The following is a 144,179-nucleotide window of genomic DNA, read 5'->3' on the forward strand; positions in this document are numbered from 1 at the left end:
GCAGCAACACTGACAGCAGTGCAAGCTGGTACCAGGTTTCCAGGTGTTGGTGTCGGTGGACAAAAGACAAGTGCACAATGCTACTGAGGAATAACAGCCTCCCGAGGAAGTCTTGCAACGGATAGACGAGGCTGATGCACAGCCTGACACCAGGCAGAGTCAAGTTGAGGAGCCTAGTGTGTTGGAGGGCAGGACAGGAGCTGTGTATGTCAAGAATAAGCAAGATCCATGCTGCCGTGAATAAGCTCAAGGAAAAGGTGACGGAAATATGAAGTGAGCAGCGTAAGAATGGAGAAGGTTCTCAATGGTATAGACAAACTCCTTCTGTTTCTACACAGACAGGTACAGCAGCAAGAAAACAAACAGAAGACAGACACTAACAAGCTGCGACAGCTGCCCTGGGTTAGTGACAGTGAGGAACCAGCAACATCGTCTGATCCTGTTTCTGCTGGAGGATGAAGAGGATGCAATGTCAGATGTGTCAGCATTGGACTTCGAGGGGTTTATGGCCGAAGGGAGCGAGTTAGAGGCTCCTGGGGAAGGTGCTCAGGAGCAGACTGGGGAGGGTGCGGTTGGTGCCAAGGGAGGTGTGGCGGGGGTGCGGCGCTGTAGATGTTGCTTAGCCTCGAAACCATGGTTGGAGATGGGTCCATCGGGCCTCCTTGCTCCATTGTTGGCAAGGTGACTGTGACTATTTTTGTTATTGTAGTTAAATCTTGGTACAATGTCTGAAAAATTTGAATATTATTATGCCCTTAAGGGTCAAAAAAATGTCCAGGTATGAGGGGGTACCACCTATATGTAATTTTTCCCATTAAAATTATGCATTCTCAGTGCGCAAATACACAATATGCTAAGGTCGCAGACTACCCAATCTCTCACAAGCACTGTGCAAGCGTGAACTGTGTGTGTATATATATCTATATATATATATATATATATATATATATATATAGATAGATAGATCGATAGATATATATACTGTGTATATAGGTGGTGGGGCACTCAACATCCACTCACTCGATGTAGTGCTGCTCTCAGGTGTCTGCTATTTCCTCTCCATCCCTTCATTCCTTTCCCTTCTCTTCTGTCTTTTCTTTCCTTCATTCTATCCTTGTCCTTCTGCCTACAGGTGACTTTACACTTCCTCTTCTGCCTTTCTTTCCTTCATTCTTCTCCTTTCTCTCTTCTTCACCCTGTGGGTGACTCTCACACTGAGTGACACCAAATGCTTTCCTGTAAACCAGGAAAGCATTTACTATGATATGGTAAACTGAAGAGCAACCAGGATTTGTGTGCTTGGTGGTTTTAGTGGGTAACATTGCGCTCCAATCGGATTGACCCAGTGAAAGTTTATATCCAAGGGATGGTCAGGGTTGATTACTCATGTAATACTGCCTAGGGATGAGTCAGTCTGATCTCTCTCATCTCAAATGTCGGGCCCAATCTGCCTAGGCCCTCTGCCCATGCTCCTCATAGGGCAGTGTAGGATTGGATGATGAATGGATGGATGGATATATGTCTCTCTCTCTCTCTCTCTCTCTCTCTATATATATATATATATATATATATATATATGCATATATATATATAAAAAGATATATAGATATATATATATATATATATATATATATATATATACAATATGTATATATATATATATATATATATATATATATATATATATATATATATATATATATATATTTCCATCCATCCATCATCCAAATACTTGATGGCTCATAGAGGAGCGTAGAAGCCCAGGGCTAGGCATTTGGTCTCGAAATTTAAGATGCGAGTGACCAGCCTCACTCATCCCTGAGTGGCATTACATGAGCAATCAACCCAAACGACCCTTGGGATATAAACCTTCTGCTCAATCTGACTGGAGCGCAATAATTACCCACTAAACCACTAGGTCCTGCAACTTGTTTAGCAGAGCACCACTAGAAAGAGAGCATAAGTGGTTTCCAAAGTACAGGAAACCATTTGGCTTGTCAAATTTCAGTGTACTGTAGAGTCACCCAGAGGCAGATGGAAGTAGAAAGAATGGGAAGGAAAGAAAGACAGAAGAGAGAGGGTAAAGTCACCCTGTAGGCAGAAGGACGAGGAAAGAATGAACGATAGAAAGACAGAAGAGGATAGCAGGAAAGAAGGGATGGACGAGAGGAGAAGTGTAGAATGTACCCAAGAGGCAGCAATACATCGAGTGAGAGTGGATGAGTGAGCGTCCCCACCTATATATATATATATATATATATATATATATATATATATATATATATATATATATTGTGATGAAAGAAGGAACCAAAGGCCATGAGCCCGCAATAACAGTTCCCTTCCAAGAGAAAAACAATATACAAGAGAGAGCCACATTCAAGATCCATTCATTTCTGAGATGCCTGGACACACTGCGTTTGAAAGACTGGAGATCATAGTGCAACAGGAAATACAGACAGAGGGGAGACAGTTCCAGAGTTGACCTGTTGCATAAATGAAGGACTGGGAGTAACGGTTAACTCTTGCATTAGAGAGTTGAACAGAAATGGGATGAGAGTTTGCTGCTAGACGGCTGCTACGCGCCCGTCACCAGAAGACAGAGGTGGAGGAGGAATGCATGCAGACAGTTCAGAGGAGCAGTGACCAATAAAGTAGTAAACGATAGAAAAGAGATAAAGATGCAACAGTGCAGCGAAGAGACAGAGCTTGAAGGGAGTCAGTAAGAGGAGGAGAGTTAATGAGACTAAAAAGCCTTTTGACTTCACCCTAATATTGAGAAATGGTGTATGTGGGGGAGCCTCCCCACACATGAGAAACTGTACTCCACTCAGGGGTGGATAAAACCACTATATAGAGTCAACATTTGTGTAGAGAGGTAAAGAAAGAATGGAGTCGGCTTAACACACCCAATCTCTTGGAAGCAGAATTTACAAGAGATGTAATATGAATCTTTCCAAGATAAGTCCAGAGGTAAATGAAACCCAAAGCATGTTTCACAGGATGATGCAGGATTCAGCTAAAGGAATATCATTAAACATTGGTGGGTATACCTGTGGAAGATTTTGACGGGTTGATAGGTGTAAGAACTGAGTCTTGTAGATGCATTTAAAAACAACAAGATTATTTTTACCCCAGTCAGAGATGCGAGCCCAAGTCAGACATTAGGTGTGGCCATTGCCTCATCCTTTGTTTGTTGAAGTAACTGCTGAGATGGGCGTATGCTGCGGGAACCAAATGGAAAGGTTAAGGGGTGGAGTCATCCAGCGTATGAGTGGGATAGGGTTAGAGCGTATAGCTTAGAAAGCTCATTGATTGAATAAAAGGAGAGAGAGGTTGGTGATAGGACAGAGCCCTGAGGAACACCACTGTTGATAGATCTAGGAGAAGAAGGATGGCCGTCTACAACAGTGGCTATAGAACGACCAGAAAGGAAGCTAGCAAATGAAGGAAAGCACAGATAGAGAAGGATAGAAACGAGTAGGAGGGCAGTTTAGTAATTAAAGATTTATGCCAGACTCAGTTGAACGAAAGCCTTTGAGATGTCAAGTGCAGCGGCAAAGCTTTCGCTCAAAAGTCCCGAAAGGAGTGATGACCAGGAGTCTGAACGGTAGGTGAGGAAGATCGCCAGTGGAGCATCTCTGACAGAACCCGTACCGACGATCAGAAAGAAGGTTGTGATAGGAAAGATGCCTTAAAATTTTTCTATTGAGGATTGACTCAAAAAACTTTTTGAAATACAGGACGTTAAAGCAATTGGACGATAGTTCGAGGGTTGGGAGTGGTCACCGTTCTTTTTAGGACTGGCTGAATGAGAGCAAATTTCCAGCAAGAAGGAAAGCGTACTTATTGACAGACAAAGGCGCACAAAGAGTTTGGCCTAGGCAGGGTGTAAGCACAGGAAGCACAGTTCTTGAGAACAACAGGAGGGACTCCATGAGCGCCCGTATGCCTTTTTAGTACTGAGGCCAGTGATGTGCAGAAAATACTTCAGCTGAAGACATTTTAATGTCAGCCATGAGGAAGTCAGAGGCAGGAAGTGATGGAGGAACAGCACCGGAATCGTGTAAGGTGGAATTGGACGAGAGAAGTCTGTGCAAAAAGAGATCTGCTCTATCAGTAGAAAGAAATAGCTACAGAACCATCAGAGTAGAAAAAGAGGAGGGAAGGATGATGAGGTAAAGTTGTTAGAAAGGTTTTGGCAAGGTGCCAGAAGGAGCTGGGAAGAATTCGAGTTGGAGAGTATATATATATATATATATATATATATATATATATATATATATATATATATACATATATATATATATATATATATATATGGAGCCTCTGTGGGTACAGTGGCAGAGTGTGCGTTTCACACGCTGGTGAGCGGGGGTTTTGCCTCCCACCAGAGTTGTACAAAACTTTTGGGGAAAGCGTTCACCAAGCCACTTGCTACTTTAGCGAGACACCAAGGGTGCTGTGGTTGAACCAGTGTCGCATACTAGTATGCTTACACCTCCAATCGGCTTAAGGCGGCCACGATTACACTTTGGTTCACAGACTACACAATGGACATCCAAAGCCACTAAGGAACATCTACAATAACTTACACTCAGCAAGCACTTCTGACCCTACATACAGTCTCTACCAGAAAAGCGTTTCTAAGCCACTAGGTAGAGATACACTGGGCAGTATCTGTCCCTGCTTCGGTAGGGATAGGCCAGTCCTGCAATGGACCTCAACGGCTGATGATGATGATGATGATGATGATGATATATATATATATATATATATATATATATATATATATATATATATATATATATAGGTAGGTGGGGGCGCTCACCATCCACTCAGTCAATGTAGTGCTGCTCTCGTGTGTCTGCCCAGTCCTCTCCTCCATCCTTCTTTCCTTACATCTTCTATCTTTCTTTCCTTCATTCTTTCCTCGTCCTTCTGCCTATGGGTGAGTTTTCACTCCCTCTTCAGTCTTTTATTCATTCATTCTTTCCTCTTCCTTCTACCTATGGGTGACTCTACACTGAGTGACAAGCCAAATGGTTTCCTGTACACCAGGAAACCATTTACTAAGCTGGGTGGTACCCATATAACACAAATTTTGGCACCTGGTGATTTAGTGGGTAATTATTGTGTTCCAGTCGGAATGAGCCGGTGAAGGTTTATATCCAAGGGGTGGTTGAGGTTTATTTTTCTTAATTTTTTTGTTTTTATGTGTCCGACTCTGGGCAAAGGCTTCACGGCCTATATCTCGGGGGCAGTAGCCTATCCCAAGGCCCAGTAGTCCTCCTACACCTCCACATGTCACCACTATATATATATATATATATATATATATATATATATATATGTAGAATATGTCTCTCTCTCTCTCTCTTTGCATTTATTTATTCATATTATGTAGAGAGAGAGAGAGAGAGAGAGAGAGAGAGGTCAAATTTGTTGCAGTCTTGATGATGGTCGTGGATAAATGATCCGTTGCTGGAATTGGCCCATGAAGTAATAGTTTTTTGGGGTAATGAGGCTCAAATGTGAATATAAGTCTATAAAATATTAACCCTTCCTTAGTCCTCCGGGGTATTCAAACCTGGTTAGTCCGGTGGGGTGTTACAACACCCCAATACAAAAATACATGTAGTGTTACTAACATGTATATAATCATACCGCTACTTCAGCATATCTCTGCAATTACTAACGAAAAATTTTAATGCCCAGTAGGTGGTGTTTTTTAGTATATAATAATAATAAAATAAAATAAATTATAATATCAGTAAAAAAATAACCAATGGACTCTTATCTCATTTGTCAGGTAAACACGTACAGGAAAATACATTTTATGAATTTTAAAATCAGTATAATGATAAACAATATGCAAAATTAAGATAATAAAACCAATCTATATCACAATATGACTTAAATGGTTAGTTTGATGGGGTGACTGGAAACCCCGGGGTGAGGGGAAAGAAGTGCCCTTCTCTCTCACTACATCACAGGCAGGACTAAACCCATCCACATGCTCCATCCCCTCACTGAATCAGGAGAGTACTGGAACGGAGAGAAATATTCGAATCACCGGCTAGGAAATATGAGCTTTAAAAAAAAAAAATAGGGGTCCAAAACACCCCACCTGGGTAAGCAAGGGTTGAAGATAGATCCCGGTGGCAAATGACTTTTATTAAGGCTTTCCACACCCCGTGGAAAGTTTTATGTTTCTAGTGATTATTATTTTTTTATCACTTTAGTAGAAAGTCGATATTTCAAAGGCTATTTGGCCAAGAGTCTTCTAACTTGGTCAGCTTAGAAAGCTGTCTACTTCTGGCCAAAAACGGCTGCAATCCGTCAACTGGCTTTCCTTATGCCCCGAACATAGAAAAGTGATTCAGCCATCCTACCTCAAGAACCGCTTAAGCTAGGAAGCTAAAATTTTAATGAAACATGGACTGAAGGCAGACACAGTGCAGAAAGAAATATGGTGCTACTTGGTTGATTATTCTCTGAGATCAACTGGGGTAAAAAAAAAAAAATAATAAATAAAAAAAAAATAAAAAAAAAAAACTTTTTCCTATATTCAGCATGTCACCTAATTTTCCATGAAGGATTAAATCTACAGCCACAAAACATGGTCGACAAGAAGACTATAATGTCTAAGTTGACATGCACAATATCAGTGACCTTGACTTCAAGGTCCTTTTATAGCTCGGCTTCCAGTAGATAATGCCTATGGGAAGTTTTTCCTTATCAAAATATTCCTTGGACAATTTTGCCATGCTCTAGTTATTATTATTAATATCATTATTATTATTATTATTATTATTATTATTATTATCATTAATTATTATTATTATTTATCATTATTATTATTATTAGAATTGTATTAGTATTAATATTACTATTACCATTACTATCATTTTATGGGAAGGAAATTCATCTATGGGAATATAGATCTCTTTGTGGAATCTTAATAACTTGAGGAATTTCACCCAAGAATGAAGAAAACTCCATTCAGGAAAAGGTAAATGTGGAATAGAATGTCTCCACAGATCAGAAATAGTTCCATGTAGTAAACAGGTCATGAACTGAAATAATTCCATGACCAAAATTAGTCCATAGATTGATCTGGTATAATGAAAACATAAGTTCAGGGAGGTATAAGTACAAGGTAGAAAATGGGTTAGTGGCAAAAAATAGGTCTGGGTAACTGGCAGATAATTCGGGCATAAGGGAAAAAAAGGTCCTTAGGAAACAGGCCACTGGGAGAAAAAGGATCCAATGAATAGGTTCATAAGGGAAATTAGGTACGTGTTGGTTGAGTCCGAGAAGGTATAGTGTGCGACCGACACATATGTGGATGAAATTTACTTGCTTATGATGGAAGAATCACCCAATATGCATACAGGTATATGTGTGCACTGAATGTGTGTGCCTATTTTAAGCAACTGTACCTGCAAGAGGTGTAAGCAGTGAGCTACTTTCATCACATGTGGTGTCAAAGAAGATGACCAGCAGCAGACTAAGCCTCATCATCCTTAGGGCCAATATCTGTAAGGGCAGTCAGCCTTTAAGCAATGTGGAAAGTTCATGTATCTGTCATGCAATACTCCATTCCTCATCAGTGGATAGGGGTCTGGAGCCAAGGTACTATGTACAGGCATTTAAGGCAAGGGTGACAAAACACGAAAAGCCCAAGAGGCATCGTATTAGCAATGATCCCGAAACAACCCTCAGACTGAAACCATTATGGTTCTTGTCCAAAACCCAATAGGCCAGAAAGAGTCGATTTGGTTAAATGGTTACCATCCATCATGGCAGAGATTTCACTAGATTAGAGGAAACCATTTGGCTTGTCACTCAGGTAGGGTCACCAGAAAGATGCATTATATATGGGAAATGGATGGTGGCCACGCCCACCTACCATATAGTTTGTAAAAAGTATACCGGTATATCAGATTGGAAAGGTAATAAGGAACATTTCCAAGGGTCCCCAATTGTATATTAGTGTACGGGTGTTGTATCTTAAGTAAAGGTTCATATCCATTTAATGCACTTGTATAATAAATTAATAATTGCTTTTACTTCTAGTTGCTGTCATTTATATAAATACTGGCTTTGAAACTGAAGACGAAATCCCTACTTATGCCAAGGAGGATGTTCACCAAAACATTGACAAGACCAACAAAAACGAGTACAATCCCCTCCATACTCCTACCCTCTTATCCCATCTCTTCCCTTCGCTTGCTAAACGCAAGTATTGGCAAGACAAATCATTGTCATAACACCAGATCAGCTTTGGGGAGGATGTGAAGTGGGATGGGTATTCATGGTAAACGCGAACACCCCACTCGCCCCTGACATAAATAGCCTTTTCACATTCATCTTCAAAGCTGGTGTTATGACAAGGTTGGGGAGTTTGCGTTTAGTTAGCTCCAAACCAAAAGGATAGAAAGAGGTAATAAAACAACACAGTTTCTTTTTTTGTAAGTTGAATGCTTGACAAGAACATATACACTGAGGATCTCTGACTGTGGCTCGCAGGCTAGGTATTATAGCACTGGACATTTCATCTGACACGTCCACTTTAATTTTTTTTTCACTGTTTTCCTTTTTTTATGTGGGCAACGTGTGTAAAAGATAAGTTTTTCAGTGCCTGATTTGATACGAGGCATGTGCATGGTAAAGGGTCCTAGGACCAAGTCATCACATTGATGGATCGCATAGCACACAAGAGACATCCAGCTGGCACACATTAATTTTCACCTTTTCACATTATATCACCCATATTTTGTTTTGATTTTTTCACTATCATTCGCTTGCACTGATTTATTTTTTTCTTTGTCTTTAAGATCATAGAGAGCATCAGGGAGGTGCACTGCACTACCTCTGATCATGAATGGACGCCTACTGCCCTGTTCACTCAGTGGTGGGTTGGAGCACATTGCGCTGGCGTTTCCTACTTGGTATGGAGTAGCATGACAGCGAAAGTGTGAGCATCACTTCTGTGAGGGTATGGAGTGCAGTGTTATTTTTCTTGGTTATTGTATGGGAAGAAGCTTACTGCTATGCATGGGGCATCCCCCAGCGGGTGATCTATGTATGTTATGATGAAGGACGTCACTGAACTTCACCGGCTACTTCTCTGTGCAAGTGAGAGTGCGTGTGTGTATGGAGAAATGCCAGGGATGCCGCTATTCCCCAAAGACCGTGTGATCCCGGATCACTTACCAAGGCTCCTTCTGCTGTATATTATGGGTTTTAGTAGACTTTACTAGTACACTCTTTGCTGAGCACTGAGTGCCCTCACTGAATAAGGGGACACCCGAATCTGCACAGAACAATGTCTATCCAAAGTCTACACCTATTGAAACTTCCGGGCACCGCTTAAGCACTGCTACTGGGCATAGATGATGGTGGACAGTACGTATCCTACAGGCTGGGATTGTGAGAGGGGCAAACCTGAAGTCTTCTTTCTCGTTTTTTGGGAGCGTCCTTGGAGATGGCACTAGCGATACCGCCAATCCATCCTGTGCAAAGATAGTGCATGCTGGAAACAGTGTATAAATTAAAGCCAGTCCCCGCCCTGCCTTTCGTCTGCACCAAATTCGATGAAAACTAGAAAGCGCTCACAGAGCACATACTCTCGCTAATGCCATTGCCATTTAAAAGGATCTAGATCCGGATCCGCCCCCAAATTTTTAATCAGTTCTTTCTTGATCCATGTCCCGCCTTTCCACAAAATTTCACTGAAAATCATTGAGAACTTCTAGAGATATTGTGCGGGATACTCAGGATCCGGATCCGGATCCGCCCCTAATTCAACAATTTCTTCCTTGGCTAATGGCCCATCCTTTCACTAAATTTCATCAAAATCCGTTCACAAGTTTTAGAGTAATCCTGGATCCAGATCCGTGGATATAGGATCCGGATACGACCCCAAATTTAATCAATTTTTTCTTGGTCCTTGGTGCACCTTTCCACAAAAATTCATTGAAATTCATTGAGAACTTTTGGAGAATTTTGTACGGGATATTCTGGATTTGGTTAATGGCATATTAAGTTTAAAAGAATTTCGGATAAAAGAGACTACACTGTATTTATATCTATTGGTCCCCACGACCTATTTTAGTCCGTATTAACCCTTATCCACCATTGTCCACTCCTACTGATGGGGAATTTCTGAGATTTTGGGAAAAATACCCTTATTTCAAACCCTGATATCTTCCAAATTATTATAACTAGAGAAGAAAGTACATATACATAAGACTCTTCAACTCTTCCTCTTTCAAATGAAATTATCTCAAAGTCTGCAGGTGGTCCCGTCAATGAAGAAGGATACGTTAAAGATGACTGTCTTTCCGTGTTTTGACGGGCTAATCCAGGTGCGCACCTCAGCCAGTGACCTTGGACTCGCTGGCTAGCACTGGCAGCTCTGACTGGAGTGGTGATTGTAACACCGTCCAGCCTCTCGGAATATTCCAGTCTTTCAACTTTTCCTTATTTACCGTCGTAAGGATGAGTCATTACCCTGTCCATGTGGCTCCCCATAGTTCTTTCCGGGCTTTTCATAGTGCCATTATGCCCCGTAGATGTAGAGGAAGTAGTGGTGGGCAGGGTTCCAATAAGAAGCTAAACAGTTAATAACGAAGCTAACTTTGTTGTTAACTGATTATCGTATTCGCTAACTTAAAAAATCATTATCGAACTAATTAGCTTCCGTTAAATATACTTCAGCTAAATTTATTTCTGCTAATTAGCTTCAGCTAATCAGCTAACATCGAGTCCGCTAACGATACTGACGAGTCTACATCCAATACAAGCCATTCTAACTTTGGTTTATTTGTGATGAATAGTAGAATCTTAAAATAATAATAATAATAATAATAATGATAGTAATAATAAAATAATACTAATAATCCCACACAGAGGCACATTTATAATTACAGTCCCTGTTTAGATTGCGCGCGGATTAGTGTGAAGGTAAACAGTGTTTACCCTGTGTTGACTAAACGCGTGTATTCAAGTTGCAACCAGAAGTCAGTCCGTCACTCCTGTGTCAGTGTCATTTACAGGGCCTACCAGATTTTGTTATGGAAAGAGACTTAAGTGAGGACATAACTGTGCTTTACCCTGATGATCCTGGGTCTGCTGAGGAGACTCCAGCATCTGTTTTTAGGACGGAGGAAACTGACTCAGGCTGAGGGCCAGGCCGGCCAGCCATGCCATCTCGACCCTCATCCATGGCCCCACCTAAGTCAATAATTTCTATATCTGCCAGAGGGTGAGAACGAGAAGAGCACCGGCAGCTTGAGCTTCAGGAATGTAACACCCAAAATACACATTTATGTAGACAACTTTAACAGCCTACAGGGTGCCGTATTAAATTTAAAACGTTTGTTTGGGATTTAGGATGAAGGGAAAACATTTTCATTTATTAACATGTCAGTTTACAAAAATATATATGTCTCCTAAATTACTTTCCATTAATTACTCCATTACCGTAACTGTTGTGAACTAGAAATTTAGGGATAGCCTACATCAGTGGTTGTTAACATTTTTAGTACCATGCCCCCTCTAAGAATTGGTCCTTCCCTGCACGCCCCCCTTGCATCAATTAATAAAATTCCCTCCAAGATTTTAAAGAAAAATGAAAAAAATATTAGTCTCTTTACTGATCATGAATTCCTTGGTTAAGAGAATAACAAATCTAAGTAGAAAAATTCCTGCTTTTTCCCAAGGGCTCACACCCCCCCTTGAAATTACTGACACCTAACTAGGTGAGCATGCCGCCCAGGTTAAGAACCACTGGCCTACATTTTGAGACAGGTTTCTTCAGCCTCATGGTTTGGGACCCTGAATTATATGCATTGTTTTCTTTATATTTCTTATTTAGAAGGTATTTATTGAACTCTGATGGACTGGACATTCAGTATATGAAAATATATAATCTCAGAAAAAACATACAAAACTCTTTACAGGTGTGTTTTGTGCCAGCCCAAAACCACCATCATCAAGGGACATGTGACAAGCCTCCACAACTTGAAGTCCCATATTAAGAGGAGCCACCAGCCTCATAATTGCCAGTTTGAGGACAGGATCCAGGCAGGCTCTTCCTGAGGGAAACGCAGGCAATCCTTGGAAAGTAGCAGTGGCAGTAACATTTCTCCAACTACAAAGAGAATGTGCTAGCCCTCAATTTACGAGACATTTGGCCAAGTAGCTGCTGGCACTGCTGTCCTTCAATCTGTGGTTCACACCAAGATTGTGGATGCATCATCGGCAACATGTTGCCGCTGCATGTAGTCGAGTCCCCCACCTTTGTCAGCCTGATCAAGACACTGAACCCCAGTAAGACATCAATGTCTCGTAGCACCCTGGTCAGGGAACTCGGACAGGCATAAGCAGCTGGAGGAATATCTTATCAGGTATGAATATTATTTAACGTATAGGTAATTCCATTTTTTTTTTTTTATGATATATGTATATATTTTCTTTAAATTTCAAATCACATCTCATCAGTTAATTACAAGTGAGCAGACACTATGCCCTGTTTGTCACTATTGCACATATTTTAAATGTAGTGTATATATATATATATATATATATATATATATATATATATATATATATATATATATATATATATATATATATATATATATATATATATATATATAAGTTATGACAGTAATTCCATTAATGACAGACTTTGTAATGTTTATTAATACAAAATTTACTTCCGTTATTAATCAATCAATCAATCAATCATTTCCTGTGGCACCCCACGGGATGCATAGGGCCTCAATGAACTTTCTCCACCAATATTTGTCTCTTGCCATCTCCTTCAGGTCCCACCAACACTCCTCTCCTGCTTCTTTTTTCATTGTCCTCAACCAGGTTTCCCTCGGCCTACCTCTACCTCTTCTTCCTCTAGCAGTCCACTCTGGCACATCCTGTATTAAACAACCTTCTTTTCTGTATATGTGCCCCAGCCACTTCCAGCGAGACAGTCTCACATATTCATTAACTGGTTCCACTCTCGTAATATCCCTTACTCTTTCATTTGTAACTCTGTCTTGCCACTTTACCCCAAGAATCCTTCTCAGTATTTTATTCTCAAATCCTAATACTTTCTGATCTGTTGCAATTGTACTGTACCATGACTCATGCCCGTAAATTAAAATTAGTCTAACCATGGACTTGTAAATTTTCACTTTAGTATGTACCGAAAGTATATTATTATTCCAAACAGATTTCAACATTCCAACAGCTCGCCAAGCCTGTCTAATCCTCTCCTCAATTTCATTGTTTAATGATCCATTAGATGATACAATCGTTCCCAGATATTTAAAGTTTTCTACATTCTTCACCACATTATTCCCAATTACACAATCGATTTGGTTCTCCACGTTCATATTAATAATTTCAGTCTTTCCACAATTTATTACCAATCCCACTTTTTCTCCTTCCTCCACCAGACAATCGAGCACCCTCTGCATCTCGTAAATACTTCCGCAAATCAGTACAATATCATCAGCATAGTCCAAATCCATCAGCTTCTTATTTTCTGTCCAGTTAATTCCTGCACCTGTTCTCCTTACAACCTTTTTCATAACATAATCCACAACCAAAACAAATAACAATGGCGAAAGAACTCCTCCTTGAATCACTCCTGACCTAACTTGAAATGGATCACTCAAAGAACCACCCACCATTACCTTACAAAAGTACCTTCATGCAGGCTTCTAATAATATTTACAAACTTTTCTGGTATACCATAGAATCTCATAATTTTCAACATAGCTCCACGTGAAACACTATCAAACGCCTTTTCAAAATCCACAAAACACATGTTAAGTGGCATTTTCATCTCATTACCTTGTTGCATTAGATGCCTTACAATAAAAATCTGATCATTACAACCTCGACCCTTTCTAAATCCCGCTTGTTCTTGTCTTAAAATTTTATCAATTACTGGCTCTATTCTGTTCAACAAGATTTTGGAAAAGACTTTTGCAACTACAGGTGTCAAAGTTATCCCCCTCCAATTGCCACACACACTTAAATCTCCCTTTTTTGGTATTTTTATAATCACTCCATTTTTCCACTCTTCTGGAATTCCACCATTATCCCAAGCCACATTAAAAAGTTTCAAAAGCGCATTCATCAACACGTCATTTTCCACCTTAAGCATTTCAGAATATTCCATCCTCACCTGGAGCCTTAAAATTCTTTAACTCCTTTATAGATTTTGCTACCTCTTCCAAAGTTATATCCCCTGTTTCTATCTGCAAATCTCTCTCGGCTGGCAAAATGTCCTCTTCAGCTGGGATTGGTCTATTTAGAACAGATTCAAAGTGCTCTTTCCATCTTCCTTTTATATCCAAATCTTTAGTCATCAAATTACCATTTCTATCTCGTACAGGTATTTCCTTCCTTCTCCTTTCAGTCCCAGTTAACTCCTTTATGGCCTGATACGCTACTCTTGTGCTCTGACCGTCATTTTTACTTAATTTAATTTCTGTCTCTGTCGCCTTTTCATCATATAGTCTCCTCTTATCACGTCTAACGAGTCTTTTTACTTCAGAATGTAAACTCCAGTACTTTGCTCTAAGTACTTCAACTACCTGGCCATCAACATGTTGTTCTTCACTTCTTAACTTAGCCTCTTTCCTTTTCTGAATTACATTCCATGTTTCATCTGATATCCACTTTTTCCTTCTCGCTTTTCCCTTTTTCTTAATAGTAACCTTAGCACTCTCATGCAAAACCTCTTTTACCTCTCTCCACATTTGATTAATATCATTGTCTTCAGATTCCATCAAAGTCTGCAGGACTAGAAACCTGTTTCTACATTCGCACCGAAACTTTTCCCTCGTGCTCTCATCACTTCTCAGCTCATCAAAATCATAATTATTACCTCCTGTACAATTACCATTAACGTTTCTCTTAAGTTTTATTTTAATCTTTGACACAACAAGTTGATGATCACTACCTATATCTGCCCCCTCCTTACGCAAACATCTTGCAAATAACTTCTATGCCTTCTGCTAATTGCAATGTGGTCAATCTGGTTACAATATTTACCACATGGTGAAATCCAAGTAGTCTTATGTATTTTTCTATGCTCAAAGATAGTTCCACCAATGATAAGGTCATTTGCCAAACAAAAGCTTGCAAGTCGCACCCCATTTTCGTTTCTTATACCAACACCCTCCTTACCCATACAATCTTCAAAGCCATCCCTACTACTGCCAACAATCGCATTAAAATCACCAATGCAAACTAACACATCATGTCTTGCCACTCTATTCACTACATCCTGCAGCTTTTCATAAAAGTCATCCTTCATTTCATCAGCAGCCTCATTTGTCGGAGCGTACTCTACAACCATACTGATATTACCATGGTCAGATTTTAAGCGAGCATAAAGCAAGCGCTCATTAATTGGTTCAAACTCACATAGTGCCTTGCAAGCATCTCTACTCAGTAGTAAGCCTACTCCTTGGTAATGATTTCCATCACTCCTACCAGAAACCAACGTAGTAATACCATCTTCCAAATTCATTTTATCAACTCCAAGCAACCTCGTTTCTGTAAGAGCACAAATATCCATCTTGTATTCCTTGAACACTGAAATAAGTTCTTCAATTTTACCAGCCTGATTGAGAGTTCGAACATTCCAGTTTCCTATTCTTAAAGTTCTTTTTGGATTTATGAACTTATTTCTACACCGTGGGATTCTTAGCACCCCCTGCCCACTTAAGGGCTGCACGGAACTGAGGGCCATTGCTTCGTCACCAGAGTTCATCAAGATTTCTTAAGCAGTAAAATTTTTTCACCCTGGAGCCAATGCCAGTGACTCGCAGGAACCAGACAGTGGAGAGAGGAAATTAACTAAATGAAAGTAAAATGCAGAGGGTTTGGACAGACAAAGTACAAGGGAAAGAAAGAGAGCAAAAAGAATGTAGATAAAAGTGTCCCTTTTAGTCGCCTCTTACGACAAGCAGGGAATACTGGGGAAGTATTCTATCCCCCCTTCCCCATGAAAAAAGATAGTTTTACAGACATTCTTTAATATAATACAGTACCGTATTTCAGCATCATTAGTTATTACTCAATCATTTATTTTTATTTATACAACATATCTTCTTACTCTTTACATTTTATAATTTTCAATTACAGGCTGCTGCGGGTTATCCCCTGGGTGGCAACTACAGCAGACTGTTGGTCGGCTCACAACAAATCCTATCTGGGAATGACGGTGCACTAGCTGGACCCCAAAACCCGCATGAGACAGTATGCAGTTCTGGCCTGCTTTCAGCTCAGAGGGCATCACACCTTTGATGTTCTCGTTGAGGCCATGGTGGACATCCACTACAAGTTTCACCTGCAGAACAAGGTGACCAGGACCACAATAGACAATGGCAGCAACTTTGTCAAGGCATTTGTACAGTTTGGCACAGAAGCTGAACACTTGCCAGACATCCCTGAGCCTGCCATTGATATAGACATAGAACACATGGAGGATGAAGATCCCAATGCCGGGGCTGTGGATGAAGAGGTTGAAATAAAGAGCATCTCTATTCAGCCTTCCTCTGATGAGAAGCTTGACAAGGCAGAGTCGAGTGCCCACATCCTGCCAACGCATATGAGGTGTGCAGCCCACACCTTAAATTTGATACCCACCGTGGATGCTGATAAGGTACTTCTCAACATTCATTTCAAGACGGCCTACAGAAAAGCCATTTCAAAGGCACAGGCACTATGGAACCAGCACAGCCGCAGCACAGTGTCGGCAGACACCATTCTGGAAGAGTTAGAGAGGAGACTGGTGGTCCCCAGCAGTACCAGATGAAATTCCATCTATGACTCGATTGTTGTCCTCAATGGAATGTTGCTGAAGAAGAGACCAGCTGTTCACAAGGTGATGACGCAGCTAAAGCTGTCGACTTTCACTGATTCTGAGGTTGCCTTCCTAAAGGAATATGTGCACGTGATGTCCATTGTTGCCAGGGCTTTGGATACGATCCAGGGGGAGAAACAGGCTTATCTCGGGAGCCTTCTCCCAACTATAGCAACCATTCTGATGATGCTGAATGAGGTTAAGTCCAATGACCTCCAGTACTGCAATCCTTTGGTAGATGCGATGATTTTAGGCATCACAAAAAGGTTTGGGCCTACCCTAGATGACCAGCATGCCAGCTGGCATCTGCTTTCCACCCCAAGTTTCGTCTGTTCTATCTGGAGAAATATGATCACACCCAAATCAACAAGGTAACCAGGGCTATGGAGGTTGCCGTGGAGGAAGCCCTGAGAGTCGGGGAGGATGGAGAGGCCAGCAGCAGCAGTACCAGCGATGGAGATGATGATAATTTCTTAACCCTTTAAACGCAGAGCGTCGCGTTTGCGACGCTCGTCGAAAAGGACATAACGACGGAGCGTCGCGTTTGCGATTCTAGTAAATTTTGAATAACCGCGGGCAAGCAGGCTCCAGCTGGTATTGTCTATCAGTACCACCACCCTTTAGCTACAATTAGCATACTTTACCTTTGCACTACTGACCTCCGTTGTTGCCAAGTATCGCGTTTTTCCCCCCTCCCCCCACCACCACGGCCCGGCCAGCCTGGCTGTGATACATGACAGCGCTCTGAGTGCTCAGAACTGTAAATCTGCGCTCTCCTCTCACAAGCAGTTTATGTTAATAGGAAACGCTTGTTTCCCCAGTTGTATCACTAGCTTTTTTTTCGCACGGTTTGCCCCTGTTTAGCGTCAGTTTTCCGCAGGCTTTCAAAGTGACATTATGGCGAGTTCTAGCTCTTCCGAGTCAGTGCAAGCGGCCGACAGGAACGAGAATAAAGTGACGGGCGTAAGGCAGAATAAAAAGCGCACCGCGGTGATCTTTTGGGAAGTAATATGATTGAAAATAATGTAGTATACATGTTTTTGGCTGTGAAAATGGAAATGTTTATTGAGTGACAGGAAGACCGCCGCCGCGCTGCATGTCGGCCGTACGCTCCATTGATTTTAGCCTTATTTTCAGTGCTTATTGTACAAATACGGATTCCAAACTACCTTTACGTTGTAGTATAAAGTTTACTGTGACAGAATGAGGCTGTGGTAGAGGGGAAACCGGGTTGCTGGAGGTGTGAAAGTGAAGATTTGGTTACCCAATTTTGCAAGTTTCCACAAGTCCTTGGGTAGTCCACGAAGGCTCAACACATGTCTCTGGAGAATGCTGAATGTAAGTACTATCTGCCAAACTAAGTATAATGTTCTAGGGTTAATCTCTGATTTTTTGCTAATATTTTCCTACAGGTGCTCAGACTGCGATACAACCCCGCCACTCGGGGATGGTCGACTGTTCACGGTCGCGTTTAAAGGGTTAAAGAAAGTCTAGCAGCCACCTGAAAGAAGAGAGAGCCACAAGTCCCTGAAATCCTGGTCACAGATCTTAGTGAAAAAATGGTTGGAATCCCGCAGCTCCCGCTCAATGGATGTCGTCCTGACTGACGCAGCCTTCTTGGATGAGCAAGTGTTGATCGACCTGTTCGTGAAGTACAACACGCCTATCCCATCTAGCGCTGCAGTTGAACGCCTTTTCTCCATAGGCAAAGACATCTTGAGGGTCAAGAGAGCCAGCCTGTCAGATGCCAACTTTGAGAGGCTGATATTTATGAAGGGAAACCAGCATCATGTGGAGGCAATGAAGAAGTCCATGAAGGAGCAGAAAGAGAAGACAAAGTGAATGGCTGGATTAATAACAATAACTACAGGCATTGATGAGTCTGAATTGTTTGGTTCTTTGCAATTTATATTATAAATGCCTTGATCTTACTTTCTTGAATCCATGAACTGTGTAAATTTGAATAAATTCTTATTAATAATTATTTTTTGGGGAAGGTTTTCAGTTTTCATCAGTACTGGGAAGTCATGAACAAAGTTGTAACTCATGCTTAATAAAGGTCTTACAAGCATTGATGAGTATGACTTGTTTGGCTCTTTGTTGCACTATAAAATATAAAAGTTTTGATCATCATCTGAAAGATCTTATCTTGGCATGATTTACCTTTTTCTAAAGTTCTATGTCTAGGCTACAATATATTAAAACTTCAACTACCTAGGAGTTTTTCATTGAGGGTTTTAGAGCCAAATAAACAAACCGAATTGAAATCCCAATAGTGAAAGTTAGCTGTTTATCGAAAATCGTTAGCTTCAGCTATATTTTGCGGCAGTCTATCGGCTTAGCTCAATCGGAGTTGACTTTTGAGTTAGTGGATTATCGACCATCGAAGCTAAGTCTTTGGTTAGCTGTGCCCACCACTGATAGGAAGAAAATAGTTCTTTATTTTCAGTCCTCACTTCTTGTGTCAATTATAATCATTTCCCTCTACTACAGCACTTATATTTGCACTTGACATCACGATTACGGGTATTTGCACTTTGAGAAGTAAATACTCTGGTTGTTTCATGCAGTATGGTTGAGTATGAGGTAATTACTTGTATAGAATTTTGACTAATTTGTACTATTCAGAGGCATCGTGAAAATATTACTAATGTTACACAAAACTTACATTTTTTGTACTTAACATCACAAATACACTAATGCTCACGTATTCACCATTATTTTCTGCGTAACGAGGGAAAAAAATTTAGTTACAGCCAACCAGGTGATCTTTCTCGCCAGTGCACTTTTGGTTTTCTTTGACTGTACTAGATAGGGTTACTCAAGGTATATCAACTCATCGTCTCACAAATAACCATAAACAGTAACACTTATTGCAATGCACTTGTAAAACTTATTATAATACACTTATTTTGTAACACTACACATAACATATCTTACATTTCACTCTTGTATAAAAAAAAAAAAACCACTTTGTGCATACCTTTTTACTATTTATAATTTCCCACACACCTGCTCAGTCACTGAGACTTTTCCCTAGCGGTATGGGCAGAACTTTTGTGGGGATCGATGATGCAATCGGAATCAAACGAGGAAGATAAGGAAGACATCATTCTACACTCTACCACTGCCGTGTACAGACTGAGCTGTGCATCAGTGGGCTACCTTGGGTACCTACCTACCCTATGGTTGTCATAGAAAATGGTCATGAGGTCAAAGGGTGCCGGGAAGGTGCTGGCAGCATATCCAATCAGCCGGCGGCACTCCACGCCCTGAATCGTGACTGCTGGCCCACACGCAGGTGTTAATTCACACAAGAGATTCAATTCCATCCATTCATTTAATCCTTTTCTGTCCATTAGAACTGTACAAGCTTGGGGTTGGGATACTCAGTCCCGACATTTAAGGCGAGATTTCATTCCTGAACCTTGAAAACTAGTAGTCTTTATTTTTCCGGGTGGTGGGGGTCATGGATTAAGGTTGAGCTTCCTCCCAAAGCCTAAATCTTATCGTGTCAAATGCATAATTTAGCCTGTAACCAGATACATCCAAAATTCCATTCTTTTATCCTAAAAAATTGCACATTACTAACAGGACAATTAGTGTCAGAGGCTGTGCTTCTTCACTTGAAATTCCAAGTGCAGTTCCAGTGGTTCAGTCTAATTCTTCTGCATTTCTTAGTGGAAAGACAATGTTTCACTTCTATATAAAAACGTGAATAATTTGCTAGTGGGTAGTTGAAACTGAGTGCATGCTCCCTTTACCAAACCTAAAGCGATGTCCATGTGGTATGTGTGGCCTTCCTCAGGTCTTTATCTATAACTAAACAAATATGTGGCACTGAAGCTTGTAAATTATTGGCATGTATAGAAGACACAGGGAGTGCTGGAGCTCCCATTTCATCAGCCTTCGGGACTAACTCCTGACCATCCCCCTTTGCTGAACTTTTTCTGTGTCTCAGTAACACAAAGAATAGGCCACATGCTCTCCAATACAAGTTCCTCTAACTGTCAGCACCAGATTACATGCACATTACACACTTCACTTCCTATTAAAAGTTTTACAAACATAAAATTCTAAATATTTACCATGCCTCGGAGTTCCCGAAGGAGAAGGGGGGAGATCAAAACCCTGACCATCCGCTCTTCTCCCAGTGACGACCCGGTGAGATACCTGGAGCCACAGTGTGACTCCTTCCTTTCTGCAACATTCGCGGCCTCTCCTCCAACTTTCTCTTTGTTGAGCACCGCCTCTCCTCTTGTAAACCTCACCTTCTCTTCCTAACTGAGACCCAGTTGTCTGAGGCGACTGACAAACTCTTCTCTGTACCCTGCTTCTTTTCCCATACTCATTCCAAAGCCAAAGATGGCTCTTGTGTAGAGGTACACAATGACATATCTTGCTCTCGTGTTCCTGAACTTTAATCTTCTGAATTCTCTACTTTGGCTTCTGCATTCCTGTCATTCTCTGAGTAAATCTATATATGCAATTTACATATCCCCTAATCCTACTGACTATGAAAAACTCTCCAATTGTCTTACTTCTGTGATGGAACACATTCTATCGGTTTCTCATTTTTCAGAAATCTCCATTCTAGGAGATTTCAATAATCTCCATTCTAGGATATTTCAATATTCACCACAACCTTTGGCTTCCCTCTCCTTTGACTAATCCACCTTGTGAACAAACACATCTTTTCTCTCCTTAATGACATACAACAGCTTGCGCAGCATTCTACCCATATCTCTGATCATCTAGAAGAGAGCTCCAACATACCCGACCTCTTCCTTACAGCTAATCCTTTAGCTTTCACTGTTAATCTTTTGTCTCCGTTGGACTCCTCAAGTTGCAACATTATCATCTTAACCTGTCCTATCGCTCCAGTAAGACCTGTAGATCTTCCAAGGAAGCGGTGGCTGAAGCACTTTGGAGATGTAGATTGGGGTGCCCTTAGGCAATACTTCGTTGATTATCCTTGGAATGATTATTGCTTCCATGGCCGGGAGCAATCTGAGTTGCCTTGCACATTACATATGTTATTCTCATGGGTATGGAAGCATACATTCTTTCATCATGTCCTCTGAATAATGCAAAAAAGAAAAAAAAAAACGATTTAATCACGTTCGTTCTAATGCTCTCCACAACAAACAGAAGGCCTACAAAAGGTACTGGAGTCAACCCACTCCTAAATCTCATCTCTTTTATGTTCCTGCACAGAATTGCACTAATTGTTCTTCACTCAGCTGAAAGTAATATCATTTGTACTAAATGCTCTGAACTCTCAAACTCCAATTCTTCCCGCTCCTTCTGGCACCATGCCAAAAACCCTTCTAACAACTTTACCTCATCATCCTTCCGTCTCTTTTCCATTCCGATTGCTCTGTATCTATTTCTTCTACTGAAAAAACAGAACACTTCTCTCAGACTTCCTCCTCGAGTTCCACCTCGGACGATTTTGGTGCTGTTCCACTATCACTTCCCCCTTCTGACTTCCTCATTTCTGAAATTAAAATGTCTTCAATTGATGTATTTTCTGCCATCACCAGCTTTGATATTTACAAGACATATGGGCCTGATGGGATCCATCATGTTGTCCTCAACATCTGTGCTTCTGTGCTTACACCCTGCCTAGATGAACTCTTTCACCTATGTCTGTAAACTTATACCTTTTCTTCTTATCGAAAGTTTGCTCTCAGTCAGTCTGTTCCAAAGGATGGTGTCCATTCCCAGCCCTCTAACTATCGAACAGTTACCTTAACATCCTGTATTTAAAATATTCTGGTGTCTATTTTTAACAAAAAAATATAAGCATCTTTCTTATCATACGCTAACCTTGCTTATGATCATTTGAATGGGTTCTGCCAGGAACGTTCCACTGGTGATCTTCTCACCTACCTTTCAGACTCCTGGTCGTCCTCCTCTCGGGAATTTGGAGAAAGCTTTGCCATTGAAGTTGACATCTAAAAGGCTTTCCATCGTGTTTGGCACAAATATTTAATTTTGGTATAAATCTTTATTGCCCAAACTGCCCTATTGCGGTTTCTATCTTTCTCTGCCTTCATCTTTAGCTTCCTTTCTGCTCATTCTATTTTTGCTGTTGTAGACGGCCACCGTTATTCACCTAGAGCTATCAATAGTGGTGTTCCTCAGGTCTCTGTCCTATCACCAAACTCTTTTCCTTTAATTCATAAATGACCTTATAAGCTTTACATCTGACCTTCTCCTCTAAAACGCTGACGACTCCACCATCCACCTTTCCATTCAGCTACAGCAGCTACCATTTCAGCAGTTACTTCAGCAAACAAGGGATAAGGCTATGGCACACCGAATGTATGATTTGGTTCATATATCTGATTGGGGTAAACGTAATCTTTTTAATACATCAAACCTCAGACGTTACATCTAACAACCCGGCATAATCTTCCACAGGAGTCCCCCCTAATTTTTAATATTACTCGCCTCATTCCTGCATCACCTTTAAACATACTCGGGGTTTCATTATATCTGGATTTATCATGGAAAGAACCTTTTACGTCTTTCGTAAAAGAGATTAAGTGTGCTAAGCCGACTGTGTGCCTTCTTTACCCCTGCACAGTTGCTGAATTTATGCATGGGTTTTATTTGCCCCTGTGTAAAGTACACTTCTCATACGTGGGGAGGCTCCTCACATACAGCTGTTCTCAACAAGGTGGAGTGAAAGCTTTTCATCTCATTAACTCTCCTTCGCCTACTGGCTCCTTTCTACCAGTCTTTTAGCTGCACTGTTGCATCTTTACCTCTTTTCTATCGCTGCTTCAATGGTCACTGCTCCTCTGAGGTGTCTACTTACATCCCTCCACCAGTATGGCGAGCGCGTAACATCCATCTAGCGACAAACTCCCATCTCTTTTCTGTCCAGCTCTCTAATGCGAGAGTTAACCAATACTCACAGTCCTTCATTTATGCAACAGGACAACTCTGGAACTGTCTCCCTCTCTCTGTATTTCCTATTGCCTGTGATCTCCAGTCTTTGAAATGCAGTGTGTCCATGCATCTCTAAATGGCTGGATCTTGAACTTCGTTATCTGTTCACATAGAACAACTTAGCGTACGTTTACTCTCCTAGAAGAGTATTCTTTGTTTTACTCCTTAGCATTAGTACCGTGAATAGAAACACTCCCCATGCAGAGTGCATTTACTCATGCTGGCTGTCAGCTGTGATTAAGCGCTTGCGCATCACGTTAGTCTTTTTCCAGCTGTTTACGTTGGAGATTCAGTTGAAATTAGCAGCTGTGTAATAAATAAATATCGGTGCACAAGTAAGGTAATTGGTCACAAATATTGTGACAGTATATTTGTAAAGGTATCATCTATATCGTGGTCTAGTTAAAAAAAAAAATAAATAAACTTATAGCTGTGTGTGTAAGTAATGCTGCGCTATATTAATGGTCAGGTGGTCATGCGTGAATTGAGGGTTTGAAAAGCGTAGGCAAATACCTAGCTGGGAGACATACAGTATAATTATTGGGCTTTATATTAAGTTTTAGCAATAGTTTGCAATACTACTGGGTTAGGATTGACTTATATATATATATATATATATATATATATATATATATATATATATATATATATATATATAGATATCCCATGGTCAGAAATTATGATACTTGATTGTAAGAATTGATAACAATAATGGAGGATCATAATCAAATACGTTTTCATTGTCAAAAATGCATTTATCAGGGTAGTAGATTTTAGACTTTATTAAAGCACTATACTGTACATTGGTCCATGCATTACAGAGGGATTTCAGACTTGCTTGTGGCACAGATGGGTGTACAAGAAAATACACAAATATTCGATCTTACCAGCACCACATTAAGCAGAGTCATAAGCCCTTTTCTGTTCAACACTTGTCACCCAATCTTAATGAAAATATTGATGTTGGCTATGCTGTACAAGTACCAAGTATAAACAATGTTGAGGATGACTTGGACTTTGATGACAATGGAGAAAATCATGCTGATGATGTGGGAAGAGCTCATGTTCCTGAATATGACTATACTAAAAGGTTAGCAAAGCTTCCCCTGACACTACGTGAAATTCATAAAGTGACACAAGCAGCTTGTAGTGCTGTTGCTGAGGAAATTCAAAATATTGTGCAACTAAACAATGAACAATTTCTTGCAAAAATTAAATTGCTACTGGAACAAGATGAACATGAAAACCTGAATAGGCTGAATAGAGAAATGAATGAAAAACATTTTCAGCAAACGCAGCTGGTAAAAGATGCTTGCAGTAGCTTTTATCATCCTCATCAGCTTCATCAATATGTCTGTGATGATATGAAGTACGTTGGTCCTGCTGAACTTGTCTTAAGGCAAGAGATTGATGGTAGATCATATAAAAATATGGTTTAAAATATGTTCATTATTCAGTATTTAGTGTTGAATAACAACATCATTGTAACCTGACACTGAATATTTGATGTGTCCACAATGGAATTGATGGAGATTGCCTGCCAACTTGTGATAGTTGGGCATAGATTTTGTCACCTTTTTTGTTTCGAAAGTGTAATTAGGTATTATTACTATCTTTTATTGGTTTCACTTCATGTTTTTAAGGTAATTATTGACTGGTAACTTACTATGATCTATATTGGTATTTTGTCAATGCTGTGTTAGTGTATTAATTTAAGTTTACATATGTACATCATTAGTATTTGAAAGAATTTTGTACTTGCCTAGCAAACAAAGAAGTCATTGTTTTATTAAAGTTTAATGGTTGGGAAGCATACACCAATGTGAATAGCTTAAAATTCTGTATGTTAATACTTCCAACGCATTGTGTGCTGTCCGATGTAAGCTGATTAAATCAATATTGGAAAAAAAAAATCTGCTATGAACACTTCTGTAATTGATATTTGAATTAATCTTGATTAGTTGTTTCTCTTAATACAGGCAAGAAAATGCACAATTTCTTAAACAGATGCAAGTAGCATTTGAGTTACAAGTTGATTAGTTATAATCATGTGGGAAATGTGTGGCCTATAATGGACTGAATTTTATAACATGTTTTAACATTCATCTCTTACAGTATTACAGCTCATACTTTTGTGATACATTGCATTGAGATTATTTCAGATGAAATGTATTTTGCATTTATCAAGGTAATATACGAAAAATTGCACCATGAAATCTTTCAGCTTTACAATTGTGTACAATATATTTCTGTGTTATTTCTGTATATCTGTGTTCATTCACCAACTGAATTGAACATGTCATGAAAAGAAAAAGTTGCTTATACCGGTACATGTTGTACCATCATAGTTGTTACGTGTTGAGAAGCTGGTGTTCAGATGGATCTCTCTGGATTAATGTGTGTTTACAGGGACAGGTATTTGCATTTATGAAATCTGAACACTACCTAGTTTTGTAAAGAGGGAGCTAGAGTTAGACTGATTTTGATATTGTTTTTGTAGTCATGTAAATAAATGTGTTACTCTTATTCATTTAGACATATTTGCATTTATGAATTCAGAACACTACATATTTTTGGAAGACAGTAATCTTTCTACTGATACTTTTGTACGTAAATAACATACTTTTTGTATTTAAAGAATTTGATATAACCAAATTATGGTACCTGGTGGTTTAGTGGGTAATAAAGATGCTCCAATTAATTCAGCCTGTGCAGGTTTATATCCAAGGGTCCGTTGGGGTTTATTGATCACATAATGTAAAGTGGAGGAACTGTAAGAAAATGTTCTGGAAAGAGGTGAAAAAGAGTAAGACAGGGTGGAAATGAAGTTAGCAGGGGAGTGAGAGATAAAAATGGTAGATTACTAGTGGAGAAGGGAGAAAAGGTGAGCAGATGGAGAGAAAACTTTAAGGAATTGTTGAACATACAGGATGGAAGTAATGCGAGTATAAGTGGCTGGGGAATGTGGGAGAAGGAGGGAGGTGAGAAGACAGGAAGAAATCAGTAGGATAGAAGTTGTGGAAGCAATGAGGAAAGTTAAATCGAGGAAAGCCCCAGGAATTGATGGAGTGTGTGGTGAAATGCTGAAACATGGGGGAGAGATAGTAGTAGAATGGATGTGGAAGATGAGCAGATTGGCCTGGGAGGAAGGTAGAGTCCCAGAGGATTGGAAGTCAGGTATAATTATTCCCTTGTACAAAGGAAAAGGGGAAAAAGAAGTGTGTGGTAAAAATAGGGGCATTTGTCTTCTTAGTATAATAGGAAAAGTGTATGGTAGGATACTTATTGACAGAGTTAGAGAAAGAACAGAGAAATTAGTTGGAGAAGAACAGGGAGGCTTTAGGAAGGGAAGAGGTTGTGTAGATCAGATATTCATTCTTAGATCTTTAGTGGAAAAGTTTCTAGAGAAGGGAAAGAAGTTGTATGCGGCTTTCATGGATTTGGAGAAAGCATATGACAGGGTGGATAGACAAGGATTGTGGAAAGTGTTAAGAATATATGGAGTAGATGGGAAGTTGTTGAATGCTGTGAAGAGTATGTACGATGGTGCGAAGGCTGCAGTGCGTGTGGATGGTGAACTAAGTGAATTTTTCTCTTTGAAAGTTGGGTTGAAACAGGGATGTGTCATGTCTCCATGGTTGTTCAATCTGTACATGGATGGGGTAATAAAAGAGGTACAAGGTAGGGTAGTGGATGTTGGAGTGGCTTAGGTGAGAGAGGTTAGTGTTTGGAAACTCCCTGTACTGTTGTTTGCAGATGATACTGTGTTGTTGAGTGAAGACGAAGGGGAGCTTCACGGCTTGGTGGATGAGTTTGGGAGAGTGTGTAAGAAACGGAATCTAAAGGTGAATGTAGGGAAGAGTAAAGTGATGGTCTTTGAGAGGGGTGAAGTCAGTGAATGTACAGCGAGGTTGGATGGTGAGGAATTGGAAAATGTGAGTACGTTTAAGTACTTGGGTAGTGTGATGAGTAAGGATGGAGGTTTGGAGGGTGAAGTGCTTGAAAGGGTAAAGCAGGGAAGAAAGGTTGCTTGTTCTTTGAAAGCAGTTATAAGAAACAGGGAAGTGAGCATGGAAGTGAAAAAAGTTACTATATGACAGTATTGTGATACCAACTCTAACGTATGGAAGTGAAGCTTGGTCGTTGCTGGAAGGACACAAGTCAAGAGTGAGAGCAGTGGAAATGAGTTATTTAAGAGGAGCCTGTTGAGTCACATGGAGAGACAGGCTGACGAATGAGGATATAAAGGAGCGTTGTGGTGTGGATGTGGATGTGATAGGAAGCGTTATGAGGAACACACTGAGGTGGTTTGGCCATGTGGAGAGGATGGAGGGTGAAAGACTGACGAAGAGAGTGTATGTGAGTGAGGTGGAGGGGGGAAGAGGGAGGGGGAGGCCGAGGATGAGATGGAGGGATGGGGTGGAGAGGTATATGAGTGGGGTGTGAGTTGGGAGCAGGGCAGTGAAATGGCGGGGAACAGGGCGACTTGGAGGCGATTTGTTTGTGCAGGTGTGATTGGGTACCCTTTGTGTTTTGCACATGATTCGCATCTGTCTATATGATTGTTAATATCTTTTCGTAATAACAGCTGGGCTTGTTTAAATGTCCTGTCTTTTCCCGGATGTCCTGCATGTGGGCTATCGTGTATTGTTCGTAATACTTAGGGTATCATGTCATTAGGGACCACTAAGTGTTTGTTATTTCTTCGGCGTTTCATTTGTCCTGGGTTGATCCTGTATAAGGCATTTTTGATTATTGTGAATTGTTCGAGTGGTGCATTAGCTTGGGTAATTGTATATCCCCATTTTCTAACTTGTATTTAACTTTAGACCACGTTGGATCAAGTCTCTGTTCTTTCGTGAGTTCATCATGGTTTGGGATGTTTCCTTCGAGATCTAATGTCGCGACAGGAAGTGTATTCGGGTTCCTAGATAAAGCATCAGCTACTAGATTCATTTTGCCTTGTATGTAATGAATGTACATTGTAGTTATCGTTTGTACATTTCCATCTTGCTCTCCTCTCAGAGAGGAGTTTTTCTTTAAACATACACACTAGGGGTTTATGGTCGGTAAATAAGTGAATTCCGTAACCATATATCAAATCTTGGAACTTTTGTAATGCAAAGACTACTGCAAAAGCCTGTAAGTCTGTAGTACAATAATTTTTTTCTGTACCTTTTATTTGTCTCTGCTGGCAAATGCAATTGGTTGATTCTTTCCTCTCTTATCTTCTTGCATTAATACAGCCCCTAATCCTTTAACAGATGCGTCTGTGGAAATTATAAATGGTTTTGTGAAATCAGGGTAGGCTAAGCATTAGGGATTTGTGAGTTTATCCTTTAATTCATTAAATGCTTGTTTTTGTTCTCCTTCCCATTGCAATATAGCATCTTTTTTGAGTAGTTTGAATAAAGGAAAAGCTATATTAGAGAACTGTTGTATAAAGACCCTATAATATCTTGACCATATAATATGTAAATCTTGAGATTTGTTCTAGTTATCGTGCAGTCGAAGGTAGAAGTTAAAGATGGATACAGGGAGTTGATCGTAGTTTACTATCTTCAAGGAAGACTTTAAGTTGAGCAGTGTATGATTTACACAGGAACGTAATTTACTAGCTCAGGCTCATTGGACCCCTCTTTCCTCTTCCTCTCTCCACAATCTTTCGGTTCTAGCCCCTTTCTGCTCTCTAACTCTCTCTCATCCTGCCCTAGGAGGGCTAGTGTCACATGTGCAAGACACGTGAATGTTCGAGAAACCCGTGTCTGTGCGTATGTAGCGTTTCCGGTGACATAGTGTACGTGTGGCATATTTTACAGAAATGCGGACTCATTTCCTTTCCCACTGAAATCACAAACACATTTCTTTTGGTCGAATCTCGTTGACACATTTTCTGTTCTCACATCTTGGCTGGTGCTTCTGTCTGTCTATCTATCTATCCATCCATCATGCTATCTATTATGATTTGTATTTATAATATGGAGTCCTGACAACAAAACAAAGCCGTAATAAGATATCAAGGGTTGGTGGACTCATAAAATATGTCAGCACTGTAAAATGCTTGACAGACCCGAATAATTTCTGCAGTATATTTTGTCAGTTATAATAAGAAATGATCAAGATCCCCCCCCCCCTCATGAAAGACTAATTGCCTGGGGGTGAAAATGATGAGCGCAATGAACACTAACATTATTTTGGCACTAACTTAAATACAATACAGTCTCTGAAAGTCACATTCCTGCTCCTGCCGTTCAGCAACTCGTAACCTAATATTAGTCGGATTAAGGTTGCGTACCGTCACTATACTATGTTTGGTTCATTACACAATCTAGTTTTACCCATTTGTTAGTTACAATAACTATATGTATTGATTGAGTTACAAGTGGGCAGCAGAGAGAATGAAATTTTTGAAACAACAGTGCATTTATGTCAGTTTCAAATATTATTAAAATTCGTTGTCGTCATGTTTTTCATCCTCTCCCAATCTGCATTTTTAATGGGGGAGAAAGATCCTGACCATTGTTCGTTAACTTGCTAAGAATACGTGAAGGGAATAATAAGGACAGTTAATATGAAACAAAATTATAATAGAGCTTTATGGCAGTATCTGAAGGTCGGATGACAAAAGCTCGAATTTTTGTCAGTTAACCCTTACACCGCGGGCTTGTTTTGCTTTGACTTGTGGCTCCCGCAGGCATATTCGCGCTCCGACAGACTCTCTAAAAATATTTGCCAAAAATCAGTTATTAGTCCTAGAATATTAAAATCAGATATACTTATGGCACATACCTTCAGCTTTCTCCTTGAGTGTTTGTTGAGCCTTCGTCGAGTACCGTAGGACTTGTGGAGACCTCTGAAGTTGGGTAACGAAGTCTCCACTTTATACTTCCCAACAACTCGTAATATGATTACCACAGCCTGATATTATCACTAGAAACACTAATCTATGATTCTCAAATAGTTTGGAATCCATACTCTCCCCAAAAAACACTGTGAAAGCAATGAAACTTACGAGGGCGTATGACCATCCCACTTCCGATCGTTCGCCGCTAGTGTTGTCTATTATTCATAAAAACACACAGTTTATATTTCTGTTACTATATAACACTTATATATGTCTACAGTCTTTATCCATAAGTTTCCTTCAGCAATAGTAGTTTATTGTCACTGTAGGGATTCAATTTCTTTCAGTAAAATAAGCAGCATTCACTTTCTCGTCCTGTATACTAGCACTGAGAGTGAATGTCACTTTCACCTTCACTCTCATAACTCATAGTATTCATACATGCTACTGTAGAGTGAAACTTTCACTTTCAATACTCCTAGTATAATTATATACTCGTATTCTTATAATACAACTCATTTACATTTCTATTTACGTTCTCTACTTTATATACATTATTTACATTTCTATTTTATTTACACTGTGTTATGCACTGTCACTTGAAGTAACTTATAAAACTATTTTCCACTGTTCACTTATATTTACATTCATTTCTTTCTTGCTGTTTACACATTATTTACACTTTATTTACAATTCCACTTGCACTGTTTTACTCAATAAAAAGATCATAGTCACTCTCTATCAATTGTCAGCCCTTTACCTCTTTCCACACGAGGTTTAGTAGGGGGTAAAGGTCACAGGGCCCTTTGCATGGGGATATAAAGCGGCGGAAGTTAGCAGGAGCAAATCGACATACTCCCACTTTCAAAGACGACAGTGAACTGATAGTGGTGGCCTCCTGCCGCCTGGCTAGGGTAGATGCAATACTACCAACTTCAGCCCTATGAGTCCTGCTAATATATAGCAATGAAATGATTGGCAGGAAACCAAGACAATACATAATAAATTAGGTAGTTCCAGGTGAATGTAGCTATCACTTAGGCTTCTCCCTTCCCTCTTTATATGTATATTTATTATGAAAATAGATTATACGGCATATTTCAAGGGGAAATAAACAGCAAAAATTAGCGAACGAGTGCATGTGATGTGTTGTCAGGTGATAATTAGCCAATTCCAGGTGTATGACACTATCATTTACCTTATTTCTTTTTTGTATATATTATTTAGTATAAGAATAAGGCATAGGGCTTATTTCAATGGATGAAATCAGTGGAAAATTCCAGGGAATATTTACTTAGCGTAGAAGACAGTGTGGTGGCCTGCAATAATTAGGTAGTTCCAGGTGAATGTAAATATCACTTAGGCTTCTCCCTTCCTTTCTTATATATATTTTTATTACGAAAATAGATTATACGGCATATTTCAAGGGGAAATAAACAGTGAAAATTAGCAAGCGAGTGAATGTGAGGTGTTGTCAGGTGATAATTAGCCAATTCTAGGTGTATGGCACTCTCACCTTATTTCTTTCTTGTATATATTATTTGGTATAAGAATAGGGCATAGGGCTTATTTCAATGGATGAAATCAGTGAAAAATTCCAGGGAAGATTTACTTAGCGTAGCACGGCTGAGCAGGCGAGAGGATACGGTAATGGAGGGGAGGTAGGGAGGGGAGTCAAGAACGGGGAGGAATGGCTAAATTGTCAACAATGGATGGGAGTACAGATGAGATTAGGAGTGCTGACTAGTGTTGGACATTGGCAGTACTGACAGATGATACAAGCCACCACTTCAAAGCCCGGGCGAATTCAAAATAACACAGAATCACAAAAGTGTCGCCCCGCGGTATGATCCCTTGCTCGCAAGCATCACAAAAATGACGCCCCACAGTTAAGGGGTTAAGGAAGCTCCATACCACCACTTTCTTATGGACATCTTTTTGGATATGGATTGTTACTATTATTGTCTTCGTTATTTGTGCAGAGTAAGGTGAAATTGGTAGGATTTATGCAACACAAAAGAGGACAGAAAGGTGTAAAAAATAAATAAATCGCCAACGAAAAGGTACTATAGAGCTTCCTCAACCAATGAGAGTACGCATCTAATTAACTGTGGGTGATGAAGCAGGCCCTGATCAACAACACGGCTTTTGGTGATGATTATACAGATTCCTTCATCACCCTGTCTCTGCCAGGTCCTTAAGATGTACAGTTACATTCGTTAATACACCTACACTCATATTTACTGTAGTTTCAGTGCACTATCTTATGAGTACATTTGAAGGATATGTGTGGTGGATATCAGAAGAGCACATGCCACACAAGTGTGTGTGTGTGTGTGTGTGTGTGTGTGATCACTGATCAAGGTAGTATTAGTAGTAGTACCAGTAACTGTAAATCCCTGCTCATTAGAAATGTGAACTCTGTGGACTGGGGACTAAACTTACCTTCCTCCTACAACTAAAATTTATTCTTCCGGGAGATGTGGAAATAGATGAGGGACATTTGTATAACCAGGCAGTGGAGTCGCCTGGTTCCATCTGTGAAACTGCTTAAAGGCGTCCATCTTTATCACAATGCATTCCTCCTTCATCTATATAATTATTTTGAGTGTCTATCTGGGCACTTGGATGTATGTATATTTTTCTTTATGCACGGAAGACCTAATCAAAGGCCGGGAGCCTGCAAGTTGTACCTTAAGGAAAAAACAAAAACAAGGTTAACACTGAAAAAAATTTAAGAGTAAAAGTTACTCTTTTAGGGGAGTACAGCGCCTATGTCAATATTTACTCTTCTGAGAAATGTGAGAGAGTAAACATACTCTTTTGAGTATTTCTTACTACAAGAGTACATTTACTCTCAAGAGTAAAACTGACATGACACTGTACTCCCCTAAAAGATTATATTTACTCCAAGGAGGGTATATTTACTTTTCAAAAAGAGTAATGAATACTCTAGCAAGGAGCATCATTACCTTTTGCAAAGAGTAAATCAATCCACCTTGAATTAAGCTGGAAATTGTATTGCAGATTCCTTCCACAATAGCTTCCCTTTGTGAAACAGAAAAATACACGGATAGATTTTACATGTTTATAAATTCATATCATTTCATATGTCAAAAGTCATACTAAAAATGATATCTATAGTAAAACTGATCTCGTTCAAAATATGCAGTATTTTGAAATCCTAAATACAGATACCTAAATGCATGCATCCAATCCTATGTTGCCCCATGGGGAGTGTAGGAGCCCGGGGCTTGGCAAGGTGGTCCTGACGTTTAAGATGAGAGTGACCAGCTCCACTCATCCCTGAGTGGTATTATCTATCTATCTATTGCCAGACGCCTCAATCCCGTTTGAGGTGGCCACAAACAAATCGCCTCCAAGTCGCCCTGTCCCCCGCCATTTCACTGCCCTGCTCCCAACTCACACCCCACTCATATACCTCTCCACCCCATCCCTCCATCTCATCCTCGGCCTCCCCCTCCCTCTTCCCCCCTCCACCTCACTCACATACACTCTCTTCGTCAGTCTTTCACCCTCCATCCTCTCCACATGGCCAAACCACCTCAGTGTGTTCCTCATAACGCTTCCTATCACATCCACATCCACACCACAACGCTCCTTTATATCCTCATTCGTCAGCCTGTCTCTCCATGTGACTCAAAAGGCTCCTCTTAAATAACTCATTTCCACTGCTCTCACTCTTGACTTGTGTCCTTCCAACAACGACCAAGCTTCACTTCCATACGTTAGAGTTGGTATCACAATACTGTCATATAGTAACTTTTTTCACTTCCATGCTCACTTCCCTGTTTCTTATAACTGCTTTCAAAGAACCAGCAACCTTTCTTCCCTGCTTTACCCTTTCAAGCACTTCACCCTCCAAACCTCCATCCTTACTCATCACACTACCCAAGTACTTAAACGTACTCACATTTTCCAATTCCTCACCATCCAACCTCGCTGTACTTTCACTGACTTCACCCCTCTCAAAGACCATCACTTTACTCTTCCCTACATTCACCTTTAGATTCCGTTTCTTACACACTCTCCCAAACTCATCCACCAAGCCTTGCAGCTCCCCTTCGTCTTCACTCAACAACACAGTATCATCTGCAAACAACAGTACAGGGAGTTTCCAAACACTAACCTCTCTCACCTAAGCCACTCCAACATCCACTACCCTACCTTGTACCTCTTTTATTACCCCATCCATGTACAGATTGAACAACCATGGAGACATGACACATCCCTGTTTCAACCCAACTTTCAAAGAGAAAAATTCACTTAGTTCACCATCCACACGCACTGCAGCCTTCGCACCATCGTACATACTCTTCACAGCATTCAACAACTTCCCATCTACTCCATATATTCTTAACACTTTCCACAATCCTTGTCTATCCACCCTGTCATATGCTTTCTCCAAATCCATGAAAGTCGCATACAACTTCTTTCCCTTCTCTAGAAACTTTTCCACTAAAGATCTAAGAATGAATATCTGATCTACACAACCTCTTCCCTTCCTAAAGCCTCCCTGTTCTTCTCCAACTAATTTCTCTGTTCTTTCTCTAACTCTGTCAATAAGTATCCTACCATACACTTTTCCTATTATACTAAGAAGACAAATGCCCCTATGATTACCACACACTTCTTTTTCCCCTTTTCCTTTGTACAAGGGAATAATTATACCTGACTTCCAATCCTCTGGGACTCTACCTTCCTCCCAGGCCAATCTGCTCATCTTCCACATCCATTCTACTACTATCTCTCCCCTATGCTTCAGCATTTCACCACACACTCCATCAATTCCTGGGGCTTTCCCCGATTTAACTTTCTTCATTGCTTCCACAACTTCTATCCTACTGATTTCTTCCTGTCTTCTCACCTCCCTCGTTCTCCCACATTCCCCAGCCACTTATACTCGCATTACTTCCATCCTGTATGTTCAACAATTCCTTAAAGTTTTCTCTCCATCTGCTCACCTTTTCTCCCTTCTCCACTAGTAATCTACCATTTTTATCTTTCACTCCCCTGCTAACTTCACTTCCACCCTGTCTTGCTCTTTTCACCTCTTTCCAGAACATTTTCTTACAGTCCCTCCACTTTACATTATGTGATCAATAAACCCCAACGGACCCTTGGATATAAACCTGCACAGGCTCAATTAACCCCTACACCGCGGGCTTGTTTACCAATTACTTGCGTGTACCGCGGGGTTATTTGGGCTCCGACAGACTCTCAAAAAATATTTGCTAAAAATCAGTTATTAGTCCTAGAATAATAAAATTATATATGCTTATAGCACATACCTTCAGCTTTCTCCTGGAATGATTGTTGAGCCTTCGTCAGTTTCCGTAGGACTTGTGGAGACCTCTGAAGTAGGGTAACTAAGTCTCCACTTTACACTTCCCGACAACCCGTTATATGATTACCACAGCCAGATACAAACACTATAAACACTATTCTACCATTTTTCAAGTAGTTTGGGATCCATACTAAAAAAAAAAACAGTGTGAAAGCAATGGAAATTACGAGCGCGTCTGATCGCCGCACTTGCGCTAGTTCGCTCTAGGCACTCTGTCATTTATTATTCATAAAACCCCTCACACTTTATATTTCTATTACTATATCACACTTTCCTTCAGTCGTATTATTTTATTGTCACTGAAGTCATTCTATTTTTCAGTCAGTAAAATACGTAGAGAGCCACGGATTCACTCTCACTGTTATAACATAAATTATTTGTACTCATATTCTTATATTACTAATTACTTACATTACTATTTACATCTTCTATTCTATTTTCAATATTTACCCTTCTATTTTACTTACAATATGTTATTCACTGTCACTTTCAGTAAGATGAAACTATAATACACTGTTCAATCATATGAACTGAACATCCATTGCTTTCACCTGCTATTTACACATTATTTACACATTAATTCCAAATAATTCTGCTTCCACACTTGCACTGTTAGAACTGCTTCTGGCTGTGATAATCGAAGAAGCAGGTTACACAGAGGGGAACCTGGCATTCAGCGCACTGCCAAGAGGTGCGTTTATGCTCAGGTGTGCGGCGTGTGGTATGCGCACATACCTGACACCTGCGAATCGCAGCCTTCCTTTTCCCTGTGGCAGGCATTAGCTCAAGTCTGTGCCGATCCATATACGCCCTCTGCTCAAGTCGGTCGGGAAGTGTAACTGGATGGCGCCTTGGAGTTGCTGCTTGCACCTTACCATATTTTTCCAGCAGCTGCTGGACACAAGTCCTGGCAAACAACCTCAGGGAGAAGGACTTGGGTGGCTTTACCTTCATCTTGTACAGGATGAAGGCGTTCAGCATCGTCATATCTATGAGATGCAGAAAAACTTTCCTGTACCACCTAGTATTCTTCCTGAGGCAGTCGATCTCACCAATCATCATGTCAGACTTGTCCACCAGCCGCATGTTTATATTATAGTCCAACACAGCATCAGGTTTCATCACAGGTTCGCCTGTCCTACGGTCGACCTTCCCACTGTCTCTCATCTCCCCCTTATGTATGGTGGTGAGCATGTGCACGACTCTCTTGTCATGCCACCGTATTGCCAGCATCTTCTCAGACTTGCGTAGGTGCACGTCTCCTCGCTGCGAGTTTCCCGCCTCTGGGAATTTGGGGAAGTTGGCACGATTACTTTTCACAGTGCCGCAGGAGCCAATGCCATGCTCAGAAAGGTATTTGGCAAGTTTCGGTGCTGTATAGTAGTTGTCTGTATACAGCACATGATTCCCACCAAAATACTTTTCTAGGAGCACTTTCACTACACAGCCTGAGAAGCCAAGGGGGTGTGTTTTATCGAGATCGACAGTGCTGGCTGAATATATGACGAAGTCAAGGATGTACCCCGTCTTACAGTCGCACAGTACAAAGAACTTAATTCCAAAGCGATGGCGTTTGCTTGGAATGTACTGGACAAACCGAAGACGTCCTCTGAACAGAACCAAGGACTCATCAATGACAACCTTCTGAAATGGGTGGAAGAATGACATGAACTTATCCTTCATTCTGTTCAGAATCTCCCGGATCTTCCAGAGTGGGTCGGTTTGGGAAGGTACATCATTATCGGCAAAGTGCAGGTTTCCCATGATGTTCCGGAAGCGATCTCTGGCCATGTACTTGTTGAAGGTCGGTGAGGGTAGTAAGGGGTCCATGGACCAGTATTCTTCCAACTCATGCTTCTTGGAGTGTGGCATAAGAAGCATGAGGGCAAAGAACACATACAGCTCCTGCACTCCCAGCATGGTCCACTGTTGCATCTTGGCTGCACCTGTACCACTAGCAGCACGTTGTGATTCGAACCTGTTGGTCTCATCACATATGTGCTGCATGACTTCGTCATCTAGGAAGGCCAAAAGGTAGTCGACACACTCAGCATTTACGTCCATAGTGAAGGCAGGCTGAACTCCTGACGAGCTCTCATCGAAAACCAGGTTTTCGGGGACAAAATCTGACCCTTCCGTCAATGCGAAGGCGTCCAGGATTCCCTGGCGTGGCAGTGGAGGGATGGTGGTGGTGGTGGTGGTGGAGGTTGGCTGAGAGGGAGGCTTATCTCGGTCAAGGTCACTCGCACTGACCCTAGGTTGCCGTACAGCACTAGCAGCCCTTACCCTACTAGCTACACTACTTCTCACTCTCTTAGATCTACCTCTACCTCTACGGCCGGCCTTCACTGTTGATGCTGGTGGTGACTCCGACGACGAAGACTCCGGAGATAACTCAGCTGACGATGATGACGAGATGAGTAAAGCGGGGCTTGGGGAACGGGGAGGTGAATGCTCTCGTGACTCATGGCGGGCTGGGTCACGTGGGGGCATTGTTCTGGGGCTAACACGCCACCTTTTCACTCCCTTCCCAAATTCTTTTCCTTCCTGCACTAAAGGCTCCTTTCCCTTGGAGCTAGACACAGATTCACTGGTAGGAGCACTTGTTGTCGCTGTTTCTGGCGCGATAACTTCACCCGGCTCATCACACGATTCACCGGAATCGTCAAAATCGCTGTCCATTATTATCATCGACAATTCAGCAAGTTCTCGTGCCACTGCAGAGTCACTGAGGCCTTTCCTGCTTGCCTCAACACTTTTCTTGGGGGTAGAGGTCACGGGGCCCTTTGCAATGGGCGCAGAAGCGGCAGGAATGGTGAGGCGCGAGTGCGACATGTTGTCTCTGCAGTGGAGGACAAGGAACTAAATACCGCGGCTTATCTGAGAAGGGAAGGGTTGACAATGACACTTTAGGCTTACTGCTGCTAACTTACATGCTAATTTTTTATAGGTAGAAAATCTCGGCAATAAATAAAGAAATAGGTAGTTCCAGGTGAATGTAAATGTCAATTAGGATTCTCCCTTCCTTTCTGATATATATTTTTATTACAGACATCGATTACAAGGCATAAATCAAAGGAGAAATTACCGTGGTAATGTAGCGAATGAATGCACGTGAGGTGTTGTCAGGTGATAATTAGGCAATTTCTGGAGTATAACACTATCACTTACCTTTTTTTTTTGGTATATATTACTGGGTAAAAATATAGGGCATAGGGCTTATTTCAATGGATGAAATCTGTGGAAAGAGAAGGGGGAAATTTCCGTAGCGCAGCGCGGCGTGGGAGGTGAGAGGAGAGGGTAATGGAGGGCAGGTAGGGAGGGGAGTCAGGAAGGGGGTAAAATAGCTAAAATGTCAACAATGGATGGGAGTACAGATGAGATTTGGAGTGCTGACTAGTGTTGGACATTGGCAGTACTGATATATGATACAAGCCACCACTTGAGAGCCCGGGATAATTCAAAATAACACAGAATCACAAAAGTGACGCCCCGCGGTATGATCCATTGTAGCCGAGCGTCACAAAAGTGACGCCCCGCGGTTAAGGGGTTAATTGGAGCATCTTTATTACCCACTAAACCACCAGGTACCATAATTTGGTTATATCAAATTCTTTAAATACAAAAAGTATGTCATTTATGTACAAAAATATCAGAAGAAAGATTACTGTCTTCCAAAAACATGTAGTGTTCTGAATTCATAAATGCAAATATGTCTAAATGAATAAGAGTAACACATTTATTTACATGACTACAAAAACTATATCAAAATCAGTCTAACTCTAGCTCCCTCTTTACAAAAATAGGTAGTGTTCAGAATTCATAAATGCAAATACCTGTCCCTGTAAACACACATTAATCCAGAGAGATCCATCTGAACACCAGCTTCTCAACACGTAACAACTATGATGGTAGAACATGTACCGGTATAAGCAACTTTTTCTTTTCATGACATGTTCAATTCAGTTGGTGAATGAACACAGATATACAGAAATAACACAGAAATATATTGTACACAATTGTAAAGCTGAAAGATTTCATGGTGCAATTTTTCGTATATTACCTTGATAAATGCAAAATACATTTCATCTGAAATAATCTCAATGCAGTGTATCACAAAAGTATGAGCTGTAATACTGTAAGAGATGAATGTTAAAACATGTTATAAAATTCAGTCCATTATAGGCCACACATTTCCCACATGATTATAACTAATCAACTTGTAACTCAAATGCTACTTGCATCTGTTTAAGAAATTGTGCATTTTCTTGCATGTATTAAGAGAAACAACTAATCAAGATTAATTCAAATATCAATTACAGAAGTGTTCATAGCAGATTTTTTTTTCCAATATTGATTTGATCAGTTTACATCGGACTGCACACGCCTTGGAAGTATTAACATACAGAATTTTAAGCTATTCACATTGGTGTATGCTTCCCAACCATTAAACTTTAATAAAACAATGACTTCTTTGTTTGCTAGGCAAGTACAAAATTCTTTCAAATACTAATGATGTACATATGTAAACTTAAATACACTAACACAGCACTGACAAAATACCAATATAGATCATAGTAAGTTACCAGTCAATAATTACTTTAAAAACATGAAGTGAAACCAATGAAAGATAGTAATAATACCTAATTACACTTTCGAAACAAAAAAGGTGACAAAATCTATGCCCAACTATCACAAGTTGGCAGGCAATCTCCATCAATTCCATTGTGGACACATCAAATATTCAGTGTCAGGTGACAATGATGTTGTTATTCAACACCAAATACTGAATAATGAACATATTTTAAACCATATTTTTATGTGATCTACCATCAATCTCTTCCCCTAAGACAAGTTCAACAGGACCAACGTACTTCATATGATCACAGACATATTGATGAAGCTGATGAGGATGATAAAGGCTACTGCAAGCATCTTTTACCAGCTGCGTTTGCTGAAAATGTTTTTCATTCATTTCTCTATTCAGCCTATTCAGGTTGTCATGTTCATCTTGTTCCAGTAGCAATTTAATTTTTGCAAGAAATTGTTCATTGTTTAGTTGCACAATATTTTGAATTTCCTCAGCAACAGCACTACAAGCTGCTTGTGTCACTTTATGAATTTCACGTAGTGTCAGGGGAAACTTTGCTAACCTTTTAGTATAGTCATATTCAGGAACATGAGCTCTTCCCACATCATCAGCATGATTTTCTCCATTGTCATCAAAGTCCATGTCATCCTCAACATTGTTTATACTTGGTACTTGTACAGCATAGCCAACATCAATATTATCATTATGATTGGGTGACAAGTGTTGAACAGAAAAGGGCTTATGACACTGCTTAATGTGGTGCTGGTAAGATCGAATATTTGTGTATTTTCTTGTACACCCATCTGTGCCACAAACAAGTCTGAAATCCCTCTGTAATGCATGGACCAATGTATAGTGCTTTAATAAAGTCTAAAATCTACTACCCTGATAAATGCATTTTTGACAATGAAAACGTATTTGATTATGATCCTCCATTATTGTTATCAATTCTTACAATCAAGTATCATAATTTCTGACCATGGGATATATATACATATATATATATATATATATATATATATATATATATATATATATATATATATATATAAGTCAATCCTAACCCAGTAGTATTGCAAACTACTGCTGAAACTTAATATAAAGCCCAATAATTATACTGTATGTCTCCCAGCTAGGTATTTGCCTACGCTTTTCAAACCCTCAATTCACGCATGACCACCTGACCAGTAATATAACTCAGCATTACTTACACACACAGCTATAAGTATTTTTAAAACTAGACCACGATATAGATGATACCTTTACAAATATTCTGTCACAATATTTGTGACCAATTACCTTACTTGTGCACCGATATTTATGTATTACACAGCTGCTAATTTCAACTGAATCTCCAACGTAAACAGCTGGAAAAAGACTAACGTGATGCGCAAGCGCTTAATCACAGCTGACAGCCAGCATGAGTAAATGCACTCTGCATGGGGAGTGTTTCTATTCACGGTACTAATGCTAAGGAGTAAAACAAAGAATACTCTTCTAGGAGAGTAAACGTACGCTAAGTTGTTCTATGTGAACAGATAACCAAGTTCAAGATCCAATCATTTAGAGATGCATGGACACACTGCATCTGAAAGACTGGAGATCACAGGCAATAGGAAATACAGAGAGGGGGAGACAGTTCCAGAGTTGTCCTGTTGCATAAACGAATGACTGTGAGTAGTGGTTAACTCTCGCATTAGAGAGCTGGACAGAAAAGAGATGGGAGTTTGTCGCTAGATGGATGTTACGCGCTCGCCATACTGGTGGAGGGATGTAAGTAGACAGCTCAGAGGAGCAGTGACCATTGAAGCAGCGATAGGAAAGAGGTAAAGATGCAACAGTGCAGCTAAAAGGCAGGTAGAAAGGAGCCAGTAGGCGAAGGAGAGTTAATGAGATGAAAAGCTTTCACTCCACCTTGTTGAGAACAGCTGTATGTGAGGAGCCTCCCCACGTATGAGAAGTGTACTTTACACAGGGGCAAATAAAACCCATGTATAAATTCAGCAACTGTGCAGGGGTAAAGAAGGCACACAGTCGGCTTAGCACACTTAATCTCTTTTATGAGAGAGGTAGAAGGTTCTTTCCATGATAAATCCAGATATAATGAAACCCCGAGTATGTTTAAAGGTGATGCAGGAATGAGGCGAGTAATATTAAAAATTAGGGGGGACTCCTGTGGAAGATTATGCCGGGTTGTTAGATGTAAGGTCTGAGGTTTGATGTATTAAAAAGATTACGTTTACCCCAATCAGATATATGAACCAAATCATACATTCGGTGTGCCTTAGCCTTATCCCTTGTTTGTTGAAGTAACTGCTGAAATGGTAGCTGCTGTAGCTGAATGGAAAGGTGGATGGTGGAGTCGTCAGCGTTTTAGAGGAGAAGGTCAGATGTAAAGCTTATAAGGTCATTTATGAATTAAAGGAAAAGAGTTTGGTGATAGGACAGAGACCTGAGGAACACCACTATTGATAGCTCTAGGTGAATAACGGTGGCCGTCTACAACAGCAAAAATAGAATGAGCAGAAAGGAAGCTAAAGATGAAGGCAGAGAAAGATAGAAACCGCAATAGGGCAGTTTGGACAATAAAGATTTATACCAAAATTAAATATTTGTGCCAAACACGATGGAAAGCCTTTTAGATGTCAACTTCAATGGCAAAGCTTTCTCCAAATTCCCGAGAGGAGGACGACCAGGAGTCTGAAAGGTAGGTGAGAAGATCACCAGTGGAACGTTCCTGGCAGAACCCATTCAAATGATCATAAGCAAGGTTAGCGTATGATAAGAAAGATGCTTATATTTTTTTGTTAAAAATAGACACCAAAATATTTTAAATACAGGATGTTAATGTAACTGTTCGATAGTTAGAGGGCTGGGAATGGTCACCATCCTTTGGAATAGACTGACTGAGAGCAAACTTTCGATAAGAAGAAAAGGTATAAGTTTACAGACATAGGCGAAAGAGTTCATCTAGGCAGGGTGTAAGAACAGAAGCACAGATGTTGAGGACAACATGATGGATCCCATCAGGCCCATATGTCTTGTTAATATCAAAACTGGTGATGGCAGAAAATACATCAATTGAAGACATTTTAATTTCAGAAATGAGGAAGTCAGAAGGGGGAAGTGATAGTGGAACAGCACCAAAATCGTCCAAGGTGGAACTGGAGGAGGAAGTCTGAGAGAAGTGTTCTGTTTTTTTCAGTAGAAGAAATAGATACAGAGCAATCGGAATGGAAAAGAGACGGAAGGATGATGAGGTAAAGTTGTTAGAAGGGTTTTTGGCATGGTGCCAGAAGGAGCGGGAAGAATTGGAGTTTGAGAGTTCAGAGCATTTAGTACAAATGATATTACTTTCAGCTGAGTGAAGAACAATTAGTGCAATTCTGTGCAGGAACATAAAAGAGATGAGTTTTAGGAGTAGGTTGACTCCAGTACCTTTTGTAGGCCTTCTCTTTGTTGTGGAGAGCATTAGAACGAACGTGATTAAATCGTTTTTTTTTCTTTTCTTTTTTGCATTATTCAGAGGACATGATAAAAGAATGTATGCTTCCATACCCATGAGAATAACATATGTAATGTGCAAGGCAACTCAGATTGCTCCCGGCCATGGAAGCAATAATCATTCCAAGGATAATCAACGAAGTATTGCCTAAGGGCACCCCAATCTACATCTCCAAAGTGCTTCAGCCACCGCTTCCTTGGAAGGTCTACAGGCCTTACTGGAGCGATAGGACAGGTTAAGATGATAATGTTGCAACTTGAGGAGCCCAATGGAGACAAAAGATTAACAGTGTAAGCTAAAGGAGTAGCTGTAAGGAAGAGGTCGGGTATGTTGGAGCTCTCTTCAAGATGATCAGAGATATGGGTAGAATGCTGTGCAAGCTGTTGTATGTCATTAAGGAGAGAAAAGATGTGTTTGTTCACAAGGTGGATTAGTCAAAGGAGAGGGAAGCCAAAGGTTGTTGTGAATATTGAAATCTCCTAGAATGGAGATTATTGAAATCTCCTAGAATGGAGATTTCTGAGAAATGAGAAATCGATAGAATGTTTTCCATCACAGAAGTAAGACAATTGGAGAGTTTTTCATAGTCAGTAGGATTAGGGGATATGTAAATTGCATTTATAGATTTACTCAGAGAATGACAGGAATGCAGAAGCCAGGGTAGAGAATTCAGAAGATTAAAGTTCAGGAACACGAGAGCAAGATATGTCATTGTTTACCTCTACACAAGAGCCATCTTTGGCTTTGGAATGAGTATGGGAAAAGAAGCAGGGTACAGAGAAGAGTTTGTCAGTCGCCTCAGACAACTGGGTCTCAGTTAGGAAGAGAAGGTGAGGTTTACAAAAGGAGAGGCGGTGCTCAACAAAGAGAAAGTTGGAGGAGAGGCCGCGAATGTTGCAGAAAGGAGGGAGTGAGTCACACTGTGGCTCCAGGTATCTCACTGGGTCGTCACTGGGAGAAGAGCGGATGGTCAGGGTTTTGATCTCCCCCCTTCTCCCTCGGGAACTCCGAGGCTTGGTAAGTATTTAGAATTTTATGTTTGTAAAACTTTTAATAGGAAGTGAAGTGTGTAATGTGCATGTAGTCTGGTGCTGACAGTTAGAGGAACTTGTATTGGAGGGCATGTGGCCTATTCTCTGTGTTACTGAAACACAGAAAAAGTTCAGCAAAGGGGGATGGTCAGGAGTTAGTCCCGAAGGCTGATGAAATGGGAGCTCCAGCACTCCCTGTGTCTTCTATACATGCCAATAATTTACAAGCTTCAGTGCCGCATATTTGTTTAGTTATAGATAAAGACCTGAGGAAGGCCACACATACCACATGGACATCGCTTTACGTTTGGTAAAGGGAGCATGCACTCAGTTTCAACTACCCACTAGCAAATTATTCACGTTTTTATATAGAAGTGAAACATTGTCTTTCCACTAAGAAATGCAGAAGAATTTAGACTGAACCACTGGAACTGCACTTGGAATTTCAAGTGAAGAAGCACAGCCTCTGACACTAATTGTCCTGTTAGAAATGTGCATTTTTTAGGATAAAAGAATGGAATTTTGGATGTATCTGCTTACAGGCTAAATTATGCATTTGACACGATAAGATTTAGGCTTTGGGAGGAAGCTCAACCTTAATCCTTGACCCCCCACCCCCCGGAAAAATAAAGACTATTAGTTTTCAAGGTTCAGGAATGAAATCTCGCCTTAAATGTCGGGACTGAGTATCCCAACCCTAAGCTTGTACAGTTCTAATGGACAGAAAAGGATTAAATGAATGGATGGAATTGAATCTCTTGTGTGAATTAACACCTGCGTGTGGGCCAGCAGTCACGATTCAGGGCGTGGAGTGCCGCTGGCTGATTGGATATGCTGCCAGCACCTTCCCGGCACCCTTTGACCTCATGACCATTTTCTATGACGACCATTGGGTAGGTAGGTACCCAAGGTAGCCCACTGATGCACAGCTCAGTCTGTATACGGCAGTGGTAGAGTGTAGAATGATGTCTTCCTTATCTTCCTCGTTTGATTCTGATTGCATCATCGATCCCCACAAAAGTTCTGCCCATACCGCTAGGGAAAAGTCTCAGTGACTGAGCAGGTGTGTGGGAAATTGTAAATAGTAAAAAGATATGCACAATTTTTTTTTTTTTTTTTTTTTTAACAAGAGTGAAATGTAAGATGTTATGTGTAGTGTTACAAAATAAGTGTTTTATAATAAGTTTTACAAGTGCATTGCAATAAGTGTTACTGTTTATGGTTATTTGTGAGATGATGATTGGATATACCTTGAGTAACCCTATCTAGTACAGTCAAAGAAAACCAAAAGTGCACTGGCGAGAAAGATCACCTGGTTGGCTGTAACTAAATTTTTTTCCCTCGTTACGCAGAAAATAATGGTGAATATGTGAGCATTAGTGTATTTGTGATGTTAAGTACAAAAAATGTAAGTTTTGTATAACATTAGTAATATTTTTACGATGCCTCTGTATAGTAGAAATTAGTCAAAATTCTATACAAGTAATTACCTCATACTCAACCATACTGCATGAAACAACCAGAGTATTTACTTCTCAAAGTGCAAATACCAGTAATCGTGATGTCAAGTGCAAATATAAGTGCTGTAGTAGAGGGAAATTATTATAATTGACACAAGAAGTGAGGACTGAAAATAAAGAACTATTTTCTTCCTACCAGTGGTGGGCACAGCTAACCGAAGACTTAGCTTCGATGGCCGATAGTCCACTAACTCAAAAGTCAACTCCGATTGAGCTAAACCGATAGACTGCCGCAAAATTTAGCGGAAGCTAACGATTTTCGATAATCAGCTAACTTTCACTATTGGGATTTCAATTCGGTTTGTTTATTTGGCTCTAAAACCTTCAAAGAAAAACTCCTAGGTAGTTGAAGTTTTAATATATTGTAGCCTAGACACAGAACTTTAGAAAAAGGTAAATCATGCCAAGATAAGATCTTTCAGATGTTGATCAAAGCTTTTATATTTTATAGTGCAACAAAGAGCCAAACAAGTCATACTCATCAATGCTTGTAAGATCTTTATTAAGCATGAGTTACAACTTTGTTCATGACTTCCCAGTACTGATGAAAACTGAAAACCTTCCTCCAAAAATAATTTTTAATAAGAATTTATTCAAATTTACACAATTCATGGATTCAAGAAAGTAAGATCAAGGCATTTATAATATAAATTGCAAAAAACCAAACAATTCAGACTCATCAAAGCCTGTAGTTATTGTTATTAATCCAGCCATTCACTTTGTCTTCTCTTTCTGCTCCTTCATGGACTTCTTCATTGCCTCCACATGATGCTGGTTTCCCTTCATAAATATCAGCCTCTCAAAGTTGGCATCTGACAGGCTGGCTCTCTTGACCCTCAAGATGTCTTTGCCTATGGAGAAAAGGCGTTCAACTGCAGCGCTAGATGGGATAGGCGTGTTGTACTTCACGAACAGGTCGATCAACACTTGCTCATCCAAGAAGGCTGCGTCAGTCAGGACGACATCCATTGAGCGGGAGCTGCTCCAACCATCTTTTCACTAAGTTCTGTGACCTGGATTTCAGGGACTTGTGGCTCTCTCTTCTTTCAGGTGGCTGCTGGACTTTCTTTAACCCTTTAAACGCGGCCGTGAACAGTCGACCACCCCCGAGTGGCGGGGTTGTATCGCAGTCTGAGTACCTGTAGGAAAATATTAGCCAAAAATCAGAGATTAACCCTAGAACATTATACTTGGTATGGCAGATAGCACTTACATTCAGCTTTCTCCAGAGACATGTGTTGAGCCTTCGTGGACTACCCAAGGACTTGTGGAGACTTGCAAAATTGGGTAACCAAATCTTCACTTTCACACCTCCAGCAACCCGGTTTCCCCTCTACCACAGCCTCATTCTGTCACAGTAAACTTTATACTACAACGTAAAGGTACTTTGGAATCCGTATTTGTACAATAAGCACTGAAAATAAGGCTAAAATCAATGGAGCGTACGGCCGACATGCAGCGCGGCGGCGGTCTTCCTGTCACTCAACAAACATTTCCATTTTCACAGCCAAAAACATGTATACTACATTATTTTCAATCATATTACTTACCAAAAGATCACCGCGGTGCGCTTTTTATTCTGCCTTACGCCCGTCACTTTATTCTCTTTCCTGTCGGCCGCTTGCACTGACTCGGAAGAGCTAGAACTCGCCATAATGTCACTTTGAAAGCCTGCGGTAAACTGACGCTAAACAGGGGCAAACCGTGCGAAAAAAAAGCTAGTGATACAACTGGGGAAACAAGCATTTCCTATTAACATAAACTGCTTGTGAGAGGAGAGCGCAGATTTACAGTTCTGAGCACTCAGAGCGCTGCCATGTATCGCAGCCAGGCTGGCCGGGCCGTGGTGGGGGGGGGAGGGGGGAAAAAGGCGATACTTGGCAACAACGGAGGTCAGTAGTACAAAGGTAAAGTATGCTAATTGTAGCTAAAGGGTGGTGGTACTGATAGACAATACCAGCTGGAGCCTGCTTGCCCGCGGTTATTCAAAATTTACTAGAATCGCAAACGCGATGCTCCGCCGTTATGTCCTTTTCGACGAGCGTCGCAAACGTGACGCTCTGCGTTTAAAGGGTTAAGAAATTATCATCATCTCCATCGCTGGTACTGCTGCTGCTGGCCTCTCCATCCTCCCCGACTCTCAGGGCTTCCTCCACGGCAACCTCCATAGCCCTGGTTACCTTGTTGATTTGGGTGTGATCATATTTCTCCAGATAGAACAGACGAAACTTGGGGTGGAAAGCAGATGCCAGCTGGCATGCTGGTCATCTAGGGTAGGCCCAAACCTTTTTGTGATGCCTAAAATCATCGCATCTACCAAAGGATTGCAGTACTGGAGGTCATTGGACTTAACCTCATTCAGCATCATCAGAATGGTTGCTATAGTTGGGAGAAGGCTCCCGAGATAAGCCTGTTTCTCCCCCTGGATCGTATCCAAAGCCCTGGCAACAATGGACATCACATGCACATATTCCTTTAGGAAGGCAACCTCAGAATCAGTGAAAGTCGACAGCTTTAGCTGCGTCATCACCTTGTGAACAGCTGGTCTCTTCTTCAGCAACATTCCATTGAGGACAACAATCGAGTCATAGATGGAATTCCATCTGGTACTACTGGGGACCACCAGTCTCCTCTCTAACTCTTCCAGAATGGTGTCTGCCGACACTGTGCTGCGGCTGTGCTGGTTCCATAGTGCCTGTGCCTTTGAAATGGCTTTTCTGTAGGCTGTCTTGAAATGAATGTTGAGAAGTACCTTATCAGCATCCACGGTGGGTATCAAATTTAAGGTGTGGGCTGCACACCTCAAATGCGTTGGCAGGATGTGGGCACTCGACTCTGCCTTGTCAAGCTTCTCATCAAAGGAAGGCTGAATAGAGATGCTCTTTATTTCAACCTCTTCATCCACAGTCCCGGCATTGGGATCTTCATCCTCCATGCGTTCTATGTCTATATCAATGGCAGGCTCAGGGATGTCTGGCAAGTGTTCAGCTTCTGTGCCAAACTGTACAAATGCCTTGACAAAGTTGCTGCCATTGTCTATTGTGGTCCTGGTCACCTTGTTCTGCAGGTGAAACTTGTAGTGGATGTCCACCATGGCCTCGGCGAGAACATCAAGGGTGTGATGCCCTCTGAGCTGAAAGCAGGCCAGAACTGCATACTGTCTCATGCGGGTTTTGGGGTCCAGCCAGTGCACCGTCATTCCCAGATAGGATTTGTTGTGAGCCGACCAACAGTCTGCGGTAGTTGCCACCCAAGGGATAACTCGCAGCAGCCTGTAATTGAAAATTATAAAATGTAAAGAGTAAGAAGATATGTTGTATAAATAAAAATAAATGATTGAGTAATAGCTAATGATACTGAAATACTGTATTATATTAAAGACTGTCTGTAAAACTTTTTTCATGAAAAAAATTAGTCCTTAATAACTGAAGAAAATTTTGTATTAATAAATATTACAAAGTCTGTCATTAATGGAATTATTTTTATAACTTTATATATCTAAATATATATATATATATATATATATATATATATATATATATATATATATATATATATATATATATACACTACATTTAAAATATGTGCAATAGTGACAAACAGGGCATAGTGTCTGCTCACTTGTAATTAACTGATGAGATGTGACTTGAAATTTAAAGAAAATATATACATATATCATAAAAAAAAAAAAAATGGAATTACCTATACGTTAAATAATATTCATACCTGATAAGATATTCCTCCAGCTGCTTATGCCTGTCCGAGATCCCTGACCAGGGTGCGACTGGACATTGATATCTTACTGGGGTTCAGTGTCTTGATCAGGCTGACAAAGGTGGGGGACTCCACTACATGCAGCGGCAACATGTTGCAGATGATGCATCCACAATCTTGGTGTCATCCACAGATTGAAGGACAGCAGTGCCAGCAGCTACTTGGCCAAATGCCTCGTAAATTGAGGGCTGGCACATTCTCTTTGTAGTTGGAGAAATGTTACTGCCACTGCTACTTTCCAAGGATTGCCTGCGTTTCCCTCTGAAGAGCCTGCCTTGATTCTGTCCTCAAACTGGCAATTATGAGGCTGGTGGCTCCTCTTAATATGGGACTTCATGTTGTGGAGGCTTGTCACATGTCCCTTGATGATGGTGGTTTTGGGCTGGCACAAAACACACCTGTAAAGAGTTTTGTATGATTTTTCTGAGATTATATATTTTCATATAATATACTGAATGTCCAGTCCATCAGAGTTCAATAAATACCTTCTAAATAAGAAATATAAAGAAAACAATGCATACAATTCAGGGTCCCAAACCATGAGGCTGAAGAAACCTGTCTGAAAATGTAGGCCAGTGGTTCTTAACCAGGGGGGCATGCCCACCTAGTTAGGTGTCAGTAATTTCGAGGGGGGGCGTGAGCCCTTGGGAAAAAGCAGGAATTTTTCTACTTAGATTTGTTATTCTCTTAACCAAGGAATTCATGATCAGTAAAGAGACTAATATTATTTTCATTTTTCTTAAAATCTTGGAGGGAATTTTATTAATTGATGCAAGGGGGGCGTGCAGGGAAGGACCAATTCTTAGAGGGGGCATGGTACTAAAAATGTTAACAACCACTGATGTAGGCTATCCCTAAATTTCTAGTTCACAACAGTTACGGTAATGGAGTAATTAATGGAAAGTAATTTAGGAGACATATATATTTTTGTAAACTGACAAGTTAATAAATGAAAATGTTTTCCCTTCATCCTAAATCCCAAACAAACGTTTTAAATTTAATATGGCACCCTGTAGGCTGTTAAAGATGTCTACATAAATGTGTATTTTGGGTGTTACATTCCTGAAGCTCAAGCTGCCGGTGCTCTTCTCGTTCTCACCTTCTGGCAGATATAGAAAATATTGACTTAGGTGGGGCCATGGATGAGGGTCGAGATGGCATGGCTGGCCGGCCTGGCCCTCAGCCTGAGTCAGTTTCCTCCGTCCTAAAAACAGATGCTGGAGTCTCCTCAGCAGACCAAGGATCATCAGGGTAAAGCACAGTTATGTCCTCACTTAAGTCTCTTTCCATATCAAAATCTGGTAGTCGCTGTAGATGACACTGACACAGGAGTGACGGACTGACTTCTGGTTGCAACTTGAATACACGTGTTTAGTCAACACAGGGTAAACACTGTTTACCTTCACACTAATCCGCGCGCAATCTAAGCAGGGACTGTAATTATAAATGTGCCTCTGTGTGGAATAATTAGTATTAATTTATTATTACTGTCATTATTATTATTATCATTATTTTAAGATTCTACTATTCATCACAATAAACCAAAGAGAGAATGGCTTGTATTGGATGTAGACTCGTCAGTATCGTTAGCGGACACGAAGTTAGCTGATTAGCTGAAGCTAATTAGCAGAAATAAATTTAGCTGAAGTAAATTTAACGGAAGCTAATTAGTTCGATAATGATTTTTTAAGTTAGCGAATACGATAATCAGTTAACAACAAAGTTAGCTTCGTTATTAACTGTTTAGCTTATTATTGGAACCCTGCCCACCACTACTTCCTATACATCTACGGGGCATAATGGCACTATGAAACGCCCGGAAAGAACTATGGGGAGCCACATGGACAGGGTAATGACTCATCCTTACGACGGTAAGTAAGGAAAAGTTGAAAGACTGGAATATTCCGAGAGGCTGGGCGGTGTTACAATCACCACTCCAGTCAGAGCTGCCAGTGCTAGCCAGCGAGACCAAGGTCACTGGCAGAGGTGCGCACCTGGATTAGCCCGTCAATACACGGAAAGACAGTCATCTTTAACGTATCCTTATTCATTGACGGGACCACCTGCATACTTTGAGATAATTTCATTTGATAGAGGAAGAGTTGAAGAGTCTTATGTATATTTGCTTTCTTCTCTAGTTATAATAATTTGGAAGATATCAGGGTTTGAAATAAGGGTATTTTTCCCAAAATCTCAGAAATTCCCCATCAGGAGGAGTGGACAATGGTGGATAAGGGTTAATACGGACTAAAATAGGTCGTGGGGACCAATAGATATAAATACAGTGTAGTCTCTTTTATCCGAAATTCTTTTAAACTTAATATGCCATTAACCAAATCCAGAATATCCCGTACAAAATTCTCCAAAAGTTCTCAATGAATTTCAATGAATTTTTGTGGAAAGGTGCGCCAACGACCAAGAAAAAATTGATTAAATTTGGGGTCGTATCCGGATCCTATATCCACGGATCTGGATCCAGGATTACTCTAAAACTTGTGAACGGATATTGATGAAATTTAGTGAAAGGATGGGCCATTAGCCAAGGAAGAAATTGTTGAATTAGGGGCGAATCCGGATCCGGATCCTGAGTATCCCGCACAATATCTCCAGAAGTTCTCAATGATTTTCAGTGAAATTTTGTGGAAAGGCGGGCCATGGACCAAGAAAGAACTGATTAAAAATTTGGGGGCGGATCCGGATCTAGATCCTTTTAAATGCCAATGGCATTAGCGAGAGTATGTGCTCTGTGAGCGCTTTCTAGTTTTCATCGAATTTGGTGCAGACGAAAGGCAGGGCGGGGACTGTCTTTAATTTATACACTGTTTCCAGCATGCACTATCTTTGTACAGGATGGATTGATGGTGTCGCTAGTGCCATCTCCAAGGACGCTCCCAAAAAACGAGAAAGAAGACTTCAGGTTTGCCCCTCTCACAATCCCAGCCTGTAGGATACGTACTGTCCACCATCATCTATGCCCAGTAGCAGTGCTTAAGCGGTGCCCGGAAGTTTCAATAGGTGTAGACTTGAGATAGACATTGTTCTGTGCAGATTCGGGTGTCCCCTTATTCAGTGAGGGCACTCAGTGCTTAGCAGAGAGTGTACTAGTAAAGTCTACTAACACCCATAATATACAGCAGAAGCAGCCTTGGTAGGTGATCCGGGATCACACGGTCTTCGGGGAATAGCGGCATCCCTGGCATTTCTCCATACACACACGCACTCTCACTTGCACAGAGAAGTAGCCGGTGAAGTTCAGTGACGTCCTTCATCATAACATACATAGATCACCCGCTGGGGGATGCCCCATGCATAGCAGTAAGCTTCTTCCCATACAATAACCAAGAAAAATAACACTGCACTCCATACCCTCACAGAAGTGATGCTCACACTTTCGCTGTCATGCTACTCCATACCAAGTAGGAAACGCCAGCGCAATGTGCTCCAACCCACCACTGAGTGAACAGGGCAGTAGGCGTCCATTCATGATCAGAGGTAGTGCAGTGCACCTCCCTGATGCTCTCTATGATCTTAAAGACAAAGAAAAAAATAAATCAGTGCAAACGAATGATAGTGAAAAAATCAAAACAAAATATGGGTGATATAATGTGAAAAGGTGAAAATTAATGTGTGCCAGCTGGATGTCTCTTGTGTGCTATGCGATCCATCAATGTGATGACTTGGTCCTAGGACCCTTTACCATGCACATGCCTCGTATCAAATCAGGCACTGAAAAACTTATCTTTTACACACGTTGCCCACATAAAAAAAGGAAAACAGTGAAAAAAAAAAAAAAGTGGACGTGTCAGATGAAATGTCCAGTGCTGTAATACCTAGCCTGTGAGCCACAGTCAGAGATCCTCAGTGTATATGTTCCTGTCAAGCATTCAACTTACAAAAAAAGAAACTGTGTTCTTTTATTACCTCTTTCTATCCATTTGGTTTGGAGCTAACTAAACGCAAACTCCCCAACCTTGTCATAACACCAGCTTTGAAGATGAATGTGAAAAGGCTATTTATGTCAGGGGCGAGTGGGGTGTTCGCATTTACCATGAATACCCATCCCACTTCACATCCTCCCCAAAGCTGATCTGGTGTTATGACAATGATTTGTCTTGCCAATACCTGCGTTTAGCAGGCGAAGGGAAGAGATGGGATAAGAGGGTAGGAGTATGGAGGGGATTGTACACGTTTTTGTTGGTCTTGTCAATGTTTTGGTGAACATCCTCCTTGGCATAAGTAGGGATTTCGTCTTCGGTTTCAAAGCCAGTAATTATATAAATGACAGCAACTAGAAGTAAAAGCAATTATTAATTTATTATACAAGTGCATTAAATGGATATGAACCTTTACTTCAGATACAACACCCGTACACTAATATACAATTGGGGACCCTTGGAAATGTTCCTTATTACCTTTCCAATCTGATATACCGGTATACTTTTTACAAACTATATGGTAGGTGGGCGTGGCCACCATCCATTTCCCATATATAATGCATCTTTCTAGTGACCCTACCTGAGTGACAAGCCAAATGGTTTCTTCTAATCTAGTGAAACCTATGCCATGATGGATGGTAACCATTTAACCAAATCGACTCTTTCTGGCCTATTGGGTTTTGGACAAGAACCATAATGGTTTCAGTCTGAGGGTTGTTTCGGGATCATTGCTAATACGATGCCTCTCGGGCTTTTCGTGTTTTGTCACCCTTGCCTTAAATGCCTGTACATAGTATCTTGGCTCCAGACCCCTATCCACTGATGAGGAATGGAGTATTGCATGACAGATACATGAACTTTCCACATTGCTAAAAGGCTGACTGCCCTTACAGATACTGGCCCTAAGGATGATGAGGCTTAGTCTGCTGCTGGTCATCTTCTTTGACGCCACATGTGATGAAAGTAGCTCACTGCTTACACCTCTTGCAGGTACAGTTGCTTAAAATAGGCACACACATTCAGTGCACACATATACCTGTATGCATATTGGGTAATTCTTCCATCATAAGCAAGTAAATTTCATCCACGTATGTGTCGGTCTCACACTATACCTTCTCGGACTCAACCAACACGTACCCAATTTCCCTTATGAACCTATTCATTGGATCCTTTTCTCCCAGTGGCCTGTTTCCTAAGGACCTTTTTTTTCCCTTATGCCCGAATTATCTGCCAGTTACCCAGACCTATTTTTTGCCACTAACCCATTTTCTACCTTGTACTTATACCTCCCCCTGAACTTATGTTTTCATTATACCAGATCAATCTATGGACTAATTTTGGTCATGGAATTATTTCAGTTCATGACCTGTTTACTACATGGAACTATTTCTGATCTGTGGAGACATTCTATTCCACATTTACCTTTTCCTGAATGGAGTTTTCTTCATTCTTGGGTGAAATTCCTCAAGTTATTAAGATTCCACAAGAGATCTATATTCCCATAGATGAATTTCCTTCCCATAAAATGATAGTAATGGTAATAGTAATATTAATACTAATACAATTCTAATAATAATAATAATAATAATAATATAAAATAATAATAATAATAATAATAATAATAATGATAATAATAATAATAATAATAATAATAATAATAATGATAATATTAATAATGATAACTAGAGCATGGCAAAATTGTCCAAGGAATATTTTGATAAGGAAAAACTTCCCATAGGCATTATCTACTGGAAGCCGAGCTATAAAAGGACCTTGAAGTCAAGGTCACTGATATTGTGCATGTCAACTTAGACATTATAGTCTACTTGTCGACCATGTTTTGTGGCTGTAGATTTAATCCTTCATGGAAAATTAGGTGACATGCTGAATATAGGAATTTTTTTTTTTTTTTTTTTATTTTTTTTTTACCCCAGTTGATCTCAGAGAATAATCAACCAAGTAGCACCATATTCCTTTCTGCACTGTGTCTGCCTTCAGTCCATGTTTCATTAAAATTTTAGCTTCCTAGCTTAAGCGGTTCTTGAGGTAGGATGGCTGAATCACTTTTCTATGTTCGGGGCATAAGGAAAGCCAGTTGACGGATTGCAGCCGTTTTTGGCCAGAAGTAGACAGCTTTCTAAGCTGACCAAGTTAGAAGACTCTTGGCCAAATAGCCTTTGAAATATCGACTTTCTACTAAAGTGATAAAAAAATAATAATCACTAGAAACATAAAACTTTCCACGGGGTGTGGAAAGCCTTAATAAAAGTCATTTGCCACCGGGATCTATCTTCAACCCTTTCTTACCCAGGTGGGGTGTTTTGGACCCCTATTTTTTTTTTTTTAAGCTCATATTTCCTAGCCGGTGATTCGAATATTTCTCTCCGTTCCAGTACCCTCCTGATTCAGTGAGGGGATGGAGCATGTGGATGGGTTTAGTCCTGCCTATGATGTAGTGAGAGAGAGGGGGACTTCTTTCCCCTCACCCCGGGGTTTCCAGTCACCCCATCAAACTAACCATTTAAGTCATATTGTGATATAGATTGGTTTTATTATCTTAATTTTGCATATTGTTTATCATTATACTGATTTTAAAATTCATAAAATGTATTTTCCTGTACGTGTTTACCTGACAAATGAGATAAGAGTCCATTGGTTATTTTTTTACTGATATTATAATTTATTGTATTTTATTATTATTATATACTAAAAAACACCACCTACTGGGCATTAAAATTTTTCGTTAGTAATTGCAGAGATATGCTGAAGTAGCGGTATGATTATATACATGTTAGTAACACTACATGTATTTTTGTATTGGGGTGTTGTAACACCCCACCGGACTAACCAGGTTTGAATACCCCGGACGACTAAGGAAGGGTTAGTATTTTATAGACTTATATTCACATTTGAGCCTCATTACCCCAAAAAACTATTACTTCATGGGCCAGTTCCAGCAACGGATCATTTATCCACGACCATCATCCCGACTACAACAAATTTGACCTCTCTCTCTTTCTCTCTACATAATATGAATAAATAAATGCAAAGAGAGAGAGAGAGAGAGAGATACATACTGTACATACATATATATATATATATATATATATATATATAGTGGTGACATGTGGAGGTGTAGGAGGACTACGGGGCCTTGGGATAGGCTACTGCCCCCGAGATATAGGCCGTGAAGCCTTTCCCCAGAGTCGGACCAAAAAAAAAAAAAGAAAGAAAGAAAAATAAACCCCAACCACTCCCTTGGATATAAACCTTCACCGGTTCAATTCGACTGGAGCACAATAATTACCCACTAAATCACCAGTTGCCAAAATTTGGTTATATGGGTACCACCCAGCTTAGTAAATGGTTTCCTGGTGTACAGGAAATCATTTGGCTTGTCACTCAGTGTAGAGTCACCCATAGGTAGAAGGAAGAGGAAAGAATGAATGAATAAAAGACTGAAGAGGGAGTGAAAACTCACCCATAGGCAGAAGGACGAGGAAAGAATGAAGGAAAGAAAGATAGAAGAAGATGGAAGGAAAGAAGGATGGAGGAGAGGACAGGGCAGACACACGAGAGCAGCACTACATTGAGTGAGTGGATGGTGAGAGCCCCCACCTACCACAATCTCTCTCTCTCTCTCTCTCTCTCTCTCTCTCTCTCTCTATATATATATATATATATATATATATATATATATATATATATATATATATATATATATATATATCATCATCATCATCATCATCATCATCAGCCGTTGAGGTCCACTGCAGGACCGACCTATCCCTACCGAAGCAGGGACGATACAGCCAATGTATCTCTACCTAGTGGCTTAGGCTTTCTGGTAGAGACTGTATGTAGGGTCAGAAGTGCTTGTGAGTGTGATTGTAGTGTTGTAATGGCTTTGGATGTGTGTGTAGTCTGTGAACCAAGTGTAATTGGCCTGCCTTAAGCCGATTGGGTGTAAGCATACTAGTATGCGACACTGGTTCAACCACAGCACCCCTTGTGTCCGCCAAAGTAGCATGTGGCTTGGTGAACGCTTCCCAAAGTTTTTTCAACTCTGGCGGGAGGCAAACCCCCGCTCACCAGCGTGTGAAACGCACACTCTGCCACTGTACCACAGAGGCTCCATATATATATATATATATATATATATATATATATATATATATATATATATATATATATATATATATATATATCAACTCTCCTACTCGAATTCTTCCCGCTCCTTCTGGCACCTTGCCAAAAACCTTTCTAACAACTTTACCTCATCATCCTTCCCTCCTCTTTTCTACTCTGATGGTTCTGTAGCTATTTCTTCTACTGATAAAGCAGATCTCTTTGCACGGACTTTCTTGTCCAATTCCACCTTACACAATTCCGGTGCTGTTCCTCCATCACTTCCCACCTCTGACTTCCTCATGGCTGACATTAAAATTTCTTCACCTGAAGTATTTTCTGCCATCACTGGCCTCAGTACTAACAAGGCATACGGGCCTCATGGAGTCCCTCCTGTTGTTCTCAAGAACTGTGCTTCTGTGCTTACACCCTGCCTAGGCAAACTCTTTCGCCTTTGTCTGTCAACTTGTACCTTTCCTTCTTGCTGGAAATTTGCTCTCATTCAGCCAGTCCCAAAGTACGGTGACCACTCCCAACCCTCCAACTATCGTCCAATTGCTTTAACGTCCTGTATTTCAAAAATTTTTGAGTAAGTTCTCAATAGAAAAATTTTAAGGCATCTTTCCTATCACAACCTTCTTTCTGATCGTCAGTATGGGTTCTGTCAGGGATGCTCCACTGGCGATCTTCTCACCTACCTTTCAGACTCCTGGTCATCCTCCTTTCGGGACTTTGGCGAAAGCTTTGCCATTGCACTTGACATCTCAAAGACTTTCGATCGAGTCTGGCATAAATCTTTAATTTCCAAACTGCCATCTTACGGTTTCTATCCTTCTATCTGTGCCTTCATTACTAGCTTCCTTTCTGGTCATTTTATAGCCACTGTTGTAGACGACCATCGTTCTTCTCCTAGATCTATCAACAGTGGTGTTCCTCAGGGCTCTGTCCTATCACCAACTCTCTTCCTTTTATTCATCAATGACCTTCTAAGCTATACATCTAACCCTATCCACTCATATGCTGATGACTCCACCCTTAACCTTTCCATTTGGTTCCCGCAACGCCCATCTCAGCAGTTACTTCAACAAACAAGAGATGAGGCAATGGCACACCTAATGTCTGACTTGGCTCGTATCTCTGACTGGGGTAAAAATAATCTTGTTGTTTTTAATGCATCTAAGACTCAGTTCTTACACCTATCAACCCGTCAAAATCTTCCACAGGTATACCCACTAATTTTTAATGATATTCAGCTTAATCCTGCATTATCCTTGAACATGCTTGGGGTTTCATTTACTCGGTACTTACGTTGGAAAGATCATATTACATCTCTTGTAAATTCTGCTTCCAAGAGATTGGGTGTGCTAAGCCGACTCCATTCTTTCTTTTACCCCTACACAATTGTTGACTCTATGCAGTTTTTTTTTCCACCCCTGTGTAGAGTACAGCTCTCATGTGTGGGGAGGCTCCCCACATACAGCTTTTCTCAATAGGGTGAAGTCAAAGGCTTTTCGTCTCATTAACTCTCCTCCTCTTACTGACTCCCTTCAAGCTCTGTCTCTTCGCCGCACTGTTGCATCTTTATCTCTTTTCTATCGCTACTTTAATGGTCACTGCTCCTCTGAACTGTCTGTATGCATTCCTCCAACTCTACGACGGGCGTGTAGCACCAATCTAGCAGCAAACTCTCATCCCTTTTCTGTCCAACTCTCTAATGCAAGAGTTAACCGTTACTCCCAGTCCTTCATTTATGCAACAGATCAACTCTGGAACTGTCTCCCTCTGTGTGTATTTCCTGCTGCCTATGATCTCCAGTGTTTCAAACGCAGTGTCTCCAGGCATCTCGAAATGAATGGATCTTGAATGTGGCTTTCTCTTGTATTTTGTTTTTCACTTGGAGGGAATTGTTATTGCGGGCTCATGGCCTTTGGTTCCTTCTTCATCGCAAAAAAAAATATATATATATATATATATATATATATAGAGGTGGGGGCACTCACCATCCACTCACTCGATGTATTGCTGCTCTTGGGTATCTGCCCTTTCCTCTCGTCCATCCTTCTTGCTATCCTCTTCTGTCTTTCTATCCTTCATTCTTTCCTTGTCCTTCTGCCTACGGGTGACTTTACACTTCCTCTTCTGTCTTTCTTTCCTTCATTCTTTCCTTTTCCTTCTGCCTCTGGGTGACTCTACACTGAGTAACAAGCGAAATGGTTTCCTGTACACCAGGAAACCATTTACTACGCTGGGTGGTAACCATATAACCAAATTTTGGGACCTAGTGGTTTAGTGGGTAATTATTGCACTCCAGTCGGATTGAGCAGGTGAAGGTTTATATCCAAGGGGTCGTTTGGGTTGATTACTCATGTAATGCCACTCAGGGATGAGTAAGGCTGGTCACTCTCATCTTAAATTTCGAGACCAAATGCCTAGCACTGGGCTCCTACGCTCCTCTAAGGGCAATGTAGGATTGGATGATGGATGGATATATATATATATCGTTTTTTCGTTTTCGTTTTTAACCCGTAAGCTTCGAAACACCCATATCTGGACATTCCTGAATGCGTGCGATACACCCACATCTGGCCCGGACCTACTTCCCAAAGTGGGACAGATTGTAGGTCACAGCGACACCTGTCAACCCCTTCTCACCGTCTCCCTGGTCAGTGGTCAGTCCAGCGCTGCCAACCTTGGGGAAATATGCCCAGATTTAGGGAATCGATGGTCCGAATGGGGAATTGGGGAAAATGTCTCTCAATTTGGGGAAACTTGGGCGTTAAGAATTTATTGCGTAAATAATGCAATTTATCGACAAAAAAAAAAAAAAATCAACAATACTGAATACAAAATGTGCTTATAAGAGAAAGAGTTGACACTTTATTTACCAGATCGGAAGAAATTCAGTCTGCAATGTGTGAATATCGTGATACCGTGTGGGTGTGAACCTGAACCGAACAGGTCAGACCCAGAGAGTAAACATATGCTAGCCGTCCATGTCCCACTGTCCCTTCGCTACGCAGTAGGCGGCTACACCTGCAGTACAGTAACCGTCACCCAGTCGCCCTCAGCAGTAAGTCACCACCAGTGTACACCCCACTCATCGACACTTCCACAGACAGTCTCCATCCACGGTCTACAGTCGTCAGACTTGTCTGCTGTTCATTAGGTAGGCTATTTTAACGATGGTTCCCCTTCATAGGATTTATTTGGGTGCCAAAGTATCTGCTGCAGTTGAAAATAACACTCATGGATTGTCCAAGCCTGATCTAGAAGCTTTTCAGAAACGTTGCTTATGGTTCCTCATTGAGAGTGTAAATCAGATATATATGAGATTTCCATTTAAAAGCTTGATACTCAAGAACATGAGCTTCATTCATCCCAGAGTAGTCATGGAAAGGAATGTAACCTCCATTGCACCACTAGCTAGTTTAGTTCCTGGGATAATAGGGCATGATCAGTTGAATGAGGTAGACAGGGAATGGAGGGTGTTGAGAAACACTGAACTTAATGTTCCAGATTCCACTGATGTTGAAGAGTTTTGGCATATAATTCAAGAAATGAAGAGTGGTGATGATACACCAATGTTTCCAAATTTGTCACAACTTGTTTCTGGTCTGCTCTGTCTTCCTCATTCAAGTGCCACAGCAGAAAGAATTTTCTCAGCTGTGAACAACCTGAAAACAAAACAGAGGAACAGTCTTTCAACCAAAACACTTGTAGGATTTCTCCATTCCAAACGGTATTTGGGGGATGCTAGATGTGGCACTTTTTCTGTTGATGACAAATTAATAAGTAAAATGAATCTAGGTATGTATGAGCGTGATGCAAGTGAATCGGATTAATCAGCAACTAACATGATCTTAGCCTTCTTTTAACCAAGAGAGTTTTTTCCTTACAGAAATGTGAAGCAAAGTGTTTTTATTTATGTTATATTTGTGCAGTGTGCACATGAATATGTATAAAGTAATGCAAATAGCTTGTACACACTCTTGTTTGTAAAAAAAAAAAAAAGTATCTTTCCATCCAGTTTAATGTTTTCTTTCCTACCATAACATACATTATTATGAGATGGGGAATTATAGGGAATTTTTGCTCGAGGATTCAGGGAATTTTGGAGCACTTTGGTTGGCAGCACTGGGTCAGTCACCTGCCAGTCACGATGGAGGGTGGATGTACCAACCAGTGACGGGAATATTCTACCTCCAACCATACTGCTGCAATACATGCTATGTTCTACGTTATATTTTTATGGCTAGGAGAGTCTGGGTGTATAAAAATTGAATAAATAATAACTAAGAAATTATATATATATATATATATATATATATATATATATATATATATATATATATATATATATATATATATATATATATATATATATATATATAAACATTTCAGGTTCTTCAAATTCGTGTAATTTTCCCGAGGAAAATGAACTTGTGTCATTTTCCTCAGGTAAATGACACGAGTTTGTGAAAAAATTATCAATAAAAAAAAATGATAAAAAACCCTCAATGCACTTCCATAACCAACCATCTCTCATTGTCATCATTCAGTCGTTTACCACTGAGCTACCTCGGCCCTTGGAAATGAAAGACATTCAAACCATAGTTTTCCATATGCCTTTCATTGAAAAAAAAAAAAAAAAGTATAATGAGACCATTAATTTCGCGTTTTACAGTTAGCTATTATCCCATGTACAGTTATGTGTCTATATGACATGACCATAACCCTGTAATCCATATCCATGCTTAATATATTCAGTACTGTACAGATTCAAATGAATGTGAGGAATGCAGGATAATTTACCTGAACCTAGATCCCTCATTATTGAAACCACCCTTATATAAGCTACCACAGTATAATAATGACAGCATTTAAGCCAGCTGTTATCCCATCCATATGTATGTGTGCCTATATAACTTGAACATAACTCTTTCATCCATATCCATGTCTTCCGTATTATACAATGTCAAAGGAATGCGAGGAATGCAGGAAACCTGAAACTTAACCTCGCTAAAATGACAACCCCGATATATCACCCACAATATTTGAACATTAGGCTTCCTCGACCTCATCCGACAAGAGATTGTTAGTCATCTTCTATAATCACATCTCATGAGTATGGAAATAGATTTATTAGACAAAGGAAATAGGTGTAATTCACTCTGCACAGTTGATTTCCGGCAGCCCCGCCTTCGTCCGTTTATCCTTTACCCTCTCCTGCCCTGTGGTGACCTGAGCGAGCCCCGTCTTTGTCTCCAATCTCCCACAGGTGTTCTCTCTCTCTCTCTCTCTCTCTCTCTCTCTCTCTCTCTCTCTCTCTTCATCAGTATACCCCTTTTTTCCCTCTATGATTTGTTTCTATACCCATATCCACGTATTTTTCTTGTGTGTGTGTGTGTGTGTGTGTGTGTGTGTGTGTGTGTGTGTGTGTGTGTGTGTGTGAACACAGGCGTCTTGCATGAGGGGCGTGGTGTAGCCAGTGGACTATTTTCTTGTTTTTCACAGTACACATGAGCTTTTTCATCATCACTTCCCCTTTTCCCCCATGGTTTGTGTTTGCACCGACTTACACACTTTAGAGGCTGGTCAGGACACACACACACACACACACACACACACACACACACACACACACACACAGGACAAATTTTGAGTGTCGCTAACTAGCTAACTTGTGAACATTATCAGGTGTACAGTTATGTCATTGTGACTAGAACATCACCCTATCATTCATATCCATGCCATATCCATATCCACATATTGTTCTTATATTCCACGGTCCACATCAGCCACGTACTTTATCAGTACACCCATTTCCCGATGTGGTTTACATTTGTATCGGTGTATTCAGTTTATTTTAGGGTCCGCTCTGATGCTACATTTTCCCTCACACTCGGTAAATGTAGGATGCTTTATGTCACCAACTTCTCTAACTTCTGTTCACAACTTCGCCATTACCACGGCGATTTAGGGGAAAAAAATGTTTACCAGAGGATACACAGATATATGGCGAGTACACTGATATATATTTCATGTTATTTTGCGAGACCTGAGTTTTGGCGAGATAGCCGCACAGGCAAAGGGTCCCATTCAAGTAAATACCGCAGCCAACGGGTTAAAGGCTCCAACATGCTTGCATGTGTCTGCCTTGGTCACCTAATGGCGGTTCTCCACACTGCACGATCCATTGCAGCCTCCCTGTTCAGTCCCTTAACCCTAAGGTCACACTTAATGACCTCATCCCATGTCTTTCTCGGTCTACCCCTCATAACCCCACCCCCAATATTAACACTTCTCACCTTCCTCACCCAATTATCATCCTCCATCCTCTCCACATGTCCAAACCACCTCAATCTACCTCTCCTCATCACAACACCAATACACTCCCGTCCCATCCTACCTCTCAACTCTTCCATTGTAAACCCAGCCCCTCCAGGCCTTGGACGCAGGGACGCACTGCACATCCACCTAATCATTGTCATTTCTGTACGTCTGAGCTGGCGAATATCTTCCTCCTTCACTGCCCAGGTCTTACTGCCATACAGCATTACACTCCTAACACATGCTGCATACAAAGACCCCTTAGCACGTAGGGAGAGCCCTCTCAAGGTCAGGAGAGGCAAGAGCTCCCTGAACTTCTTCCAACCACTTCTCACCCTAGCCACAGAGCTAGCTACAGCCCCACCTCCAGCACACAACATGTCTCCCAAATAACAAAACTCTTCCACACACTCAAGAGATTCACCAGCAAGTTCAATCCTTTCACGCCTGACAATCTCCACCTGCTCACCCCGGCACGCCGTACACATAAAATCAGCATTATCTCGCAGTCTACCTCTGATACCACTACATCTCTTATGCACCCATTTATCACACACACCACACAAGATGGAATTACTACCCACGCCCTTGTGGCAAACAGCACATGGCCACTCTCCCTCGTCTTTGACAGTACAGCCACCAACTCTAGATATCATCACTTTTGTTTTATCTGCATTTACCCTTAAACCCTTTTGCCCCATACCATCTCTCCACTTCCTAAACCTTTCCTCTGCCTCCCTTTCATTCTCTGCAATCAACACCAAATCATCAGCATACAACAACTCCCACGGGAGTCCGTTTCTAAAGTCACGTGAAAGGGCTTCAAGTACCATGATAAATAACATGGGACTCAAGACTGACCCCTGATGCACACCAACATTCACGGAAAACTCATCACTCAAATCTCCATTCACTCTCACCTGGGTGTGAGCACCCACATACATGGCCATAACCACCCTAACCAGCCACTCCTCCAAGCCAAGCTTTCTCATTGCCCACTTCACCACCTCTCTAGGGACTCTGTCAAAGGCCTTTTCCAAATCAACAAAAACAAAATAAAGATCCCTTCTCCTACCAATATATTTTTCCTGAAGCTGACGAACAATGAATATGGCATCAGTGGTCCCCCTACCTGGCATAAACCCAAACTGCATCTCATCAATATTCACTCTTTCTCTAATCATACCTTCTAAAACTCTCTCCATTACCTTCATTATCTGATCTAAAAGCTTTATACCTCTATAATTTCCTCTTTCCAGGGCATCACCCTTCCCTTTATACACATTTACAATTACACTCTTCAGCCAATCATCTGGGACAACACACTCATAAATAATCCTATTAATCAGGTCAGTGACTAAACTCACCCCTATATCGCCTGAGGCCCTCAACATTTCGGCAGTCAACCCAGACACACCTGCTGCCTTCCCCACCCTCATCCTGCCTATTGTCTCACTCACAGTAGCAGTATCAATCAAAGGCCAAGGGCCAGACACTGGATCTGCTGGCTCCAAACCTTCCCTGTCCCAGTCAAACTCCTCATTCAACAACCGGTTATAATGCTTTCTCCATGCATCTTTCATATCCTCACTGTTCACCACTACCCTTCCTTCATCATTCTTCACACACTGCTCACCTATGATATCCTGATTATCCCTCTTCACCTGACCTGCCACCCTAAATATATTTTTCCTTTCCCCATGATTTAGGTTATCAAGTAATTGTCTCTGTGACTCAGACTTTGCCCTGTATACCTCTCTTCTAGCCCTATGCTTGGGAGCCAAATATTCCTCTTTGCTACCACCCTTCTTCCATTCCTGGAAAAGCCTTCTTTTCTCCTTAATTGCAGCTTTTACACCCTCATCCCACCACCAAGTTACTTTATGTCTTGGTGGTCCTCTTGTCCAGCCGCATGTTACATCAGTAACTCTCAAGAAATTGTTCTTGAGGGCTCTGTACTGTTCATTAACACCTCTGTCTACAGCTCCCTGTTCAGCCACGACTCTCCTCAACTCGCTATAGAAGGCATCCCTTACTACTTGGTTTTTCAGCTTCCATATTTTCCTCCTAGGTACATAAGTCCTCTTTTTCATCACTTGTTCTTTAATCACCATATCACATATCAATAGTTTATGCTGCTGCACACACTCCTCACTTCCTATAACTTTAACATCCCTCACTAACCTCCTATCGGCCCTCCTAACCAGAAAATAATCTATCTGACTGCTATTTCCCCCAGACTCATACGTAATTAACCTACTGTCTCTTTTCCTAAAATATGTGTTGCACACAATCATGTCCGTTGCCTCCCCAAACTCAAGTATCCTTTCCCCTTCTGCATTCCTTAGACCATACGCACATCCCCCATGCACTCCTTCATAACCTTGTGCTGCTTCACCTACATGACCATTTAAGTCCCCTCCCAAAATCACTATCTCATCATCCCGCATTCCACCCACTACACATATTAAATCATCCCAAAATCTATCTTTCTCTGATTCATCCAATCCTGCCTGTGGAGCATATGCCGATATAATTGCAGCTATCTTTCTTCCCAACAGAATTTTAACTACCAATATCCTATCGCTTACTCTCAAAACATTCATAACATAATCCACCCATTTCTCCGCAACCATCACACCAACTCCTCCATATCCATCTGTCCCCCCCTGCCAAAACAACTTATAGCAACAGTCCTTCCCAACAATCTTTCTAGCTGATCCACCCCTGTACCGGACTTCCTGCAAACACGCCACATCCACCCACCTCCTACTGAATGCCTCAACGACTTCCCCTGCTCTTCCCCTCAAACTTCCCACATTCCATGAACCCACCCTCATCCCCATGGGCTTGCTTTGAAACTTATTTTGCTTTGTCATCTTCAGTATTAACCCGCGCCGTCCCGAGGACGTACTTCCACGTCCTCACGTTTTGTCACAGCCAGTCCCGAGGACGTACTTCAACGTCCTGCAATTGCAAAGTTCATAATTTCCACAATTTTCAAAATTCGCGGGAGATTTTCGTTTCCCCCGGGTACCCAAGCCTCCCCTACCTGCCGCCAGGCGGGCAGCGTCCTAGACCCCGCGTGACCCGCGCTCGCCCTTGTATCGGTCACTCACCTGCCAGCAGTGACCCAGGTCAGACATGGCGTGGAAAGGTCTCTCAGATGAGCAAATTGCATCCGTCCTGGAAGCCTTCACTGGAGACAGTGATTCTCCACTCGATGATGATGTGGTGGATCGCGATTACGTCCAGCCAGAGGAAGAAATAAGTAGCAGTGATGAGGAGGTCCCTTCGCCCCGAAAAACGCGGTATGTGACATACCGTAAGGCAAGGGAAGGCCAGGCTGCTCCCCAACCACGTGCACAGCTATCTCTCCATCACGATTCTGATCAGGATGAGGATGAGGACGATGAGGATGACGGAGGGCTAGGACGTGATATCGCCAAGTGGTTGGGAAAGAAAAAAATATCACCACGTGGATCAGAAGGTGGGGCGAGACGACACCTAAGGTATGGTTCAAGTACTTTGTCTGGGGAAGTAGCAAGTGGTGTGGTGGGATTGCTGGGAGAAAGGGAAAGTGTTGTAGCGGCAGCGCGGGGTGAAAGTGAGAGTGGTGTGGGGGTAGTGCGGGGTGAAGGGGCCAGTGGTGTGAGGGAGGCAGCACGAGCACGTGCTGCTCGTAGGCCTAGGGGAGAGCAGGTTGAGTCACTCCCCAGCACTTCTTTCACCCCTGAATATTCACAAACTTCCTCCCCACAGCCTCAGGATGTGGGGAAAGGAAAGAAAGGGAAGGGAAAGGGCAAAGGAAAAGGGAGAGGGAAGAGAAGTGCGAGTGATGAGAGGCGCCGCTCTCCACCTCCCCAACCTCCCCCACCACCCTCACCTCCCCACCCTGACGAAGGGGACGATGGTGACGTGGCTGGAGACGGTGGTGTCACGTGGAACTGGGAGGATGGGAGTAATTTTACTCCCATCATTCACCAGTTCACTGAGGAGTGGCGGTCAGGTTGCACGGCTCCAGGTGTAAATGCTGGGTCATCACGTTTAGATTTTTTCAACTTGTTTTTTGATGAGGCGTTTGTTGGGCGCATAGTAGAACAGACAAATATATTTTCACAATCCCAGCGCCTTGAAAGTGAACGCCTAGGAACCACAAGCAAGCATGCAGAACAGTATGACTTTCCCGTGACTATATCAGAGATGTTCCTATTTTTTCCCTGGTAATCTTGATGGGTGTGGTGAAGAAAAATCAAATTCCTGCCTACTGGACAACGGACCCAATCATCCTAACACCTTTCTTTGGAAAGGTGATGGGTCGTAATAGATTTCAGTTTATTCTCGGCCGCCTCCACTTTTTTGATGCAGATGATCCAGCCAATGCAAATAACACCGATAAAATGAGGAGAATTAGGCTGGTATTTGATCATTTACGGGAAATGTTCCGCTCCTCATTTTATCCCTACAGAGACCTCGTCATAGACGAGAGTCTTGTGTTGTGGAGAGGCAATATTTCCTTTAGGCAGTATATACCCAGCAAGAGACACCGTTTCGGGTTCAAGATCTTTGTTATGTGTGACTGTAAGACTGGTTATGTGCAAGACATAGTCTTGTACACGGGCGCACAGACAGATATAATAGAAGATCGGAGTATAGGACTCTCTGGGGCCGTGGTGAAGACAATGATAGAAGAGTACCTTCATCGTGGTCATGTTTTGTACCTGGACAACTGGTACACTAGCCCTCTTCTCGCTAGGTTCCTCCACCAACACGACACCGGAGTCTGTGGTACAGTCAAGAGAAACCGTCGCCATATGGTCAAGATAGGGAGGAAACTTGACAAGAATGAGGTGGTTTTCTTCCAGGCCAATAACATCCTTGCAACCCTGTGGAACCACAACAGGGAAGTTTGCCTCCTATCAACTGTTCACAGCCCTCTGATGCACCGCACAGACTCCGTGGATCACCGTAGCGAGAGGAGGCACAACGTATGGAAACCAGAGTCTGTACTTGCCTATAATCTGAACATGAGGCAAGTTGATCAGTCAGACTCGATGATTTCAAGTGTTGACTGTGCCAGGACAACGATGAAGTGGTACAAGAAACTCTTTTTCCACTTGCTCGACATCACGGTCCTGAACGCCCACTACCTGCACGCAATGACCACCGGAGTATCCAAGACCTTTGAGGGGTTTGTGAGGGAGCTGGCACGTGAAATAATCGCCAAGCATGCCCAGGAAAGACCCCCACACTGCCCCCGCGCCCCCCGTGCTGCTCAGACTCCCCTACGTCTTGCAGCCCGCCACTACCCCAGTGCAATCCCTTCCGAACCAAACCGTCGTAAACCCCAGCGTCGCTGCCATATATGTAAGCACTCAACAGTCAGACCATCAACGCAGAGAAAAGACACAAGATACGAGTGTGTCGAGTGCAATGTTGCGTTGTGCCTTCAGCCTTGTTTCAAGGAATATCATAATCTTGTACACTTCTGAAACTGTGTGGGAAGGCGAAATGACGCTCATGATAATGGTAAGGCCAGTCAGTAGGTGCTAAGTCAAATATAAAGTTGAAACGGGTGTTATTTTTTCAGAAAAGTAATGTATAAGATGAGAATTAGTGTAAGTGGAAAGAATTGTTATCAAAACTACACCCACCGTGTAAATCTGGTCAGTAAATATGTGATAGCAGGAAATAAAGTGGAAACGGGTGTAATGTTAGCATGAATAAAATGTATAAGTTGAACATTACTGTAAGTTGTCATAAATGATGTCACGAGTACACCCACATTCTGGTCAGTAAGTATGTGATAGGAATTATATACAGTGGATGATGTTGTAATGTTAGTAGTAAGGTATTTTATAAGTTGATTACTTGTGTAAGATGAAACAAATGATATTGCGATAACACTCCCTGTGTAAGTACGCGCAAATATGACGCTAAGTTCCATCGTACGTTCAGAAATGATGTAATATCAATTATATCAAGTGTTTACATGTGCAATGTTAGTGTAGAATAATTATATAAGTAAAAAAATAGGTTCTGGTGAGTGTAGCCTATATGGTGAGTGTAGCCTATACACTGTATATACACTGTATATGGCTAGTGAGGGAGTGATCGCCCTCTACCTACACAGATCAAAAGCCCTCGGGAGCAGGGGGGTGGTTGCTTTCTCAGGCAGAGGAACTCCTTGAGAGTGAAATGGCTGGGAAGCATGCCGGCACGTGACTGGCTACAGCATAGCTGGGTCTTTTGGGTGTGGGCAATCAGGCAAGTTAGCTGCCTACTGCGACTGCAACACAATGGCGAGGTGTTCAGGAAGTTAGCCAAAGAAACCTTGATGGACTCTGAAAGAACAATAATGGCCCCCAGTCCCGTGCAGCCCTTAAATGGGCAGGGGGTGCTAAGAATCTCACGGTTGCCTCAATTACAATCTAATTCCTTTGTCAATGCAAAAAATACAATTAAAATTGGTAACTGGAATGTGAGAACGCTAAATCATGACGGTAAAATCGATGAGTTAGTGAAGGTTTTTCAAAATTACGGACTTGATATTTGTGCTCTGACAGAAACTAGATTAACTGGAGTCGATAAGTTGGATTTGGAGGATGGTATACGTTTATTGATATCTGGTCGACAGGACGGAATGCATTATCAGGGAGTAGGATTGTTGCTGGGTTGTAAGGCAAATAAGGCTTTATGTGAGTGGGATCCTATAGATGAGCGATTGTTATACGCACGGTTTAAATCAAATCATGGCAACATCAGTCTGTTTGTGTGTTATGCACCTACTAATGATGCACTCGATGAAAGGAAAGACACATTTTATGAAAAGTTGCAAGAAGGAGTAGGAAGGGTACCTAGACATGATGTTTTGATCTGCGTTGGAGACTTTAATGCAGTAATGGGCTGTTCAAATGAGGGATTTGAGGCATGTATGGGTAAGATGGGAGTTGGTAGTAGGATGTGTGAAAACGGAGTGAGGTTTGGAAGCTTCTGTCTAGCAAATGACTTAGTCATCGGGGGCACACTCTTTCAGCATTGCAATATACACAAGACAACTTGGGTGTCGCCGTGTGGAAAATATAAAAATCAGATTGATCACATCGCTATCAGTAGGAGGCATAGAAGTTCTCTGCTAGATGTTCACGTTAAACGGGGAGCGGATATTGGTAGTGACCATCAACTCAGCATTGCAAAAATAAGGTTTAAACTTAAAAATCAGAAGAAGGAAAAATCTGGTGTTGGTAGATACGATATTGTTAAGCTTAGAAGGGAAGGAGAAGAAAAGGAGGAATTCAGATTAGAATGCAGAAATAGGTTTTTGGTGTTGGAAACGTTGGAAGAGGGGGAGAGAAGTGTAGATGAGATGTGGGAGGATGTGAACAAAGTTTTGCATGAGACTGCTGAATGTACGATTGGAAGGAGACATAGCTTCAGGAAAAAGAAATGGATATCAGAGGAAACGTGGGATATGATAAAAAAGAGAGGTGAGGCTAAATTGAGGAGTGAGATGCAATGCGTTGATGAACAAGAGATTGAATTAGCAAGAGCTGCGTACTGGAGTTTGAATTCAGAAGTAAGAAGGTTAGCTAGGAGAGATAAAAGAAGATGTGTGGATGAAAAGGTTGCAGAGACTGAAATCTTAATAAACAAAAATGATGGACAGAGTCAAAGAATAGCATATGAATCGATTAGAGAACTGAGTGGTAATGCAGGTAAACGCAAGGAAATACCAGTTAGAGACAGGGAAGGAAATTTATTGACCAAAGATGGAGATATTAAAAATAGATGGAAAGAGCATTTTGAGACAGTTCTTAATAGACCAATACCACCAGAAGAGGATATACCGTCTGCTCAGGAAGATTTATATATAGAAACAGGAGAGTTGAGGCTTGCAGAAGTGGAGAAAGCAGTAAAACAGTTAAAGAATAATAAGGCACCAGGGGAGGATGGTTTATTTCCGGAAATGTTTAAAGTGGAGGGGGATAGATTAATAATGATCTTGACCAAGCTGTTCAATAAGATATGGGTGACGGGGTTACTTCCATCAGTTTGGAAGAATGGTGTAATTGTTAAAGTTCCGAAGAAGGGAGACCTGAGTGAATGTGGTAATTGGAGGGGACTCTCTTTGTCACCGATAGCTTTGAAAGTTTTCAGTAGAGTGTTGTTAAATAGGTTGGAGCCAGTGGTTGAGGGTATTCTGAGGGATGAACAGGCTGGTTTTAGAAAGGGACGTGGTTGCAATGATCAGATCTTTATAGTTAGGCATTTGATGCAGCAAGTTAATGAAATGAGAGTACCGTTAAGTCTTTGTTTTGTTGATTTTGAAAAGGCTTTTGATAGTGTTTCGAGAGAGACTATGGGGAAGATCATGAGACATTATGGAATACCAGAGGAGTTTGTGAGGGTCATTATGAACATGCATGAGGACACATTTTGTAAAGTGATGGTTGATGGTTGTCTGAGTGATTCGTTTGAAGTCAAGTCCGGAGTAATTCAAGGTGGTGTTCTATCGCCTTTACTATTTATATTGGTCATTGATTACATTATGAAACGCGTTGGAACAGAAACCGGTGCAGGTATACTTTGGGGAGAGAACAGGAAACTTTTGGATTTAGATTATGCAGATGATATAGTTTTGATTTGTGATGGGCCAGAAGAGATGCAGAGAGTGTTGGACTGTTTGGTGAGTGAAGGTCGCAAGGTGGGTTTGGTTATTAATTGTGGAAAAACTGAAATAATCAATATGAATATGGAAAATGCGCAGGAATGTGTAATTGGAGGTATGGTTGTAAAGCAAGTTGATAGGTTTAAATATTTAGGTACTTATTTAGCCAAGGATGGTTCTTTGAACTTTGAATTCGAGGAAAGGTTAAAGAAGGCTAATCAGGCAATGGGAATGCTTAAAAATATTTGGAATAATAACAATGTTTCTGTGCATACAAAAATCAAACTTTATAAGGTAATGGTTAGGAGTATCTTAAATTATGGACACGAGTCTTGGTACAGCACAGTGACTATGGAAAATAAATTCTTGGTGTTTGAAAATAAAGCACTTAGAAGAATATTAGGAGTTAAGTGGTGGGAAAGGATACCAAATAGTAGAATTAGAGAAATAACGGGAGTGCAGCCGATCGATGAATATGTTAGATTCTCACGATGGAAGTGGCTAGGACATGTGTATAGGAGACAGGGAATAGTACGAGGTACACCAGGGTGGGTGGCACTTGGTAGGAGAGGTAGAGGAAGGCCAAAAGAGACGTGGGTGAGGACAATGAGACGGGAAGCTTGAGATGAGTGTTGGGGAGATCTTGAGGAGTTAGCACAAGATAGGATGTGGTGGTGTGAGTTCATCGAGGCCCTATGCATCCCCGAGGGTGCCACAGGAAATGATTGAAAAAAATAGGTTGTAAGTTGAATTAGTTGTCATAGCGACTTCACCGTGTGTGTTACTATGCGCTATTATTACGCTATATATTTACGTAAGGCCTGAAATAATCTCAAAACAGTTATATAAAGTTGAAAAGTGTATAATAATATTAGAAAGGTATTATGTTAGTAGAAAAAGCACAATACGAGTTGAAACATCAGTCACAGCGAGTTCACTCACTACGTAAATTAGCGCTAGCATTACGCTAAATGTTATCAAAAGGCCTGTGAATACGTAAAAACAGTTCAATATAATGTAAAATGGTATAATGTTATTGTAGAAGTATTATGTAAGTAAAAAAAAATATATGTATCATGATTTTAGAATGTTAGCGATTCATGGGAACCAAGTTGGCCGATTTTGCTCGTTTCTCACGATGGTACAATGGTTATTTCTGCTCTATTTTTGTATAAAATCCAATATACTCTTTTATCACATGTTTTTATGTTTGTAATAAATTCATTTCTACTTACTTTCATTGGTTTCCCAAACTTATAATACCATAGAAAACGTTTGATGCTCACACCGCATAGGGAGAACACGGGGCCAGGTGGGACCATCGCATACCTGGTTAAGCTAATTAGGGACCCCAGGGACCACTTTCTTTGCCACCGGCCATTGTTTCTGACCAAAAGCGAAAGTTTAAGCAAAAAAAAAAAAAGGTTGAAAATTGCCCGGGATTGGGGGGTACCAGTGGTCGAAAAGTTGCCGGGACGGGGCGGGTTAATAAAGGAGGACAGACACAGCACAGGTCCCACTCACTGCACAGTCCCAGGTCCAGGCAATGGATCTGGGACCCCTAGCCCACCAGCTTACCAGTGGCTGTGGTAGTGGCCTCGGGGCACCCTGCCAGGACAGCTGCAGGGCACCCTCCAAGCGTGTCTTGGCACTGCAACTATCCCGCCATTATACACCCACTGATAGGGCAGCCTCCTGGGGCGCTACTCCCAGGTTTGGGCCCCTCTCTGTTGGGCGGAAGCGGCAGCCTGGGAACTGCAATGCCCTGTACCCTCTAGCACAGGCCCGAGCCCCATCTCGCCCTGGACCCACGATCTATGCTGGCAGAACCCCTGCTGCGCCTCCCCCCAGAAGTCCGCCACTAGGTAGCGGGGGCAAAGTTTTCTGGCTGCATGCCCTTGCTGGCGCCAACCCCTGTAACGTAGTGGGATACGTTGTGTGAAATGTAAAGTGCATGTGGTGTAGTGCATAGATAGAGGAAATGTTTGGGAGAGTATGCTGGTCTACTCTCCATGTTACTGTCACACTGAAAAGGTCAGCAAAGGGGGATGGTTAGATAGCTAGTGAAACAGGAGCTCCAGCTCTCCCTATCACCAGCATTCCCAATATATATATATATATATATATATATATATATATATATATATATATATATATATATAATATATATATATATATATATATATATATATATATATATATATATATACATATATATATATATATATATATATATATATATATATATATATATATATATATATAGATAGATAGATAGATATAGATATAAATATATCCATCCATCCATTCATCATCCAATCCTACACTGCCCTATGAGGAGCGTCGGAGCCCGGGGCTAGGCAGTTGGTCCCGACATTTAAGATGAGAGAGACCAGACTGACTCATCCCTGAGCGGTATTACATGAGTAATCAACCCCAACCATCCCTTGGATATAAACTTTCACTGGGTCAATCCGATTGGAGCGCAATAATTACCCACTAAAACCACCAAGCGCACAAATCTGGTTATATGGTTACCACCCAGCATAGTTAATGCTTTCCTGGTTTACAGGAAACCATTTGGTGTGTCACTCAGTGTAGAGTCACCCACAGGGTGAAGGAAGAGGAGAGAATGAAGGAAAGAAAGGCAGAAGAGGGAGTGTAAAGTCACCTGTAGGCAGAAGGACAAGGAAAAAATGAAGGAAAGAAAGACAGAAGAGAAAGGAAGGAATGAGGGATGGAGAGGAAAGGGCAGACACCCGAGAGCAGCACTACATCGAGTGAGTGGATGGTGAGTGCCCGGACCCATATACAATATATATATATATATATATATATATATATATATATATATATATATATATATAGATAGAGAGAGAGAGATACTGTATATATATATATATATATATATATATATATATATATATATATATATATATATATATATATTGTTACGGAATAGAGAGAGATAATGAACACTTCAAGTGAGAATACTAAAATCACTACTGTCCCGCAAAGTTCCAGGTTCAAAACAAAAGAGTTAGGTAAAATTACAAGTTAAAGTTTAATGCTCACAAGTTAAAGTTTAATGCTCAAACTAACAACTAAATATTCAAGACTCATAAGGATAATGTAATGGGAAAAATCAGGTTAAATATATGGTTAACTGCAATAGACTCTATTAACACGAAATTAGCAAGAGTAAATTTATCTAAGTCAGCCCTGATAAAATGAGAAAACCGGATAATGCTCAGTTAATGCAAGATATATTATTACAGATACAAAATATTATTAATAATGGCTGACATCAAAAACTCCACATGAATCACAAAAACCTTACCAGGCCTACGAATTAACACCTTATGCTATACAGTACAAGAAAAAAATGTAATAACACTTATACTCAAATTACACAGCAGCTAGATGGTTGGAGACTTCCTGAGCACTCACAAAAATAATAACAACTGTACAGGGGAGGACAGAGATGTGAACAAAATGAGGAGTAAATCTAAGTGGCAATTAATGCAGAGACTGAGCTCATTATATAGGGGCCGGCAGAGCTTGATACAACTCGTAAGAAGTGGCAATTAATGCAGAGACTGAGCTCATTATATAGGGGCCGGCAGAGCTTGATACAACTTGTAAGAAGGACGCGCAAATGAAGCCATAGGGGACAAAGAGTTGACACTCCTGCTCTGAACAACAGAAAGAACGACTTACTCTACTATAAGGGAGGAGAAGGGGGGAGTGAGGTAGAACACGGAAGCTTGGTCACTATGGAAGCCACGAGGCGAATCGTGATCAAACATGCAGCATACTGTACGTTAGAATTATACAAAGGATGATGAAATCATAGGCTATGTAACACCTCCCCACAAAAAAAAAAAAAAATTACAAAGGAAATTTCTTATTACTCTAAAACAATCTGTTTAAAGTCTAGATAAGCAATCTGCAATAACATTTTCTTTCCCCTTGACATTTTGTATGTCTAATGAATACTCCTGAAGAAGTAGACTCCATCTTGTCAATCTCTGATTTTTATCTTTAAACTTACTAATGAATTTCAGTGGGTTATGATCGGTATAAATGACTATGGGGTCAAAACCAGAACACAAATAAAATGAAAAATGCTGTAAACCCAAAATCAAGGCCAAAAGCTCTTTCTCAATAGTTGAGTAGTTCTTTTGAGGTGGAGTGAACTTCTTACTGTAATAAGATACAGGGTGTTCAATACCCTGATCATCCTCTTGCAGCAAAACAGCCCTAGCTCCTGTATCACTTGCGTCAACAGCCATCTTAAAAGGCTTAGCAAAATTTGGAGTAGTGAGCACTGGCTGACTTAATAGGATAGCTTTAAGTTTGCTGAAAGAGGATTCACAGTTATCGGTCCAGGCAAATTTAACTCCCTTTTTCAGTAGGTCTGTAAGTGGTGATACAAGAATTGAAAAGTTAAGAACAAATCTCCGGTAATAATCTACCATTCCCAAAAATCTTTGTAGCTCTTTCCTACTTTTAGGTCTGGGAAGTTCACTTATAACCTGAACCTTAGCTGCTGCTGGTGCAACGTGTCCATCACCAATTACGTACCCAAGGTACTGAAATTTAGCTTGACCAAACTCACACTTTGATAAATTAGCTACAAGATTAGCCTGAACCAAACGCTCAAAAAATGTACTGACATGGCATAGGTGATCTTTCCAGTTGTCACTGAAGATTAATACATCATCAATATAAACAACACACCCTGCCAAACCCTCGGTTACAACATTCATGAGCTTCTGAAATGTGGCTGGTGCATTCTTCATACCATATGGCATTACAGAACATGCAAAAGTCTTTCCTAGTGTTACAAAACATGAGATCTCCCTAGCACGTTCAGTCATAGGTACTTGCCAGTATCCCTTTAACAAATCAAACTTACTTATGTACCTAGCCTTTCCGATCTTGTCTATGCAATCTTCCACGCGAGGGAGAGGGTAAGTGTCTGTTTTGGTTATCTGATTAACACGTCTGTAGTCGATGCAAAGCCGCTGTGACCCACCTGGCTTAGGGACTAGAGTGACAGGAGAACTCCACTCGCTCTGACAGGGCTCAATCATCTTGTGGTCCAACAGGAAGCCAAGCTCCTTCTGGATGAGAGGAACTTTCACTGGGTTCACACGGTAAGGAGGCAGTTTAATTGGCTTTGCGTCTCGAACATCAACATCGTGCATCAACACAGTGGTTCTTCCTGGTGTGGCACGGAACACTTGCGGGTACTCCTGCAGTAATGCCGAAAACTCCTGCCTTTCCTCGGGAGCTACATGAGAAAGCTTAGTCTGGAGATCATTCATGATATCAGGATTCTTCCCCAAACTATCACTCAGGCTCATGCTGCATGGGAGAACTTCACTTGCAGACTCGGGTGGAACAGCTACAGTGCAGAATGGGTTATTTTCGTCCCGCCTGTGATATAACTGTAGCATGTTGATGTGACAAAGTTGCTTGTTCTTTCTACGATCTGGTGTGGCGATGACATAGTTGACATCACTGAGTTTCTTCTCCATGAAATAAGGACCGCTAAACTTGGCTTGAAGAGGTTGCCCATGCACTGGTAGCAGAATCAAAACCTGATCTCCTGGCTGAAAGTGGCGTAACCTGGACTTATCATACCAAGTCTTCATCTTCTCCTGAGCAGCTCCTAAATTCTCTCTCGCCAGGTGTAAAGCAGTGGACAGCCGTTCTTTGGACTTCATCACATACTCCAGCAGGTTGACGTCATCTTCCTCCGACAGCCAGCATTCCTTGAGTAGCTTAAGGGGTCCTCTTACTTCATGGCCAAACAGTAGTTCAAAGGGTGAGAAGCCCAGTGATTCATTTGGAGATTCTCTTGCGGCAAATACAACGAATGGAAGACCTTTATCCCAGTCTTTCTGATGTTCCAAACAGTATTTCTTGAGGATCGATTTGAGTGTTTCATGATATTTCTCCAACGCTCCTTGGGTCTGGGGAAGGTAAGCTGAAGACGTGATCTGGGTGATGCCCAACTCTTTCAGAGATTGCTTGAAAACATTTGACATGAATTTACTTCCCCGGTCTGACTATACCTCCTTGGGCAGACCAAACTTTGTGAAGAACCCTAGCATTTCCTTAACCACGTTCTTTGCTGAGATATTTCTAAGTGGAATGGCTTCAGGATAACGAGTAGCCATATCAATCAGGGTCAACACATAAGAAAATCCTGAAGAAGTCTTAGGAAGAGGGCCCACAATATCTACCAACACACGGGTGAATGGCGCCTCAAAAGGAGGAATGGGAACTAGAGGTGCAACCTTTTCGGTCTGATTACACTTCCCCACAACTTGACAGGTGTGACAAGACTTACAATACCAGGAAACATCTCTGAAGATACCTGGCCAGTAGAAGTGTTTCAAAATGCGTGCCACAGTCTTCCTTACTCCAAGGTGTCCTGCCAAACTGGAATCATGAGCCACTCTAATCATATCCTGCCTACAAACACGAGGGATGACAACTTGATGTACAACCTCCCATTCACACTCGGCTGATGCTGTTGGGGGTCTCCATTTCCTCATAAGTACTCCTGACTTTATATAACAAGTAGAAGCACCAGCTGACTCTTCCTCACTGCAAGCAGAGTTAGCTAGACCTTTCAACTCAGGGTCAGCAACCTGCAACTCAACCATCTCTTGACGAGACAAATTATCAACACTACGGGGTACTGCCTCGTCTGGTGAGTGATCCCAATTAGCAAGAAAAGTGTCAGCTAGGATAACATCATCATCATCATTATCCTCTAAGTCACCAGTAACTTTAGACTTAGCCCTAGTGACAGCACATGCAGGGAACACATCAGGGACATCACAATCCTGGGTCACAGTCACTGGTTCACTAGACAACTGAGGAGCTGGACACACTTGACTTCCACCAATATCATTTCCAAGAAAGAAAGTTACACCTGACATTGGGAGTGTCTCAACCAAGCCAACCATAACGGAACCATTAACAAAACCAGACTCTAAATTCACTCTGCACAGAGGGACAGAGAAGTAATTATTCCCTACACCTTGTAAGATTACAGTTTCATCAGAGGAATTAACATTAGAGCCTAGAACACTGGTCAGCATAAGGGATTGGCAAGCACCTGTATCACGATATATTTTAACTGATTTCCTGTTATTACTGTCCAGAGGACTGACAAAACCATCAGACAGGAAATTAGCACATGAACTCTTGAGAGTGTCACCCACGTTACTGCTCAAAAGAGGAGCTTCATCATGAGAATTTAATTTACCCCTCAAAGCCGGTTCAGTTAACTCAGTTAAAGAGTTCTGGGAACTCTCAAGGGTGGACACTAGACCAATTGACTGAATATTTAAAGAATCCTTTTTGTTCACATCATGCTGTCTCCTGAAACATTTCTCCGTAGTATGACCAAGCTTACTACAATAAGTACATTTACTTTTCTGAAATCTAGAGGTGAAGCTGGTATATACTTCCTGAGAAACATCATCTTTATTCTCTTTCCTGTTATCTGTACTCTGAGTAGAGGCAACTTACTTACTCTCAGCTTTCCTTTTTTCTTTAGAATATCTCTTGTGAGTGAGAACATATTCATCAGCTAAAACTGCAGCATCAGACAAATTATCTATTCTTCTCTCATCAAGATATAGGCTTACATCTTTACTAATACACCTTTTGAAGTCCTCCAGCAAAATCATCTGCTTAAATTTATCAAAATCAGAATTTACATTCTTAGAATTTAACCACTGCTCTAACAGATCTTCTTTGATTTTTGCATACTCAACATGGGATTGCTTATCTTCCTTATAAGTTGTCCTAAATTTTACTCTATAGGCTTCAGGAACAAGCTCATAGGCCTTAAGAATCAAGCTCTTAACTACATCATAATTATCAGATTGATCCTGAGGCAAAGATGCATAAGTTACTTGAGCTTTACCGGTGAGAACAGTTTGAAGGAGTACTGGCCAATACTTTTTGGGCCAATTAAAACCTGTAGCTACCCTCTCAAACAACTGAAAATACTTTGTTAAATCAGATTCATTAAAAGGAGGGACAAGTTTAATATTTTTAGCCACATCAAAATCATCAGAGCTAGATGATCCAGTTCCACCTTGTTTCATGCGATACTCATGGTCTGCCTGATGAGAGTGAACAGGAATTCCCAAATGTTGAGCAACAAGCTTAAGTTCATTCTTTGTTCTGTTTTCTACATCACACACTGTTTGCACATATGACAAAAAATCTTTGGCTTCATCAAGCGTAGTAATAGTAGACATCATGAATAAATCACAGTCACAAAATATCAAGCAATATCCTTATCATAATATCCTGAATATCCTGATAAGAAGTTGCCAAATTTATGTTACGGAACAGAGAGAGATAATGAACACTTCAAGTGAAAATACTAAAATCACTACTGTCCCGCAAAGTTCCAGGTTCAAAACAAAAGAGTCAGGTAAAATTACAAGTTAAAGTTTAATGCTCAAACTAACTACTAAACATTTAGGACTCATAAGGATAAGGTAATGGGAAAAAACAGGTTAAATATATGGTTAACTGGAATAGCCTCAATTAACACGAAATTAACAAGAGTAAATTTATCTAAGTCAGCCCTGATAAAATGAGAAAACCGGATAATGCTCAGTTAATGCAATATATATTATTACAGATACAAAATATTATTAATAATGGCTGACATCAAAAACTCCACATGAATCACAAAAACCTTACCAGGCCTACGAATTAACACCTTATGCTATACAGTACAAGAAAAAAAATGTAATAACACTTATACTCAAATTACACAGCAGCTAGATGGTTGGAGACTTCCTGAGCACTCACAAAAATAATAACAACTGTACAGGGGAGGACAGAGATGTGAACAAAATGAGGAGTAGATCTAAGTGGCAATTAATGCAGAGACTGAGCTCATTATATAGGGGCCGGCAGAGCTTGATACAACTTGTAAGAAGTGGCAATTAATGCAGAGACTGAGCTCATTATATAGGGGCCGGCAGAGCTTGATACAACTTGTAAGAAGTGGCAAGTAATGCAGAGACTGAGCTCATTATATAGGGGCCGGCAGAGCTTGATACAACTTGTAAGAAGGACGCGCAAATCAAGCCATAGGGGACAAAGAGTTGACACTCCTGCTCTGAACAACAGAAAGAACGACTTACTCCACTATAAGGGAGGAGAAGGGGGGAGTGAGGTAGAACACGGAAGCTTGGTCACTATGGAAGCCACGAGGCGAATCGTGATCAAACATGTAGCATACTGTACGTTAGAATTATACAAAGGATGATGAAATCATGGGCTATGTAACTATATATATATATATAAACAGTTCGCTTGGACAGTGCGCAAGAAATTGGGTGGTCCACGACCTTGCGCAGTGTGAATTTGCGCACAGAGAATGCATAATCCTATGGGAAAAATTACATATCGGTGGTACCCCCTCATACCTGGACATTTTTTTGGCCCTTAGAGACATAATAATAATCAAATTTTTCAGACATTGTACTGCAGATTTAGCTACAATACAAAAATATGCGCAGTCACCTTAACAACAGTAGACAAGAGGCCTGATGGACTTAAATAATAATGGTTCCAAGACACGGCAACATCTACAGCACCGCACCCCCCTCCACACCTCCCACCGCACCAACACTTCCCTCCACAGTCTGCTCCTGAGCACCTTCCCCAGGAGCCTCTAACTCGCTCACTTCGGCCATAAACCCCTCGAAGTCCAATGCTGACACATCTGACATTGCATCCTCTTCATCCTCAACAGAAACAGGATCAGACGATATTGCTGGTTCCTCACTGTCACTAACTTGAGCCAGCTGTGTGTAACTTGTTAGTGTCTCTCTTCTGTTTGTTTCTTGCCCGTACCTGTCTGTAGAAACAGAAGAGTTTGTCTATACCACTGAGAACCTTCTCCATTCTTAGGCTGCTCACTTCATGTTCCGTCACCTCTTCCTTGAGCTTATTCACGGCAGCATGGATCTTGCTTATTCTTGACATACACAGCTCTGTCCTGCCCTCCAACACACTAGGCTCCTCAACTTGACTCTGCCTGGCATTGGGCTGTGCATCAGCCTCGTCTATCCGTTGCAAGACTTCCTCGGGAGGCTGTTCCTCAGTAGCATTGTGCACTTGTCGTATGTCCACCAACATACCTTCCTGGAAACCTGGTACAGTTTGCGCTGCTGTCAGTGTTGCTGCCACAACCTTGGCCAGTGCTTGAATGGTCATCTCATGCTCCGGGCATAAGTGAGGCACGAGCAGTTGCCACGCATAGTTGACCGTTGCAGGTGTAATCTGGTACCAGGCTTGTAGAAGAAAGTTAACTGCATCCTTCACTATGAAACGATGCCAAAATGCCTCAATAGTCATGTCAGGTGTGGCAGGGCGGGATACAGCTACTGGCGGAGATGATACGGGAGCACCTGCCTCATCGAGGTCTTCATCATGATCTTCTTGTAGCGCATAAAGCACCTCTTGTGTGTCAGTCTTCCTGCGTAGGTAGTCGTGTAGTTGGTTGTGGTAGAAGTGCTTGACAGTGGCGATCAGTTCTTGATCCAGTGTGTCAAGAAATCGTGCGAGTGTATTTATACAAATTTGTGACATTGTACTTTGGTGAGAAAACCACGACCTCTAGTGGAATTCCCACTGGGCATCACTCAGTTCAACCGTCCCTGAATGCACTTTGATCGGGATGGTTTTCAGAACATTTGTCACTGTTTCCTAAGTGACCATTCTGATGCACGGCATTAGTGCTTTCACTGAGTGATTTATTGCGTGTCTATATTGTTTGCCCTCTCTCCGTTGACCATTGAAGTTAGGTCACGCCTACTTCCGGCAAACACGGCCAGCTCCTACCTCTTTTCCTCATTTGAATTTAGTCAGCTTTGGGTCGCCTCAAGGATGGGATTGTTTGTGCCCAGCCTTGAGAGCAACGTCTCCAGCAACGGCAAGAACCTGTCTATTATTATTTGCATTAGTTATTAACTGTCAGGGGTGGAGTCACTATCTCAAAGCCTAACAGTACTAACAAACAGCACTCATGAGTAATTAGTCTCTGCTGTGTACTGTTGAGAAACTTTATAAATTCTCGTCCTTAAAGAATCGGCTAAGTAAGCGAGCATAAAGTAAAACTTACTACTTGATTTTCACAAGTCAATTCCTTGTCTCTACTTTCAAGTAACATTTAGCATTCTTAATTCTTAAATTCACATCCCCCCGTGACATCTGGCGACATCATTCCAGGATATTAACTTCTAGTTCTAAAGTTATTAACGAAATAATACTCACTCACTCACACTTAAGTACTTGTTAAAGTCTATAGGGACTGTCTTACTGGTGGTTATTAATTCATCTCTATTAAATTTACGTAATAGTTTTCCCAGTCAGTTGCATTTTTTTCTTCTTATTTTCTTTATCAGTTTAACTAGATAAAACTGGTCACCACCAGCCAGTGCCCATATTCTTTACTTTTGATTATTAGTATTTCTCTGAGGAACAGCAGTCATTACTCAGTCTTTAGTCTACTCAGCCTTAATTGAGCTAGCATAATGGCTACTAATATATATGTACAGGAAGCGAAAGATATGAGGCTTGCCGATCCCCAACAAATTAAAGAATATGTGCTCTCACGATTTAGTTATGAGCAGCAATGTGAGAATGATGCCCATGAAGAGTGTAAAATTCAGCACAAGGAATGCGAGAGAGAACGTGAACACGAGCAAAAACAATGCGAACAACACGAGAGAACGCGAATACGAGCAAGAACAACGAGAGAGAACGTGAATATGAGCGAGAACAACGAGAGAAAGAATGAGAACACGAACGTGCCGAGCGCGAGGCACGTGAGAATCATGAACTTGAGATGCTTTAGCTCAAACGAGACTCCTTGGCTTCAGACACATCTGGTGCCGCTAACCCAAGCCTCCACGAGTGCTCTCCCTGAACATGTTCTGGCAACCCCGTGCCTCAAGCTTCCTTTGTACAAGGAAGGTGAGCAAATTGAGCCATTCATAGCTCGTCTTGAAGGCATGGTGCAGCTGTACCAGCTGGATAAGGCAACTAAGTGGCTCTAGTTTCATAGCTTGTTTGAGGGTCCTTGCCTCGATATTCTGCATAGAATTCGTGGAGACAGTCTCACGTATGAGATAATGAAGGCTGCACTCATCAAAGTGTATGGTCTCACAGTTGATGACACCAGGAGTCAGTGTATGAGGGCACGTCTACAAGAAAAGGAGACTGCTGTTCAGTTTCTTGATCGACTTACTGCTTACTTAGATGAGTGGATGGAGAAAGATGAAACCCCTCCCATGAGAGAGGGGATAATTGACCTTATGCAGTGCACGCAGCTAGGAAAGTCGTGGCTTGCTGAGCTGATGGCTCAGCTTAAGATCTGCCAGGTAAGGAATGCCAGCCAAATGGTGGAGAAGGCTGATGCATTCTTCACTGTGTACGGGTACCAAACTCGTAAGCAACACACCTGGAAAAGGAAAGCCAGCAAATCTGGGAAACCATCTCAGACTGAACCTCAGCATCTAGGTCGTTCTCAGAATAATGGCCAAGGTCCAAACAAACTGCAGAAGATGGACCGGGGCAAACTACCCAGGAATTTGAGTGGAAGCGGTGCGACAAGCAGAACCCTAACCAGCAGCAGTACCGGTATTTCAAGCAGCAGCAGAGCAAGGACAAACCACGTGACCCTCAGTCATGACAGTCGACTTTAGTGTATCAGAGGCAGGATGCAAATGCTGCCTTCATTCCACAACATGCGCACAGTGGTGCCGCCCCCACCAGTACAGGTACTTCTCCACAATTCACTAGTCTCCCAGCGACAGTAAACTCTCCATCACATGTGGTCAATGCTCCAGCTCCTCAGATGGTGAGCATGACCCCTCAGGCATCTAGTTCTCAGGGCACCACATTTGCTGCATCGTTCGTTCAGCAGCCTCGTCAATGGCTTGCCACTTCCTCCACAGGCCCTCCCACAGGCAACAGTGCCTTCTTTGTTCAGCCAGGGTTTGTGGGAGGCATTCCTGTGAAGGTCCTGAGAGACAATGGTTCCTCAGGTTGCTCTGTCAGGCAGAGTCTAGTTCGGCCTGAGTAGTACACAGGTCAACAGGTCCAAGCTCAGCTTATTGAGGGATCAGATGATATTGTTCCCTGAGGCACGTATCCATGTGACATCTCCATTTTACACGGGTACGACACTTGCCAGAACCTTTGTTTGACCAAATAATAGGCAACATAACTGGTGCCTAGTATAGTTGCACTGCAGATGACACTACTCAGACTTCGGCTGCAATAACATGAGCCATGGCCAAGGCTCCGAACTATGTCACCCCAGTGACCATTGCATCACTGCAAGATCTGATTTGTAGTCAAGATGTTGTTCAAGAACAACATTCTGACCCTACACTGGCTGCAGTGCAGAAGAAACAAAAGGGTAGAGTGATCAAGTATTCACAGGGAGGTCAAGGCAGGTTCCTTCGTAAACAAGGACGGCTCTACCATTAGTCACGAACACCCCAGGGCAAGGTTTGACTGCAGTTTGTTGTTCTTGCTAAGTACAGCCAAGCAATATTAGAATGGGGTCATTCTTCAACCTCAGGAGGTCACATGGGCAAAAGGAAAACCCAAGGCCGTATCTGTGCTGACTTTTTCTTGCCAGGGATACGACAGGAAATAGATAGGTTCATGCATTCCTGCAATGTGTGTCAATGTACCACTAATCAGGGAGGTGTCAGTCCTGCACCATTGGAATCCTTGCCCATAATATCTGAGCCACTTGAATGAGAGGGCAGTGACAATGTAGGTGCAGACCTGATGTCTCGCCTGCTAACTGATGACTAACATGGACAACTGTTGTATGCTGGGTTCTGTAAGACAGGCATCCTCAGAGATTTATGCAATCTAAGGACCAACCTGGTTCCCAGATAATAGTGTACCAGTAAGACCTGACATCTCACCTGTTGGTCCCACAGGACACATTATGTCCAGGACCTGTTTATACATGTGTACCGTAGGTTAAGGGGAAAGTTTGAGACCCCGCAGGGGCAATCCGAGGCTGCGTCTGAATAACCTTGTGGAGCATCTCGAACTGTGGGCCTCTCTGAGGATTCCCGGAGAATGCACATTATCCACATGAGTGTTCACTCCCATGTTGGGTGTTAAAATGTGACCTGTCTGCGATTGCATAGGGATTCTCAGCTTGCCAGTATTAATCGTAAGTGTAGGGTTAGGTTTAACCAGTAAACTGCACATTCTGAGATTTGAGCAATCCAGGGACTAACACATTTCCTAGTTAATAATGTAGGTTTAACGAGTAAACTACAGGGGTCCTCAGAGATTTTAGCAATCCAAGGACTACATTTCCTGGTTAATAATGTATCCATTAACCCTTTAACCGCAGGGCGTCACTTTCGTGACACTTGGGAGCAAGGAATCATACCGCGGGGCATCACTTTTGTGATTCTGTGTTGTTTTGAATTCGCCGTGGCTTTCAAGTGGTGGCTTGTCTCATCTATCAGTACTGCCAATGTCCAACACTAGTCAGCACTCCTAATCTCATCTGTACTCCCCTCCATTGTTGACAATTTAGCCATTTCTCCCAGTTCTTGACTCCCCTCCCTACCGCCCCTCCATTTCCCCTATCCTTTCACCTGCCTGGCCACGCTGTGCTAAGTAAATCTTCCCCGGAATTTTCCACTGATTTCATCCATTGAAATAAACCCTATGCCCTATTCTTATACCAAATAATATATACAAAAAAGAAATAAGGTAAGTGATAGTGCCATACACCTGGGATTGGCTAATTATCACCTGACAACACCTCCCGTGCACTCGTTCGCTAGTTTTCCCTGGTTATTTCCTCTTGAAATATGCCGTATAATATATTCTCGTAATAAAAATATATGTAAGAAAAGAAGGGAGAAGCCTAAGTGATATTTACATCCACCTGCAACTACCTAATTTATTATGTATTGTCTAGATTTCCTGCCAATCATTTCATAGCGTATATATTAGCAGCTGTCACCACGCTGACATTGGCAGCATTGTACTCCTCCTAGGCCACCACAGCATTCAGTTTACTGTCATCTTTCAAGGTGAAACAACGTCGGATTTGAGCCTGTCCAATTCCGCCAATTTTTAGCCCCATGCAAAGGGCCCTGTGACATCTACCCCTACTAAACCTCGTGTGGAAAGGGGTAAAGGTCTAAGTGACTGCTGTGGAATGTGAACTGGCTAATTTATCAATGAAAATGATGGACAGTGACTACGATCTTTCTGGTGACTAAAACAGTGCAAGTGGAAATGTAAATAATATTTAAACAGCAAGTGAAAGCAATTAATGTAAATATAAGTGAACAGTGGAAAATAGTTTTATAAGTTACTTCAAGTGACAGTGGATAACCATGTAAATAAAATAGAAATGTATATAATGTAAATAAAATAGAGAATGTAAATAGAAATATAAATGGGTAGTAATGTAAGAATAAGAGTATATATACTAGGAGGAATGAATGTGAAAGTTTCACTCAAGCATGTATGAATACTGTGAATTATGAAAGTGGAAGTGAAAGTGACAGATTCGCTCTCAACACTACTATACAGGACGAGAAAGTGAATGCCATGTATTTTACTGAAAGAGAACTTGAATGCCTACAGTGACAATAAACTACTATTACTGAAGGAAACTTATGGATAATGACTGCAGACATATATAAGTGTTATATAGTAATAGAAATATAAAGTGTGAGTGTTTTTATGAATAATAAATGACAGAATACCAGCGGCGAACTAGCTCAAGTGGTAAGCTGGTACGCGCTCGTAATTTTCATAGCTTTCACAGTGTTTTTTTGTTTTTTTTTGAGTATGGATTCCAAACTATCTGCAAATCATAGAATAGTGATAATATCAGGCTGTGGTAATCATATTACGGGGTGTTGGGAAGTGTAAAGTGGAGACTTTGTTACCCAACTTCAGAAGTCTCCACAAGTCCTACAGTACTCGAAGGAGGCTCAACAAACATCCCAGGAGAATGCTAAAGGTATGTGACATATGAATATTTAATTATAATATTCTAGGACTAAAAACTGATTTTTGGCAAATATTTTTACAAAGTCTGTCAGAGCGCGAATATCACCACGGGACACGCAAGTTCAGCCAAAACAATCCTGCGGTTTTGGGGTTAAGATAATAATAGTGTACTTTTTGTAGCATAAGTACTGACTACTAGGCAGAGAGAAAAATTGTAATTTTAAAAAATTGTTTGTCGTATTGACACTTTTGATGCTCCACCTTGATTGATTTCGCAGGTACACCTGGCGGGTGTAGCAGTTTTGCCGTCCGGATCAGCTGATCGTCTCTGCCACATGCTGCCACCTCTTCTCTTCTACCTCGTCGTCTCCATTTACAGTTAATATGTATCATATAATTTTACACATAGGTACAGTTACATTACAATTGTCACACCTACACCGTGTATTACATACACCACGCTACATAACTATTAGTTGTTAATGAAAATGTAGCGTATTTTCACCCAGTTTGACTTGAGTACAGGATTTTTCACCATCGTCACGGAGTTTTATCCTCAAGCTTGCTTCTATTAACGTAAATACGATTTTTGTTTTTTCGCTCATTGGCGACTGTGATTTTCCCCTGTAGCAAGATAGTATACACACCACAGTGTGAATCTTGTGTGACTGAGGATTTATATATATGTATATTGAAAAAATTTTCTAAAGAAAAATTTTATTTTGATGGGGCGTAATGTCATGAATTCATGCGAGTGTATTTAACCCCCCCCCATTCTGACGTTTTCTGGGCAGTGGTACGCCCCAGTACCGACATTTTTGGACCTTTTTTTTTTTTTGGCTTAAACATCCGCTTTTGGTGAGAAACATCGAAAATTCATAGAGAAATCGCTCACCTGAGATTTAAAATACTCGATCCAGGTAGGAGTACCTCCTTACCTTACAGGGTTTTCTATCAGGCTGGCTGCAAGGAAAACGAGTTTTATGGGAGGATAACTATTCCACACCACTCATAAACAGTGTTTATTTATTTATTTGGTACAAATTTATATGTAGTACGAGAGTATATTGGTTTTCAAATGGTAATATAGGCATTATAAGCATTGTTTCACTCACTAACTCTTCACCATTCCTGATCTTTTTTTACCACATTACCTGATCATCATTTCTGACTGTTTCTTCCTCTAATGTTTGTCCTCCACATTGTCATCGATTGGGGAATCACTCTGGCCCTGAATTTCGTACCATGGCATGACATGGCTTTACTGGCCAGGTCACTGATAACAGGTGAATTGCTGAGAAAAGGGCATGCAGGGGGGGGAGGAGGTCATGCTGGGTAAGGCATTGTTCCTGCCTGGCATCCTGTAGAGGAAGGTGTCGCGTGTATGCGTGCCAAAAATCACTCACGAAAATTGAAAATTGTGCAAATTAGGGACCTTGCAATGTTGCCGCATTAATTTACATCTCCGGGATAAGAGTGCACATCATGTGAGGCCGTGAATTCACGTTTTCGGGATGGGGCGGGTTAAACAAATTTGTGACATTGTACTTTGGTGAGAAAACCATGAATTCTAGTGGAATTCCCATTGGGCATCACTCAGTTCAACCATCCCTGTATGCACTTCGATCGGGATGGTTTTCAGAACATTTGTCACTGTTTCATAAGTGACCATGCTTATGCACGACATTAGTGCTTTCGCTGAGTGATTTATTGCGTGTCTATATCGTTCGCCCTCTCTCCATTGACCGTTGAAGTTAGGCCATGCCTACTTCCGGCAAACACGGCCAGTTCCTACCTCTTTTCCCCGTTTGAACTTAGTCAGCTTTGGGTTGACTTGAGGATAGAATCGTTTGTGCCCAGCGTTGTGAGCAATGTTTCTGTTGTACAGCGAATTCCTGAATCTCCACCTAGACTGTGATTGGCTAAGTGAGCTTGCAGTTAATAGCAGCGACTGGTGTTCATCACATAGACGCCCAGTCTTTCGTTCGGCTCCATCCCTCCACTGACCAGTATTTCTGTTCGTTTTTTCTAGGCTTAAGTTCGATTAGCTTTTGAATGAGCGAGTGAGTGTATATCCTTGTTATTTGAATTCATGAGTCCCTTACTGACTGTGAATTCCCCTTTTGAATTCATTTTTGAGATTCATATAACACAAATTTATTTTAATGTAATCAATAAATTTACAGTTCTTTTCTTTGAGGTTAATGTAATTAGAATCATGTTTTATTTCTCCACATTATGGTTACTTTTGTTGCCACTCCTAGTTTGCACAAACTCTTTACATTATCCATAACTGATACTTAGGCCAGTTCTTTTGTATCAAACTTAAATCCGTTGTGCCAGCCAGGAGTTAAGCACTGGCAAGAACCTGTCTAATATTATTAGCATTAGTTACTGATTGTCAGGGGTGGAGTCACTTTCTCGAGAGGCTAACAATACTAACAAACAGCACTCATGAGTGATTAGTCTCTGCTGTGTACTGTTGAGAAAGTTTATAAATTCTCGTCCGTAGAGAATCAGTGAAGTAAGCCGTATAAAGTAAAACTTACTACTTGATTTTCACAAGTCAATTCCTTGTCTCTACTTTCAAGTATCATTTAGTATTCTTAATTCTTAAATTCACTTCCCCCCGTGACACAATGGCTGCATGAGTGACATCATCTGGGGCTGCAGAAACACAACACGACAATCCTTGTGCAGATCATCTAGGTATGGAGGATGACTTGGTGCATTGTCCAGCACAAGGAGCATCTTAACCCACCCTGTCCCAACCGATTTTCCACCACTGACCCCCCCCCAATCCCGACTAATTTTGCAAAAAAATATTGTTGTGGCTCAAACCTCTGCTTTTGATGAGAAACATTGAAATTCATAGAGAAATCACTCACCTGTGGTTAAAATGCTGGCTACAGGTAGCAGTACCCCTTATCTTCCTGTGTTGTCTATAAGGCTGGCTCCAAAGAAAACGAGTCCTATGGGACAGTAACTATTCCACAGAACTCATAAACGGTATTTATTTATTTATTTGGTACGAATTAATATGCAGTACGAGAGTATATTGGTTTGCACACAGTAATATAGGCAATATAAGCATTATTTCACTCGCCAAACACATCAGCGTACCAGACATTTTTGGCAACATTACCTGATCATCATTTCTGACTGTTTCTTCCTCTAATGCTATGTAAAATTTGCCCTCTACACTGTCATCGATTGGGGAATCACTCTGGCCTTGAATTTCGTACCGTGACACGACATGTCTTTACTGGCCGGGTCACTCGTAATGGGTGGATTGCCGAGACAATGGCGTGCGGGGGGTGGGGGGAGGTCATGCTGGATAAGGTTTTGACCCTGCCTGGCATCTTGTAGAGGAAATAGGGACATTGCAAATCTATCTATCTATCTATTCCCAGACGTCTCTATCTTTTTCGGGGTGGCCACAAACAAATCGCCTCCACGTCGCCCTGTCCCCTTCCTTTTCACTGCCCCACTCCCAACTCACACACCCCTCTCTCATATACCTCACCACTCCATCCCTCCATCTCATACTCGGCCTCCCCCTCCCTCTTCCCCCCTCCACCTCACTCATATACAATCTCCTCGTCAGTCTTTCACCCTCCTTCCTCTCCACATGGCCAAACCACCTCAGTGTGTTCCTCCAAACACTTCCTATCACATCCACATCCACACCACAACGCTCCTTTATGTCCTCATTTGTCAGCCTCTCTCTCCATGTGACTCCACAGGCTCCTCTTAAATAACTCATTTCCACTGCTCTCACTCTTGACTTGTGTCCTTCCAGCAACGTCCAAGCTTCACTTCCATACGTTACAGTTGGTATCACAATACTATCATGAAGTAATTTTTTCACTTCCATGCTCACTTCCCTGCTTCTTATCATTGCTTTCAAGGAACCAGCAACCTTTCTTCCCTGCTGTACCCTCTCAAGCACTTCACCCTCCAAACTTCCATGCTTACTCATCACACTACCCAAGTACTTAAACTTACTCACATTTTTCAATTCCTCACCATCCAACCTCGCTGTACATTCACTGACTTCACCTCTCTCAAGACCATCACTTTACTCTTCCTTACATTCACCTTTAGATTCCGTTTCTTACACACTCTCCCAAACTCATCCACCAAGCCTTGCAGCTCTCCTTCGTCTTCACTCAACAACACAGTATCATCTGCAAACAACAGTACAGGAAGTTTCCAAACACTACCCTCTCTCACTAGGGACACTCCAACATCCATTACCCTACCTTGTACCTCTTTTATTACCCCATCCATGTACAGATTGAACAACCATGGAGACATGACACATCCCTATTTCAACCCAACCTTCAAAGAGAAAAAATCACTCAGTTCACCATCCACGCGCACTGCAGCCTTAGCACCATCATACATACTCTTCACAGCATTCAACAACTTCCCATCTACTCCATATATTCTTAATACTTTCCACAATCCTTGTCTAACCACCCTGTCATATGCTTTTTCCAAATCCATGAAAGCTGCATACAACTTCTTTCCCTTCTCTAGAAACTTTTTCACTAAAGATCTAAGAATGAATATCTGATCTACACAACCTCTTCTCTTCCTAAAGCCTCCCTGTTCTCCAACTAATTCCTCTGTTCTTTCTCTAACTCTGTCAATATTATACTAAAATTATACTAAGAGGACAGATGCCCCTATGATTACCACACACTTCTTTTTCATCTTTTCCTTTGTACAAGATAATAATTATACTTGACTTCCAATCCGCTGGGACTCTACCTTCATCCCAGGCCAATCTGCACATTTTCCACATCCATTCTACTACTATCTCTCCCCCATACTTCAGCATTTCACCACACACTCCATCAATTCCTGGGGCTTTCCCCAATTTAACTTTCTTCATTGTTTACACAACTTCTATCCTACTGATTTCTTCATGTCTTCTCACCTCCCCCCTCCTCCCAGCCATTCCCCAGCCACTTATACTCGCATTACTTCCATCCTGTATGTTCAACAATTCCTTAAAGTGTTCTCTCCATCTGCTCACTCTTTCTCCCTTCTCCACTAGTAAGCTACCATTTTTATCTTTCACTTCCCTGCTAACTTCACTTCCACCCTGTCTTACTCTTTGCACCTCTTTCCAGAACATTTTCTTACAGTCTCTCCACTTTACACTCAAGTTCCTTCCAAATTCCTCAGCTGCTCTCTTCTTACTCTCTCTTACCAGTCTTTTCATCTGGCTCTTTCTTTCTACATATACCTCTCACTTCCGCCTCTCAACTTCTTCCATGCCCCTATTTCTCATCCATTCATTGTATACTTTCGTCTTTTGTGCCACAGCCTGTCTCACGTCTTCATTCAACCTCGCTGTTCCTTGCACCCCCCTCCGTCTTCTCTTCATCCCACACAGCACATCACATGCTGCACATATTTCTTCTGAAAATATCCTGCACACACCTTCCATGTCCCCCATCTGCTCCAATTCATATTTGCCCAATCGTTCCTCCATTTCTCTCTTATACTCTGCCTTTTTCTCATCCTCTTGTAACCTTTCCACTCTCCTTACAAATACTCCTTCTTCCTGTTCTTCCCTTCTTCTATTTCTCCATCCTAATTCGACTTTGATTCTGGCCACCACCAAGAAATTTTTTTTTTTTTTAATGCGAGGATGAAGGAACCAAAGGCCATGAGTCCGCAGTAACAGTTCCCTCCAAGAGAAAAACAAAATACAAGAGAGAGCCAAATTCAAGATCCGATCATTTTGAGATGCCTGGACACACTGCGTTTGAAAGACTGGAGATCATAGGCAGCAGGAAATACAGACAGAGGGAGACAGTTCCAGAGCTGACCTGTTGCATAAATGAAAGACTGAGAGTAACGGTTAACTCTTGCATTAGAGAGTTGGAAAAGGAAAGGATGAGAGTTTGCTGCCAGACGGGTGCTACGCGCCCGTCGTAGAGGTGGAGGAATGCATACAGACAGTTCAGAGGAGCAGTGACCATTAAAGTAGCGATAGAAAAGAGATAAAGATGCAACAGTGCAGCGAGGAGACAGAGGTTGAAGGGAGTCAGTTAGAGGAGGAGAGTTAATGAGACGAAAAGCCTTTGACTCCACCCTATTGAGAAGAGCTGTATGTGGGGAGCCTCCCCACACATAAGAGTTGTACTCCACACAGGGGCGGATAAAACCCCTGTATACAGTCAACAATTGTGCAGGGGTAAAGAAAGAGCGGAGTCGGCTTAGCACACCCAATCTCTTGGAAGCAGATTTTACAAGAGATGTAATATGATCTTTCCAAGATAAGTCCCGAGTAAATGAAACCCCAAGCATGTTCAAGGATGATGCAAGATTAAGCTGAATATTATTAAACATTAGTGGGTATACCTGTGGAAGATTTTGTTGGGTTGATAGGTGTAAGAACTGAGTCTTAGATGCATTAAAGACAACCATATTATATTTACCCCAGTCAGAGATACGAGCCAAGTTAGACATTAGGTGTGCCATAGCCTCATCCCTTGTTTGTTGAAGTAACTGTTGAGATGGGCGTTGCGGGAACCGAATGGAAAGGTGGAGGGTGGAGTCATCAGCGTATGAGTGGATAGGGTTAGATATACAGTTTAGAAGAGCATTGATGAATATAAGGAAGAGAGTTGGTGATAGGACAGAGCCCTGAGGAACACCACTGTTGATAGATCTAGGAGAAGAATGATGGCCGTCTACAACAGCGGCTATAGAACGACCAGAAAGGAAGCTAGCGATGAAGGCACAGATAGAAGGATAGAAACAGTAGGAGGGCAGTTTGGAAATTAATGATTTATGCCAGACTCGATCGAAAGCCTTTGAGATGTCAAGTGCAATGGCAAAGCTTTCGCCAAAGTCCCGAAAGGAGGATGACCAGGAGTCTGAAAGGTAGGTGAGAAGATCGCCAGTGGAGCGTCCCTGATGGAACCCATACTGACGATCAGAAAGAAGGTTGTGATAGGAAAGATGCCTTAAAATTTTTCTATTAAGAATTGACTCGAAAACTTTTGAAATACAGGACGTTAAAGCAATTGGACGATAGTTGGAGGGTTGGGAGTGGTCACCCTTCTTGGGACTGGCTGAATGAGAGCAAACTTCCAGCAAGAAGGAAAGGTACTAGTTGACAGACAAAGGCGAAAGAGTTTGCCTAGGCAGGGTGTAAGCACAGAAGCACAGTTCTTGAGAACAACAGGAGTGACCCCATCAGGCCCATATGCCTTGTTAGGACTGAGGCCAGTGATGGCAGAAAATATATCAACTGAAGAAATTTTAATGTCAGCCATGAGGAAGTCAGAGGGGGGAAGTGATGGAGGAACAGAACCGGAATCGTCTAAGGTGGAATTGGAGGAGAAAGTCTGTGCGAAGAGATCTGCTTTATCAGTAGAAGAAATAGCTACAGGACCATCAGAGTAGAAAAGAGGAGTGCTCAGACAGTCCACTCCCCCAACCTCTATAAGCTCTTGCATCCATTACACATTTTCGCATCCTTTCATCCACACACACATAATCAATGACTGCCTTCCTTTCATTCAGTTCACCACCCACCCTTCTCATCACTCGCCATGTATACCTATGGATCATTTTGTGCCTGAAGAGGGTATTGGCTATCACCAACCCCCTCCCACCACAAATGTCCACTAACGCACTGCCATTCTCATCTATCTCAGCAGGCACACACCACTCACTAACTATTCCATCCACTTTCACATTCCCTATTTACCATTCATATCACCGATCAAATACACTCTCTCATTCCTTCCAAACTTTTCCATGCACACTTCCACATTTGTCCAGAACTCTTCTCTCACTCTGCTTGTACGATCTTGCATTGGTGCATATACACACACACAATCGCCCACATTTGTATTCCAACTTTCAATCTTACCCACACAATCCTTGACCCAACTGATCCATACTCTCTTATGCTCTTCTTCCATCTTTTACTCACAACTATACATATATACCCCTTCTTTTGGTCTCTCATTCTCACTTACTCCTGCACATATACCCCATCCATACTCCCATTCTCTCACACTCTCACCTCTCCATTTCGTTTCAGTTATTCCGCATACATCAACTTTCGCACCCTCAAGCACCTGGACAATCTCTTTCTGTTTCACCTCATCATTCGCTCCCCTTACATTCCAAGTTCCTATTACCATGTCCTTTGTCCGGTCCTTGGTCGTCATCGTTTGATCAGTCCTTGTCCGAGGCTTATTGTTTGTCTTTTTAGTTAGTTGTTTTCCAGGGAGGGGTACTATCCCTCCACCAACCCTTTTATTCACCTTTTACGATAAGCAGGGATACTGGGGGAGTATTCTTGAAAAAACCCCTTACCCTAGGGGGGGTGCAATTGCTGCACATTTATATATGTCAATAGGAGTCACAGTGACAAAGCGTGTGGATGTATATGTATGTCAATGGGACTCAGTGGATTAAATGGAATGCCAAATTCCTGACAATTGGCCCTGACATCGGGGTCGCAGTGCTTCGTTAACTAGTCTGACATAATGTTCCTGGTCATCCAACCATTTGCTGATTTGTACCAGTACTCGCCACTTGTGTCCATGTTCGTAAGATTTTTGTAGCACCTTGGGTGTGAATCTGTGTGTACAACAACTGGCCTCATATTGTGGCTCCCAGACAGGTTTACAGTGAACAATACCATCATCTTACGCTTCTGGAGCTTTTGACCGAGGGCATGTTTCTCTTTTATAGCAATGTAAGTTGTTTTGGGCATGATGTTGGAGTATGATGATGTTTCATCGATGTTGTGGATCTGGTCCTTGGTGTACTGTTCTTCTTCGATTAGCTCTCTAATTATTGCAGAATACTCTCTCGCAGCCAGCTCATTGGCAGAGGCATGTTCACCACACAGTTTGATGTGACGGAGTTCCTTGTGTTTAAAAAAACGGTACAGCCATCCAACCAATGCCTTGAAAGGTTTCTCCACATTTAACTTGCTTGATGCTGCCTTGTAAAATAACTGGGCTTGGTTCCAAATAAATCTGCCATTCAGTGGCACACTTTGCTTCTTCTTTCTTATAACAAAGGTGGCAATATACCATTCCATAAGTATCATCGCACGATTTCCCACCTGGGAACAGCCGTCAAGCTCAGATGCACCAGATTTCAATGCTCACCACCACCTTTGGCTCTCCTCTCCTTTCACTGATTCACCTGGTGAACAAGCCTACACCATTTCTATCCTTAACCCGCCCCATCCTGACCACTTTTCCACCACTGACTCCCCCCAATCCCGACCACTTTTGGAATTTTTTTTTTTTTTTGGGCTCAACCTCCGGTTTTGGTGAGAAACATTGAAAATTCATAGAGAAATCACTCACCGGAGGTTTAAAATACTCGATCCAGGTAGCAGTACCTCCTTACCTTACTGAGTTTTCTAACAGGCTGGCACCAAAGAAAACGAGTTCTATGGGAGGATAACTATTTCACACCACTCATAAAAGGCATTTATTTATTTACTTGGTACGAATTTATATGTAGTATGAGAGTATATTGGTTTTCAAACAGTAATACAGGCATTATAAGCATTGTTTCACTCATTAACTCATCACCATACCTGACATTTTTTTGTCACATTACCTGATCATCATTTCTGACTGTTTCTTCCTCTAATGCTATGTAAAGTTTGTCCTCCACATTCTCATCAATTGCGGAATCACTCTGGCTCTGAATTTCGTACCGTGGCATGACATGGCTTTACTGGCCAGGTCACTGATAACAGGTGAATTGCTGAGACAATGGCGTGCAGGGGGGGGGAGGTCATGCTGGGTAAGGCATTGTCCCTGCCCGGCATCTTGTAGAGGAAGGTGTCCCGTGTATACGTACCAAAAATCACTTGCGAAAATTGAAAATTGTGCAAATTAGGGACCTTGCAATTGAATCACGTTTATGTACGTCGACGGGATTGGCAGTGACAAAACGTGTGGACGTTAATTCACGTCGACGGGTTAATGACCTAGAGGAGCTTTTACAGCACCCAACCTGTATCCCTGACTGCCTTGGAGAGAGCTCCAACATACTTGACCTCTTCCTTACAGCTAAACCTTCTGCTTACACTGTTAATCTTTTCTCTCCTCTGGGCTCCTCTGATCACCATCTTATCACCTCAACCTGTCCTATCGCCCCGGTATGCCCTGTTGACCATCCAAAGAAACTTCACCTGTGGCACTTTAGAAATGCGGATTGGGAGGCCCTGAGGCAGTACTTCGATTTTCCCTGGAATGATTATTGCTTTCATGGCCGGGAGCCATCTGAGTGTGCCTTGCGCATTACGGAGGTTATTCTCTTGGGCATGGAAGCATACATTCCTTTCTCATATCCTTTGACTAATCCAAGAAAGCCTTTGGTTTAATCAAGCTTGTTCTAATGCTGTCCACAACAAGGAGAGGGCCTATGAAAGGTACCAGAGCCAACGCACCTCTTCACATTAAAAAGAAAGGATGACATCTTTTATTCATTTCTCCCTGGAATCGTGCTAAGTCTGTTCTTCACTCTGCTAAAAATAATTTCATCCATACTAAATGCTCTGAACTCTCCAACTCGAATTCTTCCTGCTCCTTCTGGTACTTTATCAAAAACCTTTCTAACAACTTAACATCATCATCCTTCCCTCCTCTTTTCTACTCTGATGGCTCTGTAGCTATTACTTCTACTGATAAAGCAGATCTCTTTGCTCAGACTTTCTCCTCCAATTCCACCTTAGACGATTCCGGTGCTGTTCCTCCATCACTTCCCCCCTCAGACTTCCTCATGGCTGCCATTAAAATTTCTTCAGCTGATGTATTTTCTGCCATCACAGGCCTCAATACTGATAAGGCATATGGGCCTGATGGAGTCCCTCCTGTTGTTCTCAAGAACTGTGCTTCTGTGCTTACACTCTGCCTAGGCAAACTCTTTTGCCTTTGTCTATCAATTTGTACCTTTCCTTCTTGCTGGAAGTTGCTCTCATTCAGCCAGTCCCAAAGAAGGGTGACCATTCCCAACCCTCTAACTATCGTCCAATTGCTTTAATATCCTGTATCTCAAAAGTTTTCGAGTCAGTTATTAATAGAAATTATAAAGCATCTCCCCTATCACAACCTTCTTTCTGATCGTCAGTATGGGTTTCGTCAGGGACGATCCACTGGCGATCTTCTTACCTACCTTTCAGACTCCTGGTTATCCTCCTTTCGGGACTTTGGTGAAAGCTTTGCCATTGCACTTGACATCTCAAAGGCTTTCGATCGAGTCTGGGATAAATCTTTAATTTCCAAACTGCCGTCTTACGGTTTCTATCCTTCTATCTGTGCCTTCATCTCTAGCTTCCTTTCTGGTCGTTCTATAGCCGCTGTTGTAGACGGCCATCGTTCTTCTCCTAGATCTATTAACAGTGGTGTTCCTTAGGGCTCTGTCCTATCACCAACTCTCTTCCTTATATTCGTCAATGACCTTCTAGGCTGTACATCTAACCCTATCCATTCATATGCTGATGATTCCACCCTTCAACTTTCCATTCGGTTCCCTCAACGTCCATCTCAGCAGTTACTTCAACAAACAAAGGATGAGGCTATGGCACACCTAATGTCTGACTTGGCTCGTATCTCTGACTGGGGTAAAAATAATCTGGTTGTTTTTTATGCATCAATGACTCAGTTTTTACACCAATGAACCCAACAAAATCTTCCACAGGTATACCCACTAATATTCAGTAATATTCAGCTTAATCCTGCATCATCCTTGAACATGCTTGGGGTTTCATTTATTCGGGACTTATCTTGGAAAGATCATATTGCATATCTTGAGAATCTGCTTCCAAGAGATTAGGTGTGCTAAACCGACTCCGCTCCTTCACCCTGGCAGAAATGTTGACACTATACAGGGGTTTTATCCGCCCCTGTGTGGAGTACAACTCTCATGTGTAGGGAGGCTTCCCACATATAGCTCTTCCCACTAGGGTGGAGTCAAAGGTTTTTCGTCTTATTTACTCTCCTCCTCTTACTAACTCTATTCAACCTCTCTCTTTGCCACAGTGTTGCATCTTTATCTCTTTTCTATCCCTACTTCAATGGTCACTGCTCCTCTGAACTGTCTGCTTGCATTCCTCCACCTCTAAGACGGGTGCATAGTACCTGTCTAGCTGCCCCAGGAAATTATGCACATCAACATGAGAACATGTGATGATGGACGTGCTGTGTGTGTGTGGGGGGGGTCGTGTACTAATGGAAAATGGCATTTTTGAGCCACTCCTAGCCTCTACCTCGTGTTCTGGGAGGTAAACTCGCGCATTCAAGGTTTCTGGATATGGTATTTGGTCACTCACACACAAAGCAATTCGTGCACTCTGAGTTCGCGCACTAGGCAAGCGAACCATATATATATATGTATATATATATATATATATATATATATATATATATATATATATATATATATTTTATGTTACGGAACAGAGAAAACTGTCCCACAAAGTTCCAAAAACAAAAGAGTTAGGTAAAATTACAAGTTAAAGTTTAATGCTCAAACTAACAACAAAACATTCAGGACTCATAAGGATCATGTAATGGCAAAAACAGGTTAAATATATGGTTAACTGCAATAGCCTCTATTAACACGAAATTAGCATGAGTAAATTTATCTAAGTCAGAACTGATAAAATGACAATACCAGATAATACTCAGTGAATGCAAGATATATTATTACAGATACAAAATATTATTAATAAGGGCTGACACCCAAAACACATGAATCACAAAAACCTCACTAGGCCTAAGAATTAACACCTTACGCTACACAGTACAAGAAAAAATGCAATAACAGTTATACTCAAATTACACAGCTGCTAGATGGTTGGAGACTTCCTGAGCACTCACAATAATAACAACTGTACAGGGGAGGACAGAGATGTGAACAAAATGAGGAGTAGATCTAAGAGGCAATTAATGCAGAGACTGAGCTCATTATATAGGAGCCGGCAGAACTTGATACAACTTGTAAGAAGGACGCGCAAATGAAGCCATGGGGACAAAGAGTTGACAATCCTGCTCTGAACAACAGAAAGAACGACTTACTCTACTATAAGGGAGGAGGGGGGGAGTGAGGTAGAACACGCTCGTGATCAAACATGCAGCATACTGTACGTTAGAACTACACAAAGGATGATGAAATCATAGACTATGTAACACCTCCCCACAAAGAAAAAGAAATTTACAAAGGAAATTTCTTATTACTCTAAAACAATCTGTATAAAGTCTAGATAAGCAATCTGCAATAACATTTTCTTTCCCCTTGACATATTGTATGTCTAATGAATACTCCTGAAGAAGTAGACTCCATCTTGTCAATCTCTGATGTTTATCTTTAACCCCTACACCGCGGGCTTGTTTACCAATTACTTGCGTGTCCCGCGGGGTTATTTGGGCTCCGAGAGACTCTCAAAAAATATTTGCTAAAAATCAGTTATTAGTCCTAGAATAATAAAATTATATATGCTTATAGCACATACCTTCAGCTTTCTCCTGGAATGATTGTTGAGCCTTCGTCAGTTTCCGTAGGACTTGTGGAGACCTCTGAAGTAGGGTAACTAAGTCTCCACTTTACACTTCCCGACAACCCGTTATATGATTACCACAGCCAGATACAAACACTATAAACACTATTCTACCATTTTCAAGTAGTTTGGGATCCATACTAAAAAAAAAACAGTGTGAAAGCAATGGAAATTACGAGCGCGTCTGATCGCCGCACTTGCGCTAGTTCGCTCTAGGCACTCTGTCATTTATTATTCATAAAACCCCTCACACTTTATATTTCTATTACTATATCACACTTATATATATCTGGAGTCTTTCTCCATAAGTTTCATTCAGTCGTATTATTTTATTGTCACTGAAGTCATTCTATTTTTCAGTCAGTAAAATACGTAGAAACCACGGATTCACTCTCACTGTTATAACATAAATTATTTGTACTCATATTCTTATATTACTAATTACTTACATTACTATTTACATTTTCTATTCTATTTTCAATATTTACCCTTCTATTTTACTTACAATATGTTATTCACTGTCACTTTCAGTAAGATGAAACTATAGTACACTGTTCAATCATATGAACTGAACATCCATTGCTTTCACCTGCTATTTACACATTATTTACACATTATTTACACATTATTTCCAAATAATTCTGCTTCCACACTTGCACTGTTAGAACTGCTTCTGGCTGTGATAATCGAAGAAGCAGGTTACACAGAGGGGAACCTGGCATTCAGCGCACTGCCAAGAGGTGCGTTTATGCTCAGGTGTGCGGCGTGTGGTATGCGCACATACCTGACACCTGCGAATCGCAGCCTTCCTTTCCCTGTGGCAGGCATTAGCTCAAGTCTGTGCCGCTCCATATACGCCCTCTGCTCAAGTCGGTCAGGAAGTGTAACTGGATGGCGCCTTGGAGTTGCTGCTTGCACCTTACCATATTTTTCCAGCAGCTGCTGGACACAAGTCCTGGCGAACAACCTCAGGGAGAAGGACTTGGGTGGCTTTACCTTCATCTTGTACAGGATGAAGGCGTTCAGCATCGTCATATCTATGAGATGCAGAAAAACTTTTCCTGTACCACCTAGTATTCTTCCTGAGGCAGTCGATCTCACCAATCATCATGTCGGACTTGTCCACCAGCCGCATGTTTATATTATAGTCCAACACAGCATCAGGTTTCATCACAGGTTCGCCTGTCCTACGGTCGACCTTCCCACTGTCTCTCATCTCCCCCTTATGTACGGTGGTGAGCATGTGCACGACTCTCTTGTCATGCCACCGTATTGCCAGCATCTTCTCAGACTTGCGTAGGTGCACGTCTCCTCGCTGCGAGTTTCCTGCCTCTGGGAATTTGGGGAAGTTGGCACGATTACTTTTGACAGTGCCGCAGGAGCCAATGCCGTGCTCAGAAAGGTATTTGGCAAGTTTCGGTGCTGTATAGTAGTTGTCTGTATACAGCACATGATTCCCACCAAAATACTTTTCTAGGAGCACTTTCACTACACAGCCTGAGAAGCCAAGGGGGTGTGTTTTATCGAGATCGACAGTGCTGGCTGAATATATGACGAAGTCAAGGATGTAACCCGTCTTACAGTCGCACAGTACAAAGAACTTAATTCCAAAGCGATGGCGTTTGCTTGGAATGTACTGAACAAACCGAAGACGTCCTCTGAACAGAACCAAGGACTCATCAATGACAACCTTCTGAAATGGGTGGAAGAATGACATGAACTTATCCTTCATTCTGTTTAGAATCTCCCGGATCTTCCAGAGTGGGTCGGTTTGGGAAGGTACATCGTTGTCGGCAAAGTGCAGGTTTCCCATGATGTTCCGGAAGCGATCTCTGGCCATGTACTTGTTGAAGGTCGGTGAGGGTAGTAAGGGGTCCATGGACCAGTATTCTTCCAACTCATGCTTCTTGGAGTGTGGCATAAGAAGCATGAGGGCAAAACACATACAGCTCCTGCACTCCCAGCATGGTCCACTGTTGCATCTTGGCTGCACCTGTACCACTAGCAGCACGTTGTGATTCGAACCTGTTAGTCTCATCACATATGTGCTGCATGACTTCGTCATCTAGGAAGGCCAAAAGGTAGTCGACACACTCAGCATTTTCGTCCATAGTGAAGGCAGGCTGAACTCCTGACGAGCTCTCATCGAAAACCAGGTGTTCGGGACAAAATCTGACCCTTCCGTCCACGCGAAAGGCGTCCAGGATTCCCTGGCGTGGCGGTGGAGGGATGGTGGTGGTGGTGGTGGTGGAGGTTGGCTGAGAGGGAGGCTTATCACGGTCAAGGTCACTCGCACTGACCCTAGGTTGCCGTACAGCACTAGCAGCCCTTACCCTACTAGCTACACTACTTCTCACTCTCTTAGATCTACCTCTACCTCTACGGCCGGCCTTCACTGTTGATGCTGGTGGTGACTCCGACGACGAAGACTCCGGAGATAACTCAGCCGACGATGATGACGAGATGAGTAAAGCGGGGCTTGGGGAACGGGGAGGTGAATGATCTCGTGACTCATGGCGGGCTGGGTCACGTGGGGGCATTGTTCTGGGGCTAACACGCCGCCTTTTCACTCCCTTCCCAAATTCTTTTCCTTCCTGCACTAAAGGCTCCTTTCCCTTGGAGCTACACACAGATTCACTGGTAGGAGCACTTGTTGTCGCTGTTTCTGGCGCGATAAGTTCACCCGGCTCATCACACGATTCACCGGAATCGTCAAAATCGCTGTCCATTATTATCATCGACAATTCAGCAAGTTCTCGTGCCACTGCAGAGTCACTGAGGCCTTTCCTGCTTGCCTCAACACTTTTCTTGGGGGTAGAGGTCACGGGGCCCTTTGCAATGGGCGCAGAAGCGGCAGGAATGGCGGGCGCCAGTGCGACATGTTGTCTCTGCAGTGGAGGACAAGGAACTAAATGCCGCGGCTTATCTGAGAAGGGAAGGGTTGACAATGACACTTTAGGCTGACTGCTGCTAACTTACAGGCTAATTTTTTATAGGTAGAAAATCTCGGCAATAAATAAAGAAATAGGTACTTCCAGGTGAATGTAAATGTCAATTAGGATTCTCCCTTCCTTTCTGATATATATTTTTATTACAGACATCGATTACAAGGCATAAATCAAAGGTGAAATTACCGTGGTAATGTAGCGAATGAATGCACGTGAGGTTTTGTCAGGTGATAATTGGGCAATTTCAGGAGTATAACACTATCACTTACCTGTTTTTTTTTTTGGTATATATTATTGGGTAAAAATATTGGGCATAGGGCTTATTTCAATGGATGAAATCTGTGGAAAAAGAAGAGGAAATTTCCGTAGCGCAGCGCGGCGTGGGAGGTGAGAGGAGAGGGTAATGGAGGGCAAGTAGGGAGGGGAGTCAAGAAGGGGGTAAATTATCTGAGAAGGGAAGGGTTGACAATGACACTTTAGGCTTACTGCTGCTAACTTACATGCTAATTTTTTATAGGTAGAAAATCTCGGCAATAAATATAGAAATAGGTAGTTCCAGGTGACTGTAAATGTCAATTAGGATTCTCCCTTCCTTTCTGATATATATTTTTATTACAGACATCGATTACAAGGCATAAATGAAAGGGGAAATTACCGTGGTAATGTAGCGAATGAATGCACGTGAGGTGTTGTCAGGTGATAATTAGGCAATTTCTGGAGTATAACACTATCACTTACCTGTTTTTTTTTTTGGTATATATTATTGGGTAAAAATATAGGGCATAGGCCTTATTTCAATGGATGAAATCTGTGGAAAGAGAAGGGGGAAATTTCCGTAGCGCAGCGCGGCGTGGGAGGTGAGAGGAGAGGGTAATGGAGGGCAGGTAGGGAGGGGAGTCAGGAAGGGGTTAAAATAGCTAAAATGTCAACAATGGATGGGAGTACAGATGAGATTTGGAGTGCTGACTAGTGTTGAACATTGGCAGTACTGATATATGATACAAGCCACCACTTGAGAGCCCGGGATAATTCAAAATAACACAGAATCACAAAAGTGACGCCCCGCGGTATGATCCATTGTAGCCGAGCGTCACGAAAGTGACGCCCCGCGGTTAAGGGGTTAAACTTATTAAGGAATTTCAGTGGGTTATGATCGGTATAAATGACTATGGGGTCAAAACCAGAACACAAATAAAATGAAAAATGCTGTAAACCCAAAATCAAGGCCAAAAGCTCTTTCTCAATAGTTGAGTAGTTCTTTTGAGGTGGAGTGAACTTCTTACTGTAATAAGATACAGGGTGTTCAATACCCTGATCATCCTCTTGCAGCAAAACAGCCCCAGCTCCTGTATCACTTGCATCAACAACCATCTTAAAAGGCTTAGCAAAATTTGGAGTAGCGAGCACTGGCTAACTTAATAGGATAGCTTTAAGTTTGCTGAAAGAGGATTCACAGTTATCGGTCCAGACAAATTTAACTCCCTTTTTCAGTAGGTCTGTAAGTGGTGATACAAGAATTGAAAAGTTAAGAACAAATCTCCTGTAATAACCTACCATTCCCAAAAATCTTTGTAGCTCTTTCCTACTTTTAGGTCTGGGAAGATCACTTATAACCTGAACCTTAGCTGCTGGTGGTGCAACATGTCCATCACCAATTACGTACCCAAGGTACTGAACTTTAGCTTGACCAAACTCACACTTTGATAAATTAGCTACAAGATTAGCCTGAACCAAACGCCCAAGAAATTTACTGACATGGCATAGGTGATCTTTCCAGTTGTCACTGAAGATTAATACATCATCAATATAAACAACACACCCTGCCAAACCCTCTGTTACAATATTCATGAGCTTCTGAAATGTGGATGGTGCATTCTTCATACCATATGGCATTACAGAACATGCAAAAGTCTTTCCTAGTGTTACAAAACATGAGATCTCCCTAGCACGTTCAGTCATAGGTACTTGCCAGTATCCCTTTAACAAATCAAACTTACTTATGTACCTAGCCTTTCCGATCTTGTCTATGCAATCTTCCACGCGAGGGAGAGGGTAAGTGTCTGTTTTGGTTATCTGATTAACACGTCTGTAGTCAATGCAAAGCCGCTGTGACCCACCTGGCTTAGGGACTAGAGTGACAGGAGAACTCCACGCGCTCTGACAGGGCTCAATCATCTTGTGGTCCAACAGGTAGCCAAGCTCCTTCTGGATGAGAGGAACTTTCACTGGGTTCACACGGTAAGGAGGCAGTTTAATTGGCTTTGCATCTCCAACATCGACATCATGCATCAACACAGTAGTTCTTCCTGGAGTGGCACAGAACACTTGCGGGTACTCCTGCAGTAATGCCAAAAACTCCTGCCTTTCCTCGGGAGGTAGATGAGAAAGTTTAGTCTGGAGATCATTCATGATATCAGGATTCTTCCCCAAACTATCACTCAGGCTCATGCTGCATGGGAGAACTTCACTTGCAGACTCGGGTGAAACAGCTACAGTGCAGACTGGGTTATTTTCGTCCCGCCTGTGATATAACTTTAGCATGTTGATGTGACAAAGTTGCTTGTTCTTTCTACGATCTGGTGTGGCGATGACATAGTTGACATCACTGAGTTTCTTCTCCACGAAATAAGGACCACTAAACTTGGCTTGAAGAGGTTGCCCATGCACCGGTAGCAGAATCAAAACCTGATCTCCTGGCTGAAAGTGGCGTAACCTGGACTTCTTATCATACCAAGTCTTCATCTTCTCCTGAGCAGCTCCTAAATTCTCTCTCGCCAACTGTAAAGCAGTGGACAGCTGTTCTTTGAACTTCATCACATACTCCAGCAGGTTGACGTCATCTTCCTCCGACAGCCAGCATTCCTTGAGTAGCTTAAGGGGTCCTCTTACTTCATGGCCAAACAGTAGTTCAAAAGGTGAGAAGCCCAGTGATTCATTTGGAGATTCTCTTGCGGCATATACAACAAATGGAAGACCTTTATCCCAGTCTTTCTGATGTTCCAAACAGTATTTCTTGAGCATCGATTTGAGTGTTTCATGATATCTCTTCAACGCTCCTTGGGTCTGGGGATGGTAAGCTGAAGACGTGATCTGGGTGATGCCCAACTCTTTCAGAGACTGCTTGAAATCATTTGACATGAAATTACTTCCCCGGTCTGACTGTACCTCCTTAGGCAGACCAAACTTTGTGAAGAACCCTAGCATTTCCTTAACCACGTTCTTTGCTGAGATATTTCTAAGTGGAATGGCTTCAGGATAACGAGTAGCCATATCAATCAGGGTCAACACATAAGAAAATCCTGAAGAAGTCTTAGGAAGAGGGCCCACAATATCCACCAACACACGGATGAAAGGCGCCTCAAAAGGAGGAATGGGAACTAGAGGTGCAACCTTTTCGGTCTGATTACACTTCCCCACAACTTGACAGGTGTGACAAGACTTACAATACCAGGAAACATCCCTGAAGATACCTGGCCAGTAGAAGTGTTTCAAAATGCGTGCCACAGTCTTCCTCACTCCAAGGTGTCCTGCCAAACTGGAATCATGAGCCACTCTAATGATATCCTGCCTACAAACACGAGGGATGACAACTTGATGTACAACCTCCCATTCACAGTCGGCTGATGCTGTTGGGGGTCTCCACTTCCTCATAAGTACTCCTGACTTTATATAATAACAAGTAGAAGCACCGGCTGACTCTTCCTCACTGCAAGCAGAGTTAGCTAGACCTTTCAACTCAGGGTCAGCAACCTGCAACTCAACCAACTCTTGACGAGACAAATTATCAACACTACGGGGTACTGCCTCATCTGGTGAGTGGTCCAAATTAGCAAGAAAAGTGTCAGCTAGGATAACATCATCATCATCATTATCCTCTAAGTCACCAGTAATTTTAGACTTAGCCCTAGTGACAGCACATGCAGGGAACACATCAGGGACATCACAATCCTGGGCCGCAGCCACTGGTTCACTAGACAACTGAGGAGCTGGACACACTTGACTTCCACCAATATCATTTCCAAGTAAGAAAGTTACACCTGACATTGGGAGTGTCTCAACCAACCCAACCATAACGGAACCATTAACAAAACCAGACTCTAAATTCACTCTGCACAGAGGGACAGAGAAGTAATTATTCCCTACACCTTGTAAGATTACAGTTTCATCAGAGGAATTAACATTAGAGCCTAGAACACTGGTCAGCATAAGGGATTGGCAAGCACCTGTATCACGATATATTTTAACTGATTTCCTGTCATTACTGTCCAAAGGACTGACAAAACCTTCAGACAGGAAATTAGCACATGAACTCTTGAAAGTGTCACCCACGTTACTGCTCAAAAGAGGAGCTCCATCATGAGAATTTAATTTACCCCTCAAAGCAGGTTCAGTTAACTCAGTTAAGGAATTCTGGGAACTCTCAAGGGTGGACACTAGACCAATTGACTGAATATTTGAAGACTCCTTTTTGTTCACATCACGCTGTCTCCTGAAACATTTCTACGTAGTATGACCAAGCTTACTACAATAAGTACATTTACTTTTCTGAAATCTAGAGGTGAAGCTGGTATTTACTTCCTGAGAAACATCATCTTTATTCTCTTTCCTGTTACCTGTACTCTGAGTAGAGGCAACGTACTTACTCTCAGCTTTCCTTTTTTCTTTAGAATATCTCTTGTGAGTGAGAACATATTCATCAGCTAAAACTGCAGCATCAGACAAATTATCTATTCTTTTCTCATCAAGATATAGGCTTACATCTTTACTAATACACCTTTTGAAGTCCTCCAGCAAAATCATCTGCTTAAATTTGTCAAAATCAGAATCCACATTCTGAGAATTTAACCACTGCTCTAAGATCTTCTTTGATTTTTGCATACTCAACATGGGATTGCTTATCTTGCTTATAAGTTGTCCTAAATTTTACTCTATAGGCTTCAGGAACAAGCTCATAGGCCTTAAAAATCAAGCTCGTAACTACATCATAATTATCAGATTGATCCTGAGGCAAAGATGCATAAGTTACTTGAGCTTTACGGGTGAGAACAGTTTGAAGGAGTACTGGCCAATACTTTTTGGGCCAATTAAAACCTGTAGCTACCCTCTCAAACAACTGAAAATACTTTGTTAAATCAGATTCATTAAAAGGAGGGACAAGTTTAACATTTTTAGCCACATCAAAATCATCAGAGCTAGATGATCCAGTTCCACCTTGTTTCATGCGATACTCATGGTCTGCCTGAATCCTAGCAAGTTCAACTTGTGCCTCAGCCTCCTTAGCACGAGTCTGAACCTCAGCCTCCTTAGCATTTGCCTGAAATTCAGCCTCCTTAGCACGAGCCTCCTGCAGGGCTAGCTGTAACTTAGCTAATTCAATCTGCGTTTGCTCATTTGGAGGACTTACATTATACAAGCTTTCATTAATCATGTCAACAATTTCATCTTTAGAATGATGAGAGCGAACAGCAATTCCCAATTGTTGAGCAACAAGCTTAAGTTCATTCTTTGTTCTGTTTTCTACATCACACACTGTTTGCACATTTGACAAAAAATCTTTGGCTTCATCAAGCGTAGTAATAGTAGACATCATGAATAAATCACAGTCACAAAATATCAAGCAATATCCTTATGATAATATCCTGACAAGAGGTCGCCAAATTTATGTTACGGAACAGAGAAAACTGTCCCGCAAAGTTCCAGGTTCAAAACAAAAGAGTTAGGTAAAATTACAAGTTAAAGTTTAATGCTCAAACTAAGAACAAAACATTCAGGACTCATAAGGATAATGTAATGGCAAAAACAGGTTAAATATAAGGTTAACTGCAATAGCCCTCTATTAACACGAAATTAGCATGAGTAAATTTATCTAAGTCAGAACTGATAAAATGACAATACCAGATAATACTCAGTGAATGCAAGATACATTATTACAGATACAAAATATTATTAATAAGGGCTGACACCCAAAACACATGAATCACAAAAACCTCACTAGGCCTAAGAATTAACACCTTACGCTACACAATGCAAGAAAAAATGCAATAACAGTTATACTCAAATTACACAGCTGCTAGATGGTTGGAGACTTCCTGAGCACTCACAATAATAACAACTGTACAGGGGAGGACAGAGATGTGAACAAAATGAGGAGTAGATCTAAGTGGCAATTAATGCAGAGACTGAGCTCATTATATAGGGGCCGGCAGAGCTTGATACAACTTGTAAGAAGGACGCACAAATGAAGCCATGGGGACAAAGAGTTGACAATCCTGCTCTGAACAACAGAAAGAACGACTTACTCTACTATAAGGGAGGAGGGGGGGAGTGAGGTAGAACACGCTCCTGATCAAACATGCATCATACTGTACATTAGAACTACACATAGGATGATGAAATCATAGTCTATGTAACAATACATATATATATATATATATATATATATATATATATATATATATATATATATATATATATACTCATAGAGAGAGAGTTACACATGAGGTCAGTTGGCAGTCACTCACATGAGGTCAGTCTGTTCAGATGTCTCCTGGCATTCCTAATTTAGCTAGCTGTACTCACTTGTTGTGAGAAATGTCAGTGAGCTTTAGTGATCTGTGAAAGTGTTGTGCTAGTGTGTTGTAGCGATCTATGACAGTGTTGTTCTAGTGTGTTGTAATGACCTGTCAGTGTTGTGCTAGTAACTTGTGATAGTTTTGTGCTAGTGTGTTGCAGTGACCTGTGATACCTTTGTGTGAATTTGTGCGTGATGCCTTTCTCTACAGAGAGTTTTGTCCCCGCTGCAAGTTTTGAGAAGGACTACGTTCAGTTAACCCGTCACGTCCAGAGCTATTTTGCACCTCCGACACCCCTGAATCCCGAGGTATTTTCGAAAAAAAAATTCTTGGCTAAAACCTCCGCCTTTGGTGAGAAACATCGAAATTTCATAGAGAAATCGCTCACCTGAGGTTTAAAATACTCGATCCAGGTAGCAGTACCTCCTTACCTGACTGGGTTTTCTAACAGGCTGGCACCAAAGAAAACGAGTTCTATGGGAGGGTAACTATTTGACACCACTCATAAACAGTATTTATTTATTTACTTGGTACGAATTTATATGTTGTATGAGAGTATATTGGTTTTCAAACAGTAATAAAGGCATTATAAGCATTGTTTCACTCACTAACTCATCACCATACCTGACCTTCTTTTGCCACATTACCTGATCATCATTTCTGACTGTTTCTTCCTCTAATGCTATGTAAGGTTTGTCCTCCACATTGTCATCGATTGGGGAATCACTCTGGCCCTGAATGTCTTTATTGGCCAGGTCACTGGTAACAGGTGAATTGCCGAGACAATGACGTGCGGGGGGGTGGAGGTTATGTGGTGTAAGGCATTGTCCCTGCTTGGCATCTTGTAGAGGAATAGAGGAAGGTGTCCCGTGTATACGTATAAAAAATCACGCGGGATAATTAAAAATTGCGCAAATTATGAACCTTGCAATTGCACAACGTACCAGTACGTCGACGGGACTGGCAAATGCAAAATGTTGCAATGTACCCATACGTCGACAGGACACCTCGGATTACAGGAAGGACTTCCGAAATTGAAGCAGGAGGTACAGGATCTCAGGCAGGAGAAGTCACAAATCAGGGAATTGTTGGAGACGTTGGAGGAGAGAGGAAAAAAAAGGTTGAAGATTGGACACTTGTTCACAATGGAGCATCCTTAAGAAACAAGCGGAGATAAAAAGCACAAATGGATCGACACATTACAAGACAAATTAAGGGAAGGCAAAAACGGAAGTAGAGGAGAAAGATGGTGAGAAAACTTCCCGTACAGGGAAGTATACATAGATCAAGAAAGGGAAGAATATGTTCTCATTGTTGGAGACTCCCAGGTAAGACATCTAAGCAGAGCAATGTATACTCCACTCACTAAACATGTGTGTCTTCTGGAGGCCAGTGTGGGTAATGTGATGGAAAAAATCTCAATTATCATGAAGGATAATGAAGACAAACCCACTGTGTGCCTCAGTGTATGAGGCAATGATATTGGTAGGCGAAAGAGTGAGGTACTGCTGCAGCAGTACAAGGTTATGTTGGAGATGGTTAGGGAGAGAGGAGGAACCCCTGTAGTGCTTCATGTTTTGCCTTGGATGGGAGTTGGGAGGGAATGGTTGAGCAGGGCGATAGGTTTTATTTGCCGCCTTGAGAGGTATTACAAAGATAATGCAATACCTTTCAGCTGGCACCAGTTTTATGGATGGAGTGCCATGTATAGTTGGGATGGGACTCATCTTAGTAGGCAGGGAGTTATTGTTTTAGCTGGAATGATAGGGGGTTAGTTTTTATTTTATTTTATCTGTTTTAGGTTGAGAATTAGATGTACATGAAGTTACAGCAACTACACTCAGAAATCATAATCATCAGGTTTGGACAGATGCAGCAAGACTTGCAAAAGTAAGAACAACAGTTTAATCATTAGTTTAGATACATCCACTCAGGCACCTCAAAATGAGCAGGCGATGATACAGGACAGAGGAAGCGGTGATAGAGGAGCAAAAAATGATATAAAAGAAAATTTTTATATTAGTAAAGAGCTTCCCAGTTAGTAACAAAGTAAAAAATAGTAAGACCTAAGGTAGAGGTATAACTACTCGTAATATCCTGAAAGTGTACTAGACAAACAGCAGAAGATTACATAATAAAATAGATGAAATGAGGGCTTTAATTTTTATAGAGAAAATAGATATTGCTGTTGTTAGTGAAACTTGGATGAATACAGTCACTCGAGAATTTTTAGCAGAATACCAGATAAAGGGGTATAATATTATTGTGTCAAACAATCTGGGAAGAAAGGGGTGCGAGGTAGCTATTTATGTAAAGGATTCATTAAAGTGTTATAATAAAGCAGACATTATAGTAAATAGGGACACGGAAATTATCTGGGTTGAAATTAGTAACAATTGGGAGCAATTTGTCTTAGGAGCTATTTACAGATCTCCAAGATTAAGTAGAGCAGATAATAAATACCACTATGAGGAAATTAGGAAAGCATCACAGTCCACCCTAGTAATAATCGTAGGGGATCTTAATATGCCAAGGATAGACTTGCGACATCAGACAGGGGATGCAGTTAGATGAATTTCTAGAGGTAGTACAGGATAATTTCCTTTATCAGTATATCAGGGAGCTCACCAGAGGTAATAATATATTAGAGTTGGTTTTAGCTAATAAAGAAAATATCATTATTGATACAGAGGTTGGTGGACGACTTGGCAATAGCAATCAGGAAGAAATTAAGTTCAAACTGTTCTGAAAATCCCTCCACCGTTCCTGATTTTCGTCTAGGAGATTTTGATGGATTAAGAGCTTATTTTAGAACGGTATTCCATAGGGAGACCAGGTACTTTAGGGAGAGACAGGTCAGTGGGGAATCCCACATCATAGGTGAGGGGCTGGAAAAGGTGGGAATGGGCACCAAGTCTCTGGGAAAAGTGGGAGTGTAGTTCAGGTAACAGGAATTAACTCAAGTTCAGTACCAAGCAGCCGTTCGGACAGTGAGAAATATAATGAGTTAGTAAATATAATACACAGAGGCCAAGATAGATATATCCCTTCAAAACCGTTTAGAACGAATAAATCAAATCCAAGATAGTTAAACAACAAATTAAAATCTCTCATAGGCCAAAAGAAAGGAATATGTAGAAAAACAGAGCGTATAGAGGAACTCTTACGTAACCGGTACACGATTTTTAATAGAAGAGTAAAGAGGGAGATACAGAAAGCAAAGACGTTATGAAGTTAAGGTTGCTAGTGAATCGAAAGAAACCCCCATGCGTTTTTATCAAATATACCATACGAAAAATATGGATAGGATAGGACCTCACAGAACAGAATCAGGTGACATTACCAGTGAAGATAGAGAAATGTGCTCCATCCTAAATAATTATTTCATATCAGTATTTACCAAGGAAAGTCTAGACCTGGTCCCTCAAGCAACAAATATTTACTGTGATAATACGGAAAATATTCTTAGTAAAATAACCATTAGTAAGGAGGACATGTTCACAGAAATTAATAAGTTGGAACCTGAAAAATAGCCAGGTCCGGACGATATATATTCAAAAATTACAAAAGAAACCAAAGAAGACTTATGTCAGCCACTTTTAATGTTATTTAATTACTCTTTAGTTTCAGGACAAGTTCCAGAGGTGTGGAAGACTGCAACGTAGTGCCCATTTTTAACCCGTGCCGTCCCGGCGACGTGAATTAAAGTCTGCACATGATGTGCACTCATGTCCCGGCAACGTGAATTAACACGACAACATTGCAAGGTCCTTAATTTCACAATTTTCAATTTTTGCGAGTGATTTCGCGAGTGATTTTTGGCACGTATACACAAGACAACTTCTTGTATTCCTCTACAAGATGCCAAGCAGGGACAGTGCCTTACACCGCATCTCTCCCCCCCCCCATGCACGCCATTGTCTCGGCAATTCACCTGTTACCAGTGACCTGGCCAATAAAGACATTCAGGGCCAGAGTGATTCCCCAATCGATGACAATGTGGAGGACAAAGTTTACGTAGCATTAGAGGAAGAAACAGTCAGAAATGATGATCAGGTAATGTGGGAAAAAAAAGGTCATGAATGGTGATGAGGTAGTGAGTGAAACAATGCTTATAATGCCTATATTACTGTTTGAAAACCAATATACTCTTGTACTACATATAAATTCGTACCAAGTAAATAAATAAATACTGTTTATGAGTGGATAAAATAGTTACCCTTCCATAGAACTCGTTTTCTTGGGTGCCAGCCTGTTAGAAAACCCAGTCAGGTAAGGAGGTACTCGTTCCTAGATCGAGTATTTTAAACCTCAGGTGAGCGATTTCTCTATGAATTTTCGATGTTTCTCACCAAAAGCGGATGTTTGAGCCAAAAAAAAAAAAAAAAGGTCCAAAATTGTCAGGACTGGGGCGTACCACTGCCCAGAAAACGTTGGGATGGGGCAGGTTAAAATGCGTGATGAATCAGTTGCGTCGAATTATCATGTGATAAGCCTTAACGTCAGTAGTAGGAAAATTGCTAGAGTCAGTTTTGGCAAATAGATTAGAGAACACTTAGAAAGAATTAATCTTACAAATAAAAGTCAGCATGGATTCAGACAAGGATGATCCTACCTCATAAACTTGTTGTCATTCTCGGAAGTCTGTGAGGCAGTAGAGAGCGATAAAGCGTACACTATTATTTATTTGGACTTTAGTAAAGCTCTTGATAAGGCCCCACGTGAAAGGTTAGAAAGATTCAAGCACACGGTATAGACGGCGATATCTTAAAACGCATAGAGTCCTGGCTGAAAGGACAGTAAGTGGAACTAAGTCGGACTGGGGATTAGTAACTAGTGGTGTGCCACAGGGTTCAGTATTCGGTCCCTTATTACTTATTATGTATATATCAATGATCTAGAATAAGGAATCCCTAGTAGTATCAGCATATTTGCCGACGACACAAAAATAAGGTGTATCATAAACTCCACAATGTGATTAGCCTGAATGAGGGATGCCATAACTTAAAAAAAAGGCCTTGATATAATGTCCAAATGGTCTAAAACTTTACAGAAGGAATTTAACGTCGAAAAATGTAAAGTACAGTACTTAACGTAGGCAAGACTATTGGAGATATTATATACAGCTTAGATAACAAAGAAATTAATAAATCGGATTGTGAGAAAGATCCAGGAGATATGGTTAGCAGATACCTCAGACCAAGGCAACAGTGTATTAACGCGAGAAATAAAGCAAGTAGGGTCCTAGGATTTATTTCGAGAAGCGTGACCAATAGGTCATCGAAAGTAATATTGTAAGTTTATCTATCATTAGTAAGGCCACATTTAAACTACGATGTACAGTTTTGTTGTCCTTACTATAGAACAGACTTTAACTAGTTAGAAAATGTACAGAGAAGAATGACAAAAATGATACATGATGTTCAGAACCATTCATATGAAGACAGACTAAAAAGACTTAAGTCTGCACTCACTAGAGAGGCGTAGAGTAAGGGGAATCTTAACTGAGGTGGTTAAGTGGATGAAGGGAATAAACAAGGGAGATATTAGCAAGGTACTTAAAGTGAGCATACAGAAGAGAGCTAAAAATAATGGTTTTAAACTATAAAAATTCCGTTTCGGTAAGGAAATAGGTAGAAATTGGTTTGTAGTAGAGAGTAGCAGACGAATGGAATAAGTTACCTAGCAAAGTAGTTGCTGCCTCCTCCACTGAGAGTTTCAAGCAATTGCTAGATAAAAATATGACAAATAAGGGGTAGGTTTAGAAAAAAATAAAATCTAAGCCAATACTAATTCATTCTTTTTTTTCTTTTTAGGTTCCACTATGATAGTTCTTTTTCTCCTTTGACACTTTCCTATAAAATGCCCACGGCAGTTTTTCTATACTGCGTGGTGTTCTTCTGACTTTTTCCTGCCGGCTTCGGCTGGAAGGTTTGGAGGAAGGGGAAAAGCTTTCTCTTTTCCTATCCCTATCTCACTCTAGTAGTTCAGTTAATCTTCTAGGAGCTGCCTAGCATGGGCCAACTGACCTACTGCAGTTATCCTCTCTTCTTACGTTCTCATATACGACTATTGATATATATATATATATATATATATATATATATATATATATATATATATATATATATATAGATATTTATATTTTCTCTCTCTCTCTCTCTCTCTCTCTCTCTCCACACACGCACGTGTGTGTGTGTGTGTGTGTGTGTTTGTGTGTGTGTGTGTGTGTGTGTGTGTGTGTGCTGAGTTAGACGACGACATTTGTGTCGTTGTTCTTTCGTATGTTTTCAGTTTTCCTCACTAATAATCTTCCTTCGTGGGAGAGATCGAAAACTAACTCTCCAAAGTTGTTCATTTTTATTTGACGTTTCGTCTACAGAGAGACATAATCAGGAATGGAAAGACCACAACCACATATTGGAATATGATATGTTTACATGGATACATGTGGAGCATATGGATACATAATTTAACTTTGAACTTTTTTTTTTTTTTGCATATATGCATTTTACTATTATACATACACATCTTACAAAATGTCATACATTAAAATTTAACCTTATTCCATTTGTTCAATTATGTATACAACTTGTTTAAAATGTAATATTATTGGATCATTGCAATATTAACATGATTATTATGTCTATGCAATATTATAATCAATGTTATGTACTAACAGATTAGAATATGTCAATGATGATTGCTGTCGGAGGACCGCCAGTTGGCGTGACTGAGTGATGTCAGGACTCCATATTATAAATACAAATCATAATAGATAGCATAATGGATAGATAGACAGATGGATAGATAGAGCACCAGACAAGGTGTGGGAAAAGGAAATTAGCTTGCAACTCTTTAAGTGAAGGAATGTTGGTCGTGCACCGGAAGCAGTACATACACACAGACATACAGAATTCTAGAAGCTTCCACGACTGTATAGCACGCGTGACGCGACCCCTACTGAACGAGAATGTAGGAATCAGAGCTCAGAAAGGGGCGAGCCATACAACCGACAGGTAGTAGGGAGAAGGAGGCTAGCAACAGGGGCGACAGTGTGGCAGAGAGAGAAAGCGAGACAGGGAGGTAGCTAGCGGGACTCTACTTTATACTTCACTCGTGTGTGAGACACTTTGTTAATATTTCCAAGCCAAATAAAAATAGTCCCATACTAATCTTTACCTCCCCTGTCATTACATGACAAAAGGGAACGAAGAGTACCTACTTACAAAACTACTCACGTATAACAACCACTCGTCCACGAGTCTAATATATGTATAACTGATCTACAAAACACACTACAAGAACCTACGAAGCTTCTACAATACTCAGACAGGAATGTCTACGTTGTTATAGGGTTGTTTTCTTTGTGCTGGGTTACGTTAGTTGGTTAGTCAGTTTGGTTATAATGTTATGATAAGTGAGGTCACGGCTGAGAGAGAGAGAGAGAGAGAGAGAGAGAGAGAGAGAGAGAGAGAGAGAGAGAGAGAGAGAGAGAGAATGTTCAGTGTGGGAAAATCCTAAAAGTGAAGGAATTGTATATAGAGTGGAAATCAGCGTCTCTGTTCCATATGCCCCTTATGAACCAACAGAAGACTGGATGAGATAAACAGATACATGAACTGACTCGTATGGTCATTACCAAAGGATATTGACATCATTTCTGTGACTAATCCTGTTTCTTTAACCTAACCAACTCATTCCTGGTGGCAGTAGAGTAGGTGACTATGTTAATCATTACCATTATTATTACATCCTATTGCAGGACTAGACCTTTACCTCTTCAGTTTGTTAACGTATTATTTAATATTTGCTACCTCGAGACGACTTCATTCGATTTTTTAGGAAAGTTTTCCATATGGGGAGTTAGATATTGATACTACTGATCCCGTATACACAAAAGGTCTCCTCTGAGGTTAATGATATTGTCTGTAACAAAAATTAGCCAGTCAGGGGATTGATGCAGTATAAGGTAAAAGGATACTAAACTCTGTCGCCGCTAAACTAAATCTCGGGTTAAAATATATTTTTTAGTAGCTAGAATATCGGGATCAAATATGGCTCAATCCTGAAAGTTCTATGACATAATCGTTCTGCCTCACCAACCCACGGCATGAAATATTTCCCTCACATCAACTTATCGTGAACAGACGTGGACACAAAAGAAAAATAACCCCTTCATTACTAAATTATTCACCAATATTCTATTGACTTTTTTATGGAATATGTCATGATTGTCTGTCCATCGGAATTACAACATTATATACAAACTATAGTTCATCTGTCCTGAACCATTTTTGTCCCTGGTACTTCAGGACGTATGCTGACTTCAGCTAGTGTGGGGTGTGCTGAAATAAACCACTACTCTGTCGGGCTGTCCTTACACTGTATTTATGTTGAAGAGATTCTAGTTTCCAAATCTTTTCCAGAGTGTTCTATGTAAAATTATTTACAGCTTTTACACGAGATTTTGTAAACAACGCCTGAATTACTGAATGGGCTGTTCTTGATTTTTAGATGATGAACTAAAAATGATTCAGAGCATTGGAAAGAAGCTAAAATATCCACAAAGCATACTAACTCAGTGCCACAATACAACCAAGAAACGATTCCTTGAAGGGAAAACTAATAAGCCAGATTGGCAGAGTATTCAAAGAACCCTTGTCCTCCCCTTCCATGAAAAAATTTTCTTCATGTTCTTCACATACTGCAGAAACTTAATGTACAAGTAGTATTCAAATATGAGAACACCATAAAAAAAAAATCATCAAGAACAGCCCACTTAGTAATTCAGGCGTTGTTTACAAAATCCCGTGAAATCCTCTGAAACTTAGAATGTGCTTGGACGTATCAGTAGACTCATCTGTGTGGTGATCTTCAGCTCTTAAAGTTCTAATCTAAGTTATACTCCTCACCTGTGTTATACTCCTTACCTGTGTTATACTCCTTACCTGTGTTATACTCCTCACCTGTGTTATACTCCTTATCTGTGTTATACTCCTCACCTGTGTTATACTCATCACCTGTAATATACTCCTCACCTGTGTTATACTCCCCACCTGCGTTATACTCCTTACCTGTGTTATACTCCTCACCTGTGTTATACTCATCACCTGTGATATACTCTTCACCTGTGTTATACTCCTTATCTGTGTTATACTCCTCACCTGTGTTATACTCCTCACCTGTGATATACTCCTCACCTGTGTTATACTCCTCATCTGCGTTATACTCCTCACCTGTGTTATAATCCTCACCTGTGTTGTACTCATCACCTGTATTATAATCCTCAGCAAAGTTAAAATTATCAGTTGTGTTATAATGCTCATCTTCTGTCATTTACACCTGTGTTATAATCATAAGTGTTGTAATCCTCACATGTTAAAATATTTACATGTTATAATCGTCACCTGTGTTATACTCATGTGCTAAAATCCTCAGCTGTGCTGTAATCCTCACCAGTATTATAATTCTCACCTGTGTTATAAACCTCTATGCTTTATGATCCTCGCCTGTATTATAATCCTCACCTGTGTTGCAATCGACGCCAGTGTTGTAATCCTCGCAAGTGTTATAATCCCCACGTGTGTTAAAATTCATACCTGTGTTATAATCCTCATTAGTGTTATAATCACGTGTTATAATCCTCCCCTGTGTTATAAACCTCGTCTGTGTTATAATTTTCTCACCTGTGTTATAATCCTCGCCTGTTATAATCTTCACCTGTGTTACAATCCTCACAAGTGTTAAAATCCTTAGGTGTTTTATAATCCACACTAATACAGTAATTCTCACTTGTATAAAATTCAGCTGTTTTATAACTCTCCCCATTGTTATAATCCTCTGTCAGTTTTATTATCTTCACTTATACTGTAATTCTTACGTGTTATAAACGTGTTATAATCCTCAGTGTGTTATAATCCTCACAAGTGTAATTATTCTCATGACTGTTATAATCACAAACTGTATTAGTATCCTTACTTACGTTATAAACCTTTTGTACATTAGACCCTCACCTGCGTTATAAGCCTCAGCTGTTCTGTAATCATCAACTGTTATCATCCTCACTTGTGTTACAATTCTCAGAACATCATCCAGTGCTGGCTTGAATGGGGCATCAGCGGGTAGTTTCCAGGCAAAAAAGCGTTTCCTGTAAACACTGCTTACCCACATACAAGGACCTGGTTCCGTCCAAGTTCGCGAAGTGCTTGGGGACGATCAGTTGGATATTTAGCAAAAAAAAAAAAGAAAAAGAAAAAGAAAAATCAATGTGCACACGCCTCCTGTTCTGATATGAAATTAGTTTTTTATTACATTAGTTTTGAATTTTTGTATTTTTGGATCTTATTTCACATAGCTCAGTCGTTGAAAGACAACACAACGTATCTACATGCTTCCATTACGCTTCTTCGTGAGCAGCCTCAGATTCTTGTGTTAGTCTGTTGTTAAACCTCAGTACAGAAAGTGGAAAGATGGCAGTTTTAGGCCAAGTTAGAGTAAAAAGAGTATAGTTGGTTACTTTCCCCATTAATGGCCAGGACTAAGTTGTTTAACCATGAGCTCATACGCAGCTGATGAGGCAGTTGTAGTAGTTGAGGTTATATGCTCATCTGGATGTGAACCCGGTGGTTTGCAGGTTGAAGTTCTCTTTCCCGGCAGTCCACCATCCATTTTTGGTGGGGGATGGGGAAGTGAGTAAGAGATGTTAGCAAAACCAGGCGCTTCACCACCCGGTCATATCAGCGCTACTACTTGAAAGCATCCATCTCCAGCACCAGATGGGGCAGTAAAAGACTGCATGAACACAGATATGTAGATTTTTTGGTATATATTTCACTTTTCAATACGAAGAGTTATTTTTATTATAATACTCCTTCTACAATGGAATCCGGTACTGGAGAGAGACGCCTTCTCGCAATGGCACTGATACAATCGGTCGGCTCTGTTGCCGGGTAATACAAACGTCACTCCACTCCCTCAGTCTCTCCAAAAGGAGGTTGGCATACTGTGGGAGGGCAACTTCAGCCTGCAGTGTGCTTGGTTCATATTCAGAGAGATGGGATTCCAGCTATTACTACTACTACTACATGGGAAGCTGATGGCTCACTGGTGAGTACAGCCAAATCATAAAGGGAGAAATAAACAGTGCTTGCCAGATTTTTCGGCTGGTCAGACTGTTCATAGCAGTTTCCAGTTTGTTTCCCTCCGTCCATGTTCTCCTAACCGCACAACTGGAGTTAGGAGTGTAAGTCTGGCCGTTACCAAACTTATAGTAGACTATACTTTTTCACTTTAACTTTGGCCCAAACTGTCGTCTCTGTCTTGAAAGCTGAATGGTAGCAATAGGTTAGCACTGGAATATCTTGCTAGTCATTAGATGTTATGGGGAGGATGTAGGGTCGTAGTATTGTCTTCTTCTGCCACTGGGATACGTGAATTTAGTTGCAAGGGATTAAAATCAGGGTCATGTTAAACTTGTTACAGACAATGCAGGGAGATTTCCGTCTCTGAGGGTCATATCAAAGACAATAACGCTTAAACAAGTAAATGTTACGTTTCTTAAAATTTCTACACACCACATCACAGAATTAGACCCTTATATATAACAAACAGGAGCACAATAGGACACGTCTTACTAAGTTAGAATCACAAATCTACTCAACCAAAATCAATCATACATTTCAACAAACAGAAAACTTAATGGGGGCAGTTACATTACTATGTTGCTGTGTACATGATAAATACAAATTCCTAACTTACAACTCGATTTCTTGGAGTAATTCTAACACTACATCACTAAAATGAGAGAGGGACTTGGAGGAGACTGGAGTCGGGAGAGAAGTGCTGTTTCACCTCTACCCATTCTACATCTATCCCAATAACTAGGCTTCTTTTTCCCCCATTCATCAATCCGAACAGTAGTATTATATCTGATTCAAATACTCTCTTCAAATGGCTGGTCCCACCAGGTTACTCAGCTGGGGCTGGCTCCTGCATTCCATGAAGGCGGTCCTCTTCACTTGTGTTCGGCTCTGCCTGCTTTTTCTCTTTGTAATTTAAAATGTGTTGATTCTTATCACCGCTGATGTGCTGTGCTCCAACCTGGGTCGTAGTTGAGTCAGTATTGATGGTAAACTGAACCAACGTCAGTCGAGATACGACATCATATGGTCACTTTACATGGTCAAACCCCAGATGGTGGCCGGGCAGTGGGCAGGAGAAATTTCTTTATATTTCAGAAGGTTACATCCTCGACAAACAGTCTGCCAAAACATTCCTTTCACCCTTGACATGGTGGACATTCAGGATATACTTTTGGAGGAACACAACCCAGCGGGTTAAGCGTTGATTATTATCTCTAAATTTTGCTAAAAAATTAAAGGACAAGTAGGTGATGGTCTCCATACACAGCAATAGGCACTGAACGTTAACGATCATACATTGAGAAATGTTGCTGGGTAAGTATGAGTGCATGGAGTTCATTTTCATTAGTGGTATAGCAACACTTAACTTTTTGCTAAAGTCATAAACAGGTTGTTCAACACCAAGGCCATCATCTTGTAACCGAACTGCACTAGCATGAACACCATCACAATCAATAGCTAATTTTAAAGACTCACTAAAACTCGGGCTTGGAGCAAAGGCTGACTAGACAAAATCATCTTAACTTTTGAAAATGCCCCTTCATGTTCTTTCTTGCACACATATTTAACTCCTTTGTTTAATAAAAGTGTGAGGGAAGCTACATCAGGGGAAATTTACGACATATCTCCAATAGCAGCCCACCACACCAAGGAATCTTTGCAATTCTTTTCTGTTCTTGGGTTGCTTGAAACCAACAATGGCCTCAACTTTGCCATTAGGCAGACTTCCTTTACCCAATCCTACCATATAACCTAAGTATTGAACCTATGCCTTTACATAGTTACACTTCGCTACGCTGAGTACTGAGATAGTATATGGCAATCTCTGTGGCAAGGCATCTAGCCGGATCAGGTGTTCAACCCAGGAGTTACTGAATATAAACAAATAATCACTTTATGTGTCACATCCCTTGATATCACCATTAAGTTTGTTCATTAGCCTCTGGAACATGGCTGGAGAATTTTTCATACCACATGGTATGTCTTTGCATTTGTAAGTATGACCATCAACTACAAAACAGGATGTTTCTTGGACCCTTTCAGTAAGTGAGACTTGCCAATATCTCTTAAGTAAATATATTTTGTTAATGAACTTTGTACTGCCTATATTGTCAATTCATTCATATTCTCTAGGAAGTAGATAGGTGTCAGTCTTAGTGAGAGAAATGGCCCTACAGTAGTCTGTGCAAAAACGATACGACTCCGGATATTTTAACTAAGATGGCTAGGGAGCAACACCCGATTTTGCATGGTTCGACCAATCCTTGCTACATGTAGGCCAACTCCTGCTGGATAATGGACTGAGTTCGTGAATTCACAGTGTTGGGAGGTTACTTTACATGACAGACGTCTCCAACATCGACATTCTGCTGTGCTGCATCCATTACCCCAGGGGAGTTCTGGATAACATGAGGATACTTCCCTAGAAGGAGAGTCAGGTTACGTCGTTTAGCTGTTAAAGAGTGTTTCCACTACTCCATCCACGCCTCCTGGTTCTCTCTCCAACTGGCAATCTGGCCCACCGTCAAGGGGCATCCTGGCTCATCTACTATCTCAGTAGCTGACACCACACATGCAATGCTAGGGGTTCCCGCATCCTGTCACCCAGAGTAATCTTTCTGCATATTGACATGGCACAACGTTCGTGTCCTCCAGTCTTTGGTCTGTTTAACATAGTTAATATCACCTACCCTCTTCTCAACTACATATGGGCCTGAGAAACTTGCCTGTACTGGGTGTCCATGAACAGGGAACCAATACTAGCACTCTGTCTACTATGTGAAACACCTTGCTCCTAGCCTGCTTGCTTTTATCACACTAGCTTTTATCACACTAAGACTTTGACATCTTTCAAGCGGACTTCAGATTTGCCTTCGGTACTTCAAAACTCTTTGTTAGTCTTTATTTGAAATATGAGACATACTGTAGGTTAGTAGACTAACGTGACCATCCTGGCTGACCCAACGTTCTTTACACAGTTTTAATGGACTTCATATTGTGTGACCAAAAATTATCTAAAATCGGGAGTAATCTATGGACTCAATTGGCGTCTCTCTGGTTGCAAAGAACAGGAATGGAAGACCTTTGTCACAATCCTTTTCATGAACGATACAGTATTTCTTTAACATTTGTTTGAGGGTGAGTTGATATCTCTCCAGTGCTCCCTGACTCTGAGGATGGTAGGCTGAGGTGCTGTGGGAGATCACAAACTCTGTGAGGGTTGGTCTGAATAATTTTGACATGGAACTGCTCCTCTGATCTGACTGCACCTCACATGGACGATCAAACATGGTGAAACATAAATTATCTCCCTTATCATGCTTTAGCTGAAGTGTTTCGCAAGGGGATGGCTTCAGGATTCCTCGTGGCCATGTCAAACATAGTTAGAATATACTGGTGGCCTGATGAGGTTCTTGCCAGAATCGATAATAACTAGAAAACTCTAGTGAATGGGACATCAAAGACAGGAGGAGGAACCAGTGGCGCTCCAAGAAGAGGCTTGTTACTCTTACCGACCAGCTGGCAGTGTGGCATGAGCTATAAAGTTGAGAAAAGTCTCAACGAATTCCAGGCCAGTAGAAATTTTGCTAGATGGGAGGCCACCATAGTAGAATAATGTGCAATTGCTTGAATCTCTTGCCTTCACACCTTCGGAACAACCGATTTTGATGTATATTCTCCCACTCAACATTATGAGCAGCACGGGGAAGTTTCCAATGATGCATCAACATACCATTCGCTCATAGTTAGACACACTCAGACAGCTCAGCTCCACGTTCTTCCTCACCCACTGTAGAGTCAGTCAAAACTGCAGTCTCTGAATCAGATCTTTGCATCTCAGACAATCCTAGCTGGACCTACACTACTATGTGGGGAGTCCTCAACCTCAGAGTCATTCAACTGGGCAAAGTAAGTATCAGCCAGAGAAATATCATCTGGCACCCCTTTGGTATGAATATTATCATTATCAAGACGGAATTTTGCTGTCATGGCGAAGGTACAGGACAGGCAGGGCACAGTGAAAGGCATTCTACCTCCAGTGCTTTTGTCCTTTCCTCGCTTATGGGACTTGCTGATACACAGGGAACTGTATTCACTTGCCCTGTTAAGTCATTATCCAAAAGGAAAAGGACCCATTTTACAGGAAACTGGTTAACGATGACCACACATACTGGACCTGAAACTAATTCTGACTGAAGCTCCACTTCAGCCAAGGGAACAGACACATAAACAACTACTCCCTGTAAGAAAACACATTTATCAGGCTCAGCAACATTTATTATCCTCTTCAGCCTAAGAGACTGTGAATCACCTGTCTCGGGGAATTGTGACTTTCTTAGTATTTTCATTATCAGTTATCACTATTCCTTTAGAAAAGAAACTAGCAGCAGGGTTTCTTTGGGAGAGTCACTTTGCTTACTGTTTGATGAAGGCTGATAATTACATTAAGCTTATTACTAATGAAGTAAAAAGACCCGTTAGACGTTAGACGTGATAAGACGAGGCTATATGATGAGAAGTCAACAGAGACAGATATTAAGTAAAAATGACAGTCAGAGCACAAGAGCAGCGTATCAGGCCTTAAAGGAGTTAACTGGGACTGACAAGAGATGGAAGGAAATACCTGTACGAGATAGAAATGGTAACTTGATGACTAAAGATTTGGATATAAAGGGAAGGTGGAAAGAGAATTTTGAATCTGTTCTAATTAGACCAATCTCAGCTGAAGAGGACATTTTTGCCAGCCGAGAGAGATTTGCAGTTAGAAACAGGGGATATAATCTTGGAAGAGGTAGCAAAATCTATAAAGGAATTAAAGAATTTTAAGGCCCAAGGAGAGGATGGAATATTTCCTGAAATGCTTAAGGTGGAAAATGATGAGTTGATGAATGTGCTGTGAAACTTTTTAATGTGGCTTGGGATAATGGTGGAATTCCAGAAAAGTAGAAAAATGGAGTGATCATAAAAATACCAAAAAGAAAAGCGAGATTTAAGTGTGTGTGGAAATTGAAGGGTGATAACTTTGACACCTGTAGCTGCAAAAGTCTTTTCCAAAATCTTTTTGAACAGAATAAAGCCGGTAAATAATACAATTTTCAGAGAAAAACAAGTGGGATTTAGAAAGGGTAGAGGTTGTAATGATCAGATTTTTATTGTAAGGCATCTAATGCAACAAGCTAATGAGATGAAAATGCTACTTAGTATGTGTCTTGTGGATTTTGAAAAGGCGTTTGATAGTGTTTCACGTGGAGCTAGGCTGAATATTATGAGATTCTGTGGTATACCAGAAAAGTTTTTAAATATTATTAGAAGCCTGCATGAGGGTATTTTTTGTAAGGTAATGGTGAGTAATTCTTTGAGTGATCCATTTGAAGGTAGGTCAGGAGTGATTCAAGGAGGAGTTGTTTCGCCATTGCTGTTTGTTCCGGTTATGGATTATGTTATGAGAAAGGTTGTAAGGAGAACAGGTGCAGGAATTAACTGGAAAGCAAATAAGAGGCTGATGGATTTGGACTATGCTGATGATATTGCACTAATGTGCGGAAGTATTTACGAGATGCAGAGGGTGCTTGATTGTCTGGTGGAGGAAGGAGAAAAAAGTGGGTTTGGTAATAAGTTGTGGAAATACTGAAATTATTAATATGAACGTGGAGAACCAAATCGATTTTGTAATTGGGAATAATGTGGTGAAGAATGTAGAAAATTTTAAATATCTGGGAACGATTGGATCACCTAATGGATCATTAAACAATGAAATTGAGGAGCGGATTAGACAGGCTTGGTGAGCTGTCGGAATGTTGAAGTCTGTTTATTTAATAATATGTTTTCGGCATATACTAAAGTAAAAATTTACAAGTCCATGGTTAGACCAATATTAATTTATGGGCATGAGTCATGGTACAGTACAATTGCAACAGATCAAAAAGTATTAGGGTTTGAGAATAAATACTGAGAAGGATTCTTGGGGTAAAGTGGGAAGACAAGTTACAAATGAAAGAGTAAGGGATATTACGAGAGTGGAACCAGGTGATGAATATGTGAGACTGTCTCGCTAGAAATGGCTGGGGCACATATATAGAAAAGAAGGCAGATTAATACAGGATGTGCCAGAGTGGACTGCTAGAGGAAAAAGAGGCAGACGTAGGCCAAGGGAAACCTGGTTGAGGACAATGAAAAGAGAAGCAGGAGAGGCGTGTTGGTGGGACCTGAAGGAGATGGCAGGAGACAAACATTGGTGGAGAGAGATCATCGAGGAGCTATGCATCCCGTGGGATGCCACAGGAAATGATTGGTTGATTATTACTGAGAAGGTTCACTCATAAGACCTGAGTAGTCGGCTTAAGCTCAAATTTAGCAAGATTTTCTGCTTCATATTGTCGAGGGTCAGTTGCAAACATACTCTAACATCACCAAAATTCGTCAACATCATGATAGATAATTATGTAATAAGGTTCAGACCAAAATCATTAGGCTATCCTGGCAGAGGTCGCCATTTTAATTGTGCTACGGTCTGTGCAAGATTTCTGGCTCTGATGGCCAAACCAAAGGCAATGACACTTAAACAAATATGCATTACTTACAAAATCTCTATACAACACAAAACAAAATTAGATTCATTTTTATAATAAGTGCACTGTGAGACACTTCTGACTTGATCAGAATCACTTACAAACCTACTCAGGTAAAATCCATTGATATTTAAGCTAATACAGTAGTTTTCTAAATGGGAACAGTTATATTACTAGGCTGCTGTGTACAGGTTGATCACAAAATCATACAAAAACTGACGACTCGATGTCTTGGAGTACATCTTACATTAAATCATCAACTAAGAGAAGGATTAAGAGGAGCTGGAATCGAAAGTGAGGCGCTCTTCGGCATCAAGCCACTGTTCATCTATCCCAGTAGCCATGCCGCTTTTCTTTCACTGACCTATCGAAACAGCAGCATTATGTGTCCAGCAATCCTTAAAGAGGGTGGTACCACCAGGTTTTTCAGCTGGAATTGGCTACTGCATTGTAGATGGGCGGTGCTCATTACTTGGGTTCGGCTCCACCTGCTTTCTCTCACTGTAATACGACATAATTCAGTTGATCCTTAGTATTGCTGATACGCAGTGCTCCAAACCGGGTTGCCGTTGAGTCATTTGTGAAGGTAACTTGAGTGTGTCTTCACACGGTAACTTCAACTGGCCAAACCCCAGACTAGTGGCCAGGCAGTGGCCAGTAACAGAGTATGGGGGAAGTTTTAAACTTAGTAAAACATTAATTGTCTTCCTTAATGACCCTCGTGGAGTCGGTAGGCATAAATACTAAGTCTTCTTTCCGATATGATGACGTCCTTTTCTGTCTGTATTATTTATAACTGCAAATTTATCTATCTTTAATTAGAAGTGGCACGAGGTTCATCTGAAATTTGAGCCCAGTGGACAGCAGGCTTAAGATTATGTTTTCCCACAACTAGCCTTCTTCCTTTCAGGGAATGGGGAGGGAGCCGAGAGACGTTTACATAACCGGACAGTGGAGCAGCTCAGTTATACCGATGCCCCTACGTAAAGGCTTCTCTCTCCAACAACTTCATTTACCTTAAAGAGACCATTCAACTCGAGAAGTTGGACATAGCTCTCACTAACTGTCTAGCAGGAAGTTCTAAATTGGTTGTAATCGTCTGGAAGGTGTACGACCAACAAAATACGAGTATATACAGGGTATTTGGAAAGTGGGCATAAAGATGGGAGGTAGTATATGACGTATTTCTAAGTAAAACATAGGTAACACTACGCTGTTGGAGCTTTCCACCTGACAAAACACATACCCCGCACCTCCATGCACACCTAACCAAGCACATAACGGCCTCCCTCCCCAATCTTTTCTTTTAAAAGTGGGCATAAGGAGAATACCCTGAGAACACATAACATGGGCCCATCAGATTCCTTGTGCAAGTCGCACTGAAATGTATGGAAAAATTATTTTTGTTATGTTTTCATTAAAAAAAAAAAAAAAAGAACTACCCAAGACACAGCATTCTACCTATCAAACTGTGTGGTTGTGTCCAGGAATGTACGAGAAAGATTGCTGGATGTGAGGATTTTGAGACGGGAGGGTGGAGGTGTGTCTGACCACTACCTGGTGGATGGAAAGATGAAAGTAGGTATGAGGTGGGTGAGATCTAGGAGAGTTGGGTGTGACGGAGATTTTGATAATCAGTGAATTGGAAAAAAGAGAGAAAACGATAGAGTATCAGGAAAAGTTGAAAGATGAGTGGAATGCTGTGAAAGATCAGGAAAATGGCGGTGTGGAGAAGGAAAGGCAGCTGTTTAAGTGTGTTGTAGTGGGTATGCGGAAGAGGTGTGTGGTGTGATACGAGTAGGTAGTGGTGTAAGGAATGGTGATGCGATGAAGTAAGTATGGCTGTAGCTGAGGAGAGACATGCATGTGATATATAAGGAAAAGAGGAATAGGACGAGAAGGGCTATGCATGATGCTGAAGTGGCAGCAGAAGAGAGGTGCGGTAGGCAGTTGACAGAATTCTGAACAGAAAAAGAAAATGTTTTGGAAAGAAGTGAAGAATGTGTGAAAGGCAGGAGTCTGGGAAGTGAAAGCAAGTAAAAGCAGGGGATGGAAGGATGTTAACTGAGATGGATGCAGTAAGGAAGAGATGGGCAGAGTAATTTGAAAGATTGTTACATGTACAGGAGGAAAATAAGGCTGAGACTGTGGCAGATGGAAGGGTTCAAGGAATAAATGTGTTGGGAGAATTGAATAATTCTTTGACAACGACTGAGGAAGTACAGGAGGCAGTTTAGGAGATGAAAGCAGGGAAAGCTGCAGGTGTGGATGGGTGTGCTGTGGAATGTCTGAAAGGTGGTGGAGCGACTATTGTTGAGTGGTTAGTAAGATTGTTGAATGTGTGTTTTGTGAGTGGTATGGTGCCGATTGACTGGACAAGTGCATGTGTGGCTCTGCTGTATAAAGTAAAGGGTGATAAGTATGAATGTACCAGTTTTAGGGATATAAGTCTGTTGAGTGTTGTAGATAATTTGTATGGTAGTGTTGATTAACAGGGTTAGACGGGGTACAAAGAGAGTGCTTGGTGATGAGCAGTGTGACGTTAGGAGAGGGAGGGGATGCGTGAATCAGGTGTTTGCTGTGAGACAGGTGTGTGCAATGTATTTACCGAAAGATAAGGATGTGTTTTGGGCATTCATGGATTTAGAGATAGTATATGATAGAATTGATAAGGAGGCTTTGTGGACTGTTTTAAGACTGTATGGACTTGATGGTAGATTGTTACAAGGAGTGAAAAGTTTTTATGTAATTAGTAGAGAGTGTGTAAAAGTGGGAAATACTGTGAGTGATTGGTTTCCCGTGAGAGTGGGGCTGTGGCAGGGATGTGTGATGTTGCCTTGGTTGTTTACTATTTATATGGATGGTGTTGTAAGGGAGGTGAATGCGACTGTTCGGTGGAGCTTTGAGTCTAGTGAATGCTGATGGTAGGGAGTGGAATGCGAGAGTGTTAGGTGGAGGTTTGAGTCAGGTGAATGCTAATGTTAGTGAGTGGAATCTGAATCAGCTGCTGTTTGCAGATGACACGATAATGGAGGCTGATTCGGAAGAGAAATAGAGACAGTTGGCAGAGGAGTTTGGAAGGGTGTGTGATAGGAGGAAACTGAGAGTAAATGAGAGTAAGAGTAAAGTGATGAAGTGTGTAAGGTTGGTAGATGGTAGGAGGATGAACGTAATTTTGAATGGTGAGTTGTTTGAGGAGGTAGAGTGTTTTAAGTATTTGGGGTCACATGGTGCTGTGGATGGAAGAATAGATACAGAGGTGAAGTTTAGAATGAATGAAGTAGGAAAGGTGCTGGGGGGAACGAAAAAAGTGTTTAGCTGCCTTTCACTTAGAACAGATGTAAAAAGAAGGCATATGAGGATGTAGTGGTAACGGTTGCATTATATGCGGCTGAAACTTGGATTTTGGGTGTAGTAGAGAGGAAGAATTTGAATGTAATGGAGATGAGGTGTCTGAGAGACGCGTACGGATCGAGTGAGAAAAGATGAAATGCGAAGGAGAACTGGAGTTATGTGGGAGATGGCTGATCGAGTTGACCAGAAGAGTTGTGATGGTTTGGGCATTTGGAGAGAATAGATAAAGAGCAATTGGTGAAAAAGATAACTGAACTGAATGTGAGAAGTGTAAGGCTGAGAGGACGACTACGAACAGGATGGATGGACAGTGTGAAAAGAATGTTAGATGCAAAAGTGACGTCTGTAGAGTAAGGAAGAGTCGCTGTGTGTAATAGGGATGACTGGAGAGAAACTGTGAATGAATAAATGGTGACGCAGCAGCAAGGGGATATTCTCCCGCATCTGGTCTGATCAGCTAATCAGGTCAGGTGTGGGTATGGGGATGGGTCCATCATGATGTGGCAGGGGTAAACCAGCTTTGCTGTCAGGCCCTGCTGTAGATGTCGCTGATTGCGCTGTGCAGTTGTCCCTCGGGTGGTGTGGTATAGTGAGGATCTGTCCCATCTCCCCTTCGGGTAGGATACGAGTAAATGTGTGTGTGTGTGTGTGTGTGTGTGTGTGTGTGTGTGTGTGAGTAAATTGGGAGTGTGTCGTCCTGTCTAAGCTACCCCCTTTTCTTTGGGGAAAGTTGCCTAGGTATACAGACAGATGATTGTTGCTACAGAGTTTAAGCTTACTGGACTCTCTACTGTAGTCATTCAGGCACCAATAAGGATTTTCACGATCAAGGCAATTCATTCTAACGAAGCCTCATATAATGCTTCATTTTAGCAACTAAGGGTTTTCATACGCAAGGAGCTCAGCTTTACTAAGCCCCATTTGATGTTTCAGTGTATCTCCCAAAGGATTTATCATGCAAGTTACTCCTGCGAATCCCTACATGGTACCTGACTTTGGCAAAATCCCGAGTAGTCTGTATGTTTATAATACATTTGTACTTGTTAAGTACTGTAGGTAGGATTCCTCGTGTGTAGTCGTGAGCCACACTGGCACTAGTTACTTGTATGTTTAAGACTTGAATTAAAAATTCTGAAATACTTGATCTCTTTATCTGAATCATCTGCTTTATTGATACTGTTGTTGTTGTTGTTTTGTTGTTGTTTTTGTTGTTGTTGTTGTTGTTGTTGTTGTTGTTTTGTTGTTGTTGTTGTTGTTGTTTTGTTGTTGTTGTTGTTGTTTTGTTGTTGTTGTTGTTGTTGTTGTTGTTGTTGGTGGTGGTGGTGGTGGTGGTGGTGGTGGTGGCTGATAGTGGTGAAGATTTTGTTGTTGTTACTTTTTTTCTTGCCTCAGGTTCATCTGAATATGAACTCAATAGACAGGTTTTTAAAGTTGTCCTTTTCTTGAGAACCAGGATCGCCTTTTCGGGGGGCAGGGTGTTAAGGGACGTTTATAGGAAGGCAATGAAACTGCCCAATTACATCAATGCCACATCATGAAGGCCTCCTTCTCTATTACCTCTCTTGATAATAGGCTTGTCAAATGTCAACAACACATTTCTATCTTGCTGTACTGTCACCAATTCAATGTATGAAGGGTGAAGAAGAATAAAAAACTCATTTGTATTTTCTGCTATAAATAAAATGGTAAAAAGTACATTGAGAATTAGGGTCATATCGCTTGCACTTTATAGTATATTCATTGCCTAGGAGTAGCAAGAATAGTTAATGATAACACCTTTCTGTTACGAGCTGTGAGAGACGTTAATAAATCATGTTAATTACTTCGAGTAATTCACAAGACTGGCTGCGCGTGATAGAAATGATTGGAGAGAAATTGTGAATGAATAAATGATGATACAGCCCTGAGGGGATATTATCCCGCATTTAGTTTGAGCAGCTGACCAGGTCAGGTGCGGGAAAGGGGATGGGTCCATTATGATTTAGCAGAGGTAAACCAGCTCTGCTGTCGGGCCCTGCTGCGGATGTCACTGATTCCACTGTGCAGTTGACCTTTGTGCGGTGTGGTGCAGTGAAGATCTGTCCCTTCTGCCCTTGGGGCTATGATGCGAATGAATGTGAGTGGATGAGTAAAGTGGGAGTGTGTCGTCCTGCCTCGCTACCTCCCTTTCCTTGGGGGAAATAACCTAGGTATATAGAAAGATAGAATGACTTCGTTTTTATTTTTTTTCTGAATCTGACTTTACATGCACCTCATAAGAGGGTATGGACTTGTGACATATATATTTTTTCCTTTAGGTTAAAAATACAATATTAATACACAGTGTTCCCCTGGACGCCTTTTCTACATTATTCATGTTTCCTCCAAATGATTACTAATAGTATGAATGCAACAGTAATGATGCCCTAAGGCTGAAGGGGTAGGGTGTATCATACTTTTCACTTTTTTTAAATCAATAACTAGGGGTGTTAAAAGGCTGTGGTTCCACATGTTAAACACAAAGGAGAAAATTTCAAAAAATTCTAATAACCTTTACCTACATCAATCAAGGTCAGAAAAGGTCAAAATAGCTTTTTTTTTAATTCATCGAAAATGGTCGTGTAATACCTCATAGTAAAGATCTCAGCGAGGAAATCACAAATTTACCCATAAAAACTATGAAATTCTACTTAACTGTGATTTATATGATTAAAAAGGTCAATATCATAAAGGGTATTAATCAGCTTTATTCTCTTTCAGGTGCTATATCATGTTCTTGTTCAAACTACAATAACGCTACTGTTATCACTCTGCATCCACCCCCCCCCACTCCTTCCATAGGGGTGAGTGCTAACCAGCCTTATTGGAATAACTTTATAATGTGTGTATCTTGATTTCTCTTGACATTTGAGATCAAATTTCAAAGATTGTTTGATTCCAATTGCTATGGGTAAATTTGTGGAAAGTTAAGAGTAGGTAAGAGATGGATGAGAGCTAGGAGGGTTAGGTGTGGCAGGGAGGTTTTGAAAGTGAGTGAGTTGGATAAAAGAGAGAAAAAGATAGAGTATCAGGAGAAATTGAAAGATGAGTGGAACGCAATGAAAGATCGGGAAAATGGCAGCGTGGAGGAGGAATGGCTGTTGTTTAAGAGTGCTGTGGTGGGGCATGCAGAAGAGGTGTGTGGTGTGAGACGTGTGGGTGGTGGTGTAAGAAAAGGAAGTGAATGGTGGTGCGAGGAAGTAAGTATGGCTGTGGCTGAGAAGAGACGTGCATATGAAGTGTGGCTGCAGAGGAAGGATGAGATGTCATATGATAGGTATAAGGAAAAGAGGAATAGAGCGAGAAGGGCTGTGCGTGATGCTAAAGTGGCAGCATATAAGAGGTGGGGTAGGCGGCTGGCAGAGAATTTTCAACAGAATAAGAAAATGTTTTGGAAGGAGGTGAAAAGGGTGCGAAAGGGAGAGTCTGGGAAGGAAGAACGAGTAAAAGCAGAGGATGGAAGGATGTTAATTGAGATGGATGCAGTAAGGAAGAGATGGGCAGAGTATTTTGAAAGATTGTTAAATGTAGAGGAGGAAAGGGTGGCTGAGATTGTGGCGGATAGAAGGGTGCAAGGAATAAATGTGTTGGGAGAGTTGAATGATTCTTTGATCACGAAGGAGGAAGTGGAAAAGGCAGTAAAGGAGATGAAAACAGGGAAAGCTGCAGGTATGGATGGGTGTGCTGTGGAATGCCTGAAGGGTGGTGGAATGACTATTGTTGACTGGTTAGTAAGATTGTTGAATGTGTGCTTTGAGAAAGGTATGGTGCCAATTGACTGGGCAAGTGCTTGTGTGGTCCTGTTCTATAAAGGCAAGGGTGATAAGTATGAATGTACTAGCTTTAGGGGTATAAGTCTGTTGAGTGTTGTAGGTAAGGTGTATGGTAGAGTGTTAATTATGAGCGTTAGAGAGGGTACAGAGGGAGTGATTAGTGATGAGCAGTGTGGCTTTAGGAGAGGGAGGGGATGCGTTGATCAGGTGTTTGCTGTGAGACAAGTGTGTGAAAAGTATTTAGCGAAAGGCAAGGATATGTTTTGGGCATTTATGGATTTAGAGAAAGCGTATGATAGAATTGATAGGGAGGCTTTGTGGACTGTTTTAAGATTGTATGGACTTGATGGTAGGTTACTAAAAGGGGTGAAAAGTTTTTTTGTAAATAGTAGAGCGTGTGTAAGAGTGGGAAATGTTATGAGTGATTGGTTTCCCGTGAGAGTGGGGCTTCGACAGGGATGTGTGATGTCGCCTTGGTTGTTTAATATTTACATGGATGGTGTTGTATGGGAGGTGAATGCAAGAGTTTTAGGTGGTCTGAGTCTGGTAAATGTTGATGGAGGAGAGTGGAATCTGAAGCAGCTGCTGTTTGCAGATGATACTGCACTGGTGACTGATTCAGAGGAGAGATTGAGACAGTTGGTAGAGGAGTTTGGAAGGGTGTGTGAAAGGGGGAAATTGAAAGTAAATGAGAATAAGAGTAAAGTGATAAAGTGTACGAGGTTGATAGATGGTAGGGGGATGAATATAGTTTTGAATGGTGAGTTGCTTGAGGAGGTTGATTGTTTTAAATATCTAGGGTCACATGTTGCTGTGGATGGAAGAATAGATGCAGAAGTGAAGTTTAGAATAAATGAAGTAGGAAGGGTGCTGGGAGGAATGAAAAAAGTGTTTAATTAAATGTCGTTCGCTTAGAATGGATGTAAAGAGAAGGCTATATGAGGGTGTTGTGGTACCGACTGCATTATATGGGGCTGAAACATGGATTATGGGTGTAGCAGAGAGGAAAAGTTTGAATGTAATGGAGATGAGATGTCTGAGGAGTATGTGTGGAGTGACGCATATGGATCGAGTGCGAAATGATGAAGTGCGAAGGAGAACTGGAGTTGTTCGGGAGATGGCTGGTAGAGTTGAGCAGAGGGTGTTGCAATGGTTTGGGCATATGGAGAGAATGGATAATGAGCGATTGGTGAAAAAGATAACTAGACCTGATGTGAGAGGTGTAAGGCTGAGAGGAAGACCATGAATAGGATAGATGGACAGTGTGAAGAGAGCACTGGATGCGAGAGGGATGTCTGTTGAGCAAGGAAGAGTGGCTGTGCGTGACAGAAATAAATGGAGAGAAATTGTGAATGAATAAGTGATGACGCAGCCCTGAGGGGATATTCTCCCGCATTTGGTCTGATCAGCTAGTCAGGTCAGGTGCGGGTAAGGGGATGGGTCTGTTATGATGTGGCAGGGGTAAACCAGTTCTGCTGTCGGGCCCTGCTGCGGATGTCACTGATTGGATTGCACAGTTGACCCTTGTGCGGTGTGGTGCGGTGAGGATCTGTCTGTTCTCCCCTTTGGGGCTAAGATGCGAATGAATGTGTTTGAATGGATGAGTAAATGGAGAGTGAGTCGTCCTGTCTCGGCTACCTCCCTTTCCTTGGGGGAAGCAGCCTAGGTATATACATAGATAGATGTGTGTAACATTGCCTTGTATCTATTTGTTACAGGCTTATTGCTGATACAAAATGGTAGAGTCACAGGTCAGAACAAGGAAAAAGTCAAGTTCTCACCTTAGTAATTTTGTTGGTGCTGGGCAAGAAATACTTGTGTCTGACCTTCCAACTGTGAGGGATATCCTACGGTTTGGAATCTACTTGAGGGATCAAAGTGCTGATAACAGAAGGACTTACCCAGTGAATCAGTTGGTGCAAGACATCTACCCTAGTCTGATATCTCAGTGGAGTAAAGCTAATCCCCTGTTCAAACCTCCGGTTATTAATGAAAAGGTCACCATTATATCAAAGCTCAAGAAGATCTGGAATCAGGCAGTTAATTCTCTTTAGGGAAGGGGAAATTAAATGCCAAAGAGAGATTTATTGTAAATATGAACAAATTGTTTGATATTTTGACTTGCAAGTGTACAATATTAAGTTGTGATGATGTTAACTGCCAGGGCTGTGTTGTCAATGCCCATATTTCATATTCCTGCTCTAGAGAGAAAAAAGTTCCAGTGAAAGAACTATCATACATTAAAGGGCAGAGAGAGAGAAATTGATGAATTTCTCTCTCTCTCCCCAAATGGGAAGCCCTGATCTGCCAGAACACAGGAGACAAGAGAAGAGGTTGGAAAGACGGGAGCAGGATAAGAGGTCAGAGAAAAGGAGAATGAGCACGAGCAGAGAACGAGATGCAGTAGCAACACAGAAGGCAGCCAAGAAAGATGTTGAAGAATTTTTAGATGAGGACGTGGAAGACTATGTTCCCAATGTTCCAGAAGATGAGAATTATGGTGAATCTGATACTGAACTTAAGCCTGGGCCTTCACCTACACCAATGGGAAAGAAAAATTATGAGAGTATTCGGAACATTGCCATTGTGAGTGTGAGGTATGGAGTAGGGCTTCGGCCAACTGCAGCATTAGCTACTGCAGCGCTAATCGATGCAGGAATTATTACCAAAGGAGACCCATCAAAGGTGATTGACAAGAGCTAGGTGCAGAGGGCACAAGAGAAATTGATGAATGAGCTTGACAAGGAATTAGATTTAGAATGCAAGGAAAAAGGAGTTTCTTGTATACTTTTTGATGGGCGCATCGACATTACAAATGTTATGATGGAAGCTGAAGGCAGTGATTAAGTATACCCTGCAAAGATAAAAGAAGAACACTACAGTGTTGTGAGTGAGCCTGGAAGTGACTATCTGTTTCACTTTACACCAGCTAAAGCAACCAAGGAAAAAACTCATGCGGAGCAAATAGTGGAAACTATATAGGTATGACTGGTTAAAAGAGAGAGATTTCGATAAGACCCTGTTGGCAGTAGGAGGTGACTCGACCAATGTAAACACAGGTGTCAAAGCGGGAGTTATGCGTGAGCTTGAGCTGCACCTAGGGAGAAAGCTGGTGTGGTTGGTATGCAACTTGCATACCAATGAACTTCCCCTATGCCATCTTATCGCCAAACTTGATGGCCCTACCCTCTCAAATAATACCTTCTCTGGGCAAATAGGCAGGTTGCTGCTTTTAGCTACAGACTTAGATATCAACCAAAATTTCACACCCATTTGTGTAGGCCCTCCACTAATTAGATTATCTGAGGAAGTAATCCAAGACTTATTTACTGATCATCAACATTACGGCTATAGAATTGCTACTGCTATTCGGGAATGAGTCTTGCCTCAAAAGTTAGCCTTGCTGGAAATAGGACCTGTAAATCATAGCAGATGGTTAACCACAGCAAACAGAATCCTAAGGCTGTATATCTCAAGCCATGGTTTAGAAGGCGAGGACTTGGAAAATCTTGAGAAGATCTCCGAATTAATCATAGGTGTCTACTAACCATGCTGGTTTATGGCAAAAGTCAAACACTCGTGGATTGAAGGGCCTAGACATGTTCTTTTTCAATTAGAATGTCTTAACCTGCCCCGTACCAGTGCCGTTTTAAAATGGTCTGACGTAACTGCGCGCTCAGTGCCAGTGCTGTTTTAAAATGGTCTTGATTTCAAAAATTCATTGTGACCACAATTTTCAAGCTAGGCACGTTAAAAATTGGTGTGCTTGTAGGGCAACCCTTCCTCTATCTGCCCTCAGGCGGCCTGACACATACACCCATGCGCTCCCGCCTCACACTCGCTCTGCCTCACTTTGCTTGTGTCAGTCATATAGTGCAGTGATGTCTCGCCGCGGTCTCCCGATGAGGAGATTCAGGACCTCCTGAGGTTCCCTTCACTGGGGAAAGTGATCTGGAGGATGACAACATGCAAGATAAAGACTACATCCAGCCTGAGGAGGAAAGTAGTAGCGATGACGAAATTCCCTCACCTAGAAAATCTAGGTATGTGGGCTACACTAGGGCAATACGTGGTAGGAGGCCACCTGTACGTCGTCGCCTTTCACATCACAACGATGAGGAGGAAAGGGAGGAGGAAGGTAGTCCTGCAGTTGAAGGGTGGTTAGGGAGGCAAAGAATTTCACCACGTGGGGAGGAAAGTGTGAGGAGGAGGCAAAGAATTTCACCACGTGGGGAGGAAAGGGTGAGGAGGAAGTGTGGAAGATTTGGGAAAATTCCATTGTTGGGGGAGAGTGACTCATCTCGCCCACTCTCCCTTGCCTCCCCATGACCGAGCTCAGCCCAGCACCTCAGGACAAAGTCTTCCCGCCTTCCCCACACCCAGCACCTCACGTGAAACTCTTCCCCCATTCCCCACACTTCCCCATGCTTCCCCAAAGCCCAAGGAACACAGAGGGGATGATGATGACGATGAGGAAACGACGTGGGAGTGGGAGGACGGTAGTGACTTTGTCCCCCACATTCACCTGTTCACCCACGAAAATGAGGCCTGGTGTAGTGTCCCTGAACTTCACCATATTTCCAGTAGAGTTGACTTTTTCAGGAACTACTTTCCTGTTGAGTTTGTTTTGAAGATTGTGGCCCTGACCAATGCCTTTGCTGTATTTGAACGTGGGGGAACAACACAGACACGACACAGCCGATTGTTTGACCCTGACGTGACCCTGGGTGAAATGTATGTGTTCCTAGCACTTGTGCTTTTGTTGGGGATATTGAAAAACAAAATCAGCTTCCCTCGTATTGGACTGTGGATCCAGTAATGGTGACACCAATTTTTGGTAAGGTGGTGGGAAGGAATCGTTTTCAGTACATCCTGAGCCGCCTTCATTTTTTTGACACCCTTGACCCTGCTAACGTAAACAACACGGACAGGATGAGGAGGATACATCTGGTTTTTGATCACCTTCGAGAGAAATTCCATACCTCCTCTCCATACTGAAACCTCATCATAGATGAGAGTCTAGTGCTATGGAGAAGTAATATTGCTTTTCGTCAGTATATCCCCAGCAAAAGACACAGGTTTGGCTTCAAAATCTTCATGATGTGTGACTGTAAGACTGGGTATGTGCAGGACATAGCCCCGTACACAGGTGTTCATATGGACATCACAGAAGATAGAAGTTTGGAACTCTCAGGGGCTGTGGTAAAAACGATGATCGAGGAATACCTTGATCGTGGGCGCGTTTTATACCTCGATAATTGGTACACAAGCCCCCTTCTCGCCAGGTAGCTTCACCTGCACGAAACTGGTCTGTGTGGCACTGTAAAGAAGAACAGTCAGCACATGGTGAAGGTGGGGAGGAAGCTTCAGGAAAATGAGGTTGTTTTTTACAAAGCACATAATATCCTCGCAACAGCATGGCACCACAACTACGAAGTATTCCTCCTCTCGTCTGTTCATCGGCCCCTTTTACACCGCACAGACAGTATACAGTAGATTACAGGGCAGAAGGGCGGTGCCACGTCTGGAAACCAGAACCTGTCTTGGCGTACAACGTGAATATGCAACAGGTGGATCAATCAGACGCAATGATTTCCAGTGTTGACTGTGCCAGGCCCACGATGAAGTGGTATAAAAATTTATTCTTCCATCTCCTCGACATCACTGTCCTCAACTCTCACTATCTCCTCGCACAGACCACTGGCATCCAAGAGACATTCGAGGACTATATTCGCGAGCTGGTGCGCGAGATAGTGGAGGAATATGGGGAAGATAGAAGTACTGCTTGCCACCACCACACCGCCGCCACACCTCTCCGCCTCACCTCTAGACACTTACCCAAAATCGTCCCTCCAAGTGCAACACGTCAGAATCCCCAGCGGAGGTGTCACGTGTGTTCACACAGCACTGTAAGGCCACGTATTCAGAGGAAGGACTCAAGGTATATGTGTGCTGAGTGTGATGTAGGACTGTGCGTATACCCATACTTCGAGGAGTACCACGCTCTCGCTAAATATTGAGAAACAAAGGTTATGACAAGCAATAACAAGACGCTCAAAAAGTGTTGTAAATACAAAAAAAGACACTCAGGAAGTGTTATCATAAGTACTGCATACAGTGATGACATATAAATATTTTCTCGTAAGGGTAAGGACTGAACGTTGTTGAATAAAGTTTTACATATGTTCTCGTAAGTGTTAGACGATATATTCACGGTGAGAGGATCAAAAATACTCTGGTAATGTCTGTGTATACTGAAGGCATGTTGTAAATAATTTACTGTAAGTGAAAGGGCTGTACGTTGTGAAGTCATGTTATGCATATTTTCTCATAACTGCAAGACAATGCATTCACTGTGATATGTATACTGTAGTGTTGCATGAGTAAGTGATATTTTTTCCCAAATAACACGATTTCTTTATGAAATAATATATATATATTTTTTTTGTGGGTGAGAAGTGGGCAGAAAAGTGTTAAGACCATTCCTATACCTTCCCTGAGTCACGTTGGCAGGAATACCTGAGTTTACCTTGCACAGAAAACGGGTTTTCTCTCCGTCGCTGGGGATTCCCTGCCAGCTTACACCTG

General features: G+C 41.5%; 2 pseudogenes; one reads left to right on the forward strand and one right to left on the reverse strand.

Annotated features, from left to right (window-relative positions):
• The first annotated feature begins 11,777 nt into the window (after nucleotides 1-11,777).
• Nucleotides 11,778-18,742, forward strand: LOC145395803 (uncharacterized; annotated as a pseudogene).
• A 28,694-nt stretch (nucleotides 18,743-47,436) lies between these two features.
• LOC145395804 (uncharacterized) lies at nucleotides 47,437-51,657 on the reverse strand (annotated as a pseudogene).
• Nucleotides 51,658-144,179: the final 92,522 nt, after the last annotated feature.

This window comes from Coenobita brevimanus, chromosome 33 (assembly GCF_032717465.1).
Source record: "Coenobita brevimanus isolate Jiangsu-jjx chromosome 33, ASM3271746v2, whole genome shotgun sequence".
In the NCBI taxonomy this organism is placed as follows: domain Eukaryota; kingdom Metazoa; phylum Arthropoda; class Malacostraca; order Decapoda; family Coenobitidae; genus Coenobita; species Coenobita brevimanus.